This window comes from Balaenoptera borealis (assembly GCF_965194805.1).
Source record: "Balaenoptera borealis genome assembly, chromosome: 2".
NCBI lineage: Eukaryota > Metazoa > Chordata > Mammalia > Artiodactyla > Balaenopteridae > Balaenoptera > Balaenoptera borealis.
In genome coordinates, this window is record NC_138867.1 from 38,092,875 (window position 1) to 38,237,053 (window position 144,179).

Genomic DNA, 144,179 nt, shown 5'->3' on the forward strand with positions numbered 1-144,179 from the left:
TTAGTGACGTGTGAGTGATCCAGCTTCTCCCCATCTTCGCCAGCATTTGGTATTGTCACTATTTTTTTTTTTTTTTTAGACATTCATATAGATGTGTAGTGATGTCTCATTGTGGTTTTAATTTTCATTTCCTTAATGGCTAATGATGTTGAACATCTTTTCATGTGCTTATATCCCTCTTTGGTGAAATTTTTTTTATGCCTTTTGCTCATTTTCTATTTGGATTTTTTTTAACTGTTGAGTTTTGAGAGTTCTTTATATATTCTAAATACAAGTCCTTTGTAGATCAGGAGGGAATTTTCTCATGTTGAGTTTAAGATATATGTGGATATCTCAGTGGAAATGACCAGCAGGCAGTTGGCTGCATGAGTCTGGAGGTTAGGAGAGAGATTGGGGCTGGACATTAAGCTCTGGGAGTTGTGATAGCACAGCTGACATTAAACTGGAAGGAAGACAATATTAGAGTTAAAAGGAAAGAGGGCCAAGAGAACATTTGCACATTTAAGCAGTGAAAGAACTGAGAAAGAATGGTTAAAGAAGTGGGAGCAGATAGGAAAGTGGTAAGATGAAAACCAGAATCTGGTTTTTGCTTTTTTATTATGGGTAACATCTAGCATTAAAAAGAGATCTACAAAGAGATCACGTTAACAAAACTGCTTAAAAAGTATTTGAACTAGAGTTTTCATCAAATGCAACATTTAAAAAGTTAAGTAATAAAAACCCTCCAGAAAGTAGGCATAGAGGGAACTTACCTCAACATAATAAAGGCCATATATGACAAACCCACAGCCAACATCGTTCTCAATGGTGAAAAACTGAAACCGTTTCCTCTAAGATCAGGAAAAAGAAAAGACTGTCCACTCTCACCACTATTATTCAACACAGTTTTGGAAGTTTTAGCCACAGCAATCAGAGAGGAAAAAGAAATAAAAGGAATCCAAATTGGAAAAGAAGAAGTAAAACTGTCACTGTTTGCAGATGACAAGATACTATACATAGGGAATCCTAAAGATGCTAACAGAAAACTACTAGAGCTAATCAATGAATTTGGTAAAGTAGCAGGATACAAAATTAATGCACAGAAATCTCTTGCATTCCTATACACTGATGATGAAAAATCTGAAAGAGAAATTAAGGAAACACTCCCATTTACCGCTGCACCAAAAAGAATAAAATACCTAGGAATAAATCTACCTAAGGAGAAAAAAGCCTTGTATGCAGAAAACTATAAGACACTGATGAAAGAAATTAAAGATGATACAAACAGATGGAGAGATATACAATGTTCTTGGATTGGAAGAATCAGCATTGTGAAAATGACTATACTACCCAAAGAAATCTACAGATTCCATGCAATCCCTATCAAACTACCAATGGCATTTTTCACAGAACTAGAACAAAAAATTTCACACTTTGTATGGAAACACAAAAGACCCCGAATAGCCAAAGCAATCTTGAGAAAGAAAAACGGAGCTGGAGGAATCAGGCTCCCAGACTTCAGACTATACTACAAAGCTACAGTAATCAAGACAGTATGGTACTGGCACATAAACAGAAATATAGATCAATGGAACAGGATAGAAACCCCAGAGATAAACCCACGCACATATGGTCACCTTATTTTTGATAAAGGAGGCAAGAATATACAATGGAGAAAATACAACCTCTTCAATAAGTGGCGTTGGGAAAACTGGACAACTACATGTAAAAGAATGAAATTAGAACACTCCCTAACACCATACACAAAAATAAACTCAAAATGGATTAAAGACCTAAATGTAATGCCAGACACTACAAAACTCTTAGAGGAAAACATAGGCAGGACACTCTATGACATAAATCACAGCAAGATCCTTTTTGACCCACCTCCTAGAGTAATGGAAATAAAAACAAAAATAAACAAATGGGACCTAATGAAACTTAAAAGCTTTTGCACAGCAAAGGAAAACATAAACAAGATGAAAAGACAACCCTCAGAATGGGAGAAAATATTTGCAAATGAAGCATCTGACAGAGGATTAATCTCCAAAATATACAAGCAACTCATGCAGTTCAATATCAAAAAAACAAACAACCCAATCCAAAAATGGGCAGAAGACCTAAATCGACATTTCTCCAAAGAAGATATACAGATTGCTAACAAACACATGAAAGGATGCTCAGCATTACTAATATTTAGAGAAGTGCAAATCAAAACTACAATGAGGTATCACCTCACACCAGTCAGAATGGCCATCATCAAAAAATCTACAAACAATAAATGCTGGAGAGGGTGTGGAGAAAAGGGAATCCTCTTGCACTGTTGGTGGGAATGTAAATTGATACAGCCACTATGGAGAACAGTATGGAGGTTCCTTAAAAAACTAAAAATACAACTACCATACAACCAAGCAATCCCACTACTGGGCATATACCCTGAGAAAACCATAATTCAAAAAGAGTCATGTACCACAGTGTTCATTGCAGATCTATTTACAATAGCCAGGACATGGAAGCAACCTAAGTGTCCATCGACAGACGAATGGATAAAGATGTGGCACATATATACAATGGAATATTACTCAGCCATAAAAAGAAGTGAAATTGAGTTATTTGTAGTGAGATGGATGGACCTAAAGTCTGTCATACAGAGTGAAGTAAGTCAGAAAGAGAAAAACAAATACCGTATGCTAACACATATATATGGAATCTAAAGAAAAAAAAAACTTGTTCTGAAGAACCTAGGGAAAGGACAGGAATAAAGACACAGACGTAGAGAATGGACTTGAGGACACGGGGAGGGGGAAGGGTAAGCTGGGATGAAGTGAGAGAGTGGCATGGCATATATACACTACCAAATGTAAAATAGATAGCTAGTGGGAAGCAGCCACATAGCACAGGGAGATCAGCTCGGTGCTTTGTGACCACCTAGAAGGGTGGGATAGGGAAGGTGGGAGGGAGACGCAAGAGGGAGGAGATATGGGGATGTATGTATATGTATAGCTGACTCACTTTGTTATAAAGCAGAAACTAACAGACCATTGTAAAGTAATTATACTCCAATAAAAATGTTAAAAAAATAAAATAAATAAAAAGTTAAGTATAAACATGTTAACTGCTATTATGGAGTTTATGATCAAGTAGTTTGACAATGGTAACTATGTAATATATAGTTATATTTTTTAAAAAATTGAAGGAAAAATTCAATTAGGTTGAGTATTAAAAAAGCAAACAAGTTTATAGGAAAATTCTTCTAATTATTAATACAAAACAACTTTCACCTGAATTTCCCCCAAATAATTTGAACTTTCACTTTAAACTCAAGAGCTAGTAAATCTACCCATGTTAAAAAAACAACAAAAACCTGTCTTTACATTTTGTACCCTTAAACACACAGACTGCCCCTGTAGTGGGTTGAACAGTGCCTCCCCAAAATTTGTGACTACGCTTATTTGAAAATACAGTCTTTGCAGATGTAATTAGTTAAGGATCTCATCCTGGATTTAGGGTGGACCTTAAATCCACTGACTGTTGTTTTCGTAAGAGGAAGAAGAGGGAGATTTGGGCACAGAGAGACACACAGAGAAGGCGGCAATGTGAAGAGGAGACAGAGATTGGAGTGATGTGTCTACAAGCCAAGGAACACCAGGGATCGCTGACAACCAGAAGCTTTCTCCACAAGCTAGGAGAGAGGTGTGGGGTATTTTCTCCCTCAGAGCCTCCAGGGGAAGCAACCCTGCTGACACTTTGATTTCACACTTCTGGCCTCCAGAACTGTGAGAGAGCATATTTCTGTCATTTTTAAGACACCCAGGTTGTGGTAATTTGTTACAGCAGCCCTAGGATATTAATATAGCTCCTATCCCTCACCATTTTCCCAGGCCCCCAAAGATATCATTAAATAAATAATTTTTTGTATTCATTAAAAAAAAACATAGATTTTTATCACTGGCACTTACTACATGGAGAGAACAAAGGTGTGCTTAGAGATGGTGTTTTAGGTGCTTACAGTTGTAAATGCAAACTTGTTTTACTTAACTTAAATTGCCAATTATTTAACTTTGTGCTGGCTGCTTATTGTCAGTTCTCCTCTATCCTCTTCCAATTACTGTTGATTAGTGTAAGTTCATTCAGTCAGTTAATATTTGCTTCCTACAATCAAACACACTTTTGATTGGTCTGCCTGAGAGAAGAGGGCTGAGACTGACATTAGTGATGGTTGCTTCAAAACCTGTCAAGTGTCTGTGTAATTAAAAATCCCCGGAGTCTAAGCATATTATCTCATTGGAGTTGTTTACTTTGCTAATAATTACTTATAAAAGGGAAGTTTGAAAAAACAAACTGCCGATAACTGTTTAAAGTAATAACCACAATGAAAACACATTAAATTGACCTGTTCTCTGGCCTGGTTTTAACTAGATGCAGGGTTTTGGTAACATGTTATCTTTGGAGTTAGGTTTCTGATCACACATTTTCTCAGGCTTAGCCTACATTTTGATTTTTGGCTATTGGGCACCTCTGTGGTTTGAGGCTTCAAAGCTGACTCTAATGGTGCGTTTCACTCTTCTAAAGATTTAAATCTTTTTTGCTTTGGATAGATTAGGACTCTAAATATTAAATAATATCTTTAAGCATTTGTGGGTACAAAGTCTCCTAAATTTTAGAGGGTTTAAGTTTTGATGTGTATCTTGACTTTAAAATATATTTAAAATTAAAATATCCAATCACAGAACAATCTGTAATGAAAACTTGCATATATGTGAGAAGTACTGTTCTAAGTGGGATTGAAGGCTGAGAAGGCCAAGGAGGAAGGAGCAGATATCAAAATGGACAAAGTCCTCACCACCTAATAGGGGATACAAAATCTTGGCAAAAATTTTATACAAGACAGTGTCTAAGATTCAGAAGCAACTAACTTAAAACAAACTTTTGGAAATATTCCTATTTTCTTTGGTAATTCCTATGACTATATTGTAATGATTATGTAGGAGCTTAAAGCCTAAAACAATCCTCCAAATGACAAATGTTTTCATCTGGAGCAATGCACTCAAATTACGTTGGACAAATGAGCAGAATGAATTTTTAAAATTACCATACACTGGGCTTCCCTGGTGGCGCAGTGGTTAAGAATCCGCCTGCCAATGCAGGGCACATGGGTTTGAGCCCTGGTCCTGGAAGATCCTCCATGCCGCGGAGCAACTGAGCCCGCGAGCCACAACTACTGAAGCCCGCGCGCCTAGGGCCCGTGCTCCGCAACTAGAGAAGCCACTGCAATGAGAAGATAACCCGTGCGCAGCAACAAAGACCCGATGCAGCCAAAAGTAAATAAAATAAAATAAATAAATTTATGAAAAAAAATTACCATATACTTACTATTTAACAGAAAAAGTGAAAATCGATATATCATCTTTGGATTTGCTCTCCAGTCATATAATCACAAATTAAGTCAAATTAAATAAGCCACTGAGCATTTATTTAAGCCAGGGTTTCTCAGTCTTGGCACTGTTGCTGTTTGGGGCCAGATAATTCTTTGTTGTAAGGGGCTATCCGGTGTAATATAGGGTGTTTAGCAGCATCCCTGGCCTCTACCCATTAGATGCCTCCCCTTTCCAGTTGTGATGACCAAAATGTCTCCTGACACTGTGGGATAAAATTGTCCCCAGCTGGGAACCACTGATTTTTAAGCCTTGGGAGAGAAAAGAAGAAAACCCCTGCTCCACCCCCCAACACATGTTTTAAACCTACCTTAGTTTTTTCCCCCGTTTTATTGAGATATAGTTGACACACAGCAATGCATATGTTTACGGCGTACACCATACTGATTTGACTTACATACATAGTGAAAGGAGCTTAGTTTTAATCCTTATCAACTACTCATGCCTTACTGTACTTGCAGTATTTTGAAACTGTTTCTAGGGTTGCACTTATCACCGTTCATTATTATTTTAAAACATGAGGCTGTGTCCTTTCCTGTCTGTGAATTCTTCCAGGACAGGAACAGTGTTTTTACCTCGTCTGGATGCAGTGGAAGTCCTCAAGTTGTATGACCTTTTGTGTTGGTTAAAGACAAGAAATGTTCTCAAAATAAGGGTTTCCCTGTAGTTTATTTCTTTTTAAGGATATGGAATATCTGTTTGCCTCATGCCTTTGAGATTCATAATTTTTAACTCATCTTAGATATCTCAATTAAAGTAAAAATGCAGTGACCATACTGACACTTCGTGATAATTCAGCTTTGGGTAAGCGAACCAATTTATACTCTCTACCTTATTATTCCCACTTTTAATCAGAAGACACCTGTAGACTAAGTAACACAAGTCATTACGTTTCAGCGTCCTTCAGTTGTTTTGCCGAAATCAGCCTAGGCCTGGTCAGGACACTTAACGTCCACCAAGGGCGCTCTCCAGCCCCTGGATATTAATAAGAACAGAAGCACACGACTTTCTGTGGGCGTGCCGTAGGAAGACCAGTCAGCAGATGTGTGTTAATTTTGGAGCCTTGACTTCTTCTCAGAGGAATTTAACTCCACCCCTCCGTCCGGAATGGAAAAACAACGCCCCCATTCCCGCCCTTCACCACCTCCTGGCCTCCTCCCACTTGTCCTTTGGTCTTCTGTTTTAGAAGTTCTGATTTTTCCTAGACAGCTAGAGGAAAGTCAGGTACCAAAAGTGGAGGTCTGTTATGTCATTCGTTCTGGTGGGACACGGGAGAGGCGATCACACTTTGTAACTGGCTCTCCAGGAGAGGACCAATGTAGCCCTGGAAACTTCAGCGCCTGCGTTGGGCTCCAGGTTTGATTGACAAGGACGGGCCGAGGGAAAGTGCGGGGGGGCGGGGGGCGGGGGGCGGGGAGGCCGCAGGTCGAGCCCGGGACAAAGAGGTTTTTGGCTGCCACCAAGGAGAGGGAAGGGCTCCTTGGGGTAACTGACCTTTGTGCGCTAAGGGGCATTTCGTGAGGTCGTTTTCTCATTCGGAGAGAAGGCTGGCGGGCGGGCGGGCTGGTGGAGGCAGCCGGGCGGGAAGAAGGGCCCGGCGAGGAGAGGGCGCTGGGCCGGGGTGGGGACTGTGCCGTCGTCACGTGGCCTCAGCCACCACCGGCTTGGGGCTGTTCTTCCGGGTTGGAGACGCCGCGCCGCGGGGCTGGAGCCCGGGTCTGCCAGCGCGGCGTCCCCTCGCAACCCGCGGCCGCCCCGCCTCCCTGCCAAGGTGAGCGTCAAGGCGGCGGCAGCCCGGGCGCGCTCCTGGGGCGCAGCTGGGGAAGGGGCGCGGGGCTGGTCCAGAAGATCCCGGCGCCCGCGGAGAAGGAGACCTGTCAAGGAGCCGAAGGGGGCGGGGTCGGCAGTGACCCCGGCACGTGGTGGACCCTCGGGAGCCTTGGGCCGGGAAGGAGAACTGTGCCTCGAGGGCCCCCTTTCTTGTCTCGAGCGGGGGCGACGTGGAAGCAAGTGGGGGATGGTGGATTCGAAAACTGCGTCTTCGCTGAGGGCAGGAAACGAGGTGTCAGCTGTGCAGGTGCAGATTTTGGAGCTTTGTGGGGCGGCGGGAGTTGTACGGGGTTGTTTCAGGTTACAGGATGGAAGGAGGGAAGGAGGTCATAGAGGACTCTTGGTACGGGGTGCACCCGGAGAGGTGGCACCTGGACGCCCCGAAATTGTTCTTGAACCCGGAGGGAATTTGGGGTGGGTGACTGGCTGGAGACACAGTTGGTGTCGAAAGTTGTGAGTGTATGTCGGAGGCGGGCTGGTGGTGGTCGGGGCATGCCTCTATTGGGCCGAGAGTGGGGCCGGGGCTGGCAATGCGGGAGAGACAGCGGAGGGGGCAGAGCTGATTCGAACTCCGGAGGCGGAATGACTATTACGCCGCCTCGGCCAATCGGCTTCCGGGGAAGGTTATAAATAGCGGTCCCGGGCAGATGCCAGCAGGGTGGCAGTTTAGTTGCAGAGGGAGGAGCTAAACCCGTGGCTTTGGGCGACGTCACGCTGCCTGCCAGTCTAAGCTTTTGTAGGGTATTGTGTCCTTGGTTGGTTTGTCTCGTTTTAGAAGTGTAACTTGTTTAATAAAGTTGCAGGCGTCCTTTATTTGCCCTCTGGTGCAGGGAAGTCCTTAAGGAATCTGTTCGTAAGGAGTCTTGTAGGACAGGCTCTGTTAGGAACGGTGAGGCTTGTGTGCTTTAATTTAAAATATTTCGCTCTTCTCCAGGGCACCCCTTTTACTTGCAAACTTTGGCTTTTTTTTTTTTTTAATTGAATGGACAGTTTAGGATTGCTTTCTTATCAGCAAGTGTGCCCAGGCTGCTTAGCTTTGCTGATGGAATCACTTTTCCACAAAGCTACGTAGCATTTAATTTTTAAAGGAAATTTCCTGAAGCTCCTTGGAGAATGTGTTCATAGATCCCCAGGCTTCAGGTTACCTATCCCTAGTTATTCATTCACTCAGTCAAACAATACTTGTTGATTTCCTCTATTTTGTGCAAGGCACTGGGCCAGAGGTAATACCAAAGTGAACACTGATAGCAATTAAGATACTGTGTCCTTTTAATCCTCACAATAACCCTATATGATAGGTGCCATTATTATTTTCCCCATTTTAAAGGTGGTGAAATCAGACACAAAGAAGTGACTTGCCAGGGTGACACAGCTAATGCGTTGCAGAGTGGGGCCTTCCAACCAAGAGTTCACCCTCTTAGCCTCAATGCTATCCTCTCTCAGGTGCTTGCCTCCAAGGATTTTAATCTATTAGGGGAGATATTTACCAAAATAACTTACATTAAACGGCTGTATGAATGCCATACTAAAAAAAAAGTTTTTTTTTTCAATTTTGAGTTGTAAAGTTTTTCTCCATTGCTTAAAAGCCATAGAAGACATGGATAATATAACAGCAGAGCTTTAAAGCGAAGATAGGAGAAAATGTGACAATCAAGGTGGAATACAGTTGGCTCTTGAATAAGGGCCCTCTGTATCTGCAGTTGCTCCCCATCCGAGGATTCAGCCAACCATAGACTATGTATATTGTAGTATTGTTAATATTTACTATTGAAAAATAGCCGCCTAGGAGTGGACCCATGCAGTTCAAACCCCCGTTGTTCAAGGGTCAACTGTACTATCTTTGATGTAAACAAGTACTAGGCTGTGATAGCATGGTTCAGATATTCTCTGAATATCTTTCAGGGTCATTTTTATTTGATTTAGGCTTAGTGACATTTTCAAGTAGGCAGGGCTAATTTTCCAGGCTCCAGGCCATGAAATAGGACTTCAGCTTTAAAGCATTGCAAAATCTCATCTAATCATAAAACTTCTAGAGCCTAATGGGGTCCTAGAAAGGAGCTTTCCTGTGCTCGTTTTATAGATGAGCAGACTGCGGTGCTGAGAGATTCAGGTCAAACAGCGAGTGAGTGGCGGCAGGCTTAGACGATACTCGGCCTGTATTCTAGCCAGCTTTGTTCTTTTGCTGATGAGGTCTGGCTAAGCCTGACCAGTGAGAATGGTGGTTGTTGGGGGGCTGGGATGATCCAAGAAGAGAAACTAGGGTAAGTGGGGAAGTTGGGATAGGACTAGGTCCTTGGTAATGGTAGTTCAAAACCTCCCTCAAGACAAGAATTATCTTTTTTTAAAAAAATTTTTAAATTTAATTTAATTTATTTTTTTATACAGCAGGTTCTTATTAGTCATCAATTTTATACACATCAGTGTATACATGTCAATCCCAATCTCCCAGTTCCTCACACCACCACCCCCATCCCCCTGCCACTTACCCTGCTTGGTGTCCATACGTTTGTTCTCTACATATGTGTCTCAATTTCTGCCCTGCAAACCGGTTCATCTGTACCATTTTTCTAGGTTCCACATATATGCGTTACTATACGATATTTGTTTTTCTCTTTCTGACTTACTTCATTCTGTATGACAGACTCTAGATCCATCCACGTCTCAACAAATGACCCAATTTTGTTCCTTTTTATGGCTGAGTAATATTCCATTGTATACATATACCACATCTTCTTTATCCATTCGTCTGTCGATGGGCATTTAGGTTGCTTCCATGACCTGGCTATTGTAAATAGTGCTGCAGTGAACATTGGGGTGCGTGTGTCTTTTCGAATTATGGTTTTCTCTGGGTATATGCACAGTAGCGGGATTGCTGGGTCATATGGTAATTCTATTTTTAGTTTTCTAAGGAACCTCCATACTATTCTCCATAGTGGTTGTATCAATTTACATTCCCACCAACAGTGCAAGAGGGTTCCCTTTTCTCCACACCCACCCTCTCCAGCATTTGTTGTTTGTAGATTTTCTGATGATGCCCATTCTAACTGGTGTGAGGTAATACCTCATTGTAGTTTTGATTTGCATTTCTCTAATGATTAGTGATGTTGAGCAGCTTTTCATGTGCTTCTTGGCCATCTGTATGTCTTCTTTGGAGAAATGTCTATTTAGGTCTTCTGCCCATTTTTGGATTGGGTTGTTTGTTTTTTTAATATTGAGCTGCATGAGTTCCTTATATATTTTGGAGATTAATCCTTTGTCCGTTGATTCGTTTGCAAATATTTTCTCCCATTCTGAGGGTTGTCTTTTCGTCTTGTTTATGGTTTCCTTTGCTGTGCAAAAGCTTTGAAGTTTCATTCGGTCCCATTTGTTTATTTTTGTTTTTATTTCCATTACTCTAGGAGGTGGATCAAAAAAGATCATGCTGTGATTTATGTCAAAGAGTGTTCTTCTTATGTTTTCCTCTAAGAGTTTTATAGTGTCTGCTTTTACATTTAGGTCTCTAATCCATTTTGAGTTTATTTTTGTGTATGGTGTTAGGGAGTGTTCTAATTTCATTCTTTTACATGTAGCTGTCCAGTTTTCCCAGCACCACTTACTGAAGAGGTTTTCTTTTCTCCATTGTATATCCTTGCCTCCTTTGTCATAGATTAGTTGACCATAGGTGCGTGGGTTTATCTCTGGGCTTTCTATCTTGTTCCATTGATCTATGTTTCTGTTTTTGTGCTAGTACCATATTGTCTTCATTACTGTAGCTTTGTAGTATAGTCTGAAGTCAGGGAGTCTGATTCCTCCAGCTCTGTTTTTTTCCCTCAAGACTGCTTTGGCTATTTGTGGTCTTTTGTGTCTCCATACAAATTTTAAGTTTTTTGTTCTAGTTCTGTAAAAAATGCCATTGGTAATTGGATAGGGATTGCATTGAATCTGTAGATTGCTTTGGGTAGTAGAGTCATTATCATAATATTGATTCTTCCAATCCAAGAACATGGTATATCTCTCCATCTGTTGGTATCATCTTTAATTTCTTTCATCAGTGTCTTATAGTTTTCTGCATACAGGTCTTTTGTCTCCTTAGGTAGGTTTATTCCTAGGTATTTTATTCGTTTTGTTGCAATGGTGAATGGGAGTGTTTCCTTAATTTCTCTTTCAGATTTTTCATCATTAGTATATAGGAATGCAAGAGATTTCCGTGCATTAATTTTGTATCCTGCAACTTTACCAAATTCATTGGTTAGCTCTAATAGTTTTCTGGTAGCATCTTTAAGATTCTCTATGTATAGTATCATGTCATCTGCAAACAGTGACAGTTTTACTTCTTCTTTTCCAATTTGTATTTCTTTTATTTCTTTTTCTTCTCTGATTGCTGTGGCTGGGACTTCCAAAACTATGTTGAATAATAGTGGCGAGAGTGGACATCCTTGTCTCGTTTCTGATCTTAGAGGAAATGCTTTCAGTTTTTCACCATTGAGAATGATGTTTGCTGTGGGTTTGTCATATATGGCCTTTATTATGTTGAGGTAGGTTCCCTCTATGCCCACTTTCTGGAGAGTTTTTATCATAAATGCGTGCTGAATTTTGTCTAAAGCTTTTTCTGCATCTATTGAGATGATCATATGGTTTTTACTCTTCAATTTGTCAATATGGTGTATCACATGGATTGATTTGCGTATATTGAAGAATCCTTGCATCCCTGGGATAAATCCCACTTGGCCATGGTGTATGATCCTTTTAATGTGTTGTTGGATTCTGTTTGCTAGCATTTTGTTGAGGATTTTTGCATCTATTTTCATCAGTGATATTGGTCTGTAAATTTCTTTTTTTGTAGTATCTTTGTCTGGTTTTGGTATCAGGGTGATGGTGGCCTTATAGAATGAGTTTGGGAGTGTTCCTTCCTCTGCAATTTTTTGGAAGAGTTTGAGAAGGATGGGTGTTAGCTCTTCTCTAAATGTTTGATAGAATTCACCTGTGAAGCCATCTGGTCCTGGACTTTTGTTTGTTGGAAGATTTTTAATCAGTTTCAATTTCATTACTTGTGATTGGTCTGTTCATATTTTCTATTTCTTCCTGGTTCAGTCTTGGAAGATTATACCTTTCTAAGAAGTTGTCCATTTCTTCCAGGTTGTCCATTTTATTGGCATAGAGTTGCTTGTAGTAGTCTCTTAGGATGCTTTGTATTTCTGCTGTGTCTGTTGTAACTTCTCCTTTTTCCTTTCTAATTTTATTGATTTGAGTCCTCTCCCTCTTTTTCTTGATGTGTCTGGCTAATGGTTTATCAATTTTGTTTATCTTTTCAAAGAACCAGCTTTTAGTTTTATTGATCTTTGCTATTGTTTTCTTTGTTTCTATTTCATTTATTTCTGCTCTGATCTTTATGATTTCTTTCCTTCTGCTAACTTTGGGTTTTGTTTGTTCTTCTTTCTCTAGTTCCTTCAGGTGTAAGGTTAGATTGTTTATTTGAGATTTTTCTTGTTTCTTGAGGTAGGCTTGTATAGCTATAAACTTCCCTTTCAGAACTGCTTTTGCTGCACCCCATAGCTTTTGGATCGTCGTGTTTTCACTGTCATTTGTCTCTAGGTATTTTTTGATTTCCTCTTTGATTTCTTCAGGGATCTCTTGGTTATTTAGTAACGTATTGTTTAACCTCCATGTGTTTGTGTTTTTTACATTTTTTTCCCTGTAATTAATTTCTAATCTCATAGCGTTGTGGTCAGAAAAGGTGCTTGATATGATTTCAGTTTTCTTAAATTTACTGAAGCTTGATTTGTGACCCAAGATGTGATCTATCCTGGAGAATGTTCTGTGCACACTTGAGAAGAAAGTGTAGTCTGCTGTTTTTGGATGGAATGTCCTATAAATATCAATTAAATCTATCTGGTCTATTGTATCATTTAAAGCTTGTGTTTCCTTATTTATTTTCATTTTGGATGATCTGTCCATTGGTGTAAGTGAGGTGTTAAAGTCTCCCACTATTATTGTGTTACTGTCGATTACCTCTTTTATAGCTGTTAGCAGTTGCCTTATGTATTGAGGTGCTCCTGTGTTGGTTGCATGTATATTTATAATTGTTAATCTTCTTCTTGGATTGATCCCTGGATCATTATGTAGAGTCCTTCCTTGTCTCTTGTAACATTCTTTATTTTAAAGTCTATTTTATCTGATATGAGTATTACTACTCCAGCTTTCTTTTGATTTCCATTTGCATGGAATATATTTTTCCATCCCCTCACTTTCAGTCTGAATGTGTCCCTAGGTCTGAAGTGGGTCTCTTGTAGACAGCATATATATGGGTCTTGTTTTTGTATCCATTCAGCAAGCCTGTGTCTTTTGGTTGAAGCATTTAATCCATTCACGTTTAAGGTAATTATCGATATGTATGTTCCTATGACCATTTTCTTAATTGTTTTGGGTTTGTTTTTGTAGGTCCTTTTCTTCTCTTGTGTTTCCCACTTAGAGAAGTTCCTGTAGCGTTTGTTGTAGAGCTGGTTTGGTGGTGCTGAATTCTCTTAGCTTTTGCTTCTCTGTAAAGCCTTTGCTTTCTCCATCGAATCTGAATGAGATCCTTGCTGGGTAGAGTAATCTTGGTTGTAGGTTATTCCCTTTCATCACTTTAAGTATATCATGCCACTCCCTTCTGGCTTGTAGAGTTTCTGCTGAGAAATCAGCTGTTAACCTTATGGGAGTTCCCTTGTATGTTATTTGTCATTTTTCCCTTGCTGCTTTTAATAATTTTTCTTTGTCTTTAATTTTTGCCAGTTTGATTACTATATGTCTTGGCATATTTCTCCTTGGGTTTATCCTGTGTGGGACTCTCTGTGCTTCCTGGACTTGGGTGGCTATTACCTTTCCCATTTAGGGATGTTTTTGGCTATAATCTCTTCAAATATTTTCTCTGGTCCTTTCTCTCTCTCTTCTCCTTCTGGGACCCCTATAATGCGAATTTTATTGCGTTTAATGTTGTCCCAGAGTTCTCTTAGGCTGTCTTCATTTCTTTTCATTCTTTTTTCTTTAGTCTGTTCCGCAGCAGTGAATTCCACCATTCTGTCTTCCAGGTCACTTATCCATTCTTCTCCCTCAGTTATTCTGCTACTGACTCCTTCTAGTATAGTTTTCATTTCAGTTATTGTATTGTTCATCTCTGTTTGTTTGTTCTTTAATTCTTCTAGGTCTTTGTTAAACATTTCTTGCATCTTCTCGATCTTTGCCTCCATTCTTTTTCCGAGGTCCTGGATCATCTTCACTATCGTTATTCTGAATTCTTTTTCTGGAAGGTTGCCTATCTCCACTTCATTTAGTTGTTTTTCTGGGGTTTTATCTTGTTCCTTCATCTGGTCCATAGCCCTCTGCCTTTTCATCTTGTCTGTGTTTCTGTGAATGTGGTTTTTGTTCCACAGGCTGCAGGATTGTAGTTCTTCTTGTTTCTGCTGTCTGCCCTCTGATGGATGAGGCTATCTAAGAGGCTTATGCAAGTTTCCTGATGGGAGGGACTGGTGATGGGTAGAGCTGACTGTTGCTCTGGTAGGCGGAGCTCAGTAAAACTTTAATCTGCCTGACTGCTGATGGGTGGGGCTGGGTTCCCTCCCTGTTGCTTGTTTGGCCTGAGGCAACCCAACACTGGAGCCTACCTGGGCTCTTTTGTGGGGTAATGGCGGACACTGGGAGAGCTCACGCCAAGGAGTACTTCCCAGAACTTCTGCTGCCAGTGTCCTTGTTAGCACGGTGAGCCACAGCCCCCCCCCCCGCCCCCGCCCGGCTCTGCAGGAGACCCTCCAACACTAGCAGGTAGGTCTGGTTCAGTCTCCCCTGGGGTCACTGCTCCTTCCCCTGGGTCCCTATGCCCACACTACTTTGTGTGTGCCCTCCAAGAGTGGAGTCTCTGTTTCCCCCTGTTCTGTCGAAGTCCTGCAATCAAATCCTGCTGGGCTTCAAAGTCTGATTCTCTAGGAATTCCTCCTCCCATTGCCGGACCCTCAGGTTGGGAAGTCTGACGTGGGGCTCAGAACCTTCACTCCAGTGGATGGACTTCTGTGGTATAAGTGTTCTCTAGTCTGTGAGTCACCCACCTAGCAGTTACGGGATTTGATTTTACTGTGATTGCACCCGTCCTACCATCTCATTGTGGCTTCTCCTTTATGTTTGGATGTGGGGTATCTTTTTTGGTGAGTTCCAGTGTCTTCCTGTTGATGATTGTCCAGCAGCTAGTTCTGATTCTGGTGCTCTCGCCAGAGGGAGTGAGAGCGCGTCCTTCTACTCCACCATCTTGGTTCCAAAATCCAAGAATTATATTTTATATATCTTTGTATCTCCCTCAGTTCTTGGCATAGATTCAGTGAATGTTTCCAGTGGGTGGCTGAATTCTGAACTTATTTGCTCTCTGTTCTCAGCCATGAATAACCCTAGAAGTGACCTATGAATGAATGAGGAAGGTATTTATTGACTCAGGAATGCTTTAGGACTGCGATGAAATGACATATATGGAAATGCTGTGAAAATATAAAACCTTCTATTTGAATGCAAAGAATTATTCACATTTTTGATTGCATGCCTGAACACATCTTGCATGCTCCCTCTTCCTTAGCTTTTTTCATAGTATTCTCTCCTTCTCAAATGCCTTTCCCTTCCTTTTCTTAGCCTTGTAGGAGGACATGATCTCCTTTGATGCCTGGATCTTTGGATTTGTGTTACTCTGCTTTCCGTGTTATTACTTGTTGACTTTTCTTATCTCCAAGTCTGTGACCTATTCCAGTTTAATTCTACAGATGCTCCTAACGGCTGTGCCTCTGAGACTCAGCCCTCAGTACATGTTTGTTGAACTAAAGGACATCTTAAGAATAAGCCCTGGGCTTCCCTGGTGGCGCAGTGGTTGAGAGTCTGCCTGCCAGTGCAGGGGACACGGGTTCGGGCCCTGGTCTGGGAAGATCCCACATGCCACGGAGCAACTAGGCCCGTGAGCCACAGCTGCTGAGCCTGCGCGTCTGGAGCCTGTGCTCTGCAACAAGAGAGGCCGCGATAGTGAGAGGCCCGCGCACCGCAATGAAGAGTGGCCCCCGCTTGCCGCAACTGGAGAAAGCCCTCGCACAGAAACGAAACCCAACACAGCCAAAAATAAAATTAATTAATTAAAATACTTATTAAAAAAAAAAAAAAAAAAAGAATAAGCCCTACCTGGATCGAGCACTTCTGTTCCCATTGTTGCTTTCTGGTGTTTGTAGGAAGTTGCTTCAGGGAGTTGTGGCATAGTTATGACATAAAAAATGAGTTAGACCCTTCTTCCTCTGGAAGCTGGAAGTATGTTTATGGAGTCTGCTGGGTTTGGGTGCTGGACCCCAGTGGGGCCCGCATGATGGGGCAGAGCCTAAAGGCATAGTTAGTGGAGTTAGCTGAGATTGATTGATGGAGTTCCAGGTCCTCTATTTCTTCCCATTTTTGAAGGAAAGAGAGCATTGGGAGTCAGGGGGATGGTGGGAGTGCCTTCCATGTACCCCTGGGGATCTGCCACGGAGGGTGGTTGAGGTAGCCACTGAAGCCTCAGAAACAGCAAAGGTCAATGACACTTCACCTAGCTCAGTTAGAGCTGGCAAAAACTGGCCACTTGTGGGAACCACTGAGAGAATTCCTAGTTATGCCCACATCTGCCAGCACAAACCTATGTGATAAGGTTAACCAGGGAATTTTTCTTTCTTTTTTAAAATTGGAGTCATATTCCATGCATGTTTAATTTTCTTGTGATGTACAACTAACAAACATGAATCTCTCATTCACTGAGTCAATCTGGGTTTGGGGGGGTATCTCACAGGATGAATACCCTGCTGCACTGAAAAGTATGCAGGTGTTTTCTGTATAACACGGTGGCTAAACAAGTACTACTGTATTGTACAGTATTTTAGACAATCTAAGGGAAATTATTGGTAATTTTGATTTTATGCAATTTTTGCTGGACAAGCTGACTTAGACAGTGACTTTCATGTAAGATGTGACTGGACTTTATAGCATTTTTTTTTAACTTTCCAGCTACATTAAGGATCAATTAGACTTATGTGACCTAGGCTTGGAATTGAATAGTGAGTTTATAACTACAATTTAAGTGGGAAACGAATTCCAAGTTTTAAATACCTGAATTGGAAACAAACTTTTGAAGCATCTTCTGTAAGTAAAGGACTTGGCAAATAAATTCACTGTAGATGCCCACATTTAACTGTTATTTTCCAACCTCTTTGAATTAGCTGGGTTTTTTTTTTTTTAATGTTTTTGATGTACAAAAGGCAAAGTATGTTTTTCTCAGCACATAAATGTTTTGTTTTCTTTCCTTTAGTGATTTACCTTCAAGGAAATTGGGGATTCAGAAAGTTGGGAGCTCCTGTGAACATGGCGAACCTACTGAAAACAGCGGTGGCTGGCTGTTCCTGCCCTTTCCTTAGCAGTTTGGGGTCCTGTAAGGTTCTACCTAGGAAGAAGGATTTTTTACGAACATTTCATACACATCAGGCGCTGTGGTGTAAAGCCCCTGTAAAACCAGGTAAAGTCTCACTTCATGTCATGGGAGCCAATAGATCTCCTGATGATAGATAAAATAAGGCACACAGTTTTACAGCCCTGTGTTTGCCAGTGATCGTTTTGAGTAAAAAACGAAATGAGTGCTTTCTTATATTTTCCATGTATGGAAGTTCCTGACTGTCAGTGCTAACAGAAAAGAAAATATAACAGAAAAAAAAAAAGTCAAATCAGTTGAGTTGTACCCAGGGAACTATTGCTCATAGTATCTATTTCTCCTAGCAGCTCTTCCTCTTTCCTGGTCGGTGTTGGGGAATTCTACATATATGGCTCAGCTATGCTCAGGAATTAGGAACTAGGTGTATTAATTGATCTGCATTAATGTTTCTTGATTTAGTAAATGGCAACTTCATCTCAGTTGCTCAGGTCAGAAACCTTGGAGTCATTCCAGATCCTCATAATCGGTATAGGTCAGCTCTACCTTTTATCTAGAATCTCTCCTCTTCTCACCATCACCACTGTTATCATCCTGGTCCAAGCCACTATCATCTGTCACCTGGATTATTGCATTAGTCTTCTAAGTGGTCTCTGTGCTTTCTACTTCTGTCCCCGGCAACAGTCTGTTCTGTACGTGACAATGAGAATAATCTTTTTAAAATGAAAGATCATGTCACTCTTCTATTCAAAATTTGCAACTAACTTCCTAGGTCACACAGAGTAAGAGCTGAAGTCTTCTAGTGGCCTACAAGGCCTTCCTTGCTAGGACCTCCACTTGCTTCTGTTCTGGGGTGCAAGCCAGAAGGAGGAGAGTATCAAAGGGGAACCTTCTAAGCTGAGTCAGATCCCTTTAAGCATCTTGCCCAGAGACCCTCCTAGCACTCTGTATACACCTCATTGGCCAGAACTCAGACAGGTGGCAATATGTAGCTCTAAGGGAGACTTGGCCATTTAGTTTTTTATTCTAGATGGCAACATACTCAAATAAAAATAGCATTCTGTTATTTTTAGGGGAGGAACTGCGTGGTTATTTGAGAGAAACCAGAAGTCTTTGCCGTATAGAATAATTCCCTTTTTGTTTGTAGGACTATTTGTGCATTAAGGACGCCTAAACTGATAGGTTTTTTGAGTTCTTATGTCTGCCTTTTGTAGATTTCACAGCTCTTTTCTTGTTCTCTCATGATAAGTCACTACTGGCAGGGTACCTGCCTCTGAGAGCCCTCAGCCTTATCTTCAGATTTTTTTTAAGTGTTCTGAAAAGCCAGATTATCCAGTGTGATAAAATTGTGTATAAAGTAAAAGTCAGTAACTACATTGAGCACATGGGAATTGTCCTTGTGAGTGAAAGCGCGGACTTCAAGATCTCTATATCAACTGTGCATGAGACTTTTTTTGTTTGTTTAATTTCTGGTTCTTGACTGTTTCCTAGATAATTATTTTTTACCTCTAAAAGATGAGGGTCCTATTTATTCCTTAATATAACCACACTTTCATTACCACATTGAAAAGCATGAAAAGTAATTTCAGTCAGTATTCATATTTTCTCAATTTTTTCTTTTCTTTTTTTTTTTTTTAACAGTTGCCTTGTTCAAATGATGATCCAAACAGGGTCTCTTTTGATCTGTATGTTCCTCTCCTCTGTTTTCTTTTTAATTTATTTTTTGAAGAATTTAGTTGTCCTGTAGAATTTCTCACATTCTAGGTTTAGCTTATTGAATTCCCTTGGTATTATTTAACCAGTTTCTCTGTCGCTTGTATTTTCTGTAACATTTAGCTAGAGCTAGAGGCTTGATCAGACTCAGGTTTGCTTTTTTTGGCAAGTGTACTTCATAGGTGATGCTGTGTACTATCTGTTGCAGCACATCAGGAAGATTAATCAGTGAGTTTAGATGCTCTCAGTGTGATCCATCTATTGTGAAGTTCCCATCAGTTTTTCACTCAAAGGCTGTAGCAGTCATTTGATTGATGATCATTAACTAAATCTGTGATTTTATCAGGGGCTTTAAAATGGTGATATTCTATCATTTTATCTTCATTTATTAGCTAGAATTTTTCTATTAAAAAATCTTTCCCTGTATTACAGTCATCCTTTGGTATCCATGGGGAATTGGTTCTAGGACTTCCCGTGGATACCAAAATCTGCGGGTGCTCAAGTCCCTTATATAAAATGGTGTAGTATTTGCACATAACCTACACACATCCTCCTGTACACTTAAATCATCTTTAGGTTACTCATAATGCCTAATACAATCAAGTTTTGCTTTTCAGAACTTTCTGGAATTTTTTTTTTTCTTTTTAATATTTTTGATCTGTGGTTGGTTGAATCCGTGGATACGGAGGGCCAACTGTATTTAGTTACTCTGAGATTGTACTGGAAGGGTGGGTAGATGTTTGATTATTTTCCATTATTTACTAGTTTTGCTAATCTGTTCGTTTTCTTATGTATACATTTTCTACTTCTGCTGTAACAGATGATCACAAACTTACTGGCTTCATATAACACAAATTTATTATTTTACACTTCTGGAGGCCAAAGTCTGAAATGGTTCTCACTTCCACAGGCTCTAGGGGAGAATCTGTTTCCTTGCCTTTTCCAGCTTCTGGGGACTGCCTGCATTCCTTGGCGCATGGCCTCTTCCTCCGCCTTCCAATCCAGCAGGATAGCGTCTTCAAATTATTCTTTGACTCTGATTCTTCTGCTCCCTTCCTCCACATTTAAGGACCCATGTGATTACATCGGGCCCACCCAAATAATCCAGGATATTCTCCCTGTTTCAAGGTCAGCGGATTAACAACCTTAATTCCATCTGCTACCTTAATTCTCCTTTGCCATGTATTGGGTTCTGAGGATTAGGACATGGATATATTTGGGAGACCATGATTCTGCCTACCACACCTTACTTTCTCCAGAGTTGACCAGTGAAGCTTTTAGAAAATATTTATCTTCTGAATATTTTATTTTTTGAATTTTGAAATATTTATTATTATCCTGAACTCATGGATTTTAACATCTTTATAGATGTATTTTACTACATTGCAATTAATTATCCTTTTGATGCTCAAATTGGCTCATATTTGGCCAGCAGAAGCCCTTTGTGGTTGGATCCTAAATCCTTTTGATATGACTTCATTTGTCTTTGGTAGCTTCCTTGGCTTATATGTAGGACCTAGATAATTTGAGGTTGTCAGATAAGTGAACTCCAGATAAGTTTATGTAATTTAATTTTGCACATTAATTCAAGATATTTGCCAGCTTTCAATTATTTTCCTCCCTCTCTTTTAAGTAGAGAGCAAGATTCAGCATATGTTTGCCTTTGGCTTACTATCAATTATTACTGCTTAAACAGTGTGGGATCTAAGACTGTATGTCCAAATGCAGCTATTTTAGGTTGATTTAGTCTCTCTAAGGTCTCAATAAATTACTCTGTAGAGATAATTTGATTTATTTTTTTATTATATGTATTCAGAGTTTAGATTGCTAGAGTGGCTTTTCTAAACTTTAGTAAAACTTATATAGAAGCAGACGCTCTTCATTAAAAAAAAATATCTGTTTGTGTCCATATATTGAGTAAAACAACAGAAGAAACTAGTCTACTTTAGCTAAGTCTGGTCTGAACCATATATAAATAATTTAACTCTTGTGTTATACAGGTTCTTTTGTGTTACAGGCAACACAATCACATCAGGTTATATTTTGTGATGAGGGTTTATTTTTATGGATTCTTGGGAAGTATGGGAGCCCAGGAAACCCTTCATCTACTTCTTGGAAAAGTGGGATGTTATTCTGAATTTCATAGCCATGACTCCTCTGCATGTCCACTAATGATGTTTCTACCACTGTGGCTGCTGACCTCCCTTTGATTATCTCATGGCTGTGTTTATGAATAGCTGCTGCACCATTCTACTCTCTTTGTCCTTTTTGGTGGGTCTTGCATCCAAACTCCCTCTGAGAGAACCTGATTGGGTTGGATAGTCATTGGCCAACATGGAGTGTCCTCGGGCAGAGTTCCTGTATAAGTCATCTCATGGGCTGCTGGTTTTCCTTAGGTCTGGCCTGTAGACTGTTATCTCTGATCCAGCTGCCGACCCCTGGTCTAATCAGTTGTGGCCAAGGATGGAAGGTCTTAAGATACAACACTTGGAAATCTATGAAGAATTGCCTGTGGCCAAATTGCCAAGAAAAGGACTTTGGGTGTGGCAGGCCATCAAAGTGTCTAGTGTAGGATTGTTTTTCAAAATAGTTAATTACTTCTGTCTTCCTTAAAGGTAAAGACCAGGAGACTATAAACCTGAGAGGGTTAGTTAGATGCGTGGGGTTAGCCTGTTGAGTGGCCTTTCAACGTACTTTTCCCTAAGAATAAACTAAGCTAGTTACAGACCTTGAAGAGAGCCATTTGGTTAAATAAAATATTTAGGATTTTCAGGAGAGTAGGTATAAAAATTTCCAGTCATCTTATCAAACAAAGTCAAAAAATTATGAGTATGAATCAGGAACATCATTCTGAACAGCAACCTGTATGTGCAGCATATTTTGAACAGACTGCCCATTTCTGTTTTCTGAACCGTATTATTAAAACACTGACTTTTGGTGTTGTTATTTACCAAATTTTTTTTTTCTCTTTGTTGTAGGAATTCCATATAAGCAACTGACTATTGGGGTCCCCAAAGAGATTTTCCAAAATGAGAAGCGAGTGGCATTGTCTCCTGCTGGCGTTCAGGCCTTGGTCAAGCAGGGTTTTAATACTGTTGTGGAATCGGGTGCTGGCGAAGCTTCCAAGTTCTCAGATGATCACTACAGAGCAGCAGGTGCCCAGATCCAAGGGGTGAAGGAAGTGCTGGCTTCTGATTTGGTGGTCAAAGTAATTATTCCTTTCCCCCTTCCATTTATGGCATGCTGACTTTTCTAAATCTTCTAGTAGAAAGATTAAATTACCTCTTCTATGCTTATAGTTTTTCATACTTTTAAATGATGCTTTTTTTCTCAAAGAAATGGTTGCATGTTGTGAATATTCTTCATATTCCAGTAGAACTTTTATCAGGCAATGTGACCTATATTTAACCATGAGAAAAGAAGAAGTGATCTTCCTTTTTACATTTGCTATGTGAAAATTCCCTTCTTATTGCCTAGGGAAAATTTGCGGTACATGGTTCCTATGTGTCCACAGTACCCTCAGGTGAGTGTTTAACTGCTTCTAGAATGGAAAGGAGGCATGGAACTCCTCCTGGGACCGAATGTAGAATGATCTACAGGTATGTTCCTGATACCTTGAAGGAACAGTGATTTAACGACTTAGGTACTATTTCTAGAGAGGGAAGACTATTCTGGAAAAAGCAATGTTGGGCTTAGAGCAGCCTTACCTGCTTTAATAAAAGGTCCTAAGGTAATGTGTAATAGAGGTCTATATGCTAAAGAGCTTTACAAATAAAATCTTAAGTAAAAAATCATGTAGAGAAAAGAAGAGAGACTGTATCTGAACATTAACTTAAATCCTAAGCCTTCTGTAACCAAGGCAAGTAAGGAAGTATGGACTAAATAAGCATGATTATCTGGTTAAAATAAGCTTCTTACTTTTTCAGGATAGACCCGCTTTTTTTCTACATTAATTTCTAAAGGGGAATCAATAACATAGTTTTTTTTAACATACAGTCCACTGAATAACTTGATAGGGTCTTAAATAGTGTTTTTTTTGCAGAGACACAAAACTTTTCTTCTATAGAAAATTAATAACAATATGATATGGAGATAAATAGTAATTCAGTTTAAGTTTTTAAGTGTTTAGGTATAGTAATACTTGGTAATGTAACTTGGTATAATAAAAGAGCTTAGAGAAAATAGAAAAATGAGTATAATCCATTCTAATGTATGTTCTAGTGGCCAAAACCTTTTGAGATGTCCCACAAAAAAGGATTAGTAGGGTGCACATAAGTTTTAGAAATGCTCTGTGTTCCTTTTAGGGATTCACAACGTGTATGAGCATGTTAAATGCACTGAGAAATCCTACAATATAAAAACTTAAGTAACCTTATACTTGTACTAATAAACTACTTGATCTTAGGGTCTCTTTTTTGAGTCAAGTCTGTTAATATCCTGAGGAGCTAGTGACCCGAAAAGCACCTTCAGGGAAACATTCTAGTGGCTTAACTCACTCAGATGTCAACAGTCTCAGCTGAGCATTTGATAGGGGCCAGGAGAATTAATTCAAAGTTGTCCTCTAATTTTTATTAAATCTATATTATAGATTCTCACTGAGGAAAAATAGACCTTGTCAGAGAGTCTTAATTAAAGTCCAGAACCTAAAATCACATGCAGCACCAGATCAACAACTGAAATGGGAATAGCAGATAAAGGTGTCTCATAGGTAAATTGAGATGAAATGCTGTGAAATGACAGTATTGACCCAGTGTTTGTGTTTCTATTTCCTTTTAAAACATAAGTCTCAGAGCTGTTTTTTTTTTTCTGTGCTTACTAGCCTAAAAGCACTACTGCTGCAAATTGGGAGCTAATGAAATGATATACTTTAAGATTGATTTTAAACAGGGATGTGAAACACATTTTAAAACACCTTTTTAAATGGAATTTTAAAAAATTTGGCTTGAAAAAGTGGACGTTTGAAACTTTCAAGCATGTGCAGTGTGTGTTCATTGACTGATACTTAACAGAATATATTGTAGCTTTTTGCTTAAACCCAATTCAGTAAGGCTACTAGTTTGAGTTGTGTTCATCTATAAATATTCTTGTGGAATTTTAAGGTGACATAAATTGATACATATTACCATGGATAGTTTAGTTTATGTTGTTCTTAACTTCTCACCACTCCAAATGTTTGTGCTTGCCAAAATTAATAATAATTGAATCTTTGAACACACAACAAAAACTTCCTGCCTGTTTATTCTAATGTGTCTTAATTTTACCAGAGTAATAGATTTTGGGAGAACAGGTTTGTTGTAGAACCTACATATTTTTTTACTGCTCTACCTGTCATTATCAAACCTGTCCCAACCCTATCTCCAGGTATGTGTGCTCCTTACTCAGACCAGGTCATAGGTTCAGTGAGACGATAGGTGGCATAGATCTTTGTGTGCTTTATTTTGTTTAGGAATTGAGTCAGAAATTTATTGCTGAGAGATTACTTCTGGAGTGTTATTTCAATCATGGCATATTATTTTAATTGTTTTGTTTACTTAAAAATATTATAAAGGCATTTACATTTTTAATTGGTGATGACTTTTTTCTTAGGTGCGAGCCCCTATGCTTAACCCAACGTTAGGTGTTCATGAAGCTGACCTTTTAAAAACATCGGGAACACTGATTAGTTTTATTTACCCAACCCAAAATCCAGACTTGCTAAATAAGCTTTCCAAAAGGAAAACTACAGTTCTGGCGATGGACCAGGTTCCAAGAGTCACAATTGCTCAGGGATACGATGCGCTAAGCTCCATGGCCAACATTGCTGGGTAGGTTGATTCTTTTCCATTCCCGCTGAACAAAAGCACAATGGTGCTATAGAAATACTCTCACTGTAGCTCTTCTCTCTTACAATGATTTTACTTGTAATGATTGTTGGAGATTGCAGCCTTCTGAGAGTGCACTTAAATTATTTTTAAGACTTGTATTGTTTCACAGTCATCAGTGGGAAATGACTCTTCACTTTGCATGCTATTGTACACTACTTTTTAATCTTCATGGGGAGAAGGGAAGTAGTATTTCCTTCCACCAAAGGAAATGACTTTTTTTTTAATGAAATGCAATATCTTAATATCTGTTTTCATGAAAAACTGTATGGTAAGTAAACCACAGTGTTAGTAATTTCTAATTATCCAAAAACCTTAATAAACTCATATTTTACTGAAGTCGATAGCAAGGGTAGTGATAACAATTTAGAACAAATGATTTAAAATTCACATAGATCTAGTACTGTTTTTCAGACTGTTAGTCATAAAGGATGAGAAAGGGAAAGGGTGCAATGTAGAAAGTCTTATTTTTAGTTTACTAATTATAAGGCTTCTGAGTCTATGCTAAGAAAGTACTTCTGACTTCTGAATACATAATGTCCCAAATTTTGTTCTTTGGAATTTATCTGTTCTTTAACAGGGATACACTGTATTTCATGTGTGTGTGTGTATATATGTGTATATTTATGTATATATTAGGTTGAAATTACTGTTTTTTTCCTCAGTTTTATTACAGTATGACTGACATAGAACATTGTGTAAGTTTAAGGTGTAAACAATGATTTGCTATATATATTATATATAGTGAAATTATTACCACAATAAGTTTAGTTAACATAAATTGCTGTTGTCATAGGGTCAAAAATGGTTGGATATTAGCAGTTTCATATGGTTCAATCTAATATATACATATTGGTAGATTTACCATTTTAATTAGGTTTTACGTAGGTAAATTCATAAAATATTTAATGAATAGGGAAAATGCGTGCACTTGAGGAAGTTTCATCTGGTGTCAAAACCCATATTGATAACTGAGGGCTAACTATGGCCAAGATGGCAATAAACTTCATTCGCCCACCAGCACTAATGCATTCCCCATTGATTGCCTGGACCACTGTGTATAAAAGAATTCCAAGGCCCAATCAGCTCAGAGGAATGTGGCTGTGACTGAGTAACCATGCCTGCCACGGGGCAGGGATAGGAATAGCTATGTGAGTACAGTGTATTGCTGACTCTGCCTGGAGAGTGGGAAAAATCTGGAAGTCAGATGATGCTTATGAAATCAGCTCATCTAAGAAACCTGTTGAATTAGATTTTAAGCATGAAAACTATTAGTAGTGACAAATTGCTAATATGAATGAGGCACCGACAAATGAAAATGTTTAAAAAATAAAACGGTGCATGAAAAAAGACTAACCTGAATAGACTCTTAAAGCTAACACACGAACTGAAAGTTTTCTTAGGTTTCATATCTTAGATGTAGCATATCAAATGTGCCACAGATTCTACTTTGGGTTTCACCTTGTTCACATTTGATATAAATGAGATGCAGTAAACAAAAATGACAAGTTAACAACACATTTTGTTGTCCTTATGTAATATGGCAAGTGGTTGGTTTGAAGATATTTCTTGTGATGTGAATTAATACTAAGGGACAAAATAAACTTTTGTCATATTTATTTAGTTTTGGAAGAGTTATGCAATGTGGGACTTAAAATTTTATATAGGAAATGTACAACGTAAAGTTTTAAGGGCACTGTTGATTTTTGTCATGTGAAATGCACATGTGTGAAAGGTTATCCCAACCAGTAGCTCTAGATCAGTGGTTTTCAGCTGCAGAATCTTTTGAGCAAATGAAATATGAAGCAATATAAACAAATCCAATAAGAACAGAGTGGTCTTCATTGAATTGAGGGATGAAAGGATGTCTAGAAACATTCTCTCTCCGTTCTCCATCCCAACCACAGTGGCCCCAGAGTTGGCTGAAATTTGAACTTTTGGGGATCCAGGGACACAGCTTAAAGAATCACTGTCTTACGTCCTGAGCTGATATATGCAAAAGGCATAGTTTGAGATGAATCATCTAGTATACTTACCCATACAATGTGTGATAAGTCATTACCTAACTCACACACACAGCTGTATTACCGTGAAGACGTGCTCCTTCTGGTTCACTGATGTTCATTCTGAGCCTTTTTGCTTTCATCAAAAAAAAGGCCCACTTTTATCACCTTTTCCCACTATCAACGTTTTCTTGTACATTTTCTGTGTAATCAGTCTCGTTTTTGTTTTTTTCCAGTATAACAACTGAATCTTTTAAAACGTTAATTCCAAAATTAATTCCTTATAGTGACCTTTGAATCTTTATCACGTTTGCCCTTTGAAAATTTCTATCACTTGGATTCAGAACTAACAAATAATGTAATCATTAAAATACTTTTCTGCTCTAATATGATTTAACTTAAAGTAATAGTGGTAACTGTTCCATGCTTTTGCATTAATTATTATATCAAGTATTATTTTACAAAAATATGACCAGGGAAAGGTTTTTTTTGTCAACTAGCAGGTGGATCTTATCATTATAATATTTGCATTATGATATTAATCTGTGTATCATAATGTTAAGGTAGAGTGTGTGTTACTGAGAGTGTGCAAAAGTGCCTTTTAAGTATACTATGAGAATGAAACTAATGTAATAGGAAATGAAATTAGTGTAATAAAAACATCCTGTTAAAGAAAAGGTGGTATAAATTACTAGTTTTTGACACATAGAGCGTTTCTTTAGCTAAAAACATATTTACCAAGCACTTATTGTAACAGGTTTTATGATAAGGGCTTTACCTGCATTATCTCATTTAGTCCTCACAACACTAAGAGACTCTTTGTTCCCATTTTAGAGATGAGAAAACCAAGGATTAGAGAACTAAAGAAATTTGCCCAAGGTCACAAAGCTAGTTAGTGATAGAACTTGGACTTGAACTGAGGTCACTCTGTCTCAAAATCCCATGGTTTCAACCATTAGGGAAGTGTTTTTTGTTGTGAGGTTGGAATTTTGAATTTTATTATGTACAAGCATATAGCCAATCTACTTTTTTTAATTTAAAAGATTTTTTTCCTCTATTATGTAAAGACTACACAGTCAACAAGGAAAATTTGGACAATAAAGTAAAACAGAAAGTTTGAAGTATCTGTAGTCCCAGCTGCCAAAGAAAAACATCGTTAGCATTTTCTTGTCTTCCCTTCATTTCTTTTTTGTATCCCAACCGAGCTTCTGTAGTGCTCATTACGAAGAGGTCAGAGAGCGTCATGGGTAAGAGTGTGCCTCTGTAGGCAGCATGCCAGGGTCAGACGTCTGGCTCTGCCATTTACTAGCTGAGGGACCTCAGTCAAGTCTCTTCACCTCTGTGTGTCTGTTTCCTCACCTATAAAATGAAGATAATAGTTATACTTATCCATAGGATTGTTGTGAAGATTAGGAGTAAGCATATATACAGCACTTAGAACTGTTTTTGACAGATAGTAGTCACTATAAAAATGTTAGCTATTATTCTTATTCTTTAATAATTTCTCCTACATAAACTTAAGTTCTTTAATTTTATAGAATTATTTATCCATTTATTTTTCTATTTTCTTAAGTTACAAGGCTGTTGTACTAGCGGCAAATCATTTTGGACGTTTTTTTACTGGTCAGATCACAGCTGCTGGAAAAGTTCCTCCAGCTAAGGTAGGTAAAACTAATATTTCTTCATACTATGAATTAGACAAGAGTATTATAGTTTTTAAATAGTTATTTAAGAATGTTTTGTTTGCAAATGATGACGTCCGTATCATATACAAATATATGGCAGAGCCTCAAAGCTACTTCAGGTTACTTGAAAACAATGAATTTTGACATTTCTGGAAGTTCAATGTTTTTTCACTTTCTAACTTGAATTCTTTTTTTTTTTTTTAAATTAATTAATTAATTAATTTATTTTTGGCTGTGTTGGGTCTTCGTTTCTGTGCAAGGGCTTTCTCCAGTTGCGGCAAGCAGGGGCCACTCTTCATCGCGGTGCGCGGGCCTCTCACTGTCGCGGACTCTCTTGTTGGGAGCACAGGCTCCAGACGCGCAGGCTCAGTAGTTGTGACTCACGGGCCTAGTTGCTCCGCGGCATGTGGGATCTTCCCGGACCAGGGCTTGAACCCGTGTTCCCTGCATTGGCAGGCAGATTCTCAACCAGTGCGCCACCAGGGAAGCCCTCTAACTTGAATTCTTTTTTTTTTTTTTTTTAAATTTATTTATTTATTTTTAGCTGTGTTGGGTCTTCGTTTCTGTGCGAGGGCTTTCTCTAGTTCCGGCGAGCGGGGGCACTCTTCATCGCGGTGCGCGGGCCTCTCACTATCGAGGCCTCTCTTTGTTGCGGAGCACAGGTTCCAGACGCGCAGGCTCAGTAGTTGTGGCTCACGGGCCCAGTTGCTCTGCGGCATGTGGGATCTTCCCAGACCAGGGCTCGAACCCGTGTCCACTGCATTGGCAGGCAGATTCTCAACCACTGCGCCACCAGGGAAGCCCTAACTTGAATTCTTAAAGCGATTTTGGATGACTTGTTTATTAGTAATTGTTTAAAAAGCCTCGTGATACATTCAGCAAATTCTCAACTTCCCAATGATTGTGACACATTGGCTCAGGAAAGACTTGGTTTTCTCACTTTTTGCCAGATTTTGGGTCAAGAGGACAGGAAATAGTAGGTGGTATAATCAGGGTGTTTGGCAGGGGGAAAGGGTGCAGTTTCTTTAATCTATATTGAGAGCAGAGAAGAGCAGTTGATGAGAGGTGGTGGTGGCTAGGTGAAAGAATAGATTATGCTGTGACCCTTCGAGGCCACGGACCCTAAATAATAGTGTAAGCCTTTTAGCAAAGTATAGGAAACAGGACCTTAAACGTTGTCATCTATCTGCAGAGTATACTCTGTAGGGTGCAGGTTTACTTGGTGCTTCCTGCTCTTAATTACTTTGTTATATCAACCCAGAGCTCTCACACAAAATAAATCTCCTAGGAAAAATGAAAAAAAGACAATAGCAGCTTTGAGAAATCTATTTATACATGGCTTTAAAAACAGACCAGGTGAAGACAGTGGCACGTGGTTCAAGTGGAGGCCAGAATACTTAACAAGAGAGTATGAGCAAGCAACACAGAGGTGTGATACGTAAAGTGATTACATCTGACTTCTTTCTCAGGCTCATAAGAAAAGGTCTGGCCCTCATGGTGGCCAGAAGTTGGCTGCTGTTCTTAAACTGGCTGAATGCTTTGATGCACAAATCCACTACTCAGTTTTGGTTAGAATCTGTCTGGAAGGTGAGAGGAAAGCTGTTAGTATAAGGGATTAAAAAGTGAAACAGAAGACAAGAGGTGTAAAGGAAGGAGAATCAGTCAGCTTTTAAAAGGTGGAAAAGTGACTCTCTTTACTGAAAATTTAAATTGCAGCTTAAGGGATTTTAGTTACATGTCAGAAACACTTTCCTGATATTGAAGAATTGGACAATAGATGGACTTATCAAGGTAGATTGCTTAGGGACTTCCCTGGCGGTCCAGTGGTTAAGACTCCGTGCTTCCACTGCAGGGGGCGTGGGTTCGATCCCTGGTCAGGGAACTAAGATCCTCCATGCTGTGCAGCACGGCCAAAAAAAAAAAAAAAAAGGTAGCTTGCATAATATTTTATTTGGGTTTCCTTTAAACATGGTGTGTTCTTACATGTCTAGAATGAGCTAAAATCAATCGGTTGATGGCTTTTGACGTGCCAGGCACTGTTCTAGTAGCTGGGGATATGGCATGAACAAGGCAAAAAAATCCCTGCCACAGAAATTTACACATAGTAGGGACCACAGTGAGGAGATAAATAAACCATCAGACACATATGGGAGATCATTTTAGACATAAAAGAAAAGAACAGCATGATACGGTGGTGAGTCATAGGAGCAAGCTACTGTAGTTAGGGTGATGGGGAAGGCACCGCTGACATTTGATTGGGACCTAAAGGGTGGGAAGAAAGAAAGCGGGGTTCAGGATTCTAGGCCAAGGGAACAGCACATATAAAGGTGCTGTGATGGGAAAGAATTCAGTGCTTCTAGGAGAGTAAAGAAGGCCATTGGTCTTCGAGTGTGGTGAGCAAGGTGGAGAGTGATCTGAGATGATGTTGGAAAGGTAGGTCGGGGCTGGATGATGTGGGGCCTTTCTTATGGGTCATGTTACAGAGTTCAGATCCTCTTTTTTCTTTTTTTTTTAAAATTTATTTATTTATTTATATATGGCTGTGTTGGGTCTTCATTGCTGTGCATGGGCTTTCTCTAGTTGTGGCGAGCGGGGGCTACTCTTCATTGCAGTGCGCGGGCTTCTCATTGTGGTGGCTTCTCTTGTTGCAGAGCACAGGCTCTAGGCGCAGCAGGCTTCAGTAGTTGTGGCACGTGGGCTCCGTAGTTGTGGCTTGCGGGCTCTAGAACGCACGCTCAGTAGTTGTGGCGCACAGGCTTAGTTGCTCCGCGGCATGTGGGATCTTCCCAGACCAGGGCTTGAACCCATGTCCGCTGCACTGGCAGGCGGATTCTTAACCACTGCGCCACCAGGGAAGTCCCAGATCCTCTTGCAGATGAGGGAATGTCTGATTTAGGATTGTTTAGGAAAAACTCCACTCTTGCTCCTGTGTCTCTCCTTAACTTTCATATAGAACACTTCACTTCTGATACTTCCAGTCACCAAATGTGTGGGGATTTTCCCCACACCAAGCAATTCTGTGACACCAGCTGGGTGCCCTACAATTTCACTTAATTCTGAACCTATCTGCGTGGGGATAGCATCAGATCTCACAGGTTAAGGACTCAGGCCCACAGGACTGTCCCCACCCCCCTTCAGATGCCAGTCACAAGTCTAGGTTGTCACCTGTGCTTCTGACTTGTTGACCGTAAGTCAGAGGTTCCCACAACCCCCCTTGGGTTCAGTTAATTTGCTAGAGGTGCTCACAGAGCTCAGGAAAACAATTTACTTCCTATTTACCAGTTTATTAGGAAGGCCTATGATAAAGGATGCAGATGAACATCCTGTTGAGAGAGATGACTAGGGAAAGGTATGTGGGATGGGGTGTGGGGCTTCCATGCCCTCTTTGGACACCATTCCTGGAAGCTTCCAGAACCTCCTGGAACCCTGTACGTTTGTGATTTTTATGGAGCTTCATAACGTAGGCATGATGGATCATTAACTCCATTTCCAGCCCCGCTTCCCTTTTTGAAGAATGGATTCTGTCTTTTAAATTATGGGGTCTTTTGTTATTTCTTGATTCAGGATAACTTGGCCCAGTCCTATGACTTTTACTTATTTTAATTGCATTTTTTTTTTTTTTAGTGGTGGTGGGGCTTCGGTGTGTGGAGTGGGGATTGGTGCCTTGGAGCCCAGCAGCGTCTTGTTCCCTCTGGTCCCTCTTTGTCCCCTTTCTTGTAGACCCCCCAGAGAAAGCATTCCCATTTAGATCAATTCACACGATCTCTGAGACAGTGCCCAGGGGTCACCAGAGCACAGTTCCACTAGCCTAGTCTTCTTAAAGAGGCAGAAGAAGTGGGCGTGAGGGGTGGGTGGGAATTTTTAAACTTCACTGTTTCTGTGGGTGGCTTTTTTTTTTTTTTTTTTGACTGCGAAGTATAATAGGTCTTTTCTCTGGAAGGCCCATTCCAGATTACATTGTTCTTAGTTTGTTTCTTAGAAGGCGGGGAGACTCTTGTTTCTGAGGAATTCTATGATTTTCTTGGCTCTGATCCTTCCTTGGTTAGGGAGATTAGTTACATTGCTTTGGATTTCAGGTGCAATTCATTGAAAGTGGATCAAAATTAGGTGGTTGGTCACCTGCTGTTCCTCTTAGAAGCTCAAAATAGGAGTAGGTGTTTCACCAAAGTTGTACCCGTCTTTGAAACTTATTTTGATATTTTATGAACATAGAAAACCTTAAAATTTGAGAGGGGAGAGGGAGCTAGAATACTATAATATATAGTATTAGTAAAAGTAGCTTTGATAGTGTGGGAAAGAACCTGTCAGTCTTTAACATATGTAACACTGATGGTGCTGTATGTAGCTTTTACACTGAGATGCTGAGAGTCACACTAGCTTTAGTGAAGTTTTTGGCCTTTGCCATCAGCTTTAAAAAACTTTTTAAGGGCTTCCCTGGTGGCGCAGTGGTTGAGAATCTGCCTGCCAATGCAGGGGACATGGGTTCGAGCCCTGGTCTGGGAGGATCCCACATGCCGCGGAGTGACTAGGCCCGTGAGCCACAATTACTGAGCCTGCGCGTCTGGAGCCTGTGCTCCGCAACAAGAGAGGCCGCGATAGTGAGAGGCCCGCGCACCGCGATGAAGAGTGGCCCCCACTTGCCGCAACTAGAGAAAGCCCTCTCACAGAAACGAAGACCCAACACAGCCATAAATAAAATAAAATAAATAAAAATAAAAAAATAAACAGGAGCTGTTGTTTAAAAAAAAAACAAAAAACTTTTTAAAACAGTGGTGGTCCGGGGGAATTTCCTGGTGGTCCAGTGTTTAAGAATCCTCCTTCCAAAAAAAAAAAAGAATCCACCTTCCAATGCAAGGGACTTGGGGGTTCGATCCCTGGTTGGGGAACTAAGATCCCACATGCCGCGGGGCAGCCAAGACCGCGCGCGGCAACTACTGAGCCCGTGAGCCACATCTAGAGAACCCGCGTGCTGCAAATACTGAGCCTGCGCACCACAACTAGAGAGAAGCCCCTGCACTGCAACAAAGAGCCCGTGCGCCGCAACAAAAGGTTCCACGTGCCGCAAGGAAGATCCTGTGTGCTGCAAATAAGAAAAAAAAAAAACCCGAAAAACAGCGGTGGTCCAGGTACAGAGTAGCCTATCCACACAGTACATTTATTCAGGGCTGATCATCACCACCAGCACCACCTGGTGTATTACTGCATGCTGACTGTGTACCCGGCCCTGAGAGTTACTAGCGGATGATTTTACATAATCAGTTGATCATGAACTTTATTTAAAACATACGGGTTCTGCCTTCTTTCCTAGATTCTGATAGTCGGTGGCGGTGTGGCTGGGCTGGCTTCTGCAGGTGCAGCAAAGTCGATGGGTGCAATTGTTCGGGGATTTGACACAAGGTGAGGGCTTTACTAGCGATTGCTGTTAAGGTAGAAACGTTTTGTTTTAGGTGGATGTTATGCTTTCCTTTTGCAAATTGAAGTAGCACGCTGAAACTGCTCTGTAAGCTCTTTTCATTTAAAAGTGTATCCATTTGTTCAAAGTTAACTCAAAGTGAAAATGTATTACTTAGTGGAAAAAAAAAAGTTTAAGGACTCAGGCCCAGTACAGCAGAAATAATTTTAAAAAATTGCAAACGAACTGCTCACACTCAGTCTTGTATTTTCATGTAGATTAGCAATGGGACCAGAGTTCTCTGTATCCTGACTTTCTACCGTGTTGCTCTGCTGTGTTTTATTTCTGCTCAGAATGTGTTTAGTCACTAGGTAGGGCATGAACAAAGATGTTTGTGAGTGTGAAGAAGGGGAGTAGTGTGGGAGACATCTTGGAGAGCAGACTGGGGTGGGGGGTGAGGGACGTGCTCGGCATCGAACAGACGGAAGCAGATAAAGCTGACTGGGCAGCAGTAGAGCCGCCAGGTGAAAGTGCTTGATTATGTTCATTGCATATTTCTTTAAAGCAGACACATCAACATTTTCCTGGAATTTCTTTAAAGTAAAGAGAAGTTGAATTAAAATTGTTCTTCATTTCAGAAGACACAGATACTAGCTTTTATTACGTGTTTTTTGAGTATTGTTATCATTTATGCGTTCCAATACTTTTTTAAGGTTGAAACATGTAGTTAGTTATTATCCGTTGAAGTCAGTAGAGGAAAAATACCATTACTAATCTTGAATATAGAATGATGAAAAAGAAATGCAACCATTCAAAGTTAAAAAGAATATGACATTTCAGAGGAAAGGCTGTTCCAATAGAATATGGTTTACAGTGCTTACCTGGAGTTCAGAGGGGTGATGTGCTGATAAAATGCTGTCTTGCTGAAATGAGAAAAGGCATTTCTGAAGTAACCAGGACACAAGCCAGGGATAGCCACAGTTAAGTATGTCATTAGTCCTAGCTTTTAATTTTTAATGTTTGCAGATGTGAAGTTATTGAAGACCCCCCAAATCTGGCAAAAGTAGGTTGTTCAAGTTTTCATTGTAGTGGACAATACTATTAAAGTGGAAGTGTATATATTTGACTTGGAGATGATGTGAAACTCAGTGTTGGGTTAACTACTGAGAATTTATAAAAGTTTTGTTGATGTCTTTGGTTTAGATTATGTAGAGAGTAGACAGCTAGAATATAGCTGTTGCTTAACTTCATTTTTATTTACAGTTTATTAAGATAACTCAAGTATACAGTGAAGAAAGATGTGGCTGATCTGATGTAATGCTTTTCTTATAATTATAGCTCATTAGTTAATCTAATCACTATTTTGAGACTGGGGGTTAGTATCATGTTATAAATGTGAAATCTAAATATGTTGGAAAACACACTTGATTATAAATTCTTGTTGGAAAACTGAATGGTATTATTTTCAGTTAAACACCCTAAAAGCAAGGAAAACTCATTGCCTAGCGGTATTATATGGGTGTGATTTTCTAAATTCTTTCAGACAATAACTAGGAAATTCCACTCATTGCCTATTGTCTCTATTACAAAGTTTATAAAGTCTTTACTTTCCTTTTTTGGTGTGTATTCCAAAAAGCTTTATTTGCAAAAACAATTGGCCGGTCAAGAGCTTTAGTTTTCAGATACCTGTACTAAACGCTTACTCTCTTCCAGGCATTGTGCTCTATGCTTTATTTGTTCTTTATTGTAAGTATATGAAATAGGAATAAATAACCCTATATTACATAATATTAAAAGAAATATAAATCAGTTTAATAACTTATCCAGTTTACTTTCTTTCTGATTGTAAAAATGCTTATTTTCCCAATTCAGAAAAATATAAAAAAGTACGAAAAGTGAAAATAAAATACCCTACAACCCTGCTAGAGATAACTATTAACATTTTAGTATATGTTCCCTTTTCTACACATTAATTAAAAATGTAATTTTACTAATAGTACTATTTAACTTACTTTTTTACTTTTTTTTAACTTAGCAGTAGATCATGAAGCTCTTTACTTATCTGCAAATATATTTAATGGCTGCACAAGATTCATTGTATAGAAATACAGTGACTTGGGGCTTCCCTGGTGGCACAGTGATTAAGAGTCCGCCGGCCAATGCAGGGGACACGGGTTTGATCCATGTCCGGGAAGATCCCACATGCTGTGGAGCAACTAAGCCCGTGCGCCACAACTACTGAGCCTGCGCTCTAGAGCCCGTGAGCCACAACTACTGAGCCCACGTGCCACAACTACTGAAGCCAGCACACTCTAGGGCCCGCATGCTGCAACTAGTGAGCCTGCATGCTGCCACTACTGAAGCCCGCACGCCTAGAGCCCGTGCTCCACAACAAGAGAAGCCACTGCAACGAGAAGCCCGCGCACTGCAACGAAGAGTAGCCCCCGCTCGCCACAACTAGAGAAAGCCCGTGCGCAGCAATGAAGACCCAACGCAGCCAAAAATAAATAATTAATTAAAAAAATAGACATTTCTAAAACTTTTTAAACCTGTATCCCTTTGGATAACACCAACTCAAATTGGCCTAAACTATAAGAAAATGTGTTATCTCTCCGAAGTGAAAATCCATGGAAAGGACTCCCTTTTCACGCTAGAGGCAGCCGCTGGTCGGTGCCATCCAGGACCAGGTTCCTTCTGTCTCTCCTCTCTGCTGTCCTCAGCTCTGGCTGATTCCCCCTGTGGTCACAAGTTGACCTCCGCAGGCAATTTGGGTTACAAGCTTCCTTGTTCAAGTCCGCAGAAACGGAGAGAAGCTCTTGTTCATCCATGTCTTACCTTTTCTGTCCTGTCTTCTGTATCCTACCTTTGTGTCTGCTCCCCGACCATGACAGTTGCCAGGGGACTGATGGGCTCAGTCCACTGTTTCCCAGACTTCCCTTACGGCAAGAATTACCTACAGCTCTTGCTGAAAATAGAGCTCCTGGCCCCTCTGCTGGAGATTGTAATTCACTGGGTCTTGGAAGGGGCCTGGGAATTTGAATTTTTAACAAGTGCCTGGAGCGATTGTTGTCGTTAGGGAGGTTTGGAATTCACTGTAGTGAGATGGATGTTGGTGAGTTAAACACTGTCCGCCACAGAGCTGAGAGCTTTGTTGGCTCTGGTTTCCCAACTAGTACACAGAACTTGGCTAGCATTTATTTATTTATTTTTAAACTGAATGTATTTTTACATAAGTTAAATGTGTTGGCTCTTCACATTTTGCCATTTATGCCATTTATAGGTCGCTTTTCTCAAACACAATTTAACGAGGACTAGGGGCAAAAATCACTTTGTAACAATATTTCTAAGTAAAAGAGTCGTTTATGTGGGAAAAGTCCCCGTTTAAGTCAGAACATTTACAAGTGAAAACCTCAACCTGAGTGATTTGAATGATGTCAAATCTGAATGTAGGTCAGATCTCACATCATCAACAGTGGGACCACTGTCAAGAAACTCAGGTAATTGATGACTGGAGTTGGCAGTAGTGAAATTCCTTTTGTAACTTAACTAAGTAAGAGTTGGAATTTCCTATAGTTTTTTTTTTTTTTTCCCAGAAAAAAATATTATCATAAAGTTGTTACCTGCCTTTAGAAAAAAATTCAAACGGTCTGGTCAGAGACCTCAAAAGAAAGTTTCTACTTTTGAATATGTAGAGTTTTCTTAAAAATGTGTATGTAAATGATGATACTGATTTCTGTATTAAGGACCTGAAATAACCACTGCTTTCCCTTCAATAATCACCAGGGCCGCAGCTTTGGAGCAGTTCAAGTCTCTGGGTGCTGAGCCCTTAGAGGTGGCCTTGAAGGAATCTGGTGAGGGACAAGGAGGATATGCAAAGGAGATGTCCAAAGAGTTCATTGAGGCCGAAATGAAGCTCTTTGCTCAGCAGTGCAAGGAGGTGGATATCCTTATCAGCACAGCACTTATTCCAGGTGTGTCATTACGTCAGTGGTTATCGATAAAGCACTTTTACTAATGATACTTCAAAACGAGGGTGAATAATTGTTTAACGTTTGCATTTCTTTAAGTAAAGATTGATTTACTTTCTAGAGAATGAGAAGGCACATGAAAGGCAGAAAAGACAAAATCACTGTGGCCCCTGCACAAAAACGGTCATTAATAATTTGTATATTTTCTTCCAGTCTTTTTTTCTGTGTATTATTATCTATGTTCATAGATCATATTCTGTGTACAGTATTATATTTGTAAGCAGTTTGCTTTGTTTACACCCTTGATAATTGTTTTTTAATTTATTTCTGTTCTCTTTGTTAAGATACTACATTTCTATTGTAGGAAATCCAAACAGCACTGAAAAATATGAAGGAAAAAAGTACAAATTGGAAGTTCTACCAGAGTGACCATTATTAATATATATTTTAAAAATTTTATTTATTATTTTAAAAATTTTATTTATTTATTTATTTATCTTTGGCTGTGTTGGGTCTTCCTTGCTGCGCGTGGGCTTTCTCTAGCTGTGGCGAGCCGGGGCTACTCTTCGTTGTGGTACGCGGGCTTCTCATTGCGGTGGCTTCTCTTATTGCGGAACATGGGCTCTAGGCGTGCAGGCTTCAGTAGTTGTGACTTGTGGGCTCCAGAGAGCAGGCTCAGTAGTTGTGGTGCACAGGCTTAGTTGCTCCGCAGCATGTGGGATCTTCCCGGACCAGGGCTTGAACCCGTGTCCCCTGCATTGGCAGGCGGATTCTTAACCACTGCACCACCAGGGAAGTCCATTATTAATATTTTGATGATCATTTTTTTATACATGAGAAAGAGAGGGGGACTTTGTGTGTGTGTATATATATTTATGGAATTTCCCATATATATTTTTTACTAAAGGTTATGATACTTTGTTACTTTGTAATTACTTCCTTTGACTTGTTTGGTCTTTGCAATCAAATCGTGAGCTCTTTGATGGCAGGAATTACTTTTTAGTCCTTTACAACATGCTCTTCTGAAGAATAGATGCTTGATGTCAAACCAGCCAGCATTTATTAATCAGTAATAAACAGTGAACAGTAGCTTGATCTAGCAAGACTTGGGAGTGAAGAAACTCTCTACCTTTTATATTTCTATCTCCTCTCCTGTCCTTTGCTTCTGTTATTGAATAATGACTACCATGCTGACTCTAATTTTTTTACCTTTCTAAAAGAAAGTGGGCCAGATAATGAGAACTTACAGGGTTCAGGTTACCTGTGTTCGATCCTCCTAAAGGAGGCTTGCTTTCTCTCGGGGACCGTGGAAAATTAGGAGAAGCTGCTTTGTCATGAGGTTCTGGGAAAGGAGAAGTTCTCTTCTGGCACCCCCTTCCCCCAATCTGGCTAATATACACCCAAGGGCAGGAAGCTGATTGGCAGCATATCTGTGAGCTTGTGGGGGAAAACATGCCTCTCAGGCTCTTCTTTCTGTCCTCTGTTTACCCACCTGATACCCAATAGGTGAGCTCTTCTCTCCAGACATCCCCATCCCACCGGAGCTGGCTAGATGAAGCAGACAGCGGGAGAGTGACATGGGCCCAACCCATAGAAGAATCTGTGTGTGTGGAAATGAGGCTGGGGTTGGTTACTGGAGGTGGGTGCAGATCAGACAAGGCAGGGGCCACAGGTGGTGTTTGTGAAATCTGCCAGCGACAGTAGGACTCATGAACAGGTGGTGGCAGGAGAGCACTTCGGGATTCATCCTTTCCTTTTGTGGCGGTGGCTTCTGGCTCAGCTGTTGCAGGTGGCTTTCAAGGAAGGATGGGGTGGCTTTTGCTGTAGCCACCATTTGACCTGTGAAAGGTAGTTGCCTGTTGGGGAGATAAGTTGGGAACTGACTGTATGTAACAAGTGGCCAGCAGAGGGTGCTAAAGCATTTACTCATGCAGTAAATGATGAAGCCCTGAAGCTAGTAGTTTTAAATCATTCTCTTTATAAAGAACTGAGTAGATCCACAGACATTGAAAACAAACTTAGGGTTACCAAAGGGGAAAAGGGTAGAGGGATAAATTAGGAGTTTAGGATTAACATATACACACTACTGTGTATAAAATAGATAACCAGCAAGGACTTACTGTATAGCACAGGGAACTCTACTCAGTATTTTGTAATAACCTATGAGGGAAAAAGTCTGAAAAAGAATATCTATATCTATATATCTATATATAAAAACTGAATCACTTTGCTCTACACCTGAAACTAACACAACATTGTAAATCAACTAAACTTCAATAAAAAAATAAAATAATAAAAAGAAAAAATAAAGTATATGTCACTAGGTTAAAAAAAGAACTGAGTATACTTTGGATATAGTATGTAGAATTATTATTGATGGTAAATCTTAAAGTAAGTTATAGAACTCAAGACTTCTTCTATAAAACGCATATGGACTTTTAGGACCTACCCCCTATAGTATCTTTTTTTTTTTTTGAACAAAAAAAGGGCATGTGAACAGTTGACTAAACTTTAACCTCTTATTTTTTATAAGTAGTTCACAGTAAGTGTATGTACCTTAGCAGCAGTTCAAATTATATGATAGTGTTAAAGAGGACTTGTTGAAGAAGTTTTACCAGTTTGTTCTGCTGAGCCTTTCCCGTTTTCAGCCTTTTCTGAAGCCATCTGGTCAAAGCACTTTAAACTTGCACAAAGTCCCTGACCGGTGGATTGACCCAGAGTTCACACTCACAAGGCTGGTCTGAAAAGCACCTTTCTGTTACTTTTTTGGTAAGCCCCCCAAAAGAGAAAAACTAATTTGAATATAATAAGGAAGAAGATGATCTTTCTAAAGATCTTTCATATCCCTAGGGGACTGAAACCTGAAAACCTGTGAGCATTAAAAAAAAAAAAAAAGATTGAAAAGATTATATAAAGGTACACATGCCCTTTGAAAAACAGTGTCCTTGGCATTGTACCCTTACTGGTGTTTGTCCTGAGCCTTTGCATGGGTCACCTGATGATGTGTCTTGCTCCTGAAAGACTCCTGGAGCAGAAGTTGTTCTAAAGTTTTCCTTGAGTGGATCCAAAGGGGATTAAGTTAAATGTCAGAAGTTCTCCAAGTTGCGATTCCTTAGACCGAGATCCTCGTGGCTATACTGAAGACCTGGCGTGGATAAGAACACTGAGAGAGGAACACGGGCGATGAGCTCGCTTCAGGTAGCAATCCTGTGGAGTTGGTAAATTTTCATTCCTCCTGGGCACACGTCAATCAGTGGGCTTGGACACACAAAAACGTTGTACTTATGAGGATCGTAGGTAAAATGAGAGGTTTCTGTAGCTAGCTACTTATTATGCTGCCTGGTATCTTGTACCATTGTCTAGACCCCCTCAATTGGGTTGGGCGATGGATGCAGGGCTAGCATTTCACTTAGTGCAGGTAACTTCAAGAGAGGGCCTAGCGGACAGTCTCATTTTGTGGTGCTGTGCCCACGAGGGAAAGCTCCCAACCTTCCTCTCCAGCTCCGTGACCTTTCGGGTTACCACTAAAAAGTTCGGCAGCCCCCCTCTCTGATAACGTTCAGGCCGTGCTCATAATCTTTTCCAGTAAACCTTTTGAGACACAGGAGATTTTTTCAGCATTCTTATTGTTCTGAAACCCTTTTAGAGAGACTTTTCATAGACTTGGAATGTTTAATCAGGAAGAAACTGGATCAGGTTGAAAATCTGATTCGTAAATTAGGGATTATAGCCGTGGGGTGAGGCGAATCACAGTGGTTTAGCAGTGACTGTGTGTTAGGCAAATTTTGCCTAAATTCCTGTGAGAATTAGGAGTACTGTGGGGCACACGCTAAATCTACCCTGACGGAGACAACTTTCTCCATTTAGAACCTTTCCTGATGACGCCTAATTAAAAATCATAAGCATCATAGGGTCATCTGGCTTTCCTGCTCTCCCCTTCCCCACCTCAGGTCCTGCCCTCATTTCGTAATTGAACCATAGCTACTGGAAAGCCTGGGGTTTTGTTTAGTAATGACAGTAACTTGGACCACTCAAGTTCCCAGCATCATTAGGTAAAGGCATCTAAAGCCCTCAGGATTGGACCACCTCCCCTCCCTCCCCACCCCACCCTTACCTGTGCTCTAAATTTTGCACCCTTTGGTAAGGTGTTTCTTGCCTTTCAGTTTCTAGTCCTGATTGAGCTTTTGGACCTCATGTGAAACTCATTTCTTGCTCTCTGGGCCCGATTTCGGTCACGCGCGCTGCTATTATCTCTACAAGGAGGCCAAGGACTTTCAGGCCTTGCACATGTTGTTCCTTCTCTTTGGAGTGCTGTCCCTGCCCTTCCCTGCCTTTTTTTTTTTTTTTTTAAACATCTTTATTGGAATATAATTGCTTTACAATGGTGTGTTAGTTTCTGCTTTATAACAAAGTGAATCAGTTATACATATACATATATCCCCATATCTCTTCCCTCTTGCGTCTCCCTCCCTCCCACCCTCCCTATCCCACCCCTCTAGGTGGTCACAAAGCACCGAGCTGATCTCCCTGTGCTATTTGCCTGCTTCCCACTAGCTATCTATTTTACATTTACTTATAGTATATATAAGCCCATGCCACTCTCTCACTTCGTCCCAGCTTACCCTTCCCCCTCCCCGTGTCCTCAAGTCCATTCTCTAGTAGGTCTGTGTCTTTATTCCCTGCCTTTTGAAGTCCTACTGAGCTCAGCAGTTTCTCCAGAGTTCCTGCCGTCTCCTGCTCCGTAGTAAACACTCTTTTTTCTGCATTCATAGCATCTGCCCGTGCCTCAAATTCCAGTAGTTCTCAGTCTCACTGCCCTTTAGTTGCCCTGGCTCATCTCTGCCACGAGGGTGCTTACCAGGGAGACTTGTGTACAGCTGTGGCTCAGCAGATGTTCCTGAGCTAATGTGGGGTCCTTCCTTAGTTCTCGGTTGGTACAATCCCTTTTATTTTTCTGGTGCTATCCAAGGAAAGAAAGAACACTCTTGGATAGGAATACTGCAGAGGCTAATTTAAGACTGGGAAGCTAGCTTTCTTAAATTTTCAAAAGTAGGACACTGGCCACGTTTGCAGTTTGAGGTGTTGAGCTAGGCCTCTCAGGAGATAGAATTAGGAAGTAGTGGGAAGGTCTGTTCAGGAGTTAGAAAGTGTCCTATCAGCCAGGAGGGAAGATATTCATTGCTTGATTATAAATTATGATCCCTTAGGCCGTATATCCTTGCACCTCTTTTTAGGTATGAACCAGATTAGGGTAACAGTCCTTTTAATTTTTATCTATATCAGATAGGCTCTGTAGTATACACCCATCAAAGGAGCTTTGTGGCAATTTTGCATGACTCTGGAGAATTGGGAGGGGGTGTTTTCCCTTGATATACAAGGGCCTTACACATATGAGACCAAACCTGAGGGATCTCACAGTCTCCTGGAAAATAAACATTGGTTCTCTATTGGATGCTGCCTGTCTCTTTGAAGCCATCTTTCATATGGAGTAGAAATATAGTACAAAAGAGTAACTTTCCATAGTAATTTTCACACTTGTTCGTTTAGGCAAGAGAATAATTGATACAGCAGTATACTCTTCATTTGTGAAATTCCGCAAAGATAATATTGTTTTGATGACTACACAAGGTTTTCCCCTAAAGTAAAGCTTTATTTTTCAGATTGTTTCTTTCATTCTGTAAACATTGTGGTCTTATAGGACAGTGATAGATCAGGGATTTTCAACTATTTTTGACTTATTTAACTTTCTTTTACTGACTAATCTGATTCATCTACCATCCTCTCCTCCTTTAAATGCACTGTATGATTGTATGGAATTTTGTAATATTTCTTGTACAGAGTTTCATTTGTTTTGAGAATTTTGAAGGACAGAGAGAAATACTTAAATGTTGCAACATCAAGGGTTGGTAACCACAGGCTGTCTATACACCTCTTGGTAGCTTTCAACAGAGACAGGGCAACTTGTCATCAAGAGGAAGAATGCAAAACTGTGGAGTTTTCCATCGTCATTTATCAATCTTGACTATTTAGAGTGTGTTTGAGCACATTTAGTGAGTGACTGGGCCAAATTTAACAAATGTCCTGGTAGGAAGATTTATGGCACAGAATTATCTTCTGGTTTGGTCAGTTATTTCTCCCAAAGTATGTGGCAAGATTGGTAAAGCACTGTGCTTCCCTCTGTGGCAGTCCCTGAGTTGAAAAGGATTGGGAGGCTGAGGCTGTCCTGTCTCTGGTGAAACAGCACCCGATAGATAGAGTTACAGCTACAACCAGCACTTTCCACCATGGGCATTTCTGTTCTTCCTTCTTTCCACTTTCTCTATACTTTCTTATGTCTCAGTATTAGTTAGGATGGTCTAGCTGCTAAAACAAATTCACCCCAAAGCTCAGACATTATAGAAATTTACTTCTTGCTCAGTTAGCAGTAATAGGTGGTTGACACATTGGGGGCAGCTGTCCTTCAGGTGGTCCTCTGGGGATTCAGGTACAGCAATGTTGTCATCGTTATGAGGCTGTGAAGGTCACTCAGGGCACTGTCTCTGTTCCAGCCGGCTAGAAGCAAAGGGCCGTGGAGGAGTGTACCTGGGACGCCCAGAAGTGGCACACACCACCCCGCTCACATTTCTTTTGCTAAAGACCTAGTCACGTGGCCAAACCTAACTATGAAGGAGGCTGGGAATTGTTGTCTAACTGCGCCCCCAGGAATAAGAGAACATTGTATTAGTTTGCTAAGGGTGCCGTAACAAAATCTCACAGACTGGGGAGCTTAAACGACAGAAATTTATTTTCTCACAGTCTGGAGCCTAGAAGTCCAAGATCAAGGTGTTGGCAGGTTTGGTTTCTTTTGAGGCTTCTCTCCTGGGCGTGTAGAGGGCCTCTTCTTGCTGTGTCCTCACATGGTCTTGGTGTCTTTTTTGTGTCCGCATTTTCTCTTGTTTTAAGGAAACCAGTCAGATTGGATTAGGGCCCACCCTGATGGCCTCATTTAATGTAATCATCTCTTTAAAGACTCTATCTCCAAATATAGTCGTATTCTGAGTTACCGGGGGTTAGGGTTTCAACATGTGAATTTTTCTGGGGACACAATTCAGCCCATAACAAATGTGGATTTTGGTGAGGAGCTAAAAGCTTCTTTCCTCTTCCCCAGTTTTTAATTTTATCTGCTTATGTTTAATCCATTCATTGGCAATCAGATCATGGATTTAGAACCAGATACAGTAGATTCCAATTCCAGTTCCACTGCTTGACAGCTGTGGCTCTCCGAACCTCAGATTCCTCATTGCTGAAAAGGAAGTAAACCTTTTTATCTTGCAGAGTTGTTTTGAGGACTACATGAAGAAAAAAGCCCAGTGTAGGGCCTGGCACATAGAGCATTAGCATAATTGCCTTTCTTCCATTGGTGATGCCTGGCCTTGCAAATGGTATCCAGACTGAAAAACTTATTGACTGTTGCAATAGAAAGTCCAGACATTCTTGAGCATTATGTGGCATGTCAAAGATGTTCTCTGAAATCATCAGGCTTATGGATATACTCATGAAGTTACAAAAGCATTGCCATTAGATGGCAATCTAGCATGGATTTCACTGTGGAAAACCTTGGCTTAACTTGCTTTTTATCTGACTTTTCTGAAGATATCCATTTCATTAAGGCTTTTTTGTCAATCTCATTCTGACCTAAGTTTTTTTTTTTTTTTAATTTTATTTACTTATTTTTGGCTACGTTGGGTCTTCGTTGCTGCGCACGGGCTTTCTCTAGTTGTGGTGAGCAGGGGCTACTCTTCGTTGCAGTGCACGTGTTCTCATTGTGGTGGCTTCTCTTGTGGCAGAGCACAGGCTCTAGGCGTGTGGGCTTCAGTCGTTCTGGCGCATGGGCTTAGTTGCTCCGTGGCATGTGGGATCTTCCTGGACCAGGGATCGAACCCGTGTCTCCTGCATTGGCAGGCGGATTCTTTTTTTTTTTTTTTTTTAATCTGAGAATCGGGTCCCAGACTTAATTAGTATGTTGCAGAGCAGTTTTAAATTTATTTATTTATTTATTTATTTATGGCTGTGCGAGGGCTTTCTCTAGTTGTGGCAAGCGGGGGCCACTCTTCATCGTGGTGCGCGGGCCTCTCACTATCGCGGCCTCTCTTGTTGCGGAGCACAGGCTCCAGACGCGCAGGCTCAGTAATCGTGGCTCACGGGCCTAGTTGCTCCGCGGCATGTGGGATCTTCCCAGACCAGGGCTCGAACCCGTGTCCCCTGCATTGGCAGGCAGATTCTCAACCACTGCGCCACCAGGGAAACCCCCGGCAGGCTGATTCTTAACCACTGCACCACCAAGGAAGTCCCCTGACCTAAGTTTTCTGACATAGAAAATGAGATAAACGGCATTATTTCTCTTTTAAAAAATAACCTCCTAATTATTTTATAAATAAATGTATAATAAATATTCATTAATTTTTTAGGGATTGGTAGCTAATGTACATCTAAACATGTATTGGAGGGAAGACAAAGAACGTTATAATTTATATAAGAATATTATTTAATGTATTATATATAATATATAATATATATTATATAATATATATGTTTCCTTTCTATGCTACCATTTAGGTTTGGTAGGTTGTTTTCCTTTTTTTGAGAATTCCCATAGCTTATGAAGCCATGGTAAAGCCTTGACTGATTTTGATTTTTATCTATACAGAATTTTGCAGCTATGACAGGTCAATTATTGAGGTAATTCTCAAAAAATTTTTATAAATGTGTTCTTTAATTATTAGGTAAAGGCTTGTTTTCAGGTTTCTTCTTTACATAGATCTTTAATTTCTCTTATCTGCTAAAACATGCTGTTGGCTAATCATATTTCCTATGTATTACATTTAGAAATATCTCAAGGCATCCAATTTGTAACAGTCCAGTTTTTGCCACCTGGCTTTCTCTCTGGCTCCTTATACAAATAATTAATTAGGCAGAGAAAATTTTCATCTAGTTCCAGGAATAGAACTCACATATAAAGCTTGACTGGTTAAGCTTGGGGTCAGAATCTCTTTATGTTCATGAACAAAGCTATCTGTAGCCTCTCTAGTGATAACAGAGATGGAGGGATTGTATCCGTGTGGTGCTCTGTGCACCACAGGGCTGGCAGAATCAGAGACTTATTAGATCAGTGGGTCAAATGTTCAGCAGTTTTTTGCCACATCCAATCTATTACATAACCAATTATCTTTTGTTTTTCATATGTATACATATATGTATAAAAAGCCTTTTGTCCTTATCTGTAACATTTTTATAGTTTAAGACTCAATATTTTGGACTTCCCTGGTGGCGCAATTGTTAAGAATCCGCCTGCCAATGCAGGGAACACAGGTTCAAGCCCTGATCTGGGAAGATCCCACATGCCGCGGAGCAACTAAGCCCGTGTGCTACGACTACTGAGCCTGCGCTCTAGAGCCCACGAGCCACAGCTACTGAGCCCACATGACACAACTACTGAAGCCTGTGCGCCTAGAGCCCGTGCTCCACAACAAGAGAAGCCACCGCAATGAGAAACCCATGCACCGCAACGAAGAGTAGCCCCCGCTCACCGCAACTAGAGAAAGCCCGCGTGCAGCAAACAAGACCCAACACAACCATAAAGAAAGAAAGAAAGAAGTAGACTATCATAAAGAATAGGAATGTGTTAAAAAAAAAAAAGACTCAATATTTTAACCCCATCTATGATTTTGTAATTCCAAAAGAGCCTTTGGTGTGTATCGATTAGGGTGCCTTTGGCTGCCAGAAGCAAAAACTCCAACACAGTCTGCCTTAAACAAGAAAGGAGATTTGCTGGGTCGCGTAGCTGAAGGAAGCTAGTTGTTACTGGATAGGTGTGCATCGGGACCCTGCTGTGCCGCTTTGTCCTCTTTTAGCTCCGCCCTCTCTGAGTTGGTTTCATCATCAGGAGCAGATGCAGGCCTCCACTGTGCGCAGCACACATCCAGAGGGCAAGGCAAGCCGTTCTGATGGCTCCCTCTTGAAGAGCAAGGGAACTTCTTTTTCACAGGCCCTTAGCACACTTTCCCTCATTCTTATTGGCCTTGACTGGGTTACATCCCCACTTCTGAACCAATCCATGTAGGCAGGGCAATGAGCTGCCCCTCAGTTTACACCTGGATTTCTGAACTGGTCTTCAGTAGGTGCTGAGATTACCCTTAGGCCAGCCAGGCCTGCCTCTGGAGTAGTTTCAGGTCATTTCTCCTGAAGCTCATGGACTGTGTGGAGAAAATGGAAATCAAAGTAGTGACAAGAGGATGCTGGATAAACACTAGTGCTCAGTATAAAATTGTATGCTTAGAATGACATTTCATAATGTATAAATACTAAAGTTCAGAACATTTTTACATGCTCTGTTTTGCATGTAGTCAATATATAGTATTGTGTTGCATTAAAAATTATCCTTTTATTTATAGTACTTGTTCATGAGATATCTATTTTGGTTTGGAGACATATATTCTATAATTTATATTATTAATCTCTTTACTACTATACTGTTAAATATACCATGTTCTTGTTAAAGCAGAAAGTTTTTCTTTTTGCTTTGTTTTTATAAATTTATTTATTTATTTTTGGCTGCGTTGGGTCTTCGTTGCTGCGTGCGGGCTTTCTCTAGTTGTGGCGAGTGGGGGCTACTCTGCGTTGAGGTGCACGTGCTTCTCATTGCGGTGGCTTCTCTTGTTGCGGAGCACGGGCTCTAGGTGCACGGGCTTCAGTAGTTGTGGCACGTGGGCTCGGTAGTTGTGGCTCGCGGGCTCTAGAGCACAGGCTCAGTAGTTGTAGCGCACGGGCTTAGTTGCTCCGTGGCACGTGGGATCTTCCCGAACCAGGGCTCGAACCACGTGTCCCCTGAATTGGCAGGCGGATTCTTAGCCACTGCGCCACCAGGGAAGCCCAGAAAGTTCTTCTTGAGCCTGCTTAATTTGATGCCTTACAGGCCAGGAAGTTAGGAATTTCCCCATCTGATTAAATGCCATTGAATAATTCCAGTAAATAATGCTAAATGCTCTTTGGAATTATTATAAAATTTTGTGGTAAGCGTTTTTCATCTTGGTGTCTTGTTGTTCTTAATATTTTTAGTGGTTTCCTATTTTTCTTTATTTCCTTCTTCCTTCCTTCCTTTCTTTCTTTCTTTCTTTTTTTTTTTTTTTTTGTGTGTGTGATTAAAGTTGTTTGTGAGGGCTTGAATCTTTTTCCAGTAAGATAGAATCTGAGAATTTATTGATTTCAGATGATCATGTTAGGCCTGATTTATTCAGAGAGGTATAATATATTGCAAAACTTTCCAGTAAATCTTTAGCTGTTGAGATTTAGTCTAAGCCAAATCTCTCTTTTTTAATTTACTGTTGTAGAGAGGCCAGTGGTATATTCTTTTGCCGCATAGTGATAAGTTGTTAAAGCTATTTTTAGAAAACTAATTTTTTTCTAGAAAGTTTTGAATTTACTACTTTAAAAACTGCATCTTAGTATTCGTTTAATGAGAAAACATGAGTATGAAAAGATACGATGAATTCAATCACATTTCAGAATAACTTTGTGTGAATCACAGCCATACATACATACGTCTAGAAACAGTGCACATGTGTGAGGCATTTTTTTCTGTCTATTGTCAGTTCTCGGTGCACACAGAGATTCAAGGTTGCCTTACACTAATCTATGGCACCTCTACTCACCCCAAATAATGGCCATCCCAAGCCATCCAATTGGGAAACTCTATAATTAAAACTTTTAGATGAGTGCTATAAATATCTCAGCTATTCTCCTAATAAAAATGTTCACTACTCTTTGAATGCAACTTCTTTCAGTCCTAAACTATTAGACCTTAGAGCTGTAAGTAAAGCTTTCCTTCCCCATCTAGCCTGCACATGGTAGGCACGAAGTTATTACTTGAATCAATGAATGGATGAATACTTGAATGACGACTGTGAGTGAATGATGTCCTACCATTGTCTTGGCAAAAGTATGGAAATAAACTCCCAACGGGGAGGGAACTGAGTAATCTTACCAGGAACTTAATGTCCATGAACCATAAGGAACCAAGAAATATTTCATGAAGTTGAACATCTTTCACCCACAGTTTGTATTGTGCCAGGAAATATATTAAAATTTTTTTTTTCTCCTTGTTAATTTTTTCAATCATAGTGATTTTGGGGGGAGGGTGGTTTGAAGAGATGTAACAGTCTTGGTCTTTTTGTATATCTCATCTTTTGCAGATAAATGATAAAATTAACAGAAATGAGCAGTCAAAAGGGGAAAGCCCAATTGTGCCTCTAAAAAAATACCTCTTATCTGCCTTCTTTTATTAACTCTTCTGCCTTCTACAGTCCTGTCTTGAAACACCTGATATGCTCATTTGATCTTTTATCCTTGTGTCTAGGATCTGCCCAGGGCTGTCACTGGGGTAATTATGGGACATCTCTATATGGGACATCTCTAATTAAACATTGGATATATTCTTTTCTATGTTATATATTATAAAAAAATCTGTGCACATCTTCCTGTCTGTTATCCATCCTTAGTTATGTTTCTGTCTCCCTGTATAAGTGTTTGGATTCACTCTTTGAAAGGCTGTCCTAACTGTATAGCTTCCCTTGCTGTAGCAGGGAGGGCAGAGGATTTTGATCAGTGTTTTCAATTGGTTAAGTTAACAGACTGGTTAAGGGCATGTCTAAGTTCTTTTAATTCTTCTAGTGCAACTCTTTAATCTCTCTCCTCAGCTTAAAGGGGGAAACTTTAAAACTTTATGCTTTATCTGTTTATTTATTTTTATAAAATAGTATGTGACTTTTGTTGGAAATGCAGTAAAGTACAAAGTAGAAAATAAAGATCATTTGTGATCCTTCTACTCAGTGAAAAATACTCTTAACATTTTACCATTTTCTTTCAGCCTTTTTTCCATGCATTTTTATCATGTTAGATGAAGATAAAATATCTTTCTTACTTTCTCCACTTAATATTATTATATCATAAGTTTTCTCCCTTAGCATAATAAGTCATTAAGAACTCTTCGCAAATATCTTTTCATGGTTTTGTGGAATTTTCTTGTTTGAATGTACTGTATTTTATTTAACTGTTCTCCCAAAGTTAGCCTTTTCATTTATTTCCAGTTTTTGTCAATTAAAAATAATGTTCTAACATTTTTTTTTTTGCTTTATTTTTGTATCTGTATTTTCATTTATTTCCCCAGGATTAATCAAACCTTAGACATAGAATTACTGGATGAATGAATATCAATATTTTTGGCCTGTTGATACACACTTGATCTACTATGCTTTGCTGAAAGATTATACAGTTCATAATTTCATTAGCAGGTTTTCCAGCTAATTGTTTCATTTCATCAGTATTTGGATTTTGTTGACTCTTTCAGTTTGAGGGCAAAAATGTTTCTCACCCTTTGTACTCACATTTCTTTCAGTCTTACTGAGGGTGAACTTTTTTCATTTGGTTGTTACCATTCTCTTTGAGTTGGCCATTTGTATTTGCTGTTCATTTATCAATTAGTATCCTAGTGTTTTGTTTTTATTTAAATTTCTGTGAGCTTTTTATTATATTAATTTTTTGTCATGTTTATGTTTTTTTTTGAGGATAGTAATACATACCTTTTTCATATTTAAGTCTATTGACGTTTTCCTTTGTAATTTTTCCCATTGCTGTAAATTTAGGAAGTACTTTTCAATCCAAAGACAGGAGAGATATTCACCAAGGTTTTCCTTTTTTTCTTTTCTTTATAGGTTGATTCTTTTCTTTTATAATTAATTCTGACCTATAGAGTTCAGAGTTTAGTTTGAAGTAAGATATTAGGTTTGGGTAGTTTTTTTCCCCCAAAACCTAACTAATCATCTTATTCCTTTGGTTCCTTCCATTTTGTGATGCCACACTTACCTTTCATTTTTATCATAGTAGGCCATCAGGGTAAGATAGTATTTTGAAATTTCCTTCTCAGTCTTTCCCTCCCTTGACCTAATCTTTTGAGGATTTGCTCATTTGGAACTTTTATGTGCTACTCGGCTCCTCTTTTGGCTCCCTTTCTTCCCCTCTTCTGTTTTTAATTTGCATTTCTGCACTTTTCAGAATTTTCAAAAAATTAAGCCACATGTGAGTTCTTAAAGGCAGCTGCACTGTTATATTCATCATTGTATTCCCTGTAGCCCTTACTGAATTTTTAAAAGTATAACATTAAAACAAGCTCTTCTAGAACACTTGGGAGATAAGAAAAAGCACAAAGAAGGAAATCAATTATTCCTAGTCTTACTACTCAAAAGACATCCTGATATTGTTAAACATTATACCCTATAGAATTTGCTAGGAACTATATAGTATATGTAATATTTTGTGTGTGTGTGTGTCTGTGTATCTATATACGCACACACACACACACACACATACTTGAAACATTCATATATATGTATATATAAATTTTTTTTTACTGAATGGGAACATCCTATACATACTGTTTTGTTGTGTGCTTTTTTTTACTTGTAATAATTCCATGTCTTTTAAACATTCCTCTATAACTTAAGTATATTTTTTTTAACTTACCCTCCAGTTATTTGGCTATGTACTAAGTAAAATACTCTTACGTGAAAGAAAATGCTATTCTTTCAAAAGTGGTTGAACTTCAGAGTGATACTATGGATGGAACACCTGTTATCTCTGTTATGACACAAATATGTGTGTGTGTGTGTGTGTGTGTGTGTGTATTTAAAGTTGTGTCAGCCACTGAAAAATTGTTTTGTGAAGGTTGAATAAGTAAAATCAAAGAAGAGAAATAGGTGGTACATCAGATGTTTGCTAGGGAGCCTAAATGGTTTTGGCCACTTGACGTCTTATAAAGTGGGCAGCATTACAGATTCAGGGTCTGATCTGTAGCTATAGATATCTCAGAAGGAAGAAGGAATCCAGAATTTCTAGGGCAGGAGAAATTAGTTCGATGCCAAATCAAACTTGTGAGGTTGATGGTCGTAAAGTTGGTGTGGTTAGAATTCAAAGGGGTTGCACCTGGATCCAAATTGGTTCTAGCCAAAAGAGTAGCTTAAGGCACGTCGACCTAAGACTGGAGGGTACAAGTAAGGTGGGAGGAAAGGCTGTGACAAATGAGAGTCTGGTTAATAAAGAAGAGGCTCTGGACAAGGGGTGGGGGTGGGTGGTGATGACAGTAAATACCTGGAAAGTACAGGTTAGCCCTTTAAATTTGCCACTTTATGGCAAATTTATGGCAGCCACGTCACCCAGAGCTTTAAATCACTGCAGTGCTGGTCAGCATGACCTTTATTTTGGGACGAGTCCTCAGATGTATGTTGTTTGCATCTCCAAATTCTCACGCTCGAGTAAAGTTTAAGTATTCAAGATACCTTTAGTGGACTACAGTGCGGGAGGGTAGAGGACAGGAATACGTAATTCCAGAGAATTTTGAGAAGTGGCGAAACTACCAGGACTAAAGGGTGTTGTCTTTGGGAAAAGATCTCCTCATTCTTGCTCTTTTTCATGGAGACTCAGAAGAGAGAACCAGAGCTTCTCGAACAAACCATTGTGGCTGGAGCAGAAGGTCCAGTGGGGCAGGAGTGAGAAGAAATGCTAAGGAGAGTGCTTCAGCCCGGGGAGAAAGGCCTTTGGCAATAGGAGGCTTAGGAGTTGGACTTGATCTTGGCAGTATAAAGTTTGCATTGAGAAAGGAGGTACACCCACATGTATCTTTACAACTTTTTTTTTCACATGTGCTACAAAAAAAGGTTATTTTTCTTTTTTGAATCACATATATTCCAGTCAAGTAGATTGAAAAGCAGATTATTACCATGCAAGTTTTACTTTGAATTGATTTCCATTTATAAAACTGACAGTGCTTTTACTAAAATTCTGTAGACACAGAGTTGAAAACTTTCAAAAGAAGAAAAAAAGATAATTAGGCTATTAACTCTCTGCTTACCTGTGGCCAATCTCACAAGTTTATTTCCTTTTTCTTTTGGCTTAGATATTTACACTGTTTTATAAAACTTGAACAAGGTATTATGCCCACAGTGTGGACCCCTGTTGAACATATTAATTTACGTTAGCTTGAAAAATCCTTATGTTTGGTGCTTTATCCTCTATGTAAGGATTAGTAAATGATTTGTTATAAAATGTGAAATATCTCATGAGGGGCAGGCTTCATGAGAGCAGGGATCTTTTCTGTTTATCTACCAGTAAACTCTCCAGCACTAGGCATGGAGCTCGACTCACCAGAGGTGCAGAATAAGTAGTTGTTGAGTGGGAATAAAAATGTATGAGTGGTTCCTAAGATTTTTTGGAGTTGTGGTATCCTACTGTTTTCATTTCATGGCACTTCCCTGTGTCTCCTCGAAGTTATCCTGTGTTAAATTAAAGTAGATTAATATAGCATGTGGGAAAATCTGGTGACATTGGTTAAGATGATTGGAAATACTCTATTTTGTAATTCATAGATTACTATTGAATGTTCCCTTGACATTTGTGATCTTTATGAATCGTCCAATTTGGGTGCACATAGTTTCCTTACTAGCTTATTTATTATGCATTTTTTAAAAAACAGGCAAAATGTTGATCTCTTCATGAGTGGTACTGGGTGTAAACCAGTTGGAAAGAGCAGTGCTAGCTGAAATTTTCATGCTTAGCAAATGACAAGGCTTGCTCTCTGGCTAAGCGGCTCCCTCCCACCCACTGGCTTTGCAGCTCAGACTCATCCTATTTCTTCCTTAGGAGACTGACCAGTCTCACCTGTGTTATGAACTTTAGGGGGTCTCTTTGAAAGAGTTAAATTTTCAGATGTTAAATTCCTGGGTATCCAGAGACTCCTGTAATAATTAGAATATAGAGTTTTAAGAAATTACCATGTAATTTGTACTGTTTTCTTTGGTTTTATTAGGTAAAAAAGCTCCCGTTTTGTTTAGTAAAGAGATGATCGAGTCCATGAAGGAAGGTTCAGTTGTTGTGGATTTAGCTGCTGAGGCTGGCGGAAACTTTGAAACCACCAAGCCAGGAGAACTTTATGTTCATAAGGTATAGCACAAAGCTTCCTCTATGAACCTGTTCCTATATCTTTAGTGATTTGTGAGAGGGTGTTTATTGCTTTAAATATTTAGAGAAACTGAGGCCTGAAATTTTCTAAAATTAAAAATAGTCATATTTAAAGCTCCTTTTGAAATATGTATTTGTGAGTGTGTGTGTATATTTATAAAGATTTGTAATTTCAGAACTTAGCCTTGACTGAGAACTGTCCTAGAAAGAATATGGGCATTTAGTAACAGACCTTTCTGACTGTATTTTTGTTTGTTTAGGGAATTACTCACATAGGCTACACAGACCTTCCCAGCCGAATGGCCACTCAGGCCAGCACCCTGTATTCCAACAACATCACCAAGCTCCTGAAGGCCATCAGCTCTGACAAAGACAATTTTTATTTTGAAGTGAAAGATGACTTTGACTTTGGTACAATGGGTCACGTCATTAGAGGAACTGTAGTGATGAAGGTAAGTAAAGAGATCTGTTTCTCCTGTGTTTTCATTATACATTTGTTTTAGGATTTTTGTTTATGGAACGATCCTATTTTGGAATTGGGATATATTCTAATAAAGTATCGATGTGTTGGGTTTATGCCAATAAAAATTGTTTAAAAATGTAGAACAATTTAAAGAAAAATATTGCAAGATTTATATACATGTGTGACTCACCTAAAATATGCATTGCTTTTGAAAAACAGAAACAAAAAAACAGGCAAAAAACCCAGAACTGAATAAAGTAAAAATTAAATATTCCCCCCCCCATCTGCTTTTAAGTTTGTTCTGTATTCTTCCTTATATGTTCTATACACATACTAATTGTACATCTATGTATGTATGCATGACACAGACATTATATATTTATATACATGTGTGTTATATATTTATATAAAGTGATGTTATAAATTATGTGAATTTCTATATTTATTTAAAATTATTTTTCAGAGAAGAGTTTTTCCCCAACACTGGATTGACTTCAAAAAGTGCTATTTTTCTAATTTCTGTTAGGATGGCGAAGTGATCTTCCCTGCTCCCACGCCGAAAAATATTCCTCAAGGTGCCCCAGTAAAACAGAAGACAGTGGCTGAGCTGGAGGCTGAAAAAGCAGCTACGGTCACGCCCTTCAGGAAGACGATGACATCAGCTTCTGCATATACAGCAGGTGAGGGTCCCATCTATGAAGATTTAGTCCAAATTCTTTGAACTTTGTGAGTAACGTATTAATTGTCAAAATTAGTAAATGAAATGCTGTTGTCCTTTGTTGGATTCCATCAGGACTTGGGCCTGTTAGAAGCAATTTTCACATACATGTCATCTGTCCACCTCTGTGGACGTGGAGACTGCATTGTATACCCTCAGAGATGCAGGCACTGGGATAAATGCTGGATTGAATGAGTATGAAATAATACATAGGCTGTTAATACTTTTCTTTTATAGAAAACATTTAAAATATAATCGTTAATATTTTTCTATATATCAAATGAGTATTGATGTATGTCAGATTGTGTTGGTGTTAAGTGCATGTAAATGTGGTTATTGGTTTATTTTTTGTGGTTTATAAAACATCACTTGTGATTATCTACACCTCTGGGTAAGACTGGGGAACCAAATATTTGCATTGAAGAATAAACAGTAAGTTATTCACCTAGTAAAAAAAAATTCAATTTTTAAATTTTTATCTCTGTCTTTACAATTTAACATAGATTCTTTGTTTTCTAATTCACCTTCATGAAGGCAGTAAAGAATTATCGTAAAATAATGATAAATATTCATTCTGGCTATGAACTGTTAGAGTCTGAAATATGGATATTTGATTTTAAATTGGTTTCTGTCTCATAGAATGAATTAAAAATGTTTAGATTTGCTTAGAGCCAAAATAAAAACAAAACAAAAGCAAACTATAAAGAATAAGGACCAGTACAAAGCACACAGAATTCTTGTAGCCTCAGCATTCTCCAAATTCCCATGTGAGTCCAGATGTTTTAAAGCTAAATATGTAACTCTCCTTGAATAAAGAGCAAGTCTCAGCAAAATGACTGAAAAAGCCTTTAGTTGCGAACATTGTGAATAGATGGAGCAGTGTCCCTATTTGCTCTTACTTGTTAAAAAAAAAGAAACCATATTACTGTATTGTGCATGGAGAGTACTGTCAGCAGGGTTGTAAATTTCCATTTCTCTTTACAATTCATAAGGAAATGTAGTGAGGCATGAATGATGATTTATTTTTCTAGGTTTCTCTTATGTTTATTGAGTCAAGATTTATTGCATTTTAATAGATGTAACATTGGCATATTCCAGTGAATAAAAGGATGGCCTTATATTTGTTTTTCTGTACCCTAAAACTTCCTCCTTTATAATAAAACCAAGTGTTTTTCTTGTGTATATGTTAGGAATCTATTTGACTAGCATTCTTCAAAGAATGTGATTTGCTTTTTTTCCCTTTTCTTTTTTTCTCTGTTTTTCTTTTCTATTTCCTGTGTTATACAAACTAAATATAGCACATTTGAAATTACTGAATGTATTATAGAAAAGACTTTAGTTTATTAAATAGTTAAAAAGAAAACCTGGGGCTTCTCTGGTGGCGCAGTGGTTAAGAATCCGCCTGCCAATGCAGGGGACACGGGTTCGAGCCCTGGTCTGGGAAGATCCCACATGCTGCGGAGCAACTAAACCCATGCACCACAACTACTGAGCCTGCTCTCTAGAGCCCACAAGCCACAGCTACTGAGCCCGTGTGCTACAGCTACTGAAGCCCACACGCCTAGAGCCCGTGCTCCGCAACAAGAGAAGCCACTGCAATGAGAAGCCCGCGCACCGCAACAAAGAGTAGGCCCTGTTCACCGCAACTAGAGAAAGCCCTCATGCAGCAACGAAGACCCAACGCAGCCAAAAATAAATAAATTTATTAAAAAAAAAAGAAAAGAAAACCTTCAGATGTGGGATTTCTATCTTAGATGCCCAACACAACTGAGTGCAGGTTATGGTAATTTAGTGCTTCTGAACTAATGTGGGCATTTAATGAGTGCTAGGTATTGTGCTAAAACACTTCACGTGCCTTAACTCATTTATTCCTTATAAGTACTCAGTAAAGTGGGCATATTATTATTTTCTTTTTCCAGATGAAGACAGAGAGGGTTAATAATTTTACAGATGAGGGTACTGGAGCACAGAGAGGTTGAGTAACTTGCCTGAGATCACACAGCTGACAGGCAGTAGAGCCAGGATTTGAACCAGGCAGTCTGGCTTAAGAAAACATGTCCTTAAATATAACCCTGCACAGCCCTTCTCTGATGTTTAACTGAAACACAAAACAACATTCTGTCTAACTCTCCCTCCAGATGGTTAACAGGCCATCCATTGGAACCCTGGAAATCTTGTATGTGGGTAGGAAACTAAAAATTAAAACTACAGAGACTTCCCTGGTGGTCCAGTGGTTAAGACTGCGTGCTTCCACTGCAGGGGGCACTGGTTCAGTCCCTGGTTGGGGAACTAAGATCTCACATGCTGTGTGGGGCAGCGAAAAAAATTAAAAAATTAAAAAAAAAAAATTAAAACTACAGTCTTATTGACTGATTTAAAGTAAAATGAATGTCAACTGCTAATGTTCCAGCTATGCCACTTATAAAGAAATAGTTTATATCAAGGGATAAGAGTACCTTATTCAAAAAAGTTAAATTCCAGCTTCCTGGTCACCCATTATCATTTGGTTTTCACTGACCACTAGGTAACCCTTTCCTCTGTTGCAGAACAGCCATCCACATGTTTGCTATTAGGAAAGGCGATAATTAAAGATGTATGTTGAGAGCTGACTGTTTGTATTCTGCACATTCTTAATTTAATTCGCTTTTTTTTTCCTTTTCTTTGTAAAGTCCTGTTTGCTGACTTAGTGTTGAGGCTGGAGCTGACTGCCCTGGCCAGCAGTCCAGTCCAGATTCAGGAGCAATTGCAAAACTTCTGTCCCGGGTGGGTGGAAGCCATATGTTTTGGGGAGGTGCTGGAGTGAATGAAATCCTTCCTACTCTCTTAAAATCCTTCTTCCTCAGCCAAATCTGAGAGTGACATGAACTTGGCCTCACAGAAGTCTGTCTTATAAAGGTTGTGTGTTGCCCAAGTAGAAAATGCTTTGGTAGATCCTTTATAGGCCTATAATTCTGGAATAAAAACACTTGTATAAACACATGTGGCACTGTCAGTGAAAGTTAAAACGGGGAAGAGGACAAGTTATACAGAGGAAAATGTGCAAATTGTTATTAAGGTGACTCATAAATTTTACTAGATGTTTAAAATTTATTTTATTTTGGGGAGTGGTGGTCAGGAAGTTGAATTTTGTTCGCAATACCTTTAACTCCCTTTCACCACCCCCCTTCCCAGTCATGGAACATCTCAAAAAAATCTCATTATTGGCAAGGGTGTGGAATTTTAAAGCATTGACTATCCCACATGTTTGTTTGTGTGTGGGTGTGTGTGTGCTTTTAATCCTCCCGAGATAATTGGATGTGAACTCACACTCTTTCCTCTCTTTCTCTAGGTCTCACTGGGATACTGGGTTTGGGCATTGCGGCTCCCAATTTAGCCTTTTCCCAGATGGTGACCACTTTTGGCTTGGCTGGCATTGTGGGCTACCACACTGTCTGGGGAGTGACCCCCGCTCTCCACTCACCACTGATGTCTGTGACTAATGCAATCTCAGGTTTGTTCGCCTCTTGTTTTCCCTCAGTTTAGGTTTTCAAGGGCTTATTCAACTCTAGGAGTGCTTTCCATGAGGTTTATAAAGTCTGTGTTTTCCAAATTGTAGGGCTTGGCATCTTGGTGGTTGCAGTGACTTGGGCTTCCAGAGGGTGCAGGGGTAGGGTTGGAAGTGAGAGGCCAATGGAGTGTGTCATACCTTTGGGCTGCTCCCATTTCAGGCAGTGCAGAGCTACTGTTCCTTCTTTCAGTTATGATTTCCTTTAAAGAAGGGATTCCTCTGATAAAATTTGGAAACTGTTTCACAGCAGCAGCATGGTCCATGCAACAGTCCGCACAGCTATGTGGACAGATGTGGGAGCTGCTGTGGCTTGGAAACCTCATGGCCCCAGTGGGCGTCTCTTGCACAGGCATGGCTTTCAGGATCTCCACCGGGAACGGGTCCAATTCCAAGAAGTACTATGCTCAGGAAAGGCCAAAGCTATGGGCTTTCACCATCATATATTTATAGTTCATGCATAGTATTTTCCAGTTCTGTAACCACCAGAGGTCCCTTTGCTCCATAAACAATGTTGTCTAATAACAATATTGATTTATATCTTTATCAGGGGAACAGAGCTAGAAAGTAAAGGTTAAAATTATTATGCAAAAGGAGAAAATGTTTTGGTAACTCTTTGCCCACAAAAGTACTTCAGTGAGAATGTGTGTGAGAACTTTCTCCGTTATGATGCATGTGCTTGTGAGGTCTTTCAGCGATGACATTTGATTTGGCAGCGTGGCTATTAGCTACTGTTTACCGTATCCATGCTTTCTTCCCAGGGTTGACCGCAGTTGGTGGGTTGGTGCTGATGGGAGGACATTTGTATCCTTCCACAACTTCTCAGGGCCTCGCTGCTCTTGCTGCATTCATATCCTCAGTCAACATTGCAGGTATGAGGACGGTGAAAGAACCCAGAGTGCGATTTTTAGTGGAGACACGAGAAGCAAATATAAATCAATATAAAACAAACATTCTGATTTTAAGAATTTAATCGTGCCTTTAAAAAATGTTTCACTCAGATTATAAATGCTCTGTGTGAAGGAAAATTAGTTATTTTGCCCATTGGTAAGTTTTAGAAACTATTTGATAAGAGAACACCCCTCCCCCCTGAATGCCCCAAAGGTTAACTACAATGCCTACAGGTTAACTGGAAAGTTATTGAATGCATAGTTTTGAATTAAGCTGACTTAGAGCTATCACCATAGTATCTTTAAATGGGTATAATTTTAGATAAAACTTTAGCCTTTTGCCTTATCCTGGCCTGTGTTCCTGAAAACTGAAAGCCTAGCATATCACTTGTATATGAAACTCATTCGATGATATTTTGTAGCTATAAATTCTTTAATGTGTCCAAACAGACGTGGTGCCCGTTGATATGGTATTTTTTCTTTTATCACTTATTATAGGGTTTAACAAACAGAATAACCTATTAGAAGAAAAACACTGGCCTTTGATCGTTTGCATTCCCGAGCTGTTTGAATGGCTGTTTATTTTTAGTCATGCAGAAATAGTTGGTTTTGTACTCTGATAGCAAATTTTCTTCCAGAATGTATTAAGGGTTCCTCCCTTCAGTGTAACTGGCTTGAATAATAGAATAACTTCAATTTTGAGGTTCTAAAATGTTACTTAAAATGATATTTATTCCTAGATGATAAAGATGTACTTAAAATAGAAAAATTGTAGCCCTTTAAAAATTATGTTGCTCAATGAGATACCTCTTTCTGTTTCATATTTACTTGGATAAGGTGGCTTTCTGGTGACTCAGAGAATGCTGGACATGTTCAAGCGTCCCACCGACCCCCCAGAATACAATTACCTGTATCTGCTCCCTGCTGGTACCTTTGTTGGAGGATATTTAGCTGCCCTCTACAGTGGTTATAACATTGAACAAGTAAGAGTCTCATTTGAAAGCTTTTATTTTTGTTCTGTGTCTTCATCCCAGGTAGACTTAACATTATCATTACCAAAATTCAAATTCTGTCAAGCAAATACGACAATAACTTTTGAAACATCTTGGTCAAATACAGCATTCTCATCCTCTAAGAATCAGGACCTTGGATTCTAGAGGCAGATTTGCCTGCTAAGTCTGCAAGGATGGGTTTACCTGTTTGTCCCTAAGTTTTTCCACATGTACAAAGAGGCAAGAAGTTTATTAGTACCCTTTTTATGTATCTGGCTGGATTGTTGTAGGGATACAATGAAATAATCAGTAAAAAATTTGAAAAAATTTTTATTATTAGATATTATTAGTCCTTTTCCTACTTACTTTCTTCCCCTATGGATCCAGGAGATGTTATGCCAGTGCATTTAACAAAGATAATTTAAAAATGCATGCTGTATAGAGAAACAGAAATAATCAAGTTGAACTTTGAAAGTTCCATGTCTAAATATAATTTGTAATAGAGACTCAACTTTGTTCCAAACTCAGTCATACCTTTCTTTTCAATGACTATTTCAGCCTCTCTGACAGCTGAAAAATCATGTCTCCTTTGGTTTCTGCTATTTCTAACGTGTAGTATTTGTTGAATGAACACAATCTTTTTTGATAAGAGTTAGAACTGTGAGTCAGGGAGACTTAGGTCTGCATCCCAGATTTGCTATTTACTGATCTTTTGCCCTTAGAAAAATTACGTAGCCTCTTTAAGCATCGGTTTTCTCTTTTATAAAACGAGGATGATGATTCTTTCCTCCTGTGACTCTCATGGGACTGAGTTACAGCATAAATAAAGTATACAGCACGGTCTCTGACACTTACAACCTCAGGGGTTGGCGCCCTTATAGCATTAGGTCAGGTCTAGATCCCATAATAACTCTATTTAAATTTAGGTACTTTTATATGCATTTGTATGCTATCAAGTCCAGAAGAAGCCAATGTACATAAATGGTATAATTGCAAGTACAATTTAAAGTATTTAATATGGTAATATCCTTAATGGATAGGAAAATACATTGAAATATTAAAAAAAAGAGCTCATATTGGTCCTTCTATTGTATGAATTTAAAATTGTCCTCAGAGAATCATGTTTCCTCAAGAGGAGTTCTCCTTAAGCTAGTAGACTGAAGGTTTTGATAATCTCTCTCTCTCTCTCTTCCCTTTCCTTTGAAAAGATTGTGTACCTGGGCTCCGGCCTGTGCTGTGTTGGTGCCCTGGCCGGGCTTTCCACCCAGGGAACTGCGCGTCTTGGCAATGCATTGGGCATGATTGGGGTGGCTGGAGGCCTGGCAGCCACCCTTGGAGGCCTAAAACCGTGCCCAGAATTGTTAGCTCAGATGTCTGGAGCAATGGCTTTGGGCGGTACCATTGGTAAGCACTTGTGGGTTTCTGCCTTTATGTTAAGTCCATGCCCTTTGAACACCTGACGGCAGTTAGGCTCAGAGATTTAAGAATACCTTTTTTAGGAGTAAGAACTTTTTAATTGCACTTCAGTTTCTGAATATACATATTTCTGTTGGAGGCCCATATTGATGAAGGAATTAAATTGCCTTAATGGAAGTTCCTTCAGTAAATATTCTTTTGGCAAAAAGTCATCACAGTTGGTATAATTCTCATTCAGAAGTAAACATTTTAAAACACTGAGTAATATCAACTGTGTCCAAAGAGTCGGCTGAGAAATGCCTTGTGCTCAGTTCTTGTTTTCCTTTATTGACTCTGTCCAGTTAGCCAATAATAGAACAGGGAATTGGAATACTTATATGGGTACCATCTATAGGCTCATCTTTTATTCGGCTGGGTATAAATAACAGCAGAAGATTCTGCTTCAGAGACCTGTTAAAAACGTGAAAAACACATGCCAGCAGAAAAAACACTCTTTTAGTCTTATTCAGTGGTGTGCTGGGGGTGGTTGGTAAATTTTCAAGAATCTTTCGAGCTGGTTATTAAACACAGCTATTATCAAAAATTAAATTATATAAACTTAAAATTAAATAAATTAGAAACAAAGGTAATAATCCTAAACACTCATGACTTTCTAATGAATTCACTAGCTTTTATTATCTCTTCTTTTGAGATTATCCATGTGTCTTGTGTCTGTGTGGTAGAAATACTGTGTAATGATGGGCTTCTGTACATCTCTTCCTGAATCCATATTTAATGACATCATGTTGGTAGCTTGAGAGCAGCCATGGCCGTTGTATTTACACCATGGAAATCAACAAACGCTACGAATCTGAGTTTCATTTATTGTTTTGTTCATTGTCCAGACCTAATAAAGTGATGGAGAAAATATGAATAATGCAAGCTTAAACTTAAAAGTGTGTTTTGTCATTACACTGTGAATTGCACAAAAAAAATTGAGTAAATATTCTTCAAGTACTTGGAAACTATTATCAGATTCAGCAAAATTGCCACTTACATGATTGACAGTGAGTGAAGTTCTTATATACATCTTGTTGTTTCACTCTCGTCTTACTCGTTAGAGTAAACAAAAATCTCAACCAACATTCATGTGGGAACCACACTCATTCATCAGTTGCAAACACTAGGTTGGCTACAGATACCAGAGTTTGGTAACATTCTGTGAAAGTCAATTGGCTATATGAAACTTACAGTAAAGAGTATTGTATATATTTTTATTGTTTGAAAATTGTGTGCTACATACATTTTTATGAGTAAAAACTCACGTATGTATTTACACACGCACGTTTTTATTCTGAGGGGCTGGTGGTTAAATACTTACCAAGCACAGCATTAGCTTTACGTCTCCTTTTATACTTACCTGGGAAAGCTGTGCATCCTTTCTTGACAGTCCCTGGAAAAGCACTTGTGCTTGTGCAGTAGGTTCATGGCGGGACAGCCTTTAGGCATGGTCTTTGCAAATGTTGTGAGCCCCAGCCCTTCTATTCCCCCGCCTGTAGCCAGGCAGCTCCTTCAGAGTCTCCTGATTTGGTTATTTACTACTCAGATATTTGCATTTCATTACCTTTGGACTTGGCTCCCATCCACTCACCTGAAAACCTAGACCTTCTTCATATTCCAGTTGTTCCTTGTGTGCTCAGGGGCAAATGTTGGCTGATAGGGAAGAGAGCCTGGGTTATTCATGCAGTGGGGAGAATTTAAGGGGTTTAGCTGGAGCTTTAAGTAATCTGAAGAAGCGTTAGTCCGGGGGAGTGTTCAAAGGTTGTAAGAAACGTTGATGCTATGTGTTTGGGTTCTTTGGAGTTGGGCATTGGTGAGGTGTGTTAAAAGAGCCTGCTATTTGAAAGGGTATTTAAGCCAGTGTTCTTGCCTGAATGGTCCCTGTAAGAGAATATTTTGCCAGGAAGCAGATAAATACTTATTAATGACAATGATGAATAACCTTAAGTGGCCCGTTTTTAAATTGAGGTATAATTAACATATTATACTAGTTTTAGATGTATATAATAATTTGATATTTATATATATAGATTGCAAAGTGATCACCACAATAAGTCTAGTTAACATTCGTCACCATACATAGTTAAAATTTTTTTTCTTGTGATGAGAACTTTTAAGATCTACTCTCTTAGCAACTTTCAAATATGCAATACAGCTTTATTAGCTATAGTCACCATGCTGTACATTCCATCTCCAGGACTATTTGTTTTATAACTGGAAGTTTGTACCTTCTGACCCCCTTCACCCATTTTGCCCCCCCCCCCTTCCCACCTCCCGCCTCTGGCAACCACCAATCTGTTCTCTGTATCTATGAGCTTGTTTTTTTGTTTGTTTGTTTGTTTTTTCAGATTCCACATATAAGTGAGATCCCATGGTATTTGCCTTTCTCTGTCTGACTTACTTCACTTAGCATAATGCCCTCAAGGTCCATCCATGGCAAGATTTCCTTCTTTTTTATGGCTGAATAATATTCAAGTGTGGTCTTTATTGGGTTGTTTCTCAAAGGTCTGTCAAGTTTTAATTTCTCTTTGACTTTCACTTTCCAACAGGATTGACAATTGCGAAACGCATCCAGATTTCTGATTTACCTCAGTTAGTTGCTGCTTTCCACAGTTTAGTGGGCTTGGCAGCTGTGCTTACGTGCATAGCTGAGTACATTGTAGAATATCCACATTTCGCTACGGATGCAGCAGCTAATCTTACCAAGACCGTGGCCTACCTCGGTACTTACATCGGTGGTGTCACGTTTAGTGGTTCTCTTGTTGCCTATGGAAAATTGCAGGGTAAGTGATTCAGTATAACATAGAGGTAAATATCTATTATTTAGGGTGTTTAGGGGTCCATTTCAATTTCAGAAAATAGCTTAGTAGTAGAACCTGTTAGGTGAAGAGTATTTGTATGACATTATGAAAGTGTTTTTTTTCTCCATAAAGATGGCTTCTCTTTATTGATCCTTACAAATCTCACAAAGGTTTGAAGCCGTGTCTTCTGCAGAGAGCTAGTGAGGTAGACTAATGCACAGAAATTCACATAGAGGGACTAGTTGACATTTGATAATATGTATGAACAAAATAACGTCTTTATAATCCTTGGTTAGAGATGCCGGTGTAGTGTTCACAGAAATGATTTATACATTTTCCAGAATAGAGAGAGGCTTATTGAATAAATTTGTGTGATTAGTATACAGTACTTACTTTTAAAACAAATACACATTTTAGGGGGCTAGCCTGGCAGCTTTTGCTACTGCTGAAGCCAATCATGAAAGTAGAAGTGGACGGGAAAACCTCACATAGCTGCTTTCAGTGTTTTCATAAAAAAGCAAGTCTCTAGAGAAACTAGTTTGTGATTTAAAAACCTGGTCTTGTCTCTCAGTAATCAAGTCATTAGAATTAAGTGGGGGAACTTCCGTGAAACTTAAAAATCACAAAAGAACTTAAAGCCTACGATATTCTCGTCTCACGCTTTGTCTTTATTATTTTATTTTTTTATGGAGCTTATATTCTTGGGGAGGAGACAGTCAAAAAGGAAGGTAAACCAAAAAATAAATAAAACAGCAGTGGCAACTTTTACAAAAGAAACAAAAAGGGGCTAAAAAAAGGAGAAGATGTGCCATAAGTAAGATGTTAGTTCATGCTTTGTCTTTAGAACCAATTAACAAACAAGGACCCTCTCCCTTGGGCTCAGTTGATAGAATCAGAAAGGCTAATGTTCTAGGACTCTGTTTTGACATTTTCAATAAATAAAACCACACTTAACTTCTGTATTGGTCATATGGGGAAAAAAAAAATCACTTTTCATGATTCCATGACAAAGAGTAAGGAAATTGTTGTGTGATCAAAGTAAAGGACAATTAAGTCGAGCCCTACTTTTCCTACTTCCGTTAGTATTTATGTGTAAGAACTCTAATTTACTTTTATGTTTCAGTAGCTGGTGATATAAAGTGATATTTTAAGTAGCATGTTTTTATCCTAATATTAAATTTTGGTGATTTAGGATTAAATGACACACACTTAAGAGTGTGTGTGTGAGGGGGTTTCTTGTGACACGTTCTAGGTTCTGATTCCCACGTGCTTGGCCCTAGGTATCCTGAAATCCGCCCCTCTCCTGCTCCCTGGGAGGCACGTACTCAATGCCGGCCTGCTGGCTGCTAGCGTGGGTGGAATCATCCCGTTCATGCTGGACCCCAGCTTCACCACTGGCATTACCTGTCTGGGCTCTGTGTCAGCTCTCTCTGCTGTCATGGTAAGAGGTCAGAGATGGAAAGCACATTCTTAGCGAGGAACTAAGTATTTTGTTAGGTTACAGTGTAATCTTATTTCTGTCTCTTCAAGACCCCTGATGGAATAAAAATGTTTCAAAATGCTGTTATGTATTCATCTTTGGAGAGTCTGGAAAATATAGAAAAGTGTAAGGAGAAAATTACTCTTTCTCTTCACTTACTAATTCCTGTCAAAGCTGTCACATGGGACATCTTTTTTACTCTGGGGTCTTTTCACTGGATCAATGTGTTGGTGAATAGGAATTTAAAAAGCCAAGGGTTTCATTTCCGTTCATTAGGTGCCTGCTGTGTGACAAGCCCTATAAAATAAGTGTCAGAGAGTCCCTGCCCATTAGTTGCTCTCACATTTGTTGGAAGCTCTGATACCAAGCCAAATGATCGTATGAAATGAAATGTTTTTAATAAACCCTGTGTGTTCAGTGAGGGAGTTAAGTGAAACCTTTCAGGATAGGTTGGCCCTCCTTTTCCTCTCTAGTTACTGCTTTAGTATGTGGATACATACAGTATTCTTTAGGTGTCCGTATGTCACAGTTTAGCATTCTATTTATAGCAGTGTATGGTGCGGCTGTATATAGCTCTGTGCCATTCACTGATTACTTCATGTTTGTCTAGTATACTCTTAGTATATACTTTATAGACAAGGTTTATGCTTAAAAATTTTTAAATCATCTACAGTGCTTAGCACAAAGTTAGACATACAGTAATTGCTTAGTCATGCTAAACCCTATCCTCAGATTTTCAAGCTAGTAAGACTGGGCTTATATTTTAGTTTTAGCGGCTTCACTTGGCACCAACAGGACCCTCCTCATCAGCTAAAGTCATAAAAACTGTGACATTTACTCAGTGCTGTTACTTTTTTCCATGTGTAGACCCCTCTCCAATTTTTGCCTGCTCTTCATCACTGCCTTTTAGGGATTTAGGGATTTTTTTTTGCACAGGGGTTGTGGTTCAGCGTTTGCACTTGTTACGTCTGTAGGAGAGTTGGTCCGATAGGGGTCACTCGGTCATTACCAGGTGTGGAACTTACGTGTAAATATATTAATTGGAAAACCAGAATGATTGCGAGCCATGATGCTCAGCGTCAGAGGTTTCTTTTCATCGCATGAATTTTGAGTTCAGCTCTGGTTTTTGTGCTAGGGTGTGACTTTGACGGCTGCCATTGGGGGTGCTGACATGCCCGTGGTCATCACTGTGCTGAACAGCTATTCAGGCTGGGCCCTGTGTGCAGAGGGCTTCCTGCTCAACAACAGTCTGCTGACCGTCGTGGGTGCGCTCATCGGCTCCTCCGGTGCGATACTGTCCTACATCATGTGTGTGGTAAGGAAGCAGCCAATGGAGGAAAAGGAAATGCTGTTCTGAAAACGAGGGCCTGTTTGTCATTTCTTTTATTTGCAGTAAAAATGACTGGGTTGGTTCTTTTTCTCTCCAGCAGAAATATCAGAGTGTTTCGTTTGAATAAATTTGCCATACTGCTTTTAAAGTACCCAAGTGTAGATAATTTGGAAAATTAAATATAAGATAAAAATCTTCTAACTCCCTGCATCTGGTGATAAACACTTAAGATTTTATTTCCTTCTATTCTTTTTCTTTGTGTATTACATATCTGTGTGTTTACTTATCAGATCATATTGTACACTGTTTTACGTTGAGTTTTTTTAATCTTCCAAATTATAGTCTTGCCACTTTCTTATCATTAAAAATGCTTTTTAAATATGATTTTAAGGGTCTTCATACTAATCTAGAATATGGATATTCAAGATTTATTTAATTTTCCCTAATGCTGTACTTTAAGGTTGTTTGATTTTTCTTTCTCTTTGTACCTAAATACATTTTGGCACTTCTGAGTTTTGTCTTAGGATGATTCCTAGAAGTGAAAGGGTGTGCTCATTTTTTGGGCTCTGTCTACTTATTGCTGTGTGGTTTCCGGAAAGCTTGCTCCAATTTACACTCCCACTCGTCATCTGTGAGAGTGCCTATCTTGAAGTTTTGTGGTCAGCATGATTTAAAAAAAAAAATTAACAAGACACATACTTCCTAGCTTCCTTTTTGTTTCTAATTCCCTTCTTAATGGCAAGAAGATATCCTGCAAATAATTAAAGGTTTGACTAAAAAACTTTTTCAAATTATAGATATTATTCTCTAAATAATAGTTTTGAATGGCTGTGAAAGGACAAGCATGAAACTGGGTGAAGTTAGAATGTGACTTTATGCTGATTAATAACTCAGGCAGAAAAATAACTTCACCTTCATTCTTTTATTACAATTTAAAAAATACCTTATTTTACAGCTCAGAATTTCTCTTATGTCTTTAATTGAAAAGTCTCATTGTAAATTGAATGCTGTAGTTATCTTTTCATAATTAAAAATTAGTTTGCTTTGGCTATATTGTAAAAAACAAAAATTTGAAAGCCTAAGTTCAAAACAAGCTGAGAGGTTTGAAATTAAATCCCCCAAGTTCAAGGAGTTTGGACAGGTGTTTCCTACTGGAAAAGTGTCAGGATTTGGAGTTTTTATTTATTTATTTATTTTTAAATAAATTTATTTATTTTTTAATTTATTTTTATTTTTGGTTGCATTGGGTCTTCATTGCTGCGCGCGGGCTTCTCGTTGCGGTGCACGGGCTTCTTATTGCAGTGGCTTCTCGTTGCAGAGCGCGGGGCTTTAGGTGCGCGGGCTTCAGTAGTTGTGGCTCGCGGGCTCTAGAGCGCAGGCTCAGCAGCTGTGGTGCAGGGGCTTAGTTGCTCCGCGGCATGTGGGATCTTCCTGGACCAGGGCTCGAACCCATGTCCCCTGCATTGGCAGGTAGACTCTCAACCACAGCGCCACCAGGTAAGCCCGAGGATTTGGAGTTTTTAAAAACAAATGTTTATGAAGGAGAAAAATTTATTCAGTTGTATTAGAAATAGTTTTCTCTAAAAATGAACTTTTAACCCTTAGTTTGACTTTGCTTCATTTGGTGAATTTCAGTGGCCAGCAGGGGGCAGCAGATTGTCATTAATACTTAAACTTACGGTTTGTAAAATACTGATTTTAAAATTAAATGGGAGTATTTGAATTTTTACAAGGCCAGTGGCATACTAATGGGGAGAGGAGGTCGGGGCTTGTATATAGTTCTTGGAGTGTCAGCATGGGTACCTTCTTATCTTTATCCTTTTTCTCTTAAATGGTTTTCTTTAGGTTCTTAAAATTATCAACAGTATTTCCCAAATTTCTGTCTTTTATTTCCTCTCCTTTCCCTTCTTTATTTAGTTTCTTTTATTGTTGGTTATAGTAACTATAGTAACCTTTGCAGTAGCATTAACTAGAATAAGGTATAAAAGATACTTGTTGAAAGTACTCTTTTCTACATGTGCTTCTGTAATTATACCATCTTTCTCCTAATTTTTATCCATTCTTTCATATTTCTTGATCTGTTTTTTTCTAGTTCTTCTGTTTCTTTTCTTTCTGTTTCCACTGCCTCAGGCATGCCATTCCACTGTCAGCATACCTCAGATATTTTTTATTCCTATATTGTATGTAAGGCTAACAAGGTCTCATAGCTGTCTGTGACCATAAGTATCACACTGGGTTAGATATTTTGTTTGTAATAGCAAATTGTAGTAATTTGGATTCGAGACCAGTTGAAGCTTTAATTTTTTTAAAAATATTACTCAATTGCAAAAATAAAAGATGTTTAATGAAACATCTTTCATTAAGGAAATAGAAAAGGATAAATAAGGGGGCTTCCCTGGTGGTTCAGTGGTTAAGAATCCGCCAGCCAACGCAGGGGACATGGGTTCGAGCCCTGGTCCAGGAAGATCCCACATGCCGCGGAGCAACTAAGCCCCTGCACCACAGCTGCTGAGCCTGCGTTCTAGAGTCCGTGAGCCACAACTACTGAGCCCTCGTGCCACAACTACTGAAGCCTGCGCGCCTAGAGCCTGTGCTCTGCAACAAGAGAAGCCACCACAATAAGAAGCCTGCGCACCACAATGAAGAGTAGCCCCCGCTCGCCGCAACTAGAGAAAGCCCGCGCGCAGCAACGAAGACCCAATGCAGCCAAAAATAAATAAATAAATAAATTAATTAAAAAAAAAAAAGGATAAATAAGGATATAAAATAATCTATAATCCCATTACCACTTAACTGTTAACACTTAATATTCTAATTCTTGTCTTTTTTCATATGTATATATTTAAATACATTCTATGTTAACGTTTAATTTTCTAACCAATAAATTTTAGTGTCTACATGTTATTATATCACAAACATATACCATAATTTATTTATCCAAGTCCATGATATTAGTTGTTCTTAACTTTTTTTCTGCAGTATTCTTCCTTGTGTGTTATTGATTATTTTCTTAGGTCAGATTTCTATAAGTACAATTACTTGGTTAAACGGAGTAAGATCTTTTTGTTGGCTATAGATATTGATAAATTGATCTCCAAAGGACTCTGCAGTCAAAGCTCCCACCACTGGTGTGCAGAGTGCTTGTTTTACTGCTCATGTTCTACTCCTATGACTTATTACAAAACAGACAACAACAAAAACACACCTGCATGGTTTTCAATTTCAAAGATAGAAATTTCCTTTTCTTCTAAGTTTTCCTGCTCTCTGACTTTTCACATTCATACTCATTGACTCTTATCTTTATTATAAGAAATTGTTTATTTCTTATAATAAACTGTTTATTATAAGAAACTGTTTCTCCATGGCTTGTGCTTAGCAGCTCAGAGTGGTTCATAATAATAATACAAGTGAAATAGCTGCTCGTAACTGGGCGTAGTAGAATATGCTGGGTGCTTTACAAATATTAACTCTTTTAATCCCCAAACTAATTCTGGAGGTAGGAAATATTATTCTCACTTTACAAGATATTTTAAGACACCATTTATTTATTTATTTTTTATTATTTATTTATTTTTTAAATTTTTAAATTTATTTTTAAAAAATTTATTTATTTTTATTTTAGGCTGTGTTGGGTCTTCGTTGTGGTGTGCGGGCTTCTCATTGCGGAGGCTTCTCTTGTTGCCGAGCACAGGCTCTAGGCACGTGGGCTTCAGTAGCTGTGGCACTCGGGCTCAGTAGTTGTGGCTTGCGGGCTCTAGAACGCAGGCTCAGTAGTTGCGGCGCCCGGGGTTAGTTGCTCCATGGCATGTGGGATCTTCCCGGACCAGGGCTCGAACCGTGTCCCCTGCATTGGCAGGCAGATTCTTAACCACTGCGCCACCAGGGAAGCCCTTATTTTTTATTTTTTAAAATTTATTTGTTATTTTATTTTTTGGCTGCGTTGGGTCTTCCTTGCTGCATGTGGGCTTTCTCTAGTTGTGGCAATTGGGGGGCTACTCTTCGTTGTGTGGTGCGCGGGCTTCTCATTGTAGTGGCTTCTCTTGTTGCAGAGCATGGGCTGTAGGCGCGCGGGCTTCAGTAGTTGCAGCATGCGGGCTCAGTAGTTGTGGCTCACGGGCTCTAGAGCTCAGGCTCAGTAGCTGTGGTGCACGGGCTTAGTTGCTCCGTGGCATGTGGGATCTTCCCGGACCAGTGCTCAAACCCGTGACCCCTGCATTGGCAGGTGATTCTCAACCACTGTGCCACCAGAGAAGCCCTAAGACACCATTTATTATTCACCTTTGTGTTTATGGAGCCTGCCCTAGCACCTGGCACATTCAAATGAGTATAATAATTGTTAAATGAACATTAGATGAATATTCTATTTGTTAGCTCGTTTCACATTTTGGAATCCTCTCCAGATAGGTTATGGTAGCAGAAATACTACCACATATCAAATATCTATTAATATTACTAGTATGTTTACCTTCATTATTTTATTATTTATTGAAGGAAACATGCAAGTCCAAACCAGCACAGAGTGGTTTTATTATGTGAGAGGGAATGGAATGCACCCTAAGTGTAATCAGCATCCCAAAATTGAAGTTTTGTTCTGACAAAGAATTCTTTTGGGTATCCTCTGAGCCTAATGCTTGGTTACACAACACCCAATATTACAAAAGCTGAAAAATGTTGACAGTGTCAAACAGCCAGCTCAAATGAATGATTTGCTTTATATCCAGATGTCGTATAGACATTAAACTCTTCATGATTTTGCAGTCCATTTACTTGAGATAGTGTCCAGATTGCCTGGGATATAGACGGCTTACAAAAATGCAACAGCATTCTCAGACCAAATTTTCTGATTTTTGTACTTTGCTGCTTGTTTCCAAATGAAAAGAAAACAGAATGAAGTAGATCAAAGCCAAACCAAAAATAACTTTTTTTTTGCCTTGCAATCAACTAATTAGCACCTACAAAGCATTGAAATGTGAGATGCTAGTCAATGGTATACATGTTGTTAATGTTGTTATTGCTTTGTCTATTTTATGACCTTTCCTTTGTTTTCATATTTATTTCTTAGTTTGCTTGGAATTATGTGAATTAAGGATCTCTTTAACGTAGCATACAATTTTCATTACAGGACTTAATAACTTGAAAGGAACAGTCTTGGACAGTGTTGCAAATACTTTGTCTTGGAAGTTGGGAACTCTTCAATCTGTCCATCAGTGGTCACAGGATAGTCTCATTAATCACTTAAGCAAGCAAAAAAAATAAATAAATAAAAGGAAACAAAACAAAGCCCTAAACCCTAAACATTTGTTGGAACTGTGATGTTGTTGCAATGGTAAATTCAGAGATGAAAATTAATTTAGTCTAATTTTTAAGAGACCACATGGAATTAGCTTAATGGTGATATGCTTGTGGATATGTATTTAACAAGTTGACTTTGATTGTTAAACTGCTGTGTGGTTCCCTAATTTCTCTTTGTAAGATACCTTCAGAAGTGGGTACACGTTAATTAAATGTCCTCAGAAATTCTTTCCTTCTCCTCCATTCAGTTTTATAGGAAGAAAAGGAGGGTTCCTTTTAAGCCAAGTTAAAGTGGTCATATTCTTCTACATCCTGTGCCTCTGTCATCTCTCCCTTTATACAGGACTGTGTGATGCAGGTGATGGAACCTCTTTGTACATTTCACTTTTTTATTTTTAAAGTTATCTATGGCAGAAATATCTCAGTGTCTGAAATTGGCCTTTGAATCAGTTTTTAAGGGCAAGAATTTGGTAGAATGTATTTCTGGTAATTTTGTTTCAGAATCCTGTGATTTAAAAGTAGAAAGGATTTATCAAAATCAGCAAATGTTGAATGTTTGGGAAGTGTCAGGTATGGCCATTTGGATTTTCATTCAACCTTGGATTTAAGTATAGGAAGTTGTGTTAAGAATTTAAAACTCCACGTTGGATTGGGATGAAGAACTTAATTAAAAGCATCACTTTAATTTTTCTCTGACCCTCTTATCTGTTAATAATATGCATAAAGATATTCTGAACTTTATTTTATATGTAAGAAACTTAGACAAATCCACCAGACTCTGGGCTTTGTGAAATGTGAATGTTGTATCTGATAAATGGGGTTAGGTCAAAAGAACAATTTCAAAAATTCTGACAACATTTTGATCCACATCTTTGAAACTTATGATAAGTCAAGTGTGGCTTTTTGCTCATCTTCTCTGCTCTTTTCTTCCCTGCCTTTGCCTCTGTCCCACTTCAACAGTATATGTAAATCTCTCTCCTTAGGTGGTAGCAGGCTTGCCTATCTTTGGATGAGTGGTCATGTTTTTTTTTCTCTGATGTGTTCCTTATCACTGAAAATCTCCAGGTGCTTTTTGCTCTTTAATAATAAAGTGTTGTCTTTTTTTTAAAGTATAGGTTGACACTTAACATAGCTTTAAAATAGTATAACTGATGGATCAATGATATGTTTATTACAACCCTTAAAATAGGATTTAATTTTTTGGAATTCTTTATGAAGTGATACATTCAGTTATGATCATTTAGAATGACTACTTTGATCACATAGTGATTTGAATTCTTAAAATGTTTTTGATTACTTAAAACATCTAGCTTCCTGTCTTTTTTTTTTTAACCACCACACCTCCAGAGGTCTACAAACAGTTTTCAAAACCAGATCCGTTATTGTCACATATTCCAGCCGTGGTGTTTGTATGGTACTTTGTTGGATGATTGTAAATGAGCATGCAATAAATGCCTTCCTCTTACTTTTTCCTGACATTATTTTTCTAGTTAAAGGGTGGGTGTAAATTTTAGCGAAGCAGTGTATAAACTAACTCATTTATCTTTTTTGGAAGTGAAATATTTTAGAAGGCTAATGATGAATCCAGTCACTTCTGTTATTGCTTCATGGAGCTGTAGTTGATTCGGAAAATAAGACAGTATCAACTCCTGCATTTCCTTTTTTCCTGATGACAGAGGGCAGCAGACTTGTAAATGATAGGGATCCCTATCCTTTGATTCCTCCCTGTTGCCTCTTGACAGCTTGCAGCTGGTAGCAGAATTCACCTGAGATCTGTAGAGTCACCTTGTAAAATTTCTTATAGCTATCATTCTCTTTTACTCTGGTGAAATACATGTCAGTATGGAGGTAGAACTTGCTCAATCAGTACACATATAATAATGACTAGATCTGAGTTTTTCACATATATGTCAACATCACTGGTAATTTTCCATTAAATTTTTAAAAGTTTATTTTGACTGAAAAGATATCAGTGTACACTTGATTTTATAGAAAAAAATGATGTGATTTCCCAGATGTCTTCTTATCATTTAAATTTTTGAAATAATTTTCAGAAGCTAGATCAAATTGATTTGGTTAAAATGTTTTAGGTGATCAAATAAGCCTCTTTAAATGATTCTGAATATCATATACACAAAAGGATTCTGAATACCATATACACAAAAGGATTCACACCATTTTCAAAAGTTATGTGGATTAAACTCTCACAGCTACAATTTTACTCTCCAGGCAATGAATCGCTCCCTGGCTAATGTGATTCTTGGAGGCTACGGTACCACTTCAACAGCTGGTGGAAAACCCATGGAAGTTTCTGGCACACATACAGAAATCAACCTTGACAATGCAATTGATATGATTCGAGAAGCTAATAGCATTATTATTACTCCAGGTAAAAAACCAAAACCCCAAAGCAAACAAACAACCTGTAATAGCTGTTGTAATGGATTACATTAAAATAATTTCTTGTAATAGGGAAAAAAATCAAAGTGGAACGTCTTCACTTTTGAAAACTTAATGGAAATTTAGAAGCAGCCCTGTGATTACTAAGTGAAAAGTACTGAGAATTCTTGGCTTAGGTTAATATTTTGGGAATCACATAGAGATTCTATAAATTGAGGTAGTGGATTCTACCTGTGTCTTTTTGTGGTTCTGTACCAATGTTTAAATCATCTTTGAGTCTTGGTTATTTTTTGCTCATTGGTAAATTTTGGGCCTATGTCAGCATTAAATTAGTATATGAAAGTGTCTAACTTACTTGTTAGACTTGCTCAGTAAAGGTTGGTAAATGTTAATGTCTTTCTTTTCTTTTCAAAAGTAAATATTTAAAAAATCATTGAGAATCATGTGGTTTCCAACAAGATGAGGTAACAAGGCCCAGTAGAAAGGACTTCATCTAGGAGTCATAACACCTTACTTCTGTTTTTAATTTTGCCTCTAACAATTGACATATGTGGACCAAGTCAGTTAATCTCTCCAGGCCTCAATTTCCCAATTTTCTGAGGTTTAGCCCAGTACTTCTTTACTCATCGCAGAATGCCGTTGTATTTATTACAGGCAATACATTGATTCCAGATTAGGATTTTTAACTCTATCATGGTATCATAGAAGTTTTCTATAAAGAAAATCAATCGATTTGACATGTGGGTAGTTTGCTGGTTGGTTATATACTAAGATGTAAATAAATAACAAACCTTAGCAGGATTGAATATTCAGGTGCAAGCCTTCTCAAGTGGGGGCAATATCATTTTCTAGGGGCGTTTGAAACACGTGGGTTTGGGGTTTTGGTTGTCTCCAAGATGGGGCTGCTACTGTCAGCTGGTGTGTGGGAGCAGGTAAACTAAATATCCTGTAAAGCCTGGGACATTCCTGCAGCATGGATTGTCCCAGCCAGAGCGCTTCAGCATTACCTGTTGAGAAACGCTGTGCTGGAGTGTGAAGGGGAAGAGTAAGAGACAACACTCCTTTCCCTTTAGGCATTTTCCATCTAGTGGAGAAGTCAGATAGATAAATAATGCACGGTGGGTTATGATAAGGGCTGAACTGGATGATGTAGACACTTTTTCTATCATGGAAAACCTAAGCAGGATTGTTGGGATGTGAGGATTTGTATGGGGCCCCAGAGGATGGATGGCACTGGGGGGGAGGCAGAGGGAGTACCTGGAGCAGAGACTTGGTCTTTGGAAAAGTGAGGGTAGGAAAGTGGGGACAGATGTGAGATTCATTGCACAGGGAGGAGGGACAGAACACAGGGGTTCAAGGGGAAGGGAGATGACTGACATTTTCGGTCATACCTGTAGGACCATCAGAAATACGGAGCACTTTATTCATTTATTTTTTTTTTTTGGCAGAGGGGGAGGGTTTTAAGTTCTTATTTGGAGACGTTAAGTTTGCGGTGGAGCTGGGACAGCGGACAGGCTGAACTCGAGCTCAGTGACGGGCTGAGGCTGGAGACAGGTTGGGAACCGTCAGGTGGTCGTTGAAGCCATGGGATGGGCTGAGATTTTCCAAAGAGAGAATGAGGTGCAAAGTTAAAGCCCTGGGGAGCTTCATCATTTAAGGGCGGGGGCACAGAAGGAGAAGATCCGTTCAAGGAAATCGAGGAAGAGTAGTGACAAAGTCAGGAGGGGCACCAGGGGACTGTAATGTTATCAAAGCCAAGTAGGGAGACAGTTTGAAAATGTTTATGTGAGAGCGAGTGAGAGCCTGTGCACAAGTGTGTGTGTGTGTGTGTGTGTGTGTGAGATGTGTGATATGTGATGTAGGGAGGGAGTGCTTAGCAGTGTCAGACACTGTAGGAGACTGAGAAGGGACCATGAGAATTTGAATTTGAAATTTAGGCCAATATTTTTAAAAGTCCATATTGTAAGTTTTTTGTTTTCACTTCTAGTCCTGTTAACTGATTGCCCTTTTTGGCATAAAAATATGTTTCAGTCAAGAGAGAAATTGTAGTTCATAAAATCTGAAATAAAACCACATTCTTCTGTGTTCTTAATGTTCCTTGTAGGCTACGGTCTCTGTGCGGCCAAAGCTCAGTACCCCATTGCTGATTTGGTAAAGATGCTCTCCGAACAGGGCAAAAAAGTCAGGTAAGTGCTTGCAGTTCGTGTGTGAAAGGAAAGGAAAATAGATGACTTCCTTTAGGTGACTGTTTCTTCAAGTGGAGTTTTACCTGTGGATACTAGGTAGAGAAACTATTGTAAGTTGTAAAAGACTCTATTCTAGCCTTAGTCTTACCTGTTAGTTGTCACTATCTCTAATAGCCTCAAACCTAAATATAGTCTCATTTTAGAAAAGGAAATTTTATTGTACTAAATTCCAAGATAGTTATCAGTAGGGAAAAATAGAAACCTGGTTTCTCTGTGGTTTGATTTGGGGAAGGAGGTCAAGCAAGGCATCTGAATCACATCAAGTTGTGTCTTTTTGGTGTCTGTTGTTCACACTGAAGAAAAACATCTCAGACGAGTGGTCTCTGAAGGGTGAGACCCGGTGGTAAAACTTTGGCTGGTTAATAGCTGACTGATAAAGCTCTCACACTCAGGCTGGAAAAGGCTGCAGGAAAATTTCTTTTCCTATGTATAAAATAGGTAATCAATAAAGCCATACACTTTTTGAATTGTGAATTAGAATGGCAGCTGTTCCTGCTGCTTGCCATTTGGGCACTGGACTCTGCTCTTGGGCGGATATTAAGCAGAATGGCAAAGTCAAGGACTGTGCATTTCTAGATTATTCCCCGTGACCTTGGATAAAGGGTTTTGTGGGATGTAAAAATGGGGCAGGGGGTGGTGAACCCTTGCAGTACTTTGCGTCTGTTCTGCGCACCTTTGGATCCATGTTCTGGAACTCCGCTGTTAGGAAGCAGCGAAGAAGGGACCGTCTGGAGTTGTCCCTGGAGCATAGCTGCTTCGTGTTGTGTGGGGAGACGGGTTCCCTAGCAGTTTCACTGACATGGTACCGTAAGTCAGAGCGACAAGATAACTCTCTTGTTCAATAAAATTAGTTTGTTCACCAGGATGTTAATGTATGTTGACAAAACAGTTAATGTCTGTTAATAAAAATTCCTTTGAGCTGTCAATCTTACACTTTTGTCTGGAGGCAGATGATAAGAAAATAAGCCACAGTGTGCCTAGATCTAGTCAGACTATCTGTGCCAGACTGGATGCAGAGTCCTAATCTTCAGCTTGAATGTCCCAACTATTAATAGCGGTAAAAGAGACTTAGACGATGAAATCAGAGGGTTATCTAAAATATTTTAGTGTCAGCTACATTTTATTTCTTCCTTTCTTCCCACCCTTTTTTCCCTTCTTCAGTCCTTTTCTTGCTCTTGACCTTCTGTGATCTATAGTGAGTCTGTGCTTTTCAAATACACAGAATCCAAATACTGTTTCATGATAGGACCATCGTTTCTGTGATGTAGGCGGTTTCCACGTTTGGTAAAATCTTAGATGAATTGAAGATAGAAGATGAGAAAAGGCATCCTCTTTGTTTTCTAATTTTCACATAAGAGGTCTCATTTTAGTAACTTCTTCCTGTTTTCATAGAGGGTGTTAAACAGTGCTTCCCTTTTAGTCATCGTCTTGCCACTTAAAGCATTTGCAGACCTGCAAGTGGAAAGGATGTGTTACAGAATCTTTCATGATTTTCCTAAAAAGAAATTGTTTCTCTTTATTCAATCCACATGTGAAAAATTCTAATGTATTAGTAATGCCTTCTGTCACCACATAACTGTTTAGGAGATGAGTGGCAATCATAATAAAACAGAGAAAGATGGCTTTCATGTCTTAGTTATCCTTAGGGAAGGGAATGATTAATTTGACATACCTCTCTTATTACCCACTGGTCAGTCCAGGTTGTGGGTGCAGGTTGAGCAGCTTGACGGAAGGCAGGATGTGAAAGGAAAGGAATTAAGAGGGAAGGAAAAAAACCATCTGAAAAGAAAAGGGATAAGACAAATGAAATTCTGGTTTCTGACCTGATTAAAATTTGAATTTTATCCATGAGGACATAATATAAACTGCTGTTTTAGGAGGAGGATTTCTGTCACACTGCATTGGAAAAGTAATTATTTGACTTAAGATTTATAGCAGATATTTAATTAAACATATATGAAGAGTTTCTCAGTTACAATTTGTTTTTTATTGAAGTAATTTTGTGGCCAGAACATCAGGCTTTTCATGAGAGCTTTTGTTTCATATAATTGTCATCAATTTTTCAAATAAGTTGTGAATAATAAATTTGTTAATAATTTATTATGTAGGATCAGAATAAAATTATTGGTCAGCCTAATCTCTACTTGTGAGTTAGGAAGAGTAAGCCATTTATATTGATCTCTCTATTTCATATTAAAGATGAAATATATATTAATATGTCCAAGGGTTTTTTTTTGACTATAATATGTTGAATTTTCAACGTGGGCTTTGTCATAAGTTATGTAAATCTCACATTTGAATTAAACAGAAGAGAACTATTCTTGCTAACATGATGAGAGTATATTATCATATTTTTCCTTCCTAGCGTCCGTGTGGGGATTTTTTTTTTTTTTTTTTAAAGAGAATATAGCAACTTTGTTGATTTTGCTTTATTTGTGTCATCTTTTCGTAGGAGAGATGCAGATTTTCTTTATGAAGTTAGGACTGTGTGTATACATGGATGCTAGCTTTTTCTTAAGAGGCAAATGTCTGTTTGAACAAGAGATGGCTGCAGCAGTTACCTCGTATTTCAATGAAATAAATCTGTATTTACAGTTTGCAGTAATTTAGTCCTTTCGTCACTCTGTGGAGCGCCCACGGTGTTCATTGAGCACAGCTGCTGGGCCTCTGCTGTTAGTAGATCTTTATGCCTCCGGACCCCAGCATGCCTAGAATCCAGATGTGGTGACACATTAGCACACATTCCCCATGGAAATGTGCCAGTGTGGACATACGATTGTCATCAATTAGTTATGCCCAAGTGGTGCCAAGAAAAATTGCATCTGTCATACAGTCTGTCTGGCTTCATGGCCCACGGTTGATTTAGAGACACTCCTGTTTTCCTTTACTCTGGCCATAGTCATAACATGCTCACAGAGAGTTGAGATTATCTAATGAAGCACATGACATTTCATGACAAGAGCTCATTTCAGAATGTCATGGAAGTTCACTGACTTAGCTATTCTTTAGTGGCCAGGATATTGTTGCTTCCCGGGCACCCAGAACACCTAATTTATGCTTGATCCCGGAAAGCATTTTATTACAAAAATCTTATGATACAAGAGCACAGACATTTTTTTTTCTTTGTTTCCCAATCTTTGGATTGATGTGATAGGCTTTTCATTGTAAAGCTGAGATAATCTTTCCAAGGAATAATTCTTAGAAAGAGGTACATATTTTTTTCTTTTTGCAATTAATCACTGCTTGATTTTCTTTGTATAAAGGCATTATTGCTTTTAAATTTATGAAACCACCTTTCAACTTCTTTGATTGACTAACTGATGTTATATATTGCTTTCATGTTAATGTTCAACTCTATCTTTCTATTAATAATTTATTGATAGAAACTTATTACTAGGTACTGAGAATACAAGAATGTGTAAGCCCAGTTCCCACTCTCAAAAGTTTATAGATATAAAGAGAACAAATTGATCAACAAATGAATCAGTGAATGAATTCCATTTAATGTGATAGTATGCTAAGAAGAGTACAGTAGAAGGAAGGTAGGAATGCAAAAGAGAAGAGTAGATAAGTGTCCGGGGGATATTTTAAACTTTTTATACTACTCATAACATGACATTTTTTTTTGCAGGTTTTAAAAAATAAATATTTATTTTTTCATCCTCTGTCTAAACACTTCTAGCTGCCAATGGTATTTGCAGTTTAATAGTGTTTCACAGTCTTGTGTGACCTGGCTATGAGTTTAAATATATGTTATTTTTGCTAGGAAACCCATTCTTTGGAGATAGTTGAAGATGAAATATTTTGTTGATCTAACTGGATTTTCCTGTTTTTCATGGATTAAATGTAATCTAAATAAACAAGAGTTCAGCCGTCTTGGATTTTGTTATGTTTTGGGGTACAGGAAGAGCCAGGACATGCAAATTTATTAAGTAATAAAGGTACATGCGTCTGAGAGTAGAAGTTAGGCCAGATAAAAGATCCAGTATAGTAGTTAAATAAAGAAATAGATATTATTTATGAGTTTCTTACCGGCTTTGCAATACTTTCTTATCAGCCATGACTATTCATGTTAATGACAATTCACTGTATGAATAATTATATAGTACTTCGTGCCAGGCACTGTTCTAGGTCCTGAGAATACATCAGTGAATACAAAGATAAAAATTCCTGACCCTGTGGAGTTTTACATTTGCTGGGAACTTAGATAATAGGTGTTAAGATATTCTGAGTTGAAGACGCTTATAACCTCATTGTGTTTCCAATTCAGATGCTAGTTGAAATGATGAAGAACAGCAAGAGCGAAGGTCATTATATCAGAGTTTCAGAGTTACAGCTGGCACTATTTGGTGATGAATTAGCCAGTGCTTCTGGTTTTCTGAAAGAATATGGTGTGTTTCTTTGCACTGAGCCTGCCTTCTTGTAAAACATGGTGACAGGTGGGTGGGTGTGATGGGAGTTATTTGTGTAATTAGTCAAATGAGTGAAACTTTTGGTAGAAGAAAAGAAAGCTAAAGAGCACATGTGTAGTCACTTACATCTCTATATTCAATCTATGGTATAAAATTGCCAGTAATCCCTCAGATCAAAATATGTATTTATTTTAACATCTTTATTGGAGTATAATTGCTTTACAATGGTATGTTAGTTTCTGCTGTATAACAAAGTGAATCAGCTATACATATACATACATCCCCATATTTCCTCCCTCTTGCGTCTCCCTCCCACCCTCCCTATCCCATGCCTCTAGGTGGACCCAAAGCACCGAGCTGATCTCGCTGTGCTACGCAGCTGCTTCCCACTAGCTATCTGTTTTACATTTGGTAGTGTATATATGTCCATGCCACTCTCTCACTTCATCCCAGCTTACTCTTCCCGCTCCCCGTGTCCTCAAGTCCATTCTCTACATCTGTGTCTTTATTCCTGTCCTGCCCCTAGGTTCTTCAGAACCATTTTTTTTTTTTTAGATTCCATGTATATGTGTTAGCATACAGTATTTGTTTTTCTCTTTCTGATCTAATTTTATTGATTTGAATCCTCTCCCTCTTTTTCTTGATGAGTCTGGCTAAAGGTTTATCAATTTCGTTTATATTCTCAGAGAACCAGCTTTTGGTTTTATTGATCTTTGCTATTGTTTTCTTTCTTTCTATTTCATTTATTTCTGCTCTGATCTATATGATTTCTTTCCTTCTACTAACCTTGGGTTTTGTTTGTTCTTCTTTTTCTAGTTCCTTTATGTGTAAAGTTAGATTGTTTATTTGAGATTTTTCTTGTTTCTTGAGGTAGGATTGTATTGCTGTAAACTTCTCTCTTAGAACTGCTTTTGCTGCATCCCATAGGTTTTGGATCATCGTGTTTTGGTTGTTATTTGTCTCTAGGTATTTTTTTATTTCCTCTTTGGTTTCTTCAGTGATCTCTTGGTTATTTAGTAATGTATTGTTTAGCCTCCATGTGTTTGTGTTTTTTACATTTTTTTCCCCCTGTAATTGATTTCTAATCTCATAGCGTTGTGGTTGGAAAAGATGCTTGATATGATTTCAGTTTTCTTAAATTTACCAAGGCTTAATTTGTGACCCAAGATGTGATCTATCCTGGAGAGTGTTCCACGTGCACTCAAGAAGAAAGTGTAATCTGCTGTTTTCGGATGGAATGTCCTATAAATATCAATTAAATCTATCTGGTCTGTTTTGTCATTTAAAGCTTGTGTTTCCTTATTAATTTTCTGTCTGGATGATCTGTCCATTGGTGTAAGTGAGGTGTTAAAATCCCACACTATTATTGTGTTACTGTTGATTTCCTTTTTTATAGCTGTTAGCATTTGCCTTATGTACTGAGGTGCTCCTATGTTGGGTGCATATATATTTATAATTGTTATATCTTCTTCTTGGATTGATCCCTTGATCATTATGTAGTGTACTTCCTTGTCTCTTGTAACATTATTTTAAAGTCTATTTTATCTGATATGAGTATTGCTATTCCAGCTTTCTTTTGATTTCCATTTGCATGGAATATCTTTTCCCATCCCCTCACTTTCAGTCTGTATGTGTCTCTAGGGTCTGAAGTGGGTCTCTTGTAGACAGCATATATATGGGTCTTGTTTTTGTTTCCATTCAACGAGCCTGTGTCTTTTGGTTGGAGCATTTAATCCATTCACATTTAAGGTAATTATCGATATGTATGTTCCTATTACCATTTTCTTAATGGTTTTGGATTTGTTTTTGTAGGTCCTTTTCTTCTCTTGTGTTTCCCACTTAGAGAAGTTCCTTTAGCATTTGTTGTAGAGCTGGTTTGGTGGTGCTGAATCCTCTTAGCTTTTTCATGTCTGTAAAGCTTTCGATTTCTCCATTGACTCTGAATGAGATCTTTGCCAGGTAGAGTAATCTTGGTTTTAGTTTCTTCTCTTTCATCACTTTAAATATATCATGCCACTCCCCTCTGGCTTGTAGAGTTTCTGCTGAGAAATCAGCTGTTAACCTTATGGGAGTTCCCTTGTATGTTATTTGTTGTTTTTCCCTTGTTGCTTTTAATAATTTTTCTTTAATTATTGTCAATTTGATTACTATGTGTCTCGGCGTGTTTCTCCTTGGGTTTATCCTGCCTGGGACTCTCTGTAGTTCCTGGACTTGGGTGGCTAGTTCCTTTCCCATGTTAGGGAAGTTTTCAACTATAATCTCTTCAAACATTTTCTTGCATCCTTTCTTTCTCTCTTCTCCTTCTGGGACCCCTATAATGTGAATGTTGGTGCGTTTAATGTTGTCCCAGAGGTCTCTTAGGCTGTCTTCATTTCTTTTCATTCTTTTTTCTTTATTCTGTTCCACAGCAGTGAATTCCACCGTTCTGTCTTCCAGGTCATTTATCCGTTCTTCTGCCTCAGTTATTCTGCTATTGATTCCTTCTAGTGTATTTTTCATTTCAGTTATTGTATTGTTCATCTCTGTTTGTTTGTTCTTTAATTCTTCTAGGTCTTTGTTAAACATTTCTTGCATCTTCTCAATCTTTGCCTCCATTCTTTTTCCGAGGTCCTGGATCATCTTCACTATGATTATTCTGAATTCTTTTTCTGGAAGGTTGCCTATCTCCACTTCATTTAGTTGTTTTTCTGCGGTTTTATCTTATACCTTCATCTGGTACATAGTCCTCTGCCTTTTCATCTTGTCTGTCTTTCTGTGAATGTGGTTTTCGTTTCACAGGCTGCAGGATGGTAGTTCTTGCTTCTGCTGTCTGCCCTCTGGTGGATGAGGCTATCTAAGAGGCTTGTGCAAGCTTCCTGATGGGAGGGACTGGTGGTGGGTAGAGCTGGGTGTTGCTCTGGTGAGCAGAGCTCAGTAAAACTTTAATCCGCTTGACTGCTGATGGGTGGGGCTGGGTTCCCTCCCTGTTGGTTGTTTGGCCTGAGGCGACCCAGCGCTGGTGCCTACCAGCTCTCTGGTGGGGCTAATGGCAGACTCTGGGAGGGCTCATGCCAAGGAGTTCTGGAGTCCCAGAACTTCTGTTGTCAGTGTCCTTGTCCCGGTGGTGAGCCACAGCCACCCCCTGCCTCTGCAGGAGACCCTCCAACACTAGCAGGTAGGTCTGGTTTAGTCTCCTATGGGGTCACTGCTCCTTCCCCTGGGTCCTGATGTGCACACTACTTTGTGTGTGCCCTCCAAGAGTGGAGTCTTTGTTTCCCGCAGTCATGCTGAAGTCCTGCAGTCAAATACTGCTAGCCTTCAAAGGCTGATTCTCTGGGAATTCCTCCTCCTGTTGCCAGACTCCCAGGTTGGGAAGCCTGACGTGGGCTCAGAACCTTCACTCCAGTGGGTGGACTTCTGTGGTATAAGTGTTCTCCAGTTTGTGAGTCACCCACCCAGCAGTTATGGGATATGATTTTTTTGTGATTGCGCCCCTCCTACTGTCTCATTGTGGCTTCTCCTTTGTCTTTGGATGTGGGGTATCTTTTTTGGTGAGTTCCAGCGTCTTCCTGTTGATGAGTGTTCAGCAGTTAGTTGTGATTCTGGTGCTCTCACGAGAGGGAGTGAGCGCACGTCCTTCTACTCCGCCTTCTTGAACCAATCTAGGAAACAGTACTTTTTTGCCTTAATAGTATCTATAGAAGGGTTAAATGTGGCCTTTTGAAATTTGACACTATTCGACACTTGAATATTAACTACAACCAAGTTGCCAGTGTGTGCACTGTTCACAATTATTGGCCTCAGTCTTTATTGACTATATACTTTCTCTAGTTTTTTTGTGTAGTTGCAAGTGCAAAGAATTTCTGGCTTTCATTGGACCATATTGATATTTACTGGGATTTCAAGGTAAAAATTAGAAAATTAATTCAGAAATGTTGACAACAAACCACATTTGTTTTACTGTAAAAATTTGTGTTTTTTTTAATGTAAATGATCATTAAAAATGTGCATTTATTTGAACAATACAGATGAGCATTTATATCACAAAATGTATTTCAATAGACTATTATAGTTTCAGGTTACTTTTTTTAAAAAAATTAATTAATTAATTAATTAATTTTTGGCTGTGTTGGGTCTTCATTTCTGTGCGAGGGTTTTCTTCAGTTGCGGCGAGCAGGAGCCACTCTTCATCGCGGTGTGCGGGCCTCTCACTGTCACGGCCTCTCCCGTTGCGGAGCACAGGCTCCAGACGCGCAGGCTCAGTAGTTGTGGCTCACGGGCTCCGTTGCTCCGCGGCATGTGGGATCTTCCCAGACCAGGGCTCGAACCTGTGTCCCCTGAATTGGCAGGCAGATTCTTAACCACTGCGCCACCAGGGAAGCCCTCAGGTTACATTTATTAAGGTCTTATGTATGCCAGGCATTGATCTAAAGTATAAAAAGCTCTTTACATGAACTGTTTCCCTTAAATCTCACAATAATCCTCTGAAGAGGCTTTGTTATGAATCCCATTGTACACATGAGGAAAGTGAGGCACACAGGTAAATTGTCCAAATGTTTTGAACGCAGGCAGTGGCACTCTAGAGCTTTTAACTGCTACTTTTTACTACTTCCCTGAAATCTTTCTCTAAAAAGAGATAATAGAAAGTTTGAGTCAGTGTACTTTATTGGGCACACTATGTTCCTTAAAACCCTTTCCTTCCCTCCCTTTATTTGAGTCACTCTAATAGAGTGCCAGGTACTGTGGGAACTGATAAATAAGACACAGTTCCTATTCTCAAGTTGCTCCCAGTTTGGAGAGCACAGTCTTCAGCCAGTTACTATGATGCAGTGCATCGTAAGGAGGAGGAGCATAAAGAAAGAGTCCTGGGAGCATGGAAGATTTTTCTGTGATCGCATTTTAGTAGTTATTCCCCTTCTGTAGAATTACGTTATGGACAAGGACAGCTGATCCTGTTTTGTTAAGCATGTATACAATAAAGATAATTTTCATGGTTCATAGGGAAGAACCAAAAGGCTGGTAGGCTTTGCATTTTGGAATTCTGGATATTCTTCATGTGATGATGGAATGTTGATGAGCTTTGGCCCTTAGTTCCTGGAAATTGCTGGTCATGGGCAACCAATGTCTGATATAATTAACTTTAATCCATACTTTGAAGATTAGCCAGTTGCATGGGCCAGAATTGTTGTAAGTTCACATTGACTCATCAGCCTGCACATGTATATTTCTACAAATTTAGTGTGTTCCGTCTTTTCTCTCAAAACATTGGCATTCTCTTGTAATAGTCTGGCATGTGTTTCTTTCCAACTTTAGATTCTTAAAGTTTACTATAACAAATTATTATGCAAACAGATATAAAGTGATCTGTCCTTTGGGATATTCAGCATAACATGTTAGTTAGCTTTATGATTATTTACCCTTCACAACTAGCTCAACAGAAACATTGTCTTTATGCAGTCTGCAGCTAATCAAATATTACAATAATAACATATACATTTGGAGGTCTTTAATTTGTAATTTGGACCAAGACATCTCAGTTAAAGCATAAAGATGATTGCCAGATGGATTAATTTAAAAATAAGCAAAGGCAGTATTAAAAACAAATAAATAAATTTAAAAATTTTTTAAATTACTGGAATCAAGGAGGGATACAGAATTGAAATACAAAAGTAAATCACAAAATGTGTATTGGTTTACTCAGCTAAAATAGAATCTCTAGTTCATGGAATTTTAGGACTGGAAAGGGAGTTTGTGGTAGTCTGAATAATGGCCCCAAAGATACCCACCTCCGAAGCCCCCAAACCTGTGAATATGTTACCTTATATGGCAAAAGAAACTTTGTAGATTCAGTGAAGATTCTGAGCTGGAGAGCTGATTCTGAATGATTTGGGTGGGCCCATGTAATCACTAGGGTTCTTACAAGAGCGAGGAAGGAGGGTCAGAATCAGAGAAAGAAGTGTGACAATGGAAGCAGAAGTCAGAGTGATGTAGCCTCAAGCCATGGAATGGGGGCCTCCAGAAGCTGGAAAAGGCAAGGGACGGATTTTCTCCTAGAGCCTCTAAGAGAAATGCAGCCCTGCCGACACCTTGATTTTTAGCACAGAGAAACTGATTTTGGATGTCAGACCTCTATAATCAATTTGTGTTGTTTTAAGCTACTGAAATTGTGGTGATTTGCTATATCAGCAATAGGAAGCAAGTACAGACCTTAAATGTCATGTAGCACAGTGACTCTTAGTCTTTCTGAAGCCTCACCAATCAGGTTTTGGGGAGAGGAAGGGACCTGGGGGAAACAGGAAGCACTTGTTGATGCTCAGAAGGATTAGGAGATGAGGAGAAATTTTTGGTGTCCAAGATTTACTATGAAGATCTCAAAAGAGCACATTCATTGCAGTTAGTAGTATAGGACTGAGGTAGAGCCATGTCTTGCAGTGGTTCTGGGAATCCTCAGTTCCACCAAAGCTGCTGCTCTCTCTTACTAGTAGGTTTGATCCTTCCCCCTCCTCCCATAAATGAAGGGCTGTCTCAGCTATCGTAACTGCCTTGACTACGTCCACTGCCAGCCAACCATCCTTTACATTTATTTGTGAAATCCCCTTGAATCCATTTTGTACTGAATTGGTGGTTTGTATGTCAGCTCAGATTAATGAACCTGTCTCTGCCTGATCCACAGAAAAGAAGCCTGAAACTTTCCCTAACTAGGAAATTTGTTCTAAATTGTTGACAGAAAGTTGTTTTCTTTTTTTTTTAAAGTCTTAATTGAATTTGTTCTTCTGTTTTATGTTTTGGTTTTTTGGCCACAAGGCATGTGGGATCCCAGCTCCCCGACCAGGGATCAAACCCACACCCTCTGCATCGGAAGGTGAAGTCCCAACCACTGGACCACTGGGGAAGTCCCCGAAAGTATTTTTTTTTAAAGTTAATTCCAACTCTTTCTTTTTCATCTGAAGACTATTTTCTTTTCTTCTGTTGAATGAAAATGAGGAATATTTGGTCAACTTCTGTTTTATTTGGTCTGCTTGAAAATCAGTTTTGCCGTTTTTTTTCTAGCCAGTTTATCTTTTTTCACATAGAGCATGTTATTTTCTTTTTTTTTTTTTTTAATTTTTTAAAAAATTTTATTTTTATTTTTATTTTTTTTGGCTGTGTTGGGTCTTCGTTTCTGTGCGAGGGCTTTCTCTAGTTGCGGCGAGCGGGGGCCACTCTTCATCGCGGTGCGCGGGCCTCTCACTATCGCGGCCTCTCTTGTTGCGGAGCACAGGCTCCAGATGCGCAGGCTCAGTAGTTGTGGCTCACGGGCCTAGTTGCTCCGCGGCATGTGGGATCTTCCCAGACCAGGGCTCGAACCTGTGTCCCCTGCATTAGCAGGCAGATTCTCAACCACTGCACCACCAGGGAAGCCCTGTTATTTTCTAAGTTGTTAGGTATTTTGTGTTTCTCTTGAACCTTATCCAAGTGCCCTCTGATCCTTTTAAGCTGCAACTCCCTGAACTAAATCTAGTTATTTGGTTTTATCATTGGATCTAGTCAGTGGTAGAAGATAGAGTACCTTTTCCTGATGTGTGAAAACAACCCTGCATTAATTTTGAATGTTGACTTGAAATTGACACAGTTGAAATACAGATTGACATTAACTTTGAATACAAATCAGCTGATTAATGCAATTTGATATGTTAACTATATTACTAAGAACCTCCATAAAATGAAATGACCTTTTCAAACAAAGTTTTCACTTTAAGATGTGTTCTTTTGGAAATGATTTTGTTTCATCATTATTAAAAAATAATGACACATGAGGGTCCCTGAATTTAATTATAGAATCTCTGCCTTTGATGGGGCACATTCTTTGTGCCTTTAGTTCTTCCACTTGATATTTAATTGTTTTGTGTTTGTTTTTGTAGGTCCTTTTCTTCTCTTGTGTTTCCCACTTAGAGAAGTTCCTTTAGCGTTTGTTGTAGAGCTGGTTTGGTGGTGCTGAATTCTCTTAGCTTTTGCTTGTCTGTAAAGCTTTTGCTTTCTCCATCGAATCTGAATGAGATCTTGCCGTGTAGAGTAATCTTGGTTGTAGGTTCTTCCCTTTCATCACTTTAAGTATATCATGCCACTCTCTTCTGGCTTGTAGAGTTTCTGCTGAGAAATCAGCTGTTAACCTTATGGGAGTTCCCTTGTATGTTATTTGTTGTTTTTCCCTTGCTGCTTTCAATAATTTTTCTTTGTCTTTAATTTTTGCCAATTTGATTACTATGTGTCTCGGCATGTTTCTCCTTGGGTTTATCCTGTATGGGACTCTCTATGCTTCCTGGACTTGGGTGGCTAGTTCCTTTCCCATGTTAGGAAAGTTTTCGACTATAATCTCTTCAAACATTTTCTTGCGTCCTTTCTTTCTCTCTTCTCCTTCTGGGACCCCTATAATGCGAATGTTGTTGCATTTAATGTTGTCCCAGAGGTCTCTTAGGCTGTCTTCATTTCTTTTCATTCTTTTTTCTTTATTATGTTCCACAGCAGTGAATTCCACCATTCTGTCTTCCAGGTTACTTATCCGTTCTTCTGCCTCAGTTATTCTGCCATTTATTCCTTCTAGTGTAGTTTTCATTTCAGTTATTGTATTGTTCATCTCTGTTTGTTTGTTCTTTAATTCTTCTAGGTGTTTGTTAAACATTTCTTGCATCTTCTCGATCTTTGCCTCCATTCTTTTTCTGAGGTTCTGGATCATCTTCACTATCATTATTCTGAATTCTTTTTCTGGAAGGTTGCCTATCTCCACTTCATTTAGTTGTTTTTCTGGGGTTTTATCTTGTTCCTTCATCTGGTCCATAGCCCTCTGCCTTTTCATCTTGTCTATCTTTCTGTGAATGTGGTTTTTGTTCCACAGGCTGCAGGATTATAGTTCTTCTTGCTTCTGCTGTCTGCCCTCTGGTGGATGAGGCTCTCTAAGAGGCTTGTGCCAGTTTCCTGATGGGAGGGACTCGTGGTGGGTAGAGCTGGCTGTTGCTCCCACTTGATATTTAAAGAACATAAAGTTAAAATATTCTGTACACCAAATATTTTGTGTATACCAAATAGTGCCTTAAAATACATAATAAATTAGTTTCAATTTAAGTTCTTCTTGGCTGAGATTTGGTGGGTTAATCTTGGTAATTTATTTTATTAGGTATTATAAGGAACTATTAGCTGGGGAGAAAAAGAAATACAGACTCTGCCCACTTAACCAAATGCCCATTGAGCAAAGTATCCAGATGTTCTAACAACTACTTATTATTGATCAATTTCAATAAAGTAGCTGTCAGAGAAAGCACTGAAAGTCTTCACTGATTTTTTTTTTTCTTTCTCCGTTGAGCTCTCTTTAAGACCTTGCAAAATCCTGTTCCTCATTCAAACTTTACTCCTTAGATTGAGCATGTGCTGCTGATGATTTTTATTTGAACCAAACTTTATTATGATGGTGGCAAAATGGTGGTTTTATAACCCCATTACATTTATCAGTTGATGGTCTACCACTATAGGGGAGAGTGTTCCCACCCTCCCTTCCTTCCTTTCTTCCTTTCCTTATTGACTTATGAACCTGTTATCGGTCTTGACTCATGAATTCCCACTTTCCGCAGTGGGTTGTAATCCATGACTATCCTTATGTATTTTGATGTTCAAATTACTTTCTTTATACACCTTAGTGTCATATGTGCCTTTAAAGACACATGTCCATGTCATTCTTTCATGCGCATTTATTTTGCTTTGTGCTCTGCCTTCTTTCTCACTTTTTGTAAGGATTACACAAATTCAGTCTTTCCTCTTTTTTAAAATTCAATTGTTTATTACATGTAAGTGAGCTTTACCTTCTCTGAGTCTGTTATTGTCTTTTTCTTACTGCTTCTGTTGTTTCCTGTGAACCTAAGGGATTGTTCATCCCTCCCCATCATTGAAGAAAGGTTTAAAAGTCCTGAACTGGAGACTGTGATGCTTGTTTACAAAATCAAGCACCTCTGAAACTTCATTCATCATGCCTTTTCTTTTTCTATATTCATGTAATCAGCAGGCTTAGGAGTATATTTTGGTTATTTCAATATACTGCATTTTTCTCTATTTTTTATATTCATGCTTAAAATTCTATATTATTGTTAAAATATTAAAATGACATTCATGTTCAGAATTGAGGGTTAGTATTAGTAACTCCCATTTAATGAGCATATAGTTTGGTGCCTGGAGAAATTTTTTTTCAAATGTTTTATCTTATTGCCATTGTAAAGGTATTAAAATTTTAAAGTGGACATCTCAACCCAAGAGTCTGTGTAATGTTTTGGAAATGCTTTCTCTGAGGCAGTTTGAAAATAGCTGCAGTAGTGCTGAATATAGTTTGTGTTACTACATGAAGAGTATGAACATGAATTGTCAGTATTTTGCCTCATTTCTTTTGTTTTCAGGAGTGATTAAAAACCCTGGTTTGGAACAGACAATGACATTAGGATAGCAATGTCTAGCCAAAAAAAAACAATCTTGTTTTTTTGTTTTTTTTTTTTTTTTTTAATTTATTATTTATTTATTATTTTTATTTTTGGCTGTGTTGGGTCTTTGTTTCTGTGTGAGGGCTTTCTCCAGTTGCAGCGAGTGGGGGCCACTCTTCATTGCGGTGCGCGGGCCTCTCACTATCGCGGCCTCTCTTGTTGCGGAGCAGAGGCTCCAGACGCTCAGGCTCAGTAGTTGTGGCTCACGGGCCCAGTTGCTCCGCAGCATGTGGGATCTTCCCGGACCAGGGCTCGAACCCGTGTCCCCTGCATTGGCAGGCAGATTCTCAACCACTGCGCCACCAGGGAAGCCCAACAATCTTGTTTTTAGAGAACATTTAAAAATTTTTACTCAACTGTTGAACTGTTACATTTCCAAAAAATGATTAATTTTATTTATTTATTAATTTTATTCTCACCAAAATAAAGTAGTAAATCAACTATACTTCAATAAAAAAAATAAAACTGTAGGTAGCCCACTGAGGAAAGAGATGATAAATGCCTTTTAAAAGAGTCTTACATATATACACCACTATATATAAAGTAGATAACTAATAAGGACCTACTGTATAGCACAGGGAACTGTACTCAGTACTCTGTAATGGCCTGTTTGGGGAAAGAATCTAAAAAAGAGTGGAGGGACTTCCCTGCTGGCGCAGTGGTTAAGAATCTGCCTGCCAGTGCAGGGGACACAGGTTCGAGCCCTGGTCCAGGAAGATCCCACATGCCGTGGAGCAGCTAAGCCCATGCGCCACAACTGCTGAGCCCGTATGCCACAACTACTGAAGCCCACGCACCTAGAGCCTGTGCTCTGCAACAGGAGAAGCTACCGCAATGAGAAGCCCGCGTACTGCAACGAAGAGTAGCCCCCACTCACTGCAACTAGAGAAAGCCCGCACGCAGCAATGAGGACCCAATGCAGCCAAAAATAAATATAAATAAATTAAAGAATAAAAATATAAAAAAGAGTGGATATATATATGTATAACTGATTCACTTTGCTGTACAGCAGAAACTAACACAACATTGTAAATCAACTATGCTCCAATAAAAAATTTTAAAAAGTCTTAGATTATTAATAGTCCATTCTATACAGTTCATTCTACCTCCTACCGCTAGTAATTTTTCAGAACCTACTTCCCCAGCATTTAAGAGGTGCTGGTAAATGTTTTGCATTGTTGCAGGTACTTTGTGTACTAAGAGACTTTTTTTTCTCCTATGTCCATGCAAATACTTAATTAAATTAAAAAAATTTATAGCTTATAGTATTGTTTGAAACTTTCTGGGTGCTTAGTTTTTCTCAACATTGTAAATTGGATTCTTAGAACTCCTTATTTCACCCATTCAAGCAGAGATAAATAGGTATTTCTCAAACCTCTTCTACATGATGTGGGCTTGTAATAACAGGTGGTTAGTACTCTATGGGAAAATTGAGAGAGAGGGAGCTATTAAGTAACTTACTGAACATCATGTAACTAGTTAACTTGAGCTACTAACTAAACAAAAATACCTCTTAAATGCTTGACTATACTGTCTATATTGTATAGTAGTGAAAAGACTCTTGAGGCCGAAAGACCTGAGTTCGACTTACAGGTTAGCTATACTAAAAAAGTTGTATAGCACATCTCAAAGAGTCAGTATTAGCCATTATGCCAAAATATATGCCGACAGCCCCTCTTATATATATTCTTGCTCTCTTCTTTTTTTAAGGTACAGGAATGTAGCTCTAAAGCCCAGTTTGTTTAACTAAGTCCTGGATTTGAATCAGCTGCTCTAAATTCTAATTCTTGATGGAGATTATTAAAGATGATTAGGGATAGAAATAATATATAAGAAATTTGTAAATTGTATCACAATATAAAAGCATGAAGTATTAATTTATTTTAAATGAAGTTAATTTTTTCCCACCATAAAATTGTTCATTCTCATAGAAAATTTGGAAAACATTTTTAAATAGAGGAGAAGTAAAATGATTATCTGTTGTAAACCATCTAGAGATAACTGTTTTGTTTCCTTTTAGCCCTGAGTTTCTGTTTTTTTAAACATAAGTTGGTTACTTAGGAACATTCAGTGGTCCCAGATGAAGATTATATAAAAGAGAATTTGAGGGACTTCCCTGATGGTGCAGTGGTTACAAATCCGCCTGCCAATGCAGGGGACACGGGTTTGATCCCTGGTCCGGGAAGATCCCACATGCTGCGGAGCAACTAAGCCTGTGCACCACAACTACTGAGCCTGCGCTCTAGAGCCCGCGAGCCGCAACTACTGGGCTCAGGCACCACAACTACTGAAGCCCACGCTCTCTAGGGCCTGTGTGCCGCAACTACTGAGCCCACATGCTGCAATTACTGAAGCCCTTGTACCTAGAGCCCATGCTCCGCAACAAGAGTAGCCACTGCAATGAGAAGCCCGTGCACCGCAATGAAGAGTAGCCCCAGCTCGCCACAACTAGAGAAAGCCCGCACGTAGCAATGAAGACCCAATGCAGCCAAAAATAAATTAAAAAAAAAAATTGATTAAAGAGAACCTATCATTTGATATCTTGTTTTCCAATTATGAGCTCCCCAGTAATTCAGGCTCTTCATTATCAGATTATCTTCATTTAAAGATGTAGAAAACCATATATCAGTTATTTGGACAATGTAAATAGCCATTTTATAGCTCTTTTCAGGTCTGCTTTTGGGAGGGGTCAATTCCTATGCTTTTTTAATCTGTTCCTAACAGGGACTGTGTTACGAGTGGGGAGGCCTGGCTTGGCAGCAGTTCCTGTGAAAAGTAACAGGGCATCTTTTTTTTTTTTGGAGTACAACTGCTTTACAATGGTGTGTTAGTTTCTGCTGTACAGCAAAGTGAGTCAGCCACACGTATACATATATCCCCTCTTCCTTGGATTTCTTTCCCAATTAGGTCACCACAGAGCACTGAGTAGAGTTCCAGTAGGGCATCTTAAATAACTGTCAGTGATAAAAACCAGCAGTGTGGTGTGGGAGCTGTTACAGACTTAGGCTTCTGAAAGGGGCCTGAGGGTATGACTTTCTTGCTGTGCCTTGTGCATCTAGATCACATCCAGCATATTGTATTTACTGTGGGGGACTGAGGTTTGAGCTGGACGGTGACAGTATAGGAACAGGTGACTAGGACAGCAGTGAGTCTAGAAGTCCTGTCAGTCACTGAACAGTTGAAAGAATTGAAGATGTTTTGCTTAACAGGCATCCTAGGTTAGCTCAGAGGAATCCACATGTGAAAGAGGGAGTAGACCCTCAAACTACAGACCTTGGAAAGCAATGAGTTGGAGGTTCTTTTTGGTTTAATATAATGAGCGTGTGTGTGTGTGATATGTAATATATATTTATATAGTTATTGGGATTTTTCTAGTAATGGAATAGAGCTAGAATGGAGTTAGTTTCTGGTCACTGAAGGTATTTAAGCTGAGGTTGGATGGATCCCTGCCTAGAGGTAGTATAAAATGCATTTCTTCACTGGATTCATTCATTCATTCACTCACTCACTCACTTTTTATTTGGTCCTTCCTGTGTGCCAGGGACTGTGCCCAGTGCTGAGGAGACAGAGATCAATACTGTGGGCAAGAGGTTGGATTACATGACTTCAGAGATCCGATTATGGCTGTGGTTGAACGAAATTGCTTGATGCTTCAGTTTCTTTTGTGTTAATAAAAGAGCAGATGTCTGATTTGTGTATTACTCTGCCTTTTAAACACTCCAGCGTGTTACTCTCCCATTTCTTCTGTGATGTAGAGTAATGCTGCATATTACTCTCTGAAAGTAGGCCTTTAACTTATGTGCATGACAGTGTTTTTCATGGCAAACGTTTAATTCCAGGCAGACTTCAAAAAGATTCAAAAATTATCATAAAGTATCATGAGAGAACATAATGCTTATTAAATGTAAGGTGATATTATTAATGTTGTTGGGAGTTCATTGAACTTAAAACATATATGGAAGAGTCAGGTTCTAAAGTCACACTTATTTTTTTGAGAGGAGTTACAGTTTGTATATACTGAGATCTTGAATCTCCAAACCTTACTATTTGTAGATTGACCGTATATCTAGACAGATTCTATTCCTGCTTGTAGAGATCAGATAGTACCAGGAGAAGCAGAGGTGCCAAGAACAAAGTGTGCAGATTTGGAGGTGATATTGGGGTCTCTGTACATTTCGGCCCATCAAGTAAGGCCAGCTGTTCATTTGTTTCATGTCTAGGTTTGGAATTCACCCAGTTGCAGGCCGGATGCCTGGTCAGCTTAATGTGCTGCTGGCTGAGGCTGGGGTGCCATATGATATTGTGTTGGAGATGGATGAGATCAACCATGATTTCCCAGGTAAGTGATGGGGATAATGGTAAAGTTTAGGTATTCTTAGTATGAATAGAGTGATGCCAGTCTTAGGGCATAAATTGTGGGATTACTGAAGACCTACTAGTCAGATGAAGAGTAACCTGCTCCTAGTGAGTATGCAGTTGAAATTAAATAAGCGAAAGACAATACTGAACAAGGTGCAACAGATTTATAAGCAGCACGGGTAATTTTCTCCCTCTGAGGAGATCTGAAGGATGGTGAAAATCTTGGGGAGGCAGAGCAGTGGACTGCATTGCAGAGGGATTTGGAACAGACCTGGCTTTGGAATCCAGGTCCTGAGTCTCATTTGCTTGTGGCCTTGAACTAGGTACTCAACCTCAGGTTCCTCATTTATAAAATTGCTTCTGCTGATGATTTAGTGTCTGATTCTTGCCAGTGTCTGAGATTTTACTGGTTTTCAGTTGTACCCACTCATGGTCAGTAAGTAGTTTTCTGTTTTCTTGAAAGTACCAGGACCTCACTAGATAAGGTGTTAGACTTTGTGGCTGTCACTGGGTAGATGTTGAATGCTATGCCATTTGGCCCCAGATCATGTTTGTGAAAATTAAACCAGTTCCCTCTGGTGCGTATCCACTGTAAACTTAAAAAGTCCTGTTTATTAGAGAAAAATAATGAAATTGTGTGTATGTCTAGATTCACATGGCATTTTTGGCAGAGTTCTAAGGTACCTTATATTATGATCCTTAAAGAGGGAATTTAGACCATTTTAATTTTATGCCCCCTTTCAGATTTCACTGTTGCTAAATTATGTGTGAAAGCTGCCAGTTCCAGGAATTATGGACACAGCTTTAATATAGTACAGACTCTTAGACCATTTTCTTTTAGACATTGAATTGCATATTAAGTAGTCATTTTAAAAGTTGAAAATGGAATGCAGATCCTTTTTTTTTTTAACATCTTTATTGGAGTATAATTGCTTTACAATGGTGTGTTAGTTTCTGCTTTATAACAAAGTGAATCATCTATACATATACATATATCCCCATATCTCCTCCCTCTTGCGTCTCCCTCCCACCCTCCCTATCCCACCCTCCCTATCCCACCCCTCTAGGTGGTCACAAAGCACGGAGCTGATCTCCCTGTGCTATGTAGCTGCTTCCCACTAGCTATGTATTTTACATTTGGTAGTGTATATATGTCCATGCCACTCTTTCACTTCGTCCCAGCTTACCTTTCCCACTCCCCGTGTCCTCAAGTCCATTCCCTATGTCTGCGTCGTTATTCCTGTCCTGCCCCTAGGTTCTTCAGAACCATTTTTTTTTTTTTTAGATTTCATATATACGTGTTAGCATACGGTATTTGTTTTACTCTTTCTGACTTACTTCACTCTGTATGACAGACCCTAGGTCCATCCACCTCACTACAAATAACTCAGTTTCATTTCTTTTTATGGCTGAGTAATATTCCATTGTATATATGTGCCACATCTTCTTTATCCATGTCACAAAGAAAGAAAACTACCGACAAATATCACTGATGAGCATAGATGCAAAAATCCTCAACAAAATACTAGCAAACAGAATCCAACAGCACATTAAAAGGATCATACACCATGATCAAGTGGAGTTTATCCCAGGAATGCAAGGATTCTTCAATATATGCAAATCAATCAATGCGATACACCATATTAACAAACTGAAGGAGAAAAACCATATGATCATCTCAATAGATGCAAAAAAAGCTTTTGACAAAATTCAACACCCATTTATGGGAATGCAGATCTTTAATGTTACTGGCAAGATCATTTTGGGATCATAAACGAGCTATAAAGTCAGATTAGGTAGATCCATTGAGGGGAGGGAAAGCATAATAATGCAAGTTCCAGTCAGGGTGCTCAGGTATCAGATGCAGGACCTATTGCTTTTAAGCTGTGTGACATTGGCTAAGTTACTGAACCTCTCTGATAAAGCTCTTTGTACAGTGCCTGGCACAAGTGTTTGTCCTATAAATATTAGCTTCTGTTGTTGTTGTTGTTATAAAGTCAGGTCACCATAATTTGCCTGAAAGTAAAAGTGACCCTTTTAATTTTTGTATTTTCTTTTATTATGTAGACACTGATTTGGTCCTTGTAATTGGAGCTAATGACACTGTTAATTCAGCGGCTCAAGAAGACCCCAACTCTATTATTGCAGGCATGCCAGTCCTTGAGGTCTGGAAATCAAAGCAGGTAAAGTTTCAGACTTGTGTTTCATTCTAATAATTAAAGGTCTCTTAAAATACATACACAGAACTTTCCTTGGTCACTTGATGAGAAATGATGATGCCTTTTAGGAGACTCAGGAGTTAGAGGAGATTTAGGGTCCAGCTCTCTACATCCAGCTTCTGTCTGTTCTGTGGTCACCAGAGGACCTGAGTGAATGCCCTGATCTGGATTAGAACTAGAAGAGATTATCTGGGTGGGTTAACACAATCCGTAACCACAGCTGAAAAAGGACCTGTGAGCTTTTGGGATGACTCTGGCTGAATTCCAGGCCGAGTCCAGTGAAGCAAATGGCTTCCCTCCAGGACACTGAGGCAGTATCGTCGCCTTCACATATGACGATGAGCACAGTTTTTCATTTAATTTTTTTGAAAGGGAATTTGTATGTTATGGAGTGTACAGAAGAAAGGTGATTTAGAAAACCAAACAATCACATGGAAGGAAGCAAGCCCTGCTCACAACACATTACTTCTGAAAAAGCTAATTGCTAGATTGCAGAGAACGCAAACGCTTATAAATTTTCCTCTGCCCCGACTGTGGGCAAGTCTATTTACCATTCTCAAGTCATATCTGCATTTTAAGAATCATTATGACGTAACGTATATTTTCCCTTTAATTTGTCTCTCTTTATTGTAAATGTGTGAGTTTTAAACATAGTATTTGTGGTGAGTGAGTAGATATGACATGCACTTGTTCATGTGTATATGGACAGTTGCATTGACCACCAATATTTGAGTTTGTAGGGTACATTACTGTATTAATGGTATATGGAACATGAATAACTTTGCTCTGCTTCCATTTTTGAATAGACTGCGTGTCCTAAAAGACCATAGAAAGGCTTTTCATTTCATGAAGAATTGACTTGATATTCAACAGGACAGCAACATCCACAATCCGTGTAGTTGTAAATGTCTAGAACACATCGGTATTAGGGATGGATGGACTTAGCCCTTCATTTTTCTTCGTGGAAGCATTCTGTTAGTCATTAGCTCTGTTCTGTGACACACTAGATTGCTCTTTGCGCTCTTGTCTTATATCCTTTCTGTCTGATATCCTTTACTTTAAAGCAATGGACTAAGTAAGAATCATACCGTTTTCCCACTCAACTACATTTATCTTAGGATGGGTAGTAGAAGCTTATGCACTAAATTTGTTCTCTTTAGCCCATTCAGAGAAGGATGCTTATTTTTCTGACTAGAAAATGTTATACATAGTCTTTATAGAGAAAAGCACTGAGAAAAAAAATCACTTATCACTTGGAGATATACTATTGTTAACATGACCTTTTCTCTAATGGATATAAGAGTATGGGCACATTTAAAGAATTAAAGTTAATACAAAGTAAACATGCATGTAAAACTACTCCTTGTGTATTTTAAGTCTTTGTAGTAAAGAATTAGTCATGGTACCTGCTTTGTTCAGAGTCAGGGCAGGGCAATGTTGGTTTGTCGAACAGGTCCTGGCCAGGTGTGTTAAATACACCGTCTCACTTAATCTTTGGTTCTCAGGTCATTGTTATGAAGAGGTCCTTAGGCGTTGGCTATGCTGCAGTGGACAATCCAATCTTCTACAAACCTAACACAGCCATGCTTCTAGGCGATGCCAAGAAGACATGTGACGCTCTGCAGGCGAAAATTAGAGAATCCTACCAGAAGTAACACACAGAGTCAAGCTGTTGTCCAACCAAGCCACCGCTTCACTTGTGGGAACAGGCAAATAAATTATTAACGTATACAGCTGATACACATCTACATCAGAGCTCTTGAAAGAAAAGGAAGACTCTGAAGAAAGCAAAGCAAAGACAGGGAAAATTTTCAAGAGCAGCAATCCCTCAATTTTAAAAAAAAAAGGATTGACAAGTCTAAATGTCTTCCTGTGCATATTTTTTGTGTTATGAATTCCAAAAGTATTTTACACAAGGAGAAGGAACAGCCTCATTTTAGATGTAATCCGTTTGGATTTTCCTCAATAGTCAGCAGTGTTTTAAGAAATTAAGTCTTTATGATTTTTTAGGACTTACATTATACATAGATTTGAAAAAATCTGACGCAGTGTAAACATCACAGCCACCTGCATTTATGTTTTTTCAACAAATGTGACTAATTTGAAACTTTCATCAACTCTTGAGCTGTCCCCTTACCATTTAACCATAATCTGAATTAAGCACATCAAATTAGTTTCAATTTTTCAAACTGTACTTCTGATTCTATATTTCAGGGGTGTATTTTCTCACTTCTATTTTAATACATTAAAGGACTAGATAATCTTTCAGAGATGCTGGAAACAAATCATTTGCTTTGTATGTTTCATTAGGACACCAACGAAACGTATAATTTGAAATCAGTATTAGTTGTATTTTTTGAACCCCATTTCCAATTGGAGATCTCTCTAATTTCAATCAATTTATAATGTGTAGTACTGTATTAAGTGCACTTGAATGGAATTCAACTATTTGACTAATAAAATGAGTTCATCATGTTTGCATAGTGATGTAGCAATTGTCTCTGGTGACGAAAGGCTAAAATCAAGTAATTCTTCCTGTTATTAATATCCGAGGAAGATTTTGCTACCATGAAATAGATGAGATTAATCTGTCTTACCTGCTTGGAAGAATAATTTTTTTCCCAAATCAGAGTGTGTTTTAAGGTATTATGTAAATGATAACATTTGAGAGAAATGGTGGCACTTTTTAGCTACCTCTTTGTTTAAGCGCATGTAAAGATTATGTCTTTTTAGCACCAGTAAAGATTATGTCTTTTGCAGTAAAAGTGTAGATTTTCTTCGTGACTTTGCCATTATGCCAAAAGCTCTGTATAGATTGAATGTGTGAAGAATATTTGGAATATCTATCTCTATATATAATTAATTTGGCATTAAGTTTCTTGAAACAATTATTAACATGTAAAAAGTATCTAAATCAGAAAAAGAAATAACTGGTGTGAAATTTTTTACTATAATACTCATGTTTATTGAGTTTAAAACTCATAGTATTTGTTGGTTTGGTAATCAGTTTCTTTTTTGCTGTGCCTGAGGTTAAGATCTGTTTGTGTATGCATGTGTTTTAAATCAGGAAAGACTCCTTTTCAATTTTTAAGTGGTAAATGCAATTTGTTAATGGATCTCAGGTCATTTGTAACCTCAGGACTGAATTATATCATGAAGGTTCTATTAGAAGAAAGTAAATAGTATCTTGAGTCATGCCCTTTTCCTTTTCTCAAAGTAGTGGTAGGTATATCTGGGAAGCAGCAACTTGGATTTTTTTTTTTTGAGATAATTCCTGCATTCAATTTAAATTAAAATAATTATACTTTGATTTATTAATTTATTTCCATCATTTACAGTAAATATTTTTCTATATTTTAAAAATTTAGGATGATCTCATTTCTTTGATACTTGCTAATTCTTTGTCATTCAGTTGTGTTAATTGAAATGAAAATTCATGCTCTGGTTGGTTTTATTTTACTTTATTGTTTAAGTGATTTAAGGGATTTTTGGGTATTTAATTTCTTAAAGTAATACTCCAAAAGATTGTTGATCTTGAGTTATTAATTATGGCGAGGTCTAAAAGCAACAAAAATAATTTTCGTTCACCTTATTTTATTATTCCTCCCTTTCTGATAAGTCATATAACTGGTAAATATGACTTATTTTTATTCTGTGTTGATCTGTTGTTCACTATGTCTTTTTGAAATTCAACTAGAAATAATTTTTTTTTTTTTTTTAACTTTTGGGTTTATTTTATTTATTTATTTATTTATTTTTGGCTGTGTTGGGTCTTCGTTTCTGTGCGAGGGCTCTCTCCAGTTGTGGCAAGTGGGGGCCACTCCTCATCATGGTGCGCGGACCTCTCATTACCGCGGCCTCTCGTCGCGGAGCACAGGCTCCAGACGCACAGGCTCAGCAGTTGTGGCCCACGGGCCCAGCCGCCCCGCGGCATGTGGGATCTTCCCAGACCAGGGCCCGAACCCGTGTCCCCTGCATTGGCAGGCAGACTCTCAACCACCGCGCCACCAGGGAAGCCCCACAACTAGAAATAATTTTTAAAAAATCCATTATACCCTACAGTCTGTTACCAAAAAAAAAAAAAAAAAAAAAAAAATTAGGCAGTAAAGTGCTAACATTGATTTGTCTTTTTGGCCTTATTAACCATCCTTTGTTTTCTCACGTTTGTCTTAATTTGGGAGTTTGTGTTTAAGTTACGCATCCAACTAAGGAATAGTATATAGTAAATGTATAAGTTTTTATACATTCTATCTATCTATCTATTGATTTATCTATCTAACTTTGGAAAGTTTTCCGGTACATAAATCTCTTTATCATTCTATATACTCTTCTTTCTAGGGTTGTAATAGAGAGACTAATAGAGAGGACTAATCTGTTCATGCAGTAGACTTTCAGTTTTTCCTGAGCCAGTGAGTATCAGTTAAGTATTTGGTAATGAATCTGGAAGGTGGGCCTTGGCCTTTCTGATTGCATTTAAGTCATTACCCTAACTTTCAGATTTTACTGTTTTCCTATCCAACACAAATATGGGATATATTATGTATCATTCAGCTTTAGGGTTTAATTCAATTTATCTGATCCCAAAGCCTTAGTTTGTATAATTAATAACTTATAACCCATATGTTCATCTGACTTAGAGGCAAATTTTCTAGTCCCCTAAGGCATAAGTCTTGTTAATTAAAGCATTTTAGTACTGGAAAGTTGGACAGCTCTTTTGTATAGATAGGGGAGAATAGTTCAGATATCTAATTTATAGCTCTTGCCAGTTTTTGAGAGTCTTTGCCAACAAATATTACTGGGGCAGAATGGTTAAAAAACAAAAACAAACCCAAACCCCAAACTTCACTCCAGTGGCAGCAACTTTCATAATCCAGCTGCTCTTTGGATTCTCAAGGGAAAGAAGAATTAGGTTAATTAACAAGGAGAAAAAAAAACTTTTTTAAGTGAAATTTTTAAAGTTGATTTACTAAGGCAGCAAAAATAGTAACATTTGAATTTCAAAGCACTCAAGATTGCTGTTCTTAAACTCTTATTTCTTAGACATATGTGTTGGGCTGAGGAATTGAACTGTTTTCTTCACTATTTAAGTAATTATAGACATTTAACATGGTATATACTGTAAGTCTGGATGGAGATCTTTTGGATGCTGGTAAAATAGTGATATAGATGATGAGACAGTAATTAGAATGACCAATATTTGAAACTGTTACATATAGTGATTAAGATAGTGGTAGGAAAAAACAGTTGGATCATAGCAGATAATTCATTTGGGGGAAGAGTGGAAAACCATATTGGATCTCGGTCATGTTGATTGTCAAAGCATATGACTGCCTTGTTCTATATGAAATATTTGTACTTCATATTCTTGCCAAAGATTACAACCTTGAACTCTGCTTATCAGTTCTTTCCAAAAGCCATTTGTGAAGAATAATACTAATGGAGAGATTGCTTAAATGATATGGAGTCCAGTTTGCCCCTGGATATTTTAAGTTTCACTCATAGACCAACTTCTTCAGAGAACTGGGTGCTTGGGCTGCCTTGTCTGGGTCACTGTGAGTAACAGAGACGTGAAGGCACTGGCATGGAGAGGGTGCTGGTGAGTTCAGCGGGGGAAGCCACGTGGCAGCACTGGACTGGCAGGGACCAGAAGTGGTTGTCACGGACTTTGAGAAGAGTTGAGCAGGGGATGTGGATTTGGGGTACGCAGGTGACACCTGACGTGATGGTGGCTAGTTCCTTCCCCTCGCAATGGAGAGAAGTGAAAAGGGAAGTGAGAACTCAGCAGGGGGCCAAGGGTGCTCCTGTTTCCTCTACTATAAAGGTGGAAGAGGAAGATCTAATAAACTTTTTCTCATTCTCCTTCCTGTTGCATTTGGGAAGATGAAAAACACAGCAGCAATGGGATCTGATGTACGGGATAGTAAAAACCCATGGAATGAATCATTTAGGAATTGAAATAAGGCCATTTTTCCCCCCATCCTCCTACTTTGTTTTTGGTTTACGGTAGGAAAAGCAGAACTTGGGAACTTCTACAGTAAGGTATAGGACGACATTTAGCCTGTGAACTTTGCTTTAAACCAGTCCTTTCCTGGAACTGATTTTCCAAATGCCAGTGAGTTGCTGTCCACCAGCCTTGGTTTTTTTCTCGCTTCTTTCTCCCAGTTAGGGAGTGCGCTTTCCGGAGTATAATACGGTGGCTAAACCAGTACAGCAGAGTCTTGTGCTGGTTAATTCTATTCAGACCTTGTGATTCTAGTCCTCTACTGCACACACAGGGTTAGAACTGAAAGGTCACATCTAAACCTCTCCAGAGGAATGGGAGAAAGTGTGACTAAATACATAACTCCTTTGAATTATGTCAGCAGGGTGATGATTTTTTCCCCAGAGGGATGAAACAGAATGTCATGGCTTTATCTTTAGAATGTTTCGTCACTACTCTCCAAGTTTACTGGAATGCTATGCTTCAGAAATCACGCCTTCTAGAAAAGGCCTTTGAAAGCTTTCAGGGCTTTGCTGATTCATGGAAAATTTTATTCTTGCAAATTATAGTTAGCTCTGTGGTTTTGTCCCATTGGGATATATATGGGCATGGAAGCTTAGGCATACTTCAGGTCCACACCCTTGTGTCTGGGGATAACTGCTTCATTAGTGTTGGTAGAATTATAGTAACTTGGAAACATGGTCTCATAAAGATTAGAATGATCATTGTAAATGAGACCAATAGAACATTTAAAGACTATGGCAAAAAATCTTATGAGGATACTGTATACATAAGAATTTCAGAGTGCCTATACTGGCTTTGGTCCTTGCTGTAATGCGTCTCACCCAGAATACTGTCCGTGAAAGTAGCAACAAAGGTGGATTTTAGTGATGAACCCAGGTTGAATAGTCGGATAGTAGTGTCACTATGAAGGATGTTACTGTTTTCTACATAATGAATCACTTTTGGTCATGCTTACACTTCTGGAGTGTATCACCTTTCGGTAAATTAAGCCATTTTAATAAATATATTACCATGCAGGGCAGGAGGGAGGGGGGGTGCGTTTTTATGTGTGTTACAGTTGACTTCTATTCAGTATTTAGGACTCATTATCTTGAAGTTTATCTTAGCTTTTACAAAAAAATTCTAGATAGCAAGACTCTGCCTTATAGTTCACTTTAGTAGCTCAGTGAGTGGGTAATAGTAACAGTAGCTATTAATAGCTACAAGTAACAGTAGCTATGAGTTAATGATGCTCATTTTGTGCTAGACAACCTCCTATCAACATCCTGAGGGTTTTCAGTGCACTCTGCCATGTGGTAGAGTGGGACTTAAACCCAGATCTGGCTGACAGCCAGCAGGCCCACTACCCACCCTGTTGATGTTTGTTAAACAAAAATAGCTGAAGGAAAGGATAGCACTCATGAAAGGGAAGATTCACATCATTAGAAACTATTTAAATGCTTTTTTTAAAAACCCAGTTAAAATTTCAGCAAGAAGATGCCAACCACTTATAGGAAGAAATGTGACACAAGTGCCTGCTCTCTTTATATAGCATTACAGAAGTTGCCGGTTATCCAGTCAGGATTAGTCCTTCCACTCATTCTCTTTTTGCCTCATACACAAAAGCCTAAATCCTGAGGATGCTTCCTATTCAGGAGCAGAATAAAGGAGACTTTGGAGTAGGTGCTCCACTTTTCAGGGTTTTGCTTTCCAGGACCATACCTGCTATACTTCCTTGCCTGCTTTGACCTCCGACACCTTCCCACCTGACAGCTAGTCAAGCCAAAGTTTTTTGCTGGGAATTTTCACAAACTGGCTTTATTTTTCTATAAATGAACTTAATTCCTCAGACCTCCCACGTTTGCTGGTGGTGGAAACTTGACCTTAATTCAGGGCGTTTTGTCCTCCTACTCCTGGGGGCACATCTTCATTCAGAGGTAAAGGGGGGTGGAAGTCTGGCATCTTCTGAAATATATATTGTCTTGCCTAGTCCTGGTTACTAATATATTTGCATATTGACATCCTCTACTGAATGAAATCAAAGAAGTTACAAGATTGTTTAAAGCAATGTGGAATGGGGAGGAAGAAGTACATAAGGTGAAGGATATGATAATCTCAACATATTTTGGCAAATTTCTCCTATTACTATTTATATTTGGGGTGAAACTTTAAAAATAAAATACAATTTATATTTTGGGATAAACTTTTTCTCCTTTGTGTGAAAATGGAATATTGTTATTTCCACAAAGAAAGGAGTAGGTGCTCTATTGTTTAAATAATTTGAAATGGAATTGACCCAAATGATTCCAGCAAAGAAGTTTTAAGGAGGAGTCATTTAATTATTCTCCTGAGAAAACCTGAATTGCTTCAGAAATCTGTATTTTTAAAAATTTAGTGAGACATTGAGTTGTTTTGGGGAAGGGTTTTTTGTTTTTTGTTTTTCCTCCCTGCCCTGTGAGGAATGTAAAGTGCTCTATCATCTAATTTCTGTTAGTTTATCAGCAGTGCTTTGGTGTTAAATCTATAGCCAAAAGTTGAAAAGAAACATTCATTCATAGTCGGAGCACATCTGAAACAAAGCAAGGTCAAAACACAGCTCTTTCGATAATTAGTGTCTTTTTAAGGACACAGGTTAGCGTTTCTATCCCAACTAATTTTTTTGTCCTGATGAAATATTTTTTTAAAAATAGTGATTTCTGTGTATGTTATTAATTGTAATTTTCAACTGGTGAAATTGGAAAACAGAGCATCGCAATCATCCCGTAATTACCCTGTGGCAGATGGAACAAGAACCATATCTTCTTTCAATTAACTATTTTTTTCTTAAATTATGGGTGCTTGGTTGTTTCAATAAATGTCATGGTTCCTATTTTATGCATAAGCTTTTTGCGCCTCTGGAATAGTGTTTTCCCCCCATGGAATTGCAGGAAATTGAGCAAAACAAAGAAGATATTAAATCATGGCTATTTAAAGCTGCCATGATTTAGTATTTTCATGCTACCACTTGCAATAGACTACAAGGGAGAACATGGGGCAATAAGGAAGAGCTTAGCATAATAGGTGTTTCCAAAGTACCTGAGCCTGAGGATGAGAGGGGCTTGTCAAGGTGGAACAGAGTGTGAGAAAAGTGAAGTCACTGAGCATGGGGGACCATTTACTTCTGTGATATGGGGAGGAAAAACCCCTGGGAAGAGAGAGACCAAAGGAGCATTTCATGAGATGGGTGAAAGCCAAACTACTGTAGATTCCAAATATGGAGGTAAGGAATGTCAAAGGAGAGAAGAATCGGGACTTCCCTGGTGGCGCAGTGGTTGAGAATCTGCCTGCTAATGCAGGGGACACGGGTTCGAGCCCTGGTCTGGGAAGATCCCACATGCCGCGGAGCAACTAGGCCCGTGAGCCACAATTACTGAGCCTGCGCGTCTGGAGCCTGTGCTCCGCAACAAGAGAGGCCGCGATAGTGAGAGGCCCGCGCACCGCGATGAAGAGTGGCCCCCGCTCGCCGCAACTGGAGAAAGCCCTCGCACAGAAACGAAGACCCAACACAGCCAAAAATAAATAAATAAATAAATAAATAAATTTAAAAAAAAAAAAAAGGAGAGAAGAATCAATCATTGGCGTGATATTTTTGGAAGGGATGTGGAGTAAGGAGTTGCAATTCAAAGTAAAAGAAGCCATAAAAAAGAGCTAACGGTAGCAGTAATGACATTTTCTAGATTAGAAGATGATGTGAGAAATTGCTTATACTTGAAATGTTCTGAATTCTGTCTCCTCCACCACTGACTTGGTTTGGCCTCTTCTCTGTAAGTATAAGTTATGGAGGTAGCTTATAGAAGAGAATCATTTCCTGGGGAAGAGTAGGGAATTCTGGGGAGCATTTGCAGAGAAGTGTTCTGGGAGATAAATAAGAGATGATTAGGCACACAAGGAAGGAACAGGTAAATATTTAAATGGAGGAGAAAGCATGTGAAAATAAACTGAATCAAGAAAATTCAAAGGTAGTAATTCTCTTCCAATGTGGATCACAATATAGTTTTTTTATTAAGTGCTATTAATGTTTTAAATAAAACTTGTGCTAGAGGACTGCTATTTTCTAGGTTATTGTGAGGAGGAGGCTGGGGGTCATGACTGTTGAAATAGTCACTTTTTTTTTTTTTTTACTCCCTTTCAATAGCCATTTGTCAATTTTGCTTTCCTTATGCTGCTTTCAAGCAAAAGTAAACTAAAAATAACATTCCTAGGATTTTTCACAATATGTTCCTTACATGAGGCATTGAAGTTATGATGATCAAAACATCTCATTTAATGACTTCAACCATTTCTCCTAACAAGTATTAAAATTAGGTGAATCACATTTCACCACCTTTTACAAACAGATTGAATGGTAGATTCAGTTAGTGATTCTCCTAATAAATGATTCTTTTTTCCAGAGGACATCATTTACTACCATGGGGGATTTAAAACACTTGTAAAATCTGTCTTCTTTGTGGCAGAGAGTGGGGGTGTGTGGGGAGAACGTTTGAACATTTGATAAAAAGAGAAGGCTAAATATTTTTAGTGATGCTTTGGTGTAGTATATGCTCACATACAGAGAAATACAACGTTTTTAGGAATTCAAAGAGCACTCCTTCTTGCAGGTGGGGATCAATCCTTCTTTGACTCTGCTTTGGGCAGTGGGGCGTTAACGAGCGCCATGCAGACAGAGTCTTGATAAGTGCCTGTGCCTTGGGGCTTGGCTTTTCGGAAAGTTCCCTCCTGGGAGCCTGTTGCCTTGCTATAAGGAAGCTGGGCTGAATCACGAGAGGCAGCTTAGAGAGAGTCTTGGAGGATTGGGGTTGTCTTGGACTTACCAGCCGAAGGCAGCTGCATGGCCTACATCCATGGAGCCGGAGGACCACCAGCTGAACCTTGCCAGAACGTCTAACAAACAGAATTCTGTGAAATAACAAATTGTTGTTTCGGAGCGGTTGGTTACACTGCAGTGGGACACTGAAACAAGCTGTGACAAAGCAGTAATAGCAAACTTGGTTCCTTTTTTTTTTTTTTTTAACTATGCATTAACTTAGTTCTGACTATTCCTTTTTCTACCCCTTCTTTGGATTCCTTCGTATTTCTTTCCATTGTCTCCACTTCCCTTTTCCTGTGGAAGCATGGATGGTCATTCTTCTAGGCAGCATGAGTTGGGAGACACTTGGAAACCCTGCTTACCCCAGAATATCTTCCTTATCAGTCTGTCCTGGTACTTGAATCTTCAACATTATTTAAATAATGATTTTCCCCCCTAAGCTAAGACTTTACATCTCCAATGATGAACATGCAACTATCTGGACACGTAACATTATTCTTTGTCATTCACTACTGAGCCAGGAGTAGTTTGTTAGTTTGCTTTCCCAAGAAAGGGCTAACCGAAAACGACTGCTTACCAGACCCTTGCTTGCCAGAGGGCCTTGCCCACATGTTTACTCCTGCCTGCTAGGCTCTCCCCTGATTTTGCCATCCAGTTAACTATGACTCTTCCTTCAGCTCTTGACTCCATTAATACTTTCTTAGGGAAGTGTCCCAGAACCCCCAATTAAATCAGTTCTCATGTTATATGTACGCATAGAACCAAATATCTCTTCTTCAGAGAAATTTTAATTCAACTTTTTTTTATATGTAATTATATTTGTACCTCCTGGAACTATAAGCTCCAAAGGGATAGAGATCTTGTCTATTTTTGCTCACTGTAGTATCATCAATACTTAGCATATATTCTGACATCTGGAACGTATTCAATACATATTTGTTGAATGAATGAATGAACTGAGATTCTGAACAATTAAATCTTCTCTTACCTTTGTACTTTAGAAATTTTTGTGCCTGGACTGGGTGTTTCGTTACTATTGTGGGCAAGAAAGCAGGCACATGGCATTCTAAAAGCTCTATGAGATATTTCAAGAGGGGAAATAAAAGCTAAGAGCGCTATGCTGAAACTAAGACTTATTAGAGCAATGTGGACTCCCTTACAATGCCTCTTCATTTAAATTCTAACCCATGGATAAAAACATTCCCAGAAGAAAGAAAACTAATAAGAGCTAACATGAATACTAGCATGCATTGTAAAAACATCACTGGGCTGCCATAAAAATTATTTCTGTTTTTCCATGCAATAATAGTTAAAAGCTTCCTTTTCTTTTATAATTAAACAATTTTGGATTTATGAAGGAAGAACTATAATGCTTTTTTTATTGAGGTATAATTGTCATATAACATTATATTAGTTTCAGGTGTACCACATAATGATTCTATATTTGTATACACTGTGAAATGATCACCACAATAAGTCATAACTGTAATGCTTTAATACACTGCAGTTCTCAGATTTATCTTCATTAAAGTCTGTAATAATTAAGTTGAACAGAAAAAATGCTTAGAGTGGGCTTACTAATATGAACAGAAAAAGGAAGTATTAGAGCTTTATGTTTTGCTTTAACATTGCTATTCCGACTTTGAATGGGTTGAGCAAGAATAGCAATCATGATTTAACCAATATTCCACTTATGAATAGCATTTTTATAATTCTCTGAGGGTTGTGAGTCAAAAGCCTCCATTTTTATTTCTTTAGGGATAACTGCTGTTTGTTCTTCAATTTAGAATATTTGGGAAGTAATTGACCAGGAGAAGCATTTCCCAAAATGTGATGGGAATGGCAGGTAAGAGAAAAATAGGTTCTGTGGTTACAGAAGTTTAGAAATGCTGGATTAAACAAAATTCAATGGTATTTTTCTCTCTTTAATCACAGGACTGATAATATGTGCTGTAAATCTCCAAGAAGAAAGGATATAATATACAGCATTTCCCATTGTCATCTGATCACTGAATTTTTTAATTTAATTAAGCATTTTTATTTATTTATTTTTTGCTTAACATGTTCTTTGGAATTTAAATGTATTCTGCTAAACACTTTGGGAGACGTAACCCAGAGAGAAGTCTCCTCTTACACATATGGGAAGGTATAGAAATTTACCAAACCCCTGGTGACATATTTCTCTCCTGTCCTTTCCCTTAACCACAGCCCTATGAGCCTCCTGTTCTAGGAACTACTTAACTGTGTTCCTGTTCCTACAACTGTGCTAATTATAATAACAGCTAACACTCATTGAATACTCACTATGTGCCCGGCATGATTCTAAAGATTTTCAATATAATAACTCATTAATCACAACAGAACAATCCTTTCAGTAGGTATCCCATTTTACAGATGTGGGAGCTCAGAGTTCAATTAATTACGTAGGTGGTGGAGTCAGGATTTGAACCTGGGCTGTTTGGCTCCACTCTGAACCACAGTACTATGCTGTCATAGAACTGATTTGCCAACTAACTTTTTTTCTTATAGGTTTATTTATTTTATTTATTTATTTTTGGCTGTGTTGGGTCTTCGTTACCGTGCACAGGCTTTCTCTAGTTGTGGTGAGCAGGGGCTACTCTTTGTTGCAGTGCGCAGGCTTCTCATTGCAGTGGTTTCTCTTGTTGTGGAGCACGGGCTCTAGGCGCGTGGGCTTCAGTAGTTGCGGCACGTGGGCTCAGTAGTTGTGGCTCGCGGGCTCTAGAGCGCAGGCTCAGTAGTTGTGGTGCCCGGGCTTACTTACTCTGCGGCCTGTGGGATCTTCCTGGACCAGGGCTCGAAGCTGTGTCCCTTGTGTTGGCAGGCGGATTCTTAACCACTGCACCACCAGGGAAGCCCATTTGCAAACTAACTTTTAGAAAACAACTTCTTGGTAAGTTGGGAACTATTTGTAATTTGTGAACTCTTTGGGATTCTAAACAAAGAAGCAAAGAAGTACAGTTTAATGTACCAGTTTGACATTCGCTTAACATCATGCATGTGTTTGGCAGAGTCAATTTTTCCGAAAGATTTCTTCACCTTTTAGAAATACAGAATCTGTCATTTTGACATGGTGCCATGAGAAGGATCACTCCTAGAATATGAACTACTTGTTTTTAAGTGCAGGCTACTCTTGAGTTTTCCTTTTCTTTCTTCCTTCCTTCCTCCCTCCCTCTTCGTCCCTTCATCCCTTCCTTCCTTCCTTCCTTTCTTTCTTTCTCTATTTCTTTCTCTCTCTCTCTCTTTGTTTCTTTCTAATACTGTAGCCGTAGATCTTGTTATGTACTTATGCATACATATCCATACAACAGGCTACAAATAATTCGACTGCAAAAGCACATTGTGGTTCTGGTGTTAACTACTTCTCCTTCTTTACTGGAAAGTTATGAAGGCTGTTGTCTAGTCTGGTTTGGGCAGATTCTCTGTCCTGCCTCTATATCTGGCTCTCCTTTTTGTTATCTGAGTTCTCCATTATCTTTTGAACTTCTTTATTTCATGCTAGTCCACGTTTCCTGTAGAGGTTGATGCTTTACAGTAGAGCTGATCAAATTTTTGCAGAAAATTGCCTTTCCATCCACAGTTTAGACTCCTCGTTTCTTTATACTAGCCCAATAATTCTGCTAAACTATTTTCTAGTTCCTCTATATTACCTTAGAACTAATCTTTCTGATATGCTTATTTATATAATACATGTAAAATTAAAATAAAATACAAAACCGTATGGATTATTAGAGGCAGAGCATAGCTGAAGCTGTATAATAATCTCAGGAAACTAATATTGCTTCTTAGTTTTAATTATAGTTTTGGTTTTTGCTCACAATTGCGTAAAATTAGCAAAGTTCTCTAAAGCAAGAGAACTTAACATTAATCCAATACTAGTTTATCTTCTCTACTTAAATGCTATTTTCTTTCCTTTACCAATCAGGCTCTCAAGTGGGTAGTTTACTTTTGCTCATACTCTCTTTAGGCCTCAAAAACCTTTGTTGTTGGCTCCTACCCTAATTATTTAGCAGAAATTACTCTCTTGAAAGTCAACAATGATGTCCTTATCACCAAATATAAACCTCAGAACTCATTTTCTTGGACATCTCTAACATTTGACACCATTGACCAGCCAGTATGGCAAATGTCTCCTTTTTTAGGGTCCTACTACTGTAACTACTGTAATTAATTTAGCCTGTGAACACATTACCTCTTTGACACTTACTTTTATTATATTGAACTTAACTAAAATCCTTAACTCTTTCTTTACGCAGGCTGCTGATAATTTCTCTCCCATTTACACTTCTTTTCTTTTTTTTTTAACTTGACTTATTTGGGCCTATTTTCTTTTTTTATAAAAATTAATTAATTAATTTATTTTTGGCTGTGTTGGGTCTTTGTTGCTGTGCGTGGGCTTTCTCTAGTTGCAGCGAGCAGGGGCTACTCTTTGTTGCGGTGTGTGGGCTTCTCATTACAGTGGCTTCTCTTTGTCGCAGAGCACGTGCTCTAGGCATATGGGCTTCAGTAGCTGTGGCACTCGGGCTCAGTAGTTGTGGCTCGCGGGCTCAGTTGCTCCGTGGCACGTGGGATCATCCTGGACCAGGGCTCGAACCCATGTCCTCTGCACTGGCAGGCAGATTCTTAACCACTGCGCCACCAGAGAAGTCCATGGGCCTATTTTCTATCCTTGGAGATCAGGAACTTGAGTCTGCCATTCAAAGGTTGGCTGTTCCTTCTAACTTTGTGTCATCTGCAAGTATGGCATCAATTTTCTTATTGAATTCATTGAGAAGAAAAATATTTTCCTTATTTTGTAGGGCTTAGGACGAAACAGGACAACACATGCTGCACACTCTTCTCCAAGGCTGACTTTGATTTGTTAATCAGGACATTTTAAGTACAAACAGCAATAAATCTATTGAACTCACATTTCTTCACTTTTTGTCCAGAAGGGTATCTTTAAAAGCTTTGTCAAATGTTTTCCAAAAATGCAGAGAAATAGGAAACTGACTAACCTAATAAACATACAATGGGTAATGGGTTAGTTTTGGTAGGGTTTGTTTCCTATGAACTAATTCACACTCAACACTGTTCCCTTTTTAGATGCTCATAGTCTGAGATTTTAAAAATTTGTTCTAGAATGTTGTTGAGGACAATTAGTATATTTCCAGTCCATCATTTTCAATATCAACTTCTTGCCATTTCTGGAAGGTCAGGAATATATTTGCCCATGATCAGTCTTGTAGCATTTTTCCTGCTTGTCTTGATTCCTCATTGATGGCTGACGACAGAGTCATCAATCTCAAGGTGTGTTCTGAATTTATACTTGGATATAGTATGTACAAGTCCCATTTGGGCACATTGTAGAGAAGTTAGGAGGTTCTTTATAAAGTCTCTCTTCTACCTTTTCCAGCTAAAGTTCAATATACTTTACACAGAAGAATGGAAAATAGGATTCGAGGAGATCAACTTTGCCTCTGCTCCTTGTTATTATGGCATCGGCTACCATGGTTCGAAGACTTTTACCTCTCATGCTCTCATTTTTATCTAAATATAATTTAAAGAGCCTAGTTTATTGTTCTGTTCTTCCACAATCTTGAGCTCATATTTTACCTTCTTTGACAACTTTCTTATACCTCTGTGCCACTTTTAAAATACTATTCTTGATTATGAATCCTTTTATGATGTTTACTTTTAAAGTTTTAGATCCTAGGAATGCCGTGCATTGTCTTTCTTGCATAAAATATACCCATAAGTATCAGCTAAGATTTCCAGGTTTTTTAAAAAATTAGGGCAAGAATCTAAAAACATCTTCAAACCCATTTGAATGCAGAATTCTTCTAGAATGTTGTTTCCCCACAATCGTCTACACTTGTCTAACTCCTACCTAATTTGACACCAGTTTTCGAACTTATATTTGATTGATTGATGTAGTAATTATTTAAGTTGTGTAGTTAATATTGTGTAACTACAACTAAAACTGGCTTAAACATATTTGGGAACAAAATCCAACTGCCTCTTGTTAAGCATCCAACTCAGCTGGTAGGAACAGATGTTCATGAGTGTTTAGAAAGCCTTCTAGCCCTAAGCATTCACTGTGCAGTGAGTATGAGTCAATATATTTTATAGACGTAATGGAGAGCATTGGTTAATGTGGTGAGTTGGTTAAATGGAGGTTGATTAAGAGAGCATCTACTGTAGAATAAGATGTGTTCCTTGCCTTCTGAGGAAATTGCAAAATGGAAGCCAATTCTTTCTGACCCTTCTGATTAGAATTGATTAATTGTAGTGTAGTGATTCTACACTATATTATACTCTATCATAACACCTGTAATACTTTGTTTCCCTAAAGTCTGTACTTACTGGACTATGAGCTCGTGGAGGGCAGAGATTGTCCTTGATAAATGATTAGGTGAATGTATTTAAGAAATTATAATGTGATACATGAAAAGAAGGAGGAAAACAGCAGAACATGGGCTGATATGGAAAAACATGTTTCAAAAACCATCCAGGGTTATTGGTACTGTAAAATGTGCCATTTAAAATGCTGTCTAAGGACATATAGTCAACAGTAGCAGAAAGGCCAATGGAGTTGGAAATACAAAGCAAGCTAATTCTCATTTCTAAAAATTTAAAACAATAACAAAGCTTGAAATACATATTTTAAACCTTAGCTGTAATGTTTGCATTTAACCAATCTTCTGTTTGAGAACAGTGATATAAAATGGTGCTGATTTAGGCTTTATTAGTACAGATTAAATCCTGTTCGCCGGGAAGAATCGTTCTGTAGTTATTCTGTTTCTTCGCTAGATGGTGCTTATGAGCTAATGAGAAAAAAGATTGAGTTCATGGTTTATTCATTTAAGGGGAAACACAAACTTGTGAATTAAATAGAATAAGGCAATAAAAAATTAGAAAAATTTAAGACAGCTATTTACAGTTGTTAGACTACTCGGAGAAAAATCTCATCTTCCTTTCTGGTAAAAATGTTAAGCTCTTGGGAGAAAAAAAATTATGCATTAAGATCATTAAATCACCAAATTCTCAATGTTCTGTAGGCTAATTGTTCAAGTCTAGGGAACTAAAAAATTCTCCTTAGTCTCCTTAAAATACAACATTCATCTTTGGCTGGAAGTAAAACCATTTAAATTGTTATATGATGAGAGTATCATTTCATTTCATAATGTTATTTTGTGAAATGGGTCGTTGACTAGATTTTAAATGGTGTCTGATAGGCAATATTCCTTTACTTCCATTTAGAGGTATTAGAAGTTAAAAGTGTAGAAGTTAAAAGGGAAGGCTCTGGATTCATACTGCTTGAGTTTAAACCCCAGATCTGCCACTTACTAGCTGTGTATCTTGGTACTTTACTTCTCTAACCTTCCTTTTCCTCATCTTGCAAAACGAGGGTGCCATGGTTTCCATTTCATAAGATTGCTGTGACTTAATATATGTAAAAGACTTAGAACAGTGCCTGGGACATAGTAAACCCTCAACAAATGTTAACTTTCATGACATTTCTTATCATTTTTCACTTACTAATGAAGACTGATAAGTTCCAGTCACAAAACAATTCGGGGAAATACCAATTTAATTACATTAACACCCTTTCCTTCCTTTCTCTCATTCTGGTATTCTAACCTATTCCTCCTCTGCCTCTATCTATGAAACTGACTTATATTTTACAAAATTACTTATTTAGGGAGCAGACTGTGGCTTAAAGTTCAATAGAGGCGTTTATATTCTAATGTGTGGTGTTCGGGATAGCTTAACTTCTGAATTTCAGGAAAAGATGCTTTTATTTCCTCATTATAGTTTCTGAGACTGAACAATTGCAGTGACTGATAGCAAACTTTTCCTAGTGGAGCATCTGTTGCTGACAGGTATCTGAAGTTTGCCACAATGGTTGGCCAGTATCATGGCAAAGATAGACAAATATATGAGGAAGAAATTATTCAAAAGAAATATATATATATTGTCAAAATAGTGGCAATACAGATGTGAGAAAAACCATGGAAGGACAAACATTCGAATAGATATGTTAAAACTGAAGAAAGGCTATGTCCACTTTTAGGAAGAATCATGAACAAATTCATGAGTCGGAGTTTTTGTTTACAGTTCTATTTTTAGTGTGTGTGGACCCCGGTGCCCCAATTCACAGTTATTAACATGTGATATGTTTGATAGGACCTGTGTCATTTGCTCTCAAATGTAGGAGATGATATATGAACATAAGATGATGGCCACAGGCATCTGGTATTTACCAAAGGGTTACTCTGTACTGTGTGTGGTGGTGGCAATTCCACCTGAAGTGTTACATTGAATTCTCACTGCAACTCCACTAAGTAGTTGTCATCCTCATTCTAGAGCTGATGAAATTGGCGTTTGGAGAAGTTAAATAGCTTTTCCTCGATTACATAGTCAGTGAACAGTGGTGCTAGTATTCAAACCCTCTTCTGTCTGACTCCAGAGCCTCAGCATTTACTGAGATGTCAGTTCAAACAAAGACATTGTTTGAGTTGATTCTGGAGGTTTAGACAGCACCCTAAATGACACATTTCCTAATTGGTCTTCCCTGCTGAGACATTAACTTGTCGACACAGGGCATTATGCTTCGTTAGTTCTCCGCATGCCTGGACAGTTAAAGAATCAAATTGTCCTTCATAATTTGAAGATGATACCACCGCATGTGAGGCTGTGGCTGAGAAAAACCAACATCTGACAAGCAGTTCTTTCCACATCATGTATACATGCAGATTGCTCTTTGGTTTGTGGCTCAAGCTCTGTTGGCAGAGCCTCACTTGTGTGTTTCGTTATGCCAAAGTGTGGTTAGCAAAGCTTAGTTTGAACAAGACTGCACTATCACTGATGCTATATACTCATCAGGGCGTTCTCCGTTTTTGTCCCCAGCCATTTTTAGCTTTGCCACACCATCCTTTGGATTGAAGGTTCATCAGAAGTCTTTAGACCTCCCAGATTTTATATACAAGACCTGTTTAAATAGTGTGCTATGGTCCCTTTTAAAAACATGTCTGGTCCACCAGATCTGAGTTGTAATGATTCACTATTTCAAGGCTGGTGGACCAAGTGAACTGCCAACCTTGGTTACTGGGTCTTGCCATTTATTGTTCTCAGGCCTGAGACACGTGTTCACAGGATAGGGGATGGTGGCTGTGTGTTAGAGTTAAAGGGAGGTTTGATTACTCTCTCTGTTTTTATAAAACTTCACTGTGGTCTGGTGCTCGACTGCTCTTCCAGGGCCCTCCAGTTTGTACTTCTTATCTAGTCACCCTATGACCAATTGTCCATGTAGATAGACAGCTGGTGGCTGAGATTAGGGAATGCACTTGATGACAGCAGGTCACGATAGCTTGGCATTCACCATAACAGAAAACAGCTGCAGTGAACTCATCTCCTTTGTACAGCACCATTCCTCCTCCAGCTCTTCCTCCTCCTCCTCTTTTGGGAAACATTTATTGAATGCATACTGTAAGCCAGGCATTAGGCTAAGTCAGGGATACTCAACTTCCGCACCTTTCATATTTTGGTCCAAAAAAGCCTTTGTGGGGGGGGCTGTCCAGTGCATTATACGATATTAAGCAGCATCCCTGACCTTTACCTACTAGATGCCAGTCGCAGCCTCCCCTCCTCCCCTAGTCATGACAATAAAAATATCTCCAGACACATTACTAAATGTCCCTGGGCGGGGGGCAAAATTACCAGTTGAGAACCACTGGTCTAAGGATATTATCTAATTTAATCATCATAACAACTCTATGAAATAGGTAGAATTACTTATTATTTCCCATGCTTTTCCTTCTACCTAGGTTAACTTTGCTTCCACTCTCCATCTAGAGAAACATCTTAATCTTGATAGCCCGAGCTCTAATGTCCTCTCTTCTATGACGTTAGGGCTGGCCACAGCTCATGTACCTACCACTCCCACTCCAACAAGGTGCCAGAGCATTTTGTATTTATAGGTAGAACATGAATGTAACAGTAAGTGACCTTCTAAAAATATGAAAAGGAAAGAAATAAGATGGTATTCTGAGTTAAAATGTGTAATAAATACATACTATAACATAGACTTACAAAGTTACCTTAAAGAGACCAAATTGTTCTGTGGCTTAAAAGATTTGACTATTTCCTGTAAAAGAATTACTGTATTCAAAGAAAAAGCTTTGTGCTTTAGAATAGGGCTTATAATCATAGAAATAAAGTTAGAAGCAACCACGGATGGGTAAAGTGGGTCCTGTCAGGCCAATGTAGCACCGAGTTAGTCTGCTGGTTATATCTACTGTGGAGACTGGGACATCAGAGTAGTAGATCCTGACTTTGTTAAGTGTTTGATCATCCTTTAAACTATCGTCTCCCAAAGGATGGAGCACATACCACTGGGCATAGTCAAGATGACGTAGGTAATGTATGTACGTTCGTAAATAATGTAGACTTGTGTGGTGAGAATGTTATCCACTTAAAATTTCTACCAGATGTTCTGATACAACAAGCAGAAAGTTTAATTTTGGGGCTAGTATGTCTTTAATGCCTGATACTAATCTTCCTTTTAAGTATAGAGAGAGCAGACCTCAGGCTCAGATCCCTTCACAAGTAATAATAGTTTCTAGTTAAATTTAATATTATTGCTTAGTTTCCATTTACTTTTATTTCTATAATATATTTTCTTGAATTGATCAAAGGCAAATGATGTTAGTTTTCTATTTCAGGCAGTGATTTAAAGTTTCTTTTAAAAGTAATAAGAAAACAAAATGAACCCATTTCAAGAAAACATTGAATAAATAATCATAGGTGTAGTAAGCAGATATGGTGAAGTCACGTAGGATTAGGGTGACCAACGCATCCTCACTGGAAAACCGCAAGTACTGAATCCCACCTCAGTTCTGCTTAAATTGAGACCCTAGGTCACCCTAAGTAGAATATGAGAATGCTTGGTGTTTCAGAAATGCTCTATTACTCATTCAAATGGCAGGAAATGCAATTCAGCTCAGGTAATTCTAATGAAGAGACTTACAGAGGTGTGAGCAGGTTGAGAGATCAGACAGTGGATACTGAGGTGGTCCACAGAGACTAGAACAACTGGAAATTATTACCTACCTGGAGGAGGAAGTGGTGTTTCCAGGCTCAGAGCCCAGAGAGAGTGGAGCTGGACCACAGATGCTGAGATTCCCAGTGGCAGTTGTGGTCTTGAGGGATGAGGCTCCTGCCAGATAAATGGAACCAAGCAAGGAGGGAGCAAGGAAGAGACATCCCAACTCTTCCTTTTCCCACTCTCTAATTTCATGCTGGTGCCTTTCAGTAGCTGAATCCAAACAGAAGCCTCTGGCCAGGAGGGTAGGGGCGTGTGTACAGGCCGTGGGGGCCAGCCTCTCTGGATATAGTGCAAAGCAAAGAAGGGCAGAAAAATGGATCTGGAGTAAGGGAAGGGAGCAGAGAAAAACCACATAAATTCCAAATTCATTAGATCATCTTCTGGTACGGCTTCTGATGTAGGTACAGGGAGAGAATAGGCTGGTCGGCCTGACCCTTAAGTGTTTTTCCTCATTAAATATTGATGAATCAGCATGTTGGTTTTATAAACCGGGATTTTGTAAGCGTTGTCAGAGTAAATTTCCCCGAGTCTGCTGAACTTTGGGAACCTGTTGGGATAGTGCTCTGGAGAAACAAAAAGATGCTGGGCTTGGTGAATTCAACATAACATCTAGCCTTGTGCTAGATTGTGTGAGCAGTCAACGGACCTCCCTCAGGCAGAAAAGAAATACTCCAACCACCTCACAGTTGAATGAGCTGTACTTCTTTGATTAAAGTTTTACAGTTATTATCTCAACTTCAACACTCTTTGAGTTATCCAGTTGCCACAGGGAGTGAATTTCTCACCCATGAACCTACCTTGTTCAAGAACTAGATTGTACCTCTTATACCTAACCCATCATGGTGGTTAAATCCAGAGTCTTTAGTGTGTCACATAAAGTTCTTCAAAATTTGGCTCTTGATTTCCTCTTTAGTTTTTGCATGGTGTACCTTTTTGGGATAATTTTACTTTCAACTTTTCTATGCCCTTCTGTTTTTGATATGTTACTTGGAAATAGTTCGTTGCTTGATTTAATTGTTAAAAATCCAGCCATTTACATACACGCACGTATATACACACAATCACATACATATTTATAATTATATTTATTTCTCTTTCTCTATATATTGAAAACCATAAATTCACACCAATATTCCATCCCCATTCTAGTGGGATTCTATTTTTCTCTCTTTCCATATTTGTAACTCAACAGTGAGAAAACTTGCTCACATTACCCTAAATATATTTACTAACGTGACCAATCCCGCTGTAGGTACCCAGGTTCCTAATGCTGCTGGTGCACCGTCCCAGGGGATGCTCTTTTCACCACACTGGTTCTCCAATATGTCATGTGCACTTGCTCCTCTTATGTGAATGCTCTCCTCACCCTGCTTGGGCTTTGACACCCACAACTAGCTGCCTGCCTGCATGGACCCCTCTTCTGTTCAGATCCTTCTTTCCCCCCTGCTGGGCTACCTCTGTGTGTGGACGTCCTCCTCATCCTGCTTAGGTTTTGACCTCTGCACTTGGTCCCTCACCTGTATGGACACACTCTAGTGTCCAGACGGTAGTAGTAGTTCGGATATCCTTCTTGCCTCACTTGGGCTCTGATACTCCCTGGCCACTGTCCCTTGTGAAGGTTCTCCTTCCCCTGTTCGGTCTCTTGAACCTAATGCCTTCTCCCTGGCCATCCCCTCCACACCCATGTGGACTCCTTCCTCATCTTGCATAGGACACCTCTCTGTTGGACACCCCATATCAGACCACCCTGTTGCACGGATGTCCTTCTCACCCTGTTTGAGCTAAGACTGCTCTGCCACATGGATCCTCTCTTTACGCTGCTTGGCCCGTGATTCCCTACCCGGGGCCACCCCTGTCTATGGATGCCCTCCTCCCCTCAGTCCTCCCCTCAGTAAGGCTCTGACTCCCCACCACAGGAAGCCCTCCTATGTGGACACTACTTACTCCACTCAAGGCTATGATACCCTATTCTGAGCTACCATAGCTCCCCCAACTAGGGGGAGCCTACCTTGCTTTGCTTTTCCTAATGGCTTTAGGAGCCAATTTCTGGGGATGGGAAGATAAGGAAGGAAAGAAAAGGGAAGGGAAATGGGAAGAGCTGACTTATATTTTTAAAAAGATCACTCTGCTATTCTGTTGAGAGCAGACGGAAGAGGAGCCCAGACAGAAGCAGGGGTCCCAGCTGGGAGGCCAGTCATCTCTCAGTAAAATGTCGGTGATTCCAGTGAGTACGTTAACAGTGGTCACATTCTACACTTATTGTTAAGATAGTGCCAATAAGATTTGCTGATAGAGTGAAAAGAGTTAAGGATTACTTTAAAGTTTTTGGCCTGAACGAGAAGAAAGATGGTGTTGCCATTTATTGGAATGAGAACAATTTGGAGAGGAGTAAGATTTGGGGTCGGAAATCAAAAGTTCAGTTTTGGACATAATAAATTTGAGATGCCTTTAATCATCTAGATGGAAATGCTGTATATAAGAGGCAGGAGTTTAGGGAGAAATTGGGATTGAGGGTCATAAGGGTAAAGATGGAATTTATAGACTTGAGCTCATCTTCGAGTGAGTATAGAGAACAGAAGAGGTCTTAGTACTCTAACATTTAAAGTTTTGGAAGGTAAGGAACAATCAGCAAAGGAGACTGAGTAAGAGTGGTCGTTGAAGTAGAAAAAGAACCAAGAGGGAGTGACGTCTCAAACCAAGAGAAGGAAGTGTTTCAAAAGAATGAAGTAATATTGCGGATCCAGCGGAGAGGAAAACTGGTGATGCAGAGGTGAGGAGGAGTAACTGCAGAAGCCATGACCTTGATTCAGTGAGAGCAGACGAGAACCATGGAAACATGGAGGAGTTGGTCCTGGCTGGGAGCATGGGCAGTTCACCGATTCTAACAGGCAGGGAGGCAGGGGATGCAGAGTAGTAGGTGAGGTGGGGGGAACACATGGAAGTTACTCTTCTGATGGCTTCTATTTTCTCAGTAAAATAGGAACTAAAGCCCAGAGCTGAGGGGGAGGAGGCATTGGAGGTATTTGCAGTTTGAATAGAGAAGTGCGAAATAGATTCCTGGGCAAGTAGGACAGTGAATGGACCAGGGAAATGAGAATTGCCAGGCAGTAAGAAGAGGCCTTTTTACGTAGCTGGAAATAAGTGTAAAGTGACACCCATTGTATGGTGGTTTGCTTTTCTCTAGCCACATCGAGTTTCTCAGGCTATGCACAGAGTAGGCAGAAAGTTGGATTTCAGTACAACTAGGAATTTATGAGAGGGGCAAGGGAGTTGACTCTGAAGTACCTAAAAAATGCTAGGCTACTGAAATATTGCTCATGTAAAGTTCTCAGGGGTTTTGTATTAGATTAATAAATCAGAATGTTTTAAAAAATTAATATGTTAGTCTGTTGGTAAATGGGAAATACTAAATTCTCCAGTTGGTTAAACAAAACAAAGCAAAATCTAACAACTTTACTGAAAATTTTACATTTTTGTTTGATATCAATTGATTTATTCATTCATCAAAGATTGGTTGTTTATATATGTGCCAGGGTCTAGTTTAAAGCATTGGGGACACACAGATGAATGAGACATGATCTTTACTGGCTTGGAGCTTGTATTTTTATTATTTGATAAATAAAATTAAGAGCTTATACAGTAATTACAAGACAGAATCCTAAATACTAAAAGATGATAGGAATAATAGGAAGGGTTCTAGAATCTGACTTACTGACCTCTTATTCCAATCCCTCCGTGTACTCGCTATGTGAATTTCAGAAACTAATTGAACTTTTCTAAGTCTCAGTTTCCATGTTATACAATGGAGATAATAATAGTACCTTTTGTGTAGGGTTGTTATTAGGATTATGCTATTTAATGCATTTTAGACACTCAGTAGAGTTATTAGCCCATGATGAGTTCTCAATAAATATTAGCTATTATTATTATTAAGACAGACATATACAAAGTGTTTTGCAAATGCCAAAGAATGAGCAACTGACTGAGGCATGTTTACACTATTAGTTTGTTCCATAAATGGTGTTTGCAGAGCAATAGGTGAGAGTTAGCCTACCCAAATTATCATACACTAGAAATGACCTTCCTAATAAATTTATGAAGTTATACTGTAAAAAATGGACAACCAAGTACAGGTGGTCCTCCATATCTCTGGGTCTGCAGATAGAAAATATTCGGATAAAAAATTCCAGAATGTCCCCAAAAGCAAAACTTGAACCTCATGCTGGCAACTATTTACATAGCATTTACATTGTATTTACATCGTATTAGGTATTATAAGTAATCCAGATATGATTTAAAGTATATGGGAGGATGAGCAAAGGTTGTACGCAAATACTATGCCATTTTATATAAGGGACTTGAGCATCCTTGGATTTTTGGTATGCACGGGGAGGGGTCCTGACCCAATATCCCTCAGGCATTGAAGAAAGTCTGTATTTACATGACAAAGAAAAATGAAAATGCATTTTAGAGGCGAGATAATGGATGAGCACACAATGTGGGCATAGACATGGGAACTGCATATCAGACTGGGCAGGAATCAATGAGAAACAAAGTGATGTGGTAAATGGAGCGATGGAAGTTCATGAGTGGTAGTATGAAACTGAACTGAAATTTCCACTGACCAACAGTTCTTTTCACCCAAGGCATTTTCAGTAATGTAATTTTGGCTTTTGTATGTAGAGTTAGATATCCATTCCCACCACATCAGAGGAGACTTGTATTCAACATTGATAAATGATCCATAAAGTGTTCATGTTTTGTTATGCAACTGAAATAGTCTTTAAAATGGTTTGTTGAAATCCTTTTTTCCGGTTTTGTAGCAAAATAGTTTTAGAGCCTCCATCTTAAATGGCTAGAAAATTTTGTCAATCCATCTTATGTAACTGTAATAACTACTATTTATTTAGTTCTCATTATGTGTTTTACTAAGCACTTTGTATGTGTGTGTGTGTGTGTGTGTGTGTGTGTGTGTGTGTTTGTGTGTGTTTAAGATCTTCTTTAAAGCTTACAACAGCCTTGTTAAATAGGCATTTTCATATCCACTTGACAAATAAAGTGAGGCTTAGAGAAATTAAACAGCCTGAACATGGGATACACACCTGGGTAAGTGATGGGGAAGTAGGATTTGAATGTAGCTTTGACTGACTCCAAAACCTGTGTGCTTCCTATGACTCAGAAGTAGTTTTTTTGGAAGTTTAATTTTTATCATTTAAAATGGCATAACTGGGGACCTTCCCTGGCGGTCCAGTAGTTAATACTCTGTGCTTCATCAGCTGCATAGCACAGGGAGATCAGCTCGGTGCTTTGTGTCCCCCTAGAGGGGTGGGATAAGGAGGGTAGGAGGTAGACGCAAGAGGGAGGGGATATGGGGATATGTGTATACATATAGCTGATTCACTTTGTTATACAGCAGAAATTAACACACCATTGTAAAGCAATTATACTCCAATAAAGATGTTAAAAAAATAAAATAAAATAAAATATAATGAAAACTATTCAAGTAAAAACAAAAACAAACAAAAAAAAGGACTCTGTGCTTCCCCCTGCAGGGTTTGATCCCTGGTTGGGAAAATACCTTGTATTTTCCATTTAATATAGTTTGAAGTTATCCCCTGTATCTTTGGGAAGAGATTATGTTGATCAACTTTTAGATTTTATCCAGCCTATGAGTGGTAAATGGTATGCTGTAGTTTTGATTTATATTTCTCTTATTATGGGTGAGGTTGAGCAGATATTCATATGTTTAAGGGTCATTTGCATTTCATTTTCTGTAAACCATTGTTTCTCAACTGCAGGTGATTTTGCCCCCCAGGGGACATTTGGCAATATGTGGAAACATTTTTGTTTGTTACAACTGGAGGGTAGTGCTACTGGCATCTCATGGATAGATGCCAGAGGTGCTGTTAAACATCTTATAATTTACGAGGCAGCGCTCCCACAACAAAAGGTTATCTGGCTGAAAATGTCAATAGTGCCAAGTTTGAAAAACCCTACTGGAAATGTATCTATTGATCATTTCTCATATAGAGTTGTATTTCTTATTTTTTTCCTCATTGCTAGAAATTCTTTGTAGGGTTTGTTATCACTGTTCACGAAGATTGATACTCCCACCTATAGACTCCAGCATCTCCATGAGACTTGCTTTGGCAAATAAAATGAGAACTGAAGCGCTTTCTCTGTAGATGCTTGAAGAAGCAGCCCATGGTCAGGCATGCCCCTTTTCCTCTGCCTCTGCTGTTGAGGAAGCGTGTGTTGAGATGAAGCCTCCATTAGTTTGGGTCCCTGAGGCAAAATGATTATAGCGCTCCCTGCTGACGATAAAAGGACACAAAGTGTAAGCGAGAAATAATGTTTTATGCCCCTGAAACGTTTCAGGTTGTTTGTTACTACAGTAAAATCTAACCTATTGTGATGGCTATAATCCTTTTATATTAAGGGTGTTAACGTTTTGTCTGTGAAGATATAAATTTCAAATAATCTTCCCAGTTTGTCATTTGTGTTTTTACCTAGCTTATGAAATTTTTTGCCTTATAAAATTATTATTATTTTAAAATTTGTATAAATGTAGTCAAATATATCAGTCTTTGCGCTTATTGCTTCTGGGTTTTGAGTTCTGGTTAGGAAAATTTTTCTTACTCTCAGATCATTCAGAAATTTGGTTAGTCAGCTCTACCCACTACCAGAGCCTCCCATCAAGCCTCTTAGATAGCCTCAACCACCAGAGGGCAGACAGCAGAAGCAAGAAAAACTACAATCCTGCAGCCTGTGGGCCAAAAACCACAGTTACAGAAAGATAGACAAGATGAAAAGGCAGAGGGCTATGGACCAGATGAAGGAACAAGAAAAAACCCCAGAAAAACAACTAAATGAAGTGGAGATAGGCAACCTTCCAGAAAAAGAATTCAGAATAATGATAGTGAAGATGATCCAGGGCCTCAGAATAAGAATGGAGGCAAAGATTGAGAAGATGCAAGAAATGATTAACAAAGACCTAGAAGAATTAAAGAACAAACAAACAGAGATGACCAATACAATAACTGAAATGAAAACTACACTAGAAGGAATCAATAGCAGAATAACTGAGGCAGAAGAACGGATAAGTAACCCGGACGACAGAATGGTGGAATTCACTGCTGCGGAACACACTAAAGAAAAAAGAATGAAAAGAAATGAAGACAGCCTAAGAGACCTCTGGGACAACATTAAATGCAACAACATTCGCATTATAGGGGTCCCAGAAGGAGAAGAGAGAGAGAAAGGACCAGAGAAAATATTTGAAGAGATTATAGTCGAAAACTTCCCTAACGTGGGAAAGGAAATAGCCACCCAAGTCCAGGAAGCGCAGAGAGTCCCATACAGGATAAACCCAAGGAGAAACACACCGAGACACATAGTAATCAAAGTGGCAAAAATTAAAGACAAAGAAAAATTATTGAAAGCAGCAAGGGAAAAATGACAAATAACATACAAGGGAACTCCCATAAGGTTAACAGCTGATTTCTCAGCAGAAACTCTACAAGCCAGAAGGGAGTGGCATGATATACTTAAAGTGATGAAAGGGAAGAACCTACAACCAAGATTACTCTACCCGGCAAGGATCTCATTTAGATTTGATGGAGAAATCAAAAGCTTTACAGACAAGCAAAAGCTAAGAGAATTCAGCACCACCAAACCAGCTCTACAACAAATGCTAAAGGAACTTCCCTAAGTGGGAAACACAAGAGAAGAAAAGGACCTACAAAAACAAACCCAAAACAATTAAGAAAATGGTCATAGGAACATACATATCGATAATTACCTTAAACGTGAATGGATTAAATGCCCCAACCAAAAGACATAGACTGGCTGAATGGATACAAAAACAAGACCCATATATATGCTGTCTACAAGAGACCCACTTCAGACCTAGGGACACATACAGACTGAAAGTGAGGGGATGGAAAAAGATATTCCATGCAAATGGAAATCAAAAGAAAGCTGGAGTAGCTATACTCATATCAGATTAAAATAGACTTTAAAATAAAGAATGTTACAAGAGACAAGGAAGGACACTACATAATGATCAAGGGATCAATCCAAGAAGAAGATATAACAATTATAAATATATATGCACCCAACATAGGAGCACCACAATACATAAGGCAACTGCTAACAGCTATAAAAGAGGAAATCGACAGTAACACAATAATAGTGGGGGACTTTAACACCTCACTTACACCAATGGACAGATCATCCAAAATGAAAATAAATAAGGAAACAGAAGCTTTAAATGACACAATAGACCAGATAGATTTAATTGATATATATAGGACATTCCATCCAAAAACAGCAGATTACACGTTCTTCTCAAGTGCGCACGGAACATTCTCCAGGATAGATCACATCTTGGGTCACAAATCAAGCCTCAGTAAATTTAAGAAAATTGAAATCATATCAAGCATCTTTTCTGACCACAACGCTATGAGATTAGAAATGAATTACAGGGAAAAAAACGTAAAAAAGACAAACACATGGAGGCTAAACAATACGTTACTAAATAACCAAGAGATCACTGAAGAAATCAAAGAGGAAATCAAAAAATACCTAGAGACAAATGACAATGAAAACACGACGACCCAAAATCTATGGGATGCAGCAAAAGCAGTTCTAAGAGGGAAGTTTATAGCCATACAAGCCTACCTAAAGAAACAAGAAAAATCTCAAGTAAACAATGTAACCTTACACCTAAAGAAACTAGAGAAAGAAGAACAAACAAAACCCAAAGTTAGCAGAAGTAAAGAAATCATAAAGATCAGAGCAGAAATAAATGAAATAGAAACAAAGAAAACAATAGCAAAGATCAATAAAACTAAAAGTTGGTTCTTTGAGAAGATAAACAAAATTGATAAACCATTAGCCAGACTCATCAAGAAAAAGAGGGAGAGGACTCAAATCAATAAAATCAGAAATGAAAAAGGAGAAGTTACAACAGACACCGCAGAAATACAAAGCATCCTAAGAGACTACTACAAGCAACTTTATGCCAATAAAATGGACAACCTGGAAGAAATGGACAAATTTTTAGAAAGGTATAACCTTCCAAGACTGGACCAGGAAGAAACAGAAAATATGAACAGACCAATCACAAGTAATGAAATTGAAACTGTGATTAAAAATCTTCCAACAAACAAAAGTCCAGGACCAGATGGCTTCAGAGGTGAATTCTATCAAACATTTAGAGAAGAGCTAACACCTATCCTTCTCAAACTCTTCCAAAAAATTGCAGAGGAAGGAACACTCCCAAACTCATTCTATGAGGCCACCATCACCCTGATACCAAAACCAGACAAAGACACTACAAAAAAAGAAAATTACAGACCAATATCACTGATGAATATAGATGCAAAAATCCTCAACAAAATACTAGCAAACAGAATCCAGCAACACATTAAAAGAATCATACACCACGATCAAGTGGGATTTATCCCAGGGACGCAAGGATTCTTCAATATACGCAAATCAATCAATGTGATACACCATATTAACAAATGGAAGAATAAAAACCATATGATCATCTCAATAGATGCAGAAAAAGCTTTTGACAAAATTCAACACCCATTTATGATAAAAACTCTCCAGAAAGTGGGCATAGAGGGAACCTACCTCAACATAATCAAGGCCATATATGACAAACCCACAGCAAACATCATTCTCAATGATGAAAAACTGAAAGCATTTCCTCTAAGATCAGGAACGAGACAAGGATGTCCACTCTCACCACTATTATTCAACATAGTTCTGGAAGTCCTAGCCACGGCAATCAGAGAAGAAAAAGAAATAAAAGGAATACAAATTGGAAAAGAAGAAGTAAAACTGTCACTGTTTGTGGATGACATGATACTATACATAGAGAATCCTAAAACTGCCACCAGAAAACTGCTAGAGCTAATTAATGAATATAGTAAAGTTGCAGGATACAAAATTAATGCACAGAAATCTCTTGCATTCCTATACACTAATGATGAAAAATCTGAAAGAGAAATTATGGAAACACTCCCATTTACCATTGCAACAAAAAGAATAAAATACCTAGGAATAAACCTACCTAGGGAGACAAAAGACAAAAAAAAAAAAAAAAAAAAAGAAAGAAGGTGGAACAGCAGGAAATCTCAGATATTTCTGGTGAGAATAGAGGTGGACTCAACCACTTTGGAAATCAGTTTGGCACTACTGAGTAAATGGAAACCTGCACATCACCTCGAAGCCAGCAACTTGTCTCCTAGGGACACGTGTTAGGACAATTCTTGCACATGCGCACCAGAAAACATGTTTTAAAGTGCTCATGGGAACAACATTTGCAAAAACTTGAACCTGGAAACAGCCCCCACTTCCAGTAGGCTGGTCAAGTAAAGTCCGGGATATTCACACACTGGATAATTATCCAGCGTTGAAACTGAACGAACTATAGTGCTGCACATCAGCGTGAATGAGTCTTTCAAAATAAGGTTTAGCAATGGAAATAAGAATATAAACCATATGGTGCCACTTACATAGAGTTCAAAACCAGGCAAAGCTAAATACTATTTTGTACAGGGATGCAGGTGTAGATGGTAAAAACTCATGAGGAAACAAGGAAATGATTATTGCAGAGACTGGAATAGTGACTTCCTTTTGAGGAGAGAGCACAGGTGCAAAGAATTGGGTCATCTACCCAGGCGCCAAGGAAGCAGAGGAGCTCGTGGACTTTGGTGAGTAACTGCAGTCTCTTACAAGGTGGGAACTAAGAGGAAGATGTAGGAAATGAAACAAAGGGATTTATCCAGAAGTCCAGTGGAAAGAAATCTCAGGAACGTACCTGTTGCAGCAAGCCTAGAAAGCAGTTTTCCTGTCTCTTGGGTAGAAACCTAGGAGTGGAATCACTGGGTTGTAAATGGCAACTTTTTAAGAACCTGTCAAACTGTTTTCTACAATGGCTGGGCTATTTTACCTGCCCATTAACACCGAGAGTTCCACTGCTCCACATCCTTGCCAACATTTGATATCATCAGTCTTTTCCATTTTAGCTATTTCTTGCATGTATACTGATAGAATGTAGAGAATTTGCATTTCTCTAATGACTATTGATATTGAGCATCTTTTCATGTGCTTTTTAAAAATTTTTATTTATTTAAAAAAAAAAAAAGAAATTTGGTTATGCTTGTGTCTAGTACTTTCGTGGTTTTATACATTTAGATCCCTAATTTACTTGGTATGAAAGCTGACTTTCATATGACTCTTTAGTTGTCTCCAAACCACTTATTAAGAACTCATTTCCCCCAATTATTTGTGATGCTTTATTTATTATGTATTAAATTTCTGTATGTACTTCGGTCTATTTCTAGATTTTCTATTTCATTGGTCTGTCAATATCATACAATTTTAAGTACAGGGGCTTTAAAATATATTAAATGTCTGTAAGACCACCCCTTTGCATTGCTCTTGTTTTAAGACTTTTGCTTACTGTTATTGCTTATCTCTTTTTCCAGACTTTATAACCAACTTGTCTAGTTTTTGAAAAAAATTATGGAAGCTATTTTTATTTGGATTTAATTAATTTATAAATAAATGTAGGGAGAGATGACATCTATATGATGTAGAGTTCTCTTTAAGAACATGGTAGGTATTTCCATTTGTTCTGCTTTTGTGAGTTGCAGAGAATTTTATAAATTTTCTCAAATAGGTTTTGGATATTTCTTTTAATCTGCTTTAAAAGTATGCTTTGGATCATTGCTGTTTTGATAAGGCAGGAAATACTCCCTATTGATTTTTTAAATAAGTGGAAAATCTGAGTCCTTACTCTACTGCAAATTGGCTACAACACTCTAGACTATCCACCAATTAATCTGTAACCTAATTTTCTTTTTTTGGAATAAAGGGAACAGGTCTTGTTTGAGATCTCAGATTGTGGGATTAGAGAAGCTATAAAATGCAAGCTAGTGGTAAGGTATTCTTCAACTCATCATTGTTAGTTTATGTATTTTATAAACAGTTCTCCTTAACATTTTCCTCTCTCAAAGCACATAATCTCTTTTTAAATTCCTGCCTCATATTATATTGCATGAGACAAATTCCCCACAGTACAGAACATTCTGAAAATTTGCTATAAAATAATATTAGATAATAGAAATACTGAGCTCATATATTCTTAATTACATACAATCAAATGTATATACAACACAAACCTAGCCTAATTTTGTTTGTACAACTTGGGGGTAAATGAAATCCTATAGGAATTAACCACAGATTACAAGGCTTATAAATAGATGTTCCTGTGAAAGAGAACCACTTTCTGGAACATTTTGTTAAATTGTCAATGAAAGTGCAATTATCATTGGCAAGTAGTTGTGGTGTAACCTAAATCCAGGACATTAAGCACTAATATTTTACTTGTTTTTTTCTTCAAATAAAAATTTTCTTCCTCAAGCTAGGTTTTGCTAAAGTGGTAGATACGCTTTAAAACAGAAATAGTCGTTCCATTTTGTTGCTATTCTATTTTTAATTGACAGTTTTTACAAATAGCTTTTTTTAATTAAAAAGAAAAAGTTGTGGTAAGATTTTGCTCTCCCCAAACTGTCAGAGGCAAGTGGCATAAGGGCAGCATAGTTGTGGTTATAAGCGTGGACCCCAGAGTCACTCTGCTAGGGTCAAATCCTGGGACGGCTAGTCTCTGGCTATGTGACGTGGACAAATCAATTAACAAATTAATCACTAAGTAGCTTTGACCTAATAGTGTTGATGTGAAGATTAAATCAGATAACATTTTAAACGCTTAGAACAATGTCTGACAAATAGTAAGCTATGTAACTCTTCGATAAATTAAAAACAAAAAGAACATACTTCACATTACTGTCTTTGTCAGCATCTTGTTTCAGATGAAGTTAAGTCAAAATCAACATCAAAGATGCCTTCAGGTAGGGGTAGGGACAAAGGGAGAAAGCTCAAGCAAGGAAAGGCATGACTCCGCTTCACTTGTTGTGGTAATAATGGTGGAGGGATTCACAGGCTGATTGTTTTCATATGACCTGTGTCTCTCCACCATCTGGTAAACCTACCTCCTTCCATCCACTGGGAAATTTCTCTGAGTCTGCCCAGTATAAGAAATAGGATCCCACAAAGCTTGTGGTGGAGGCAATCAGCTAAATTTGCTGCCTCTGAAGGAAAGCCCTGGGAGCAAAAACAACAGTAAAATCATGACAAGTCAGCAGAGAGACTGTTCTGTTAAAACTAGTTAGAGCTAACCCTGTCTACTCATATTCTGCTTAATAGAATCCTTAACCACTGCCCATTTCATAGAATGTTCGTCCCATACTAGTTAACTAGCTCTTTTTACTGAAACTCGAATCCATATACAAACTATGAATATTTAAAATAGGAGATAATGGGAATGTCTGTCTTTTGAATTGTATTGGACTCAAAGGAAAATAAGAAACAATACAACTCAGCATTTCCCGTTATTCCTTTTCACATAACTCCCCAAAGTGAAACAGAGCACCTTTCACATGTAGGGATATTTTTCTCTCCAGTGTTGTCATTGGTCTCCACTAATAACTCTGCATGCATGCTCGGGGAGACCACAAAGAATGAAATTAAATGGAAACTCAGGCAACTGTGTGCAATAGTACTAATGACATAATGAATCCTTAGGGCCATACATAATTGCCTACTTTCATAGAAAATTTTAACTGTCTAGGCTTGTGGAGAAGATTTAGTAACATGAAGTATTAATACAAGATGAAGCATATGCTGGAGCCAATTCAGGCAAAATTCCTCCAAGTACGACTCTCCTAAAAGACTCAAAGTCTACATGTATGGTATGTATCTCATACTGTTACCTTTCTAACTCTTTTGATTCATTGATTTGTTCGTTCATTTATGCAACAGAAATTACTTAGCACCTACTACATGCTATGCACTGTTCTAGGGTTTGGGGATACTGTGGAGGACAAGGCACGGAGCTTACATTCTAATGGAGGAAAAGAAATAATTATAAAATTACGTGACATGGGCTTTCCTGGTGGCGCAGTGGTTAAGAATCCGCCTGCCAATGCAGGGGACACGGGTTCGAGCCCTGGTCTGGGAGGATCCCACATGCCGCGGAGCAACTGGGCCCGTGAGCCACAACTACTGAGCCTGTACTCTAGAGCCTGTGAGCCACAACTACTGAAGCCTGCACGCCACAACTACGGAAGCCCACCCACCCAGAGCCCGTGCTCTGCAACAAGAGAAGCCACTACAATGAGAAGCCTGAGCACCGCAACGAAGAGTAGCCATGGCTCGCTGCAACTAGAGAAAGCCCACGCGCAGCAGTGAAGACCCAACGCAGCCAAAAAAAAAAAAAAAAAAGAATTACGTGACGTAATGTCAGGAAGTGATCAGGGATTCAAAGACAAAAATAGCAAGGCAAGAGGCTATTTAAAATATGATAATTAGGGAAGTCTTCTCTGATAAGAGGATATTTAAGCAGAGGATGAATAAAGTGAAGGACTTCTGAGGAAGAGGTTTCAGGTATCTTGAACAGCAGATGCAAAGATGGGTACTTGGAGGGTTCTTGGTGCAGTTGAGGAACAACAGAAAGGAAATTTGGTTAGTGGGGTGAGTGTGGGGAGGGTGTCAGCTGATGAGGTTGGGGAGCTGGCCAAGGACCAGACCACGTAGGACTTGGTTGGCTGTGGACTCCATTTTTTGTGTGAATGGAAGATGTTGGAAGGTCCTGAGCAAAGGAATGATTTATTATTTTCACAGTTCACCCGCTGCTGTGTGAAGAATGGAATGTAGAAGGGCAAGAGTAGAAGTAGAGAGACCAGCTGGGAACTACTGCACAGTTTATATGGTGACATGGGATTGAAGGGGGACAAAGAATAGAAAGGGTGTATGTATAGTCCCTCTTTGGTGTTCTATTTGGAGTAAGACTTGTGTACTCTTAGCTACACAGATTAAGCTTTTACATATATCTCCACTGTGCTTTACTTCTAATTGCAAAGAACCGTTTTAAGTGGGAAAAGATAGGAAATGAATTCCCCTCAACAGAGAAATGGTTGATTAAATTCTAGCAAATACTTGCCATGACCTTTTAAACAACCATTAAAAGGAATAAGCTAAATTAATCCTTGGAGAGATTTCCATGGTATATTTTTAAGTGAGAAAAATATATATGTATGTATGTAGCCTCATTCTTGACAAAGAAAATTCCTAACATGTATGTTAGTATATATATCAAATTATGTATATACACATACCTATGTAATATATATGTGTGTATACATGAACATATGAGCATGCAGAAGAGTATAAAATATACACACAGGTTGTTAACAGATTGTTAACATTGGTTATTTGGCTGAGGGCAGATAGGACTTTAAGCACTTAAGTAGCATCTATGAACTTTGATGGGGGGGAATGCTGAAGTAACTATACGTCCCAGTGCAAACCAGGCGGAATAAGCCCAGTGTGGGATACAGAAAAGAGGATCTAGAATGGTACCAGAATTATTCTCTTAGCCACAGTAATTAAGGGTTATTACCAGTTCCATAGGGAGGAGGAATTGGATAGCAAAACCTAATGTGTATCTTTTATGTGTAGTTTTATACAGTTATGTATGGTAAAGTGTACAAAGTTCTCACTTAAAAATGTTTTGGAAATAAATTAATCTAAGAAAAGATTTAATTCACAGTCCTTTGCAGTTTTAAGACACAAATGATGTAAATGTCCTTCCGAGCATGTTAAAAGAATGAAATGAGTCAGACTATGACTCCAAAATGGTATATGTGTGTTCAACACTTTTGAATGACCAAGTAGAAAAAAAAGATGTACAGTTTGCTATGGACAGACTTACACACTTCATCCATTTGGTTTGGCACCGCTCAGGAGAGCGGTGTGACCATACTAGGCTGAGATTTCTTAAGCCAACATCATATACCTTATCTTTGGAGAACTTTTCTCCTCTGTATTTTTTTTTTTCTCCTCTGTATTTTTAAACTTTAGCCAACACTTTTCCAATGAAACCTGTGTTTAAGCAAGAACATTTGGTTTCTGTAGTAACATTTGGGAAGTAAAGCAATTCCTGTATTTGAACCTTTGTCAGTGTGAGGAAGACTACACATAAGAGAAATTCTGGGAAGAGGAGTGATTTCTTCACCTCCTGAACTCTAGTACGTGACCATCATTGAGAGACTTCTCATTCTGGCTAGGATGGCTTGGCCTACATAGTTCCAAGTTGCAAAGTTGGCAGGTTAGCTCACTAGTGACTAAAAGGTCTTATTAACAAATTCTGCTGGTCATTGAGCCATATTTCTTCATCTGCTTTGAGTCTCAAAGTGATAATATGTGAGTAGTATCTCATGGGGGATTGAGGAAAAGGAAGTTTTTTACCTTTTGGAAAGATTGTTCATTCAGTTTTTAAAAAATTGCCAGAAAACCTCATTGTTTACAAATTTTTCCATTGTGTTCTGTTTATTTGCCAAGAAAAATCTTACACCATACCAATGTTTTAGTAAAACAAATGGCTCCTTTCACAATACAGCTCAGCATATTTGTATATTTACATGAGTTTTCCAGCACCGCTTTGGGATGAAAGATTCATCTACATTCACACATGTTCTGTTTTCCCTTGTGTGTTAAGTTTTGACCTCCCAAACTAGCTCCCAATGAACCCACAGGCCATGGATTAGTTGTAGGCATTTTACTAAGCCCTCAGTTGGATAGAGTTTTGCTGGGATCCTTGAAACAAATAGGGTGTTTTCAGGGAGCTTGCGCTAGTTTGAGTACCTGGGTGGATCATGAACGAAGGAATGACTGTGGAATATGCCCCGTGGGCCCCACCTTCCCAGGAAGACCTGAAGGTTACTACACTTAGTTGGCCATTATTTAATTTGTGTAGGTTAACAAAGAGCAACTTGCAACAGACTCATAAACATAGTACCACCAAGCTATTCAGCTTGTCTGGCCTGGAGGTAGATCTTGTGTTGTCCATGTGGCCTTCTATGCTTCATTAATTATATTTCCTAATAATTTCATTGTTGGTCTATAAATAGTGTGGAAAAATTTTCATACTTTTCAGATAATTTGTAATTTATATGCTATATTACTCCGAGGAGTTGAAGGAAATTTTCATTAGCCTCACACTTTTAAAATCTTAGCACTTGTTAGTTGGGTGATCTTGGACAAATTACTTCATTTCTCTAACTTTTGATTTCCTCCTCTGCAAACCGAGGGTAATAAAAGCAATTTCATAAACCCATTGTGAAAGCCAAATGAAATGACATAATAAAACATCTAGTATTGTGCCAGGTATATCAGTAGGCCTTCTGTAAATGGGAACAGTTGCTATTATTATTGGTGTTTTGATGATGGTAGGATGATGTAGGTTATTTCTACTTCCATGGATATAGGGATAGATGAGTGATTCTGGATAAGAGTGAAAGAGCACATAGGTAGGTTGTTATTCTGCCCTTGATACACGAAAGAGGCCTCTGGAAATGAAAGTGGAGGTTCTGGAGGCATGCTTCGACACTTCTTAACCTCCCAATAACCAGTGTTTCATTCGTAGCAAGGAGAATTTGGCCATCTTCTGTGACATATTCTAATTTTGGGCTGGAACCAATCTTGAAGAAGTTTTGAAAATCTCAATTCTGTACTGTGAAGTGAAGCATTATGTTTCCAAGGACACTTCTCAGCATGTTGATGTTCATTGGAGCTTCACCACACCTCACCACACTGGTGCCAAGGAAAAGGCTCATACAAGCCACCTGTACCTTAAGATGAAAATTTTAACATTAGCTTAAAATGTTGCCAGTGTTTTGGCCAGTACAGAAAAGTCCATGATGTCACTGAAGGATAGAGTAGCATAAAAGACTCAAGAGGCATTTAAAACCAGTTGAATTTCTCTTTATGTCCAGTTTTCACATGTCCAGTTGGCAATAGAGAAAGCAGAAATGGAGGAGGAGCCAGTGCAGTCCTCAAGTCTTTGCTTCTTGGGGGGAAAACGAAAGACAGTCACTAGTGATTTTGGAAAATCACCCTGCCACATCAGAGCACCTGTCATGCACAGGATTCTTGAATAGAAAAATTCTGTGAACAGTGATTTGGTTTTCTAGGTGCCAACTTCACAGTGCAGAGCAATAATTCATCCAAAACCATGGAGGACTGCTCTTTTGGGAAAGGGAGTAATTTCCCCCTGCTTAATCCGGCGGTGAATTTTCTTCCACAGGTGTGCAAGAAACTGTTCTGGAGTCGACAGAGAGCTGGATCCAAATTGCATGGGTGATTAGGTGGTGCCACAGTTCATGTATCATTGCCATGAAATACTAGGATATCAGCTTTCAGGATGCAAATCATGAACACTTCTGTATGTGGAAAATTTCAGGCCATGGTCCCTAACAGATAAATATAAACTCACAGTAAAGCTATATTTCAGGTTAGCTTTAATACTTAGGAACTTGGGGACTAAAAGTGAAGCAGAGCATCTCAGTCATGGCATATGCATATTTGCTTTCAAAGTAAAATGAGGTAATCTGTTAGTGACACCAACGTCTGTCCTACAAAGAATTCTACAATCTTCAAGTACAACTTTTACAGCTCTTGAATTCTATATTCTCCTTCTACAAACAGTGCTTTTGTTACTTGTGGATTTATTATTTAATTAGTAATTAATAATAATAATCTGTGATGTACCTTTAGTAAAGCAAAGGCCATACCATAAATTTTATTCACTGAATTCCTTTTTCCCTCTCACTTTCCATCTCCTGAATTTTCCTTTGATTTTTTTCCATATGTATTTTAGAGTTATTTTAACTTGCTGTATTTTGTGTTTCTTTTGAAGCTGCTTTAAATCTTTTCTGGAATAAGTCACACTACCAACAAACAAATAAAAAATAAATATTCATTTGTAATAATTGGACCACCCAGTTGAAATATGCTGGTAGTTTTTATCCTTGAAAGGGTAATAGCATTGTTTTTATTTCATCATTCCCTCTTACTTTCTTTGAAACCATTATCCTGTGGCTTTGAAAATTCCCATGGGGGAACAAATAGTCCATTTTCTTCTAGAATTGCCTGCAAGCTCATAAGGAAATTGTATCAGAGGTAACTTGTATAAAAAAACCAAAAATGTAACATTTGTCCCCCCATTTTCTGGCTTTCCTGAAGTCTACAGGCTGAGGCCTTGGCCAAGTCTTACAAGGTACTACTATGGTCAAGGAATTAGCTGTTGGGCAAGCTCTTCATTCTTCCATGAATGATGCCACAGCTCATGTCAAATGGGGAGAAGGTCCATGTCAGAATGTGGAACGGGTCACAAAATGATGAAAACAATACACCAGCTTGGCAGATTTCAGCAAATAGCAGAAATTACAATGTGGTCTTACTTTATTAACTATTTTAACATTCAGTTACACTCAAGGAGAAGAAGGGGAAAAATGATTTAAGCACCAGACAGCGGGGTTATAGAATGAAAATGGAAATTGCAGAGGCTTCTCTCTTAGTTCATCTGCCAAACACCTGTAGAATTAAATTTCAGTGATGTGTCTGGGTCAGGTAAGAACTGACTGGTTTCTGACAATAGCTTTTCGGATGGGACATCACCAAGGAGGCAAGATGCACAAGAGGCTAATGTTCATTCCTTATGAAAGGAACTGAGGATGTCAAAGTAAATTGGAAAGGATAGAATCTGGGCAGGCATCTGGGCTTTGGCTCACACGTCAGGAAAATGTTGTGTCTAGTGATCGCCCACAATTACAAAAAAGCAGAGGAAGGGGGCCCCACTTAATAACCATTGAATTTCAATAAATTTTGTTGTTGAACCAACATCAGGAGATGGGTTTTCTTTAAAGAAGTTCTCAATAAAGGTCAAGTATTCACTGAATTCATTATTCTACAGACATCTGCATTTGAAAAATACTTAAAATTCTTCTCATATCAATGGATTTAAATGTTATTCACTAGTAATTCTTTGGGTCTTTGAAGCTTTCAGCTAAAGTTTTGGTTTATGACTCAGTGTTACCTTATGTTATCGACTATCTGTTGCCATCTCTCATGTCAGGAAGCTCTTCATCTACTGAATCTATTTGTTTAGATATGCCATGCATTCCTCTCAAAAGAAAAATTATTTTAATATGCTTCGTTTCAACTAGGCTTGTTTGTATTCCTTTTAGCATTCTTCTTTGAATCACCATAAGAGCGGGGTAATATATGTAGTACAAACAATTAAACTAAATGAAATATCGAGATATACATTTATTTTGATTTTTCTTATATTTCTTTCCAAATGTAATCTACTTTCTTTATGAATAATGATAAATACTTATAACAATTTTTGAAACAGAAGTACAGGTATTGGCTTTAGAAATTCTCATGTTTAAGGAAGTATTTTATTCTTTCTGGATTTGGGGGGTTATTTTTGATAAATATTTAAAAGAAGAGTCAAATTATTCTCTAATTTCTGAGCTAAGTCACACATTTCTTTAGCAATTATTTGGGATAAAAATAAAGATTTTTTCCCCCCTTTCAGAGCATTCCCTAGACCCAATGTGAACTGCATACTGTTTAAATACCAGCATAGTCAGACTTCTGGGAAATCAAAACAGCGAGTCCTTTTCATCAGAGAGACTGGTGATTAATGATATATTTTACTTTCTGATCGTGTGTTAGACTAACTCACCTGTGTGAGTATAGCAATTTAACAGTCTCAGTAGTTTCATTCTACATGGAGAAGTTTGATTCTTAGTCTTGTTGCCTTAATGATGAATGTAGTCTGGTGTTGCTGACACCAGCATCTATACTTTTCATCTCTCTGACTTCCTCAATGGAGATGGAGAAAGGGTTTTATAAATAGAAGTGTTTTATAGATCTTTAACCCTTAGAATGATCCATATGTTCACTAGCATTCCCCCCCAAAGTTGCAAAGCAATGATGTTTGAAAAAAAGACTTTAAAAAATGCACTTATGTCTCTTGTATTTTGCTTTTGTATCATCCATCTCAGAATATTTCTTTTGGTCTGTTTAAATCCCAAGTTGTGGAAACATTGAAATCTCCATGAGTTCTGTAGAAGATGGAAGTATTTAAATAAAACTGTTGTAATTTGGGGGTATGATATTTATACCACCCTATGAATATTGCTTTTACTGTATATTTAAACAATGTATTAAGGATGAGTGAACTGACCTACAGAGTGTCAGCTTGACACAAACCAGAGGCAGATGGAATGAGGGGCCCGGGCATTATGTCTTTCACTGGAATATTGTACCATTTGCAAAAACACCGCATATTTCACTATTCACACAGTGAATGACCAGTGGTGAACCCTGAGGCAGAAATGATTTAGAGATGTTGTGTAGAGGTATTACTAAAACTTAATGTAAAGACCTAAGTCTTACACATTCAGGAATTTCACCTTTGATGTTAAGATTGGAATGAACTGTGGAAGAATGTAGCAAGATTTCAAAACTGTCTTAAATCTATGAGGGTGAAATATTTGATGGTTATATAATGCCAATTCCCTAAAATAATTAACTTTTTCTTTCTTCTAAGAGCGACACTTTAGGATGCAGAACAATTAAAACCTGACTGACTCTAACAAGTCCTTACACGTGTGGCTAGAGTACCTTCCTTGAATCATTTAAAAAAAACCCTAACTTTACAAACTGGTAGAATTGTTTGCCAAAAAAAATATAGTTTTCAGTCAATTCTCTCCTCACATCACTTTAACTATAACTCTTTTTTGAAATGATCAACTGAGGTCCATTTCTTTTTTCTGCTTGATGTGGGAACTGATGGAGAATATGCCTAGGCCTCTCATTTCTTCATTACATTGAAGAAATTCCT

General features: G+C 38.7%; 1 protein-coding gene across 5 annotated transcripts; it reads left to right on the forward strand.

Moving 5' to 3' along the window:
• The first annotated feature begins 6,548 nt into the window (after positions 1–6,548).
• Positions 6,549–102,880, forward strand: NNT (nicotinamide nucleotide transhydrogenase). Of its 5 annotated transcripts, XM_082382209.1 has the most exons (23): positions 6,564–6,770; positions 17,250–17,384; positions 17,551–17,754; positions 22,356–22,585; positions 24,964–25,181; positions 28,815–28,902; positions 34,235–34,323; positions 38,102–38,289; positions 55,178–55,311; positions 55,590–55,781; positions 56,319–56,472; positions 59,839–60,000; positions 60,816–60,926; positions 61,782–61,927; positions 63,145–63,340; positions 65,941–66,174; positions 67,473–67,633; positions 68,808–68,987; positions 76,524–76,683; positions 78,799–78,880; positions 98,048–98,166; positions 100,254–100,369; positions 101,911–102,880. In XM_082382209.1, exons 3-23 carry the CDS (start codon positions 17,604–17,606, stop codon positions 102,058–102,060), a joined length of 3,261 nt encoding a protein of 1,086 aa, XP_082238335.1. In that variant the 5' UTR covers positions 6,564–6,770; positions 17,250–17,384; positions 17,551–17,603; the 3' UTR covers positions 102,061–102,880. The 5 variants fall into 5 exon arrangements, with proteins under 5 accessions (XP_082238336.1, XP_082238332.1, XP_082238335.1 ...); XM_082382210.1 differs by lacking the exon at positions 17,250–17,384 and having other exon boundaries at positions 6,549–6,638; XM_082382206.1 differs by lacking the exon at positions 17,250–17,384 and having other exon boundaries at positions 6,552–6,770.
• Positions 102,881–144,179: the final 41,299 nt, after the last annotated feature.

Bases quoted from the DNA above. Each gene is read 5' to 3' on its own strand.
- NNT (XM_082382210.1), top strand. From the start codon at position 17,604: ATGGCGAACCTACTGAAAACAGCGGTGGCTGGCTGTTCCTGCCCTTTC. The intron at 61,928-63,144 runs GTAAGAGTCTCA...TCCTTTGAAAAG, and splicing joins GTGGTTATAACATTGAACAA to ATTGTGTACCTGGGCTCCGG. The intron at 78,881-98,047 runs GTAAGTGCTTGC...TTTCATGTCTAG, and splicing joins GAACAGGGCAAAAAAGTCAG to GTTTGGAATTCACCCAGTTG.